Below are 144179 nucleotides of genomic sequence, written 5' to 3' on the forward strand. Positions count from 1 at the left end.
ATGTAAATTAAAATTTTGCCCTTTTAGATGGAAAATTATTTAAAATGCAAATTCAGAATTAACTCTGAAAGATTAATCTTTCAGATTAAAAGCCTGAAAATATTTTCAATAGCTATTTTGTGCCAGGTACTTTGAGATTTGTTACCTCACAACAGCTTAAAACATAAGTTCTAAATATGCCCAGATGATACGACGGAGGCTCCGAGTGGCTAAGAAGCTTGTTCAAGGTCTCCCAGGTGACATGAAGGAGAATCTGGGTGAGAAACCATAACTCTTACATGTAAGTTCTGTGTATCTTCAGCAACAGCCCTGGAACCTAGCAAGAAATCACCCCTAATGTACCTGCTTTGTGGGTTCGCATTCTTGTGTGTTGGGCTTCCTTAGGGAGAGGCGCTCCAGAATTCTGGAAGCCCCACACCATAGCGCTCCATCCCCACAACTCAGCTCTTTTAACTGCTGGCAGGGATTTAGCACCACAAACAAAACCGACTAGGTCTGACATATGGGTGTTCCTACTTGAACGACAGATCGTTTGTATTGCAAGTCCCTTTATAATAAAAATGAGGTACTTGGGAAGATCGAAAGCAATTTGGGCTTAAATCATTGTTGGCTTTGTGGGCCAGGGAACATCAGCAAATAGATGAACATCTGCCTCCCTTAAAAATTATACAAAAAAAAAAAAAAAAAAGTCATCACTGGGCAAAAATCAAACCTCCACAAAGTGGAATATTTTGGCTACAAATACCTATAACAATAATCACATTGTCTGCAAATTCTGGCCATACATTATTAATCCATTTTCAGAGAAAGGGTTTTTAGTAAGTGCAGGTTTTACGGAATTGACTTTCAGCCCCAATACTGTTTTATAGAGATGCTGCAGGTTGAGTTTCCTCACTGGACGTGTTTCGGCAAGCGAGAGGTGAAGTGGTAGGTGAGACTGGAGAGAGAAGCTCAAGTTTGTTTTGGAATTCACGTATGTTTTAGAATGCTTGCACTACTACAATAACATATTTATCTTTAAATCTAATGTAAATGCCATATTCTCTTTAAATAACCTTCCTGTTATTCCTCTTTGGCAGCCCCTGTTCAGCATTCCTGTGGCATGCAGGGCAGTCAGGCAGCGTGATGTCGTGAGCTGGGTCACCGAGTCCATCATCTGGGCACACTTCATTGTATAGAAAGTGCTGTGTCCAGATCTTGGCCCCACCCCTTGTCAATTGTGTGACCTAATGCAAGTTGCTTAACCCCTCTGAGCCTCAATTTCCTTACCTGTAAAATGGAGATAAAAGCACCTACTTCAGACTGTCGTTGCAAGAATAAATGACATAATATATGTGAAAGTACCTGGAGTGCTTCTAGGACCTTGAAGACATCCCTTGTTTGCAAACTGTGGGGTATAAAGTAATGGTTTGCGGGCAACTTAATCTTATATTAGCTCTTTGGACAAATTAGATGCATGGGTTCCTGTTGGACTCATCCATGGGCGGTCCTTGGGGTGTGTGCACATGTTTCTGCCTGTCTACATCTGCATGTTCCGCGCAGAAAAAGAGAGCTTGACTTGTGATGGATGAAGTCCACCTGTGTAATGGTTAAGAGCATGAGTTCTGAAGACAGACTACATAGGTTTAAGTCCTTGCTTGGCCACGTACCTGCTGTGTGGCCTTTGGCACTTCTCCTACCCTCTCTGTACCACAGTTTCCTCATCTGTGGAAGGGGGAAATAATTTAGGGTTGTTGTGAAGATCAGTGGAGTTTATATATATGTATATAAAGTACTTAGTGTCCACTGTTATCATTTAACCCTGTCTTTGTGGGTGACCTGGAGACAGAGGGCTCTCTGGCTTCCAAACCCCCAAGGAAACAGCTGTGCTCTAGGTTTCTAGGATCAGCAGGAAGTGGCAGAGGAGAAAACTGTGGCAATGAAATGGACAGGGATTCCGGGAGACTTGTGCTCAAGGAAGTTCCAGGATGATGATCCCTGTGGTGGCATAGGCAGCGGGATGATAGAAGCCAAGAGCCTGGGAGGGTGCGATAAGAGAGTGGGGAAGGGACCGAGGATCTCTGGGAACACCCAGGGTGTAGTGGGCTGGGGACACAGGGACCCTCTCTGTCTGCTACCAATGACTGTGGTGTTGAAAATAGGATATGAGACTTGGGTTTGGGAACGTTGCAGGCTTCCAGGGTCACCCCAAGTGGAGATGCAGTTTGGACAGTGTAGAAGACCCCTGTGGCTTCTGCATGGCGTCTGCAGAAGCGGTCAGACCTCTTTCCATAGCATTGTATTAAGGGCACCAACAGTGGGGAGGGCAGAGTGTCCCAGTGGGTGCCTTTCCCCTGGAGCTGGAGGAACAAAGCAACCAGGACCTTTGTGGTGACATGGGGTGAAGGCCTCCAGTACAATAAACAGGTGACAAATATTATATTTGGCTGCAGGCAACAGAAAAAGAATACAAGACTTAAATAAGATAAAAACTATTTTTCTCTCTCCTGCCAACATCTGGAGGCAAACTAGGGCAGTAATGGTACTCCATGATGTTAGGGACTTTAACTCTTTCTATTTTGTTAAATTGCCATGTGTAGGTTTCACCTAGTTCATCCAAGATGGCTGCGAGGGCCCCCACCATGCGTCCCGATTCCATCCAGGATGAAGGACAAAAGGATGCAGAAGTGCAACAACCTTCATTTTAAAGACGCTTCCAGGAAATTACACAGACCTCTTCCACTTGCTTTTCTTCGGCCATAACTTAGTCCCAGGGCTGCACTTAGCTGCCAGGGAAACTGAGAAATACAATCCTTACTCCAGGCAGCTACAAACCCAGCTAGAAATCTAAGACTGTATTATTGAGGACAAAGGGAGAAGAGATGTTTGGTAACAATAATTGGTCTCTGTCACAATGTGCAATATGTGTACAGAGATTTTTGAAATAGGGATCATTATTATGTTACTTTTTATTACCAGGGTGGAAACTGAGGTTTGGTTTCTTCTTCAAGGGCCATACAGCTAGGAGGTAGCCAGGATTTGACCTGACCCTCAGTTTCTCTCGGATCCTAAAATCTCTGTTCTTAACAAGTGAGACTGACTGCTTTTCACACAATCCAGGATCCTCCTCCTCCAGGCGATGGTGACAAACTACCCCCAATGCCCACCGACGTCTAATGGAAGACACCACCTTAGACTGCAGTCGCTGAGGCCAGACGTGAAGAAGAATGTTTTGTGTCTTACCACAGTGGCGTGTGGAACTGGGTCTTGGAGCAAAGTATAGTGCCATCTTGCCAGCCCCGGGAGCTGTTCAGGGACAGGTCAGAGAGAACAGTCTGGAATGTGTGTGGAGGGCTGCTCCATCTGAGAGTTAGGCCTCTGTCGGATTTGTGATGAGAAAGAAAGGGGCTTATCTACATGAAGAAACAAAAATAATGATCGCTGCATCTGGTTAGCTTACAGGTTTCCAGGGGAAAAGAAGTCTGACAGAAAAGTGGAAGGAGTAAATTTTAGACTACGGTAGGAAAAAAAAAGCTTTCACCAAAATGTCAGGGGAAAAAGAAGAGCTGGGAAGAGAGGCATTAATAAGTGAGCCGGGGATAACGCTGGCAGCAGTGCTTAGAGGGGGAGCTGCTGGGCTACTTTTTAAAAAATGTTCATTTCTTTCTCTTTTTATTCAGCTCATTTATAGGTGTCCATTATAGAACATCCACTATTTTACAGGCAAATGGAATAAATAGAAAACATGAAAGGCGTCTCACTCCAATGAACGAGGCAGGGTCTGCCGCTAGAGGAGGCCGGGAGATGGCGCAGGGTGTCGGAGAGAAAGAAAATGTTCCCAAGGAGAAAAGCCACCCATTTCCACACTGACAAGGGACATGTTTGGACCTGAGCGAGGAAGGGCGGGGTGCAGGGTGAACGAATCCTGACACCATCGAGGTAGAAGGATGAGAGAGAAACACCTAACGCTCACCCGAAAGCTAAAACCGTTGCCAGATCTTTGTCTTAAGGAGGTCTTTACAATGACTCTGGCTGGCGTTTTCTTTTTCTGGTCCAGAGGAGAGAAAAATGCCAGGACTCATCAGCTGATGTTGCTCAAATGCAACAAATCCTTCCAGTGGCCGTGTGTGGGGTGTGAAGTAGTTGCCTTGGCGTGGTGTGCAGGGACTAGGGTGGTGGTGGCCCCCCATCACCATGGATTCTCTGGCTGCTTCCTGGTACGTGAATACCTCCCTGTCTCGGCCCACCTTGGGGTTAAGTTATTATTGGGCCAAAGCACCTATTGAAAGACAAGTGTCCCTGTGTTTCTTAGATTACAGCACTAGAAAGGCCTGGAAGTTGGGCAGAGCTGGGAGGATGCAGACAAGAGGAAGTAGCAGGAAAGGAGGAGGGCAAGGAGACGGGTTTGACCAGCATTGAGCCCTTGAGATGGGAGCGGGTGGAGGAGGGTCGGATCAGGGTTATAAATGGGAAGGTGTAGGTGACCTAAAGGGTTGCAATTTCTCCCTCACAAGTTCTGCCAGGGCCAGACCTGTTCTCACCTAAGGGCTCTTGTTCTTCCTCCAGGCCACTTGTGAATTCGCCTTTGAGTATGCGCCTCACTTTCTTTTAATTATTGAGACAATAAAATAGTAGCACAATCATTAACCACTGGTTCTTCGGAGGGAGAGGATAATCAAACTCCTCTGAGAATCTGTTAAAAGCTGTGCTCTCACTTCTCAAAAAAGTAAACATATGCACAGCCACACAAAATATTATCTATATTTTCACTTGTTTTATGGATACCGTGGGAGCCCGTCTCTGGATCCCATAAGGGGCCTCTGTCTTTTGGTTAAAATCTTCTGATTTACTCTTTAATATCCCTGACACAGAGATTTCATTTTTTGGTGCATTTCTTCTAAGTCTCCTTCCATATGCACACATAATTGTTATAGTGCAATCACAATCTACACACAATTTATGTGTTCTACTTTGTAAAATCTAACATTATCTTGCAAACATTTTTCTTTGTTGCTATATAGTCTTCATAATTGTAAATTTGAATGAATGTATAAAATTATATTGAATTCTTGCAGTATAATTTTCTTAACTGTTCCTCAATGATTAGGTGTTTAAATAGCTTCTAATTTTGTGGTATAGATAATGCTACATTGAATACCTTTATGCGTTTATCTTGCTTCTGTTGAATGTTTCCTTGAGACAAATTCTCAGGAGTGGTTTTACTGAATCAAAGGGTAAGAAATATGTTTATGGCTCCTAAAACAAGATGTCATATTGCTTTCCAATGGGATTCCATTTTTGCTACTTCCAATAATATAGAAGTATCCAAATTTCACCACACCTTTACCTAAAATGGGTATTATTATCGGGAAAAAAATTCTAATTTAATAGTGATCAAAACATCAATGGGACAGTCTGATATTGGGTTGCCAAGGGGTGAAGTGGAGAATGAGAAGAGTGTTGGGAGAGTAGGGAAGTCTGAGTTGATAACAGGAATGGATAAAGCTTCTCTGCTTTTAAATGGGAGGTGGAGCCAAGTGGGGTATGTGAGTTGTGGAGCAGCACCTGCTGAGTTAGTAAACAGTGCACTCCCATTGTCTGTCCAATCCCTCCTCAGGCTTTCACTTCCAAATACCTGCAGTCAAAATAAAAACTGGGAGCTAGGGTTTGATCAGGACCAGCAGGGTTACTCTGTGTCACTTTATGAGGCCACTTTGATATATAGTACATGTTGGTGGTCTGTCCTCATGAGCATCTCATTCTCTCAAAGTGCCTTCTGCTCTATAGCAACATGAGCTGATAGAAACATAATGCAAGCCACACATATGTAATTTTCAGTTTTCCAATAGCCAAGGGGAAAAAAGTAAAAAGAAACAAGTGAATTTCCTGACTTTAAAATACATTACAAAGCTATAGTTATTAAAATATTTTGGTTCTGACATAAAGACAGATACATATATCAATGGAACATAACAGGAAGCTCAGAAATAGATCTACATATATACAAACAACTGGTCTTTAACAAGTGTGCCAAGAATACACAATGGGGAAAGGACAGTGTCTTCAACAAATGTTGGGAAAACTGGATTACAAAAGAATGAAATCAAGCCCTTATCTTACACCATACACAAAAATCAACTCAAAATGGATTAAAGACTCAAGTGTAAGACCCGAAACCATAAAACTCCTAGAAGGCAGAAAAGGTTAGTACATAGGGCTTAATAGTGATTTGGATATGAAACCAAACACAAACAAGAAAAGAAAAATAATGTACTATGACTCATTTTAGTTTGTCTCAAACTAAAAACTCAAACTAAAAAGCCTTTGTACAACAAAGGAAACAATCAGTAGAGTGAAAAGGCAATCTACAGAATTGAAAAAAGTATTTGCAAACCATATATTGATAAGTGATTAATATCCAAAATAAATAATGAACTCTTACAACTCAATAGCAAAAAACCAAATAATCTGATTTAAAAATGGGGAAAGACAGATTTTTAAGTGTAGATTTTAAGACAATAACAAATGGTGCCTGTTATTAATAGGAGGACATTTCATCCCAGAGAGAATAAGTGACTCACTAATGTTCTCCTAGGTAGGGGGGGGGCAGCCAGCCCTGGAACCCCAAGCTTACCTGCCCACTGCCTTTCCACACAACCACACTCACGGCCGACTGTTCTTCCGGCACAATCCTTGCCAACAACACACCCGTTAGTGTGGGACAGGTATCAGCAGGCTGCAGGAACAGCCAAGATAACTTTCTGGGAAAGTAAAATAGTTTTACCCAACTTACCCAAATTAGAGGAGGAAGAGTGGGCTTCTTCCTCTACACTGGCCATGTCTCAGGCTGGAAGACTCTCTTGTCCAAACAGCTAGAAAATAACCATGTAATAAAATTAGTGGCCCAAAGTGACACTCACGGCCCATCTTTAAAAGGATTTATGTCCCCACTCCCTTTCCTTGCTACCTTGGAAGAAATGTGCAGACGTACACATAGAGAGGGAGGTCGGAGCAGGGAATAGAACAGTGGTTACCAAGAGCTGGGGCAGGAGGCAGGGGGGAGATTGCAGCTGTTCTATTGGTATGAAGTCTCAGTTATGAAAAGTAAGTTCTAGAGATCGTCCGAACAGCATAATGGCTGTAGGACAATACTGTATTATGCCCTTAAAATTTTATTAAGAGGTAGATCTCATGTTAGGTGACTCCTACTACAAAAAATGTATGTGTCCGGTGGGGCGGGGACCAGGGACACAGGGAAACTTACAAAGGGATGGATATGTCTATGCCTTAGAGAAGTCTCAGTAACAGAGAACAGCTAGTCAAACTGCCTGCTTTGGCCACGGCCATGTGTTAAAATGCTCTTCAGACCCAAGTGTGACCGTGAAACAAGTACAGCGAGAACAGCGGGTCTGTAAACATCCCGATGACAATGGGAACAAACAGCTGGGCAGGGACCACATGGGTTCAGGCAAATGTGCTCCTGCTCTCGATCCAAGTGCAAGATGAGCGGATGCAGGGGCGGCGGCAGCTGCGGCACAGCTGGACTCGGGAGGCATGTGATAGCGTGACTTGCAAATCACGCTTGAAAAATTCATTCTACTGAGCTTGGACGTGAACACAGTCGCATGGGCCCCAATCAGCTCACTCCCTGCAGCCAAGAGGGAGGCAGAAACGCAAGCGGGCTAAGGAGAGGCACCGGCCGACTTCGGGTTGGACGTGGCTGTGTTTCAGGGAAGGAATGGCACAGGAAACGCACTATATTTGGAAACGGGTCTAAATTTAGAATGCTGGGCTGGCTGGAGGAGAGAGCGCGCTTGACTGAGAGATGCTTAAATGTATTCTATAAGCATGGAAGGCGTGTGCTGAGGTCTCTGCCTCGGTGTTTCATAGAAAAGATTATTCTGACCTTTTCTGTTGGTCTAGCACTTTGGGTTTGCAAAGAGCCTTCTGTTCACTTTCACTTCACAAATGAGTAAATTAAGATCAGAGAAACTAAGTAAACGTTGGATGTGTATGCACACACGCAGACATGCTATTAGTATATATGTACACTAATCCTATATTAATAGTATATCTATATACTATATTATAATACTACATGCACATTTATTCAACAAATGTTTGCTGCGTACAGCTGCCAGGCACTGAGCAGGCACCACATCAGCCAGGGTAAGGACACTGCCCCAGCTCTCAGGGAACTGAGAGTCTAGTTAGGAAGAAAACATTACGTAAACAATCACAACATAAATATACAATTAAAGTCCAGAGTAAGTGCCATGAAAGAGAAGCCTAAAGGGTCACGAGGGTGTATAACAAGGGGTCTGGCCGCGCCTGGAGTGTCAGATGCTCCCCGGAGGAAGGAGCCTGTGAGCTGAGTGACCCAGATGGGCAGGTGTTTACTGAGGTCTGTGCACTGTGTCTGCTGAGAATTTGAAAATTAAAAACGCCGGTCTTGGTGGATTTCACCAGGTACGAGCCAAGAAGGAGGTCCTCCAAAAAGTACAAATTTCACCAAGTTAAATCATAACTCACAGCTCAGATCAAAAGGCGAGGACTTCATGGAAGCTGAGGCCAACGTCCAGTGGGCTTACTAAACGCCGAGAACGCAGCCTGCCATAGAGCTGCCATGTGAGTGCGGGTTCGCTCCCTGCGCTTTACGGTTGCGGAAAGATGGCAGCAACAAACACAAACCTTCCTTGTAGCTCTCAGAGTAATCCTCATTTTGACGTTTTCTATAATCTCTCCTCCCTCTCCCCTCCTTTCTCTTCTCTGTGGGCATCCTCTTTCCTCTACCCCTTTTATTTTTCACTTCTATGGATTAGTATCAGCTCTTCTATTAATCTTGAATATAAATGCGCATTTTTTTCATATTAAATTCTTATCAATGGTCTTTTAGGTTCCAAAATTTAGAAATGTATATATGACATTGCAAAACTTTTACTAGATCACAAAGGCAAGCTTTTATTTATATTTACACACACACACTACAAAGAGTCAGGCTAGCATCAAAAAGTTTTGTAGTGTTCAACACTTCAGGTCATAAAAATTCTAGTAAGCTCAGCCAGCCTCTCCAAGCCTCTGTATGTTTACATCAATTAGCTTTGAGGGTCTTTTTTTCTAAAGCAAACAGTAAAATCAACACAGTATTACAAGCTATTTTCTCAAGGGCAGAAAGTGTGAATTCTTGCTGTAGTAGTGCTTAAAGAAAGGGGAGCCTGCTTGCCCCTGGTTGCTCGAATTCAGCCATTTCCAGGAGGGAAGGGCACCCACAATTTGGCAGAGGCAGAAAAAAAAAAAAAAAAAAAAAGCCAGTGAAACTCAAGCGAAGTTTCAACACAGCGGTTGCCTTGGAACCCGTTTGGAGGTTAACTTGCTCTTGTTTCTCCAGCATTTCTTTGCTTAAGGAAATTTGTACTCCAATTCCAGCCGCGTTCCAACTCCAATAAAACAGCGATAAGATGCCCTGGAGGGGCTGCCGCCAAGCCTGCGGGTGCAAACGGGGTCAAATCACATCATGGGAACGAGATGGGATTTTACATAGCTTGAGTGTTGACTGTTTTCCTCTTGCCAACAGTGGGGCGTTTGTTCTCGTTGTTAAATAATTAAATAGGCAGTTTGTATTTATTTAACATACAGACTGTAGCCAATTCCCGCTGACAGCTACCAAAATAACGCCACATTTCCTAGTTCTGAATGGCTCAGAAGACTTCTCCCCGACTGCGGGGACATCACCGCAGAGCAAAAACTCTCCTCCCGGTCTCCGAACACCTTTCTTCATCACTTCAAACAATAAATCAATTCACAGCATGGGATCCAAAAACAACAGCCTAGTGTGACTGGATGAGGTTCCTTTCTTTCTCTGAGGCACTTCCCACTATGCTCGCTGAGATGTCTTGAAACTACACTTGACCGTGGGTGGGAAAAAAAGATCTACACGTTTTCTTCATTCGCACTTGTCCATTTAAAGAAAGTAAATTTTGAATTAATAATCTAAAGAGGAGGAAAAGGATGATAAGTTGGAGTAGAAAGTAGAAAGTTTGGAGAATTACACCAATCAGGAAGTCAGGGAAGAAAAGATAGTTAAATATCAGGGTGGGTAGTCTGTGGAGCTCTAGAACAATCCAAGACAAAGCAAGGGCTCTGCCTTTACTGAGGCAGTTAACGGGGGAGGGAAGAAATGGAGTAGCCAAGGACAGCATCCTCTCCCTGGGTGGAGGGTAGTGCTAAGAGAGATACTGGAACTATTTACATATTATCAATGCTTTCACCTGATCACATGCACATAAAATTTTTTTCAGAAGAGATATAGACCAGATCCCTCTTGAGGTTTCCCGGGGCGCATAGGATTTGCAGCATTTAGGAAGTATGTGCTAAAGACGTACCCCAAGAACCCCACTTAAGTGGGAGCAAGAGGCTATCTGCCCTGCCCCATTTGGCGGCCCAACAGCCAGCTGCGTGATGATGTGTAGGTACCACCACACCACATTGTCTTCCCCTTGACACTCCCACTAGCGTGGCCACCATAGGACCCCCATGGGGGAAGATGCGACAAAAGGAAGCAGGAGAAGAGACCCCCACCGCAAGAAGGAAGATGGCCTCATCCTTTTCCTTCTCACTGTTCCTCCTTGGCCTCTCACCCCATCTCCCTCCTGTGCAATTTGCCTTTTGAGAGGTTGTTTCTGCAGATGGTAGATCCCGTGAAAGCCTCTTTGCTGACAATACTAAAACGAAGCATCGGGGAGTGAAAATGGCTCCACTTCATCCTGTTCAACTTCAGCAGCACCATAGAGACAAGAACTAAGGTAAATAAAACCATTTGCACAGGGAAGAAGGAGACGGCCTTTTAGGGTGGCACCGCAATTGCTCTGGAGTGTTGTGTCTGAAGCAGGTCTCTCTCCCTATGACCTGGGGACTTTCAACAGTCTGAATTCAGTTTCTTCATCTGTGAAATGGATCAACCCTACGTGTCCTTGTCACAGCATTGTTCTGAGGATTGAGCAGCACAGTGGAAATCAAAGTGCCCTGTGTTCTGTGATTCAGCGCTAGTCATGTTCTATTAATTAACCTCACGCAGAGTAGAGTTCATTTCTGTCTCTTCTGGAGATAGCAAACTATGGATCCAACTTTAGAAGGAGATTGTTTTTTAAGCTGTCACTCTTTCCCTCATTTTCTCCCTTGTAAAAAGCCCCCCAAAAGGCAGACGGTCTATTCATAGTGCATTCAGGAATGTCAATCATGAAGTCTTGACCTGCTTTGGAATGAGAGGCAACATCTAGGTAGACCCTTGGCTTCACCTCTATTAGCTCAGCCACAGAAGTGTATATTCTGGGCTTGGCTGTCTCAGAAGCTGGGGTAGAGGACTTAGCGGCGTGTTTCTAAAGCATAATAAAATAGATGTGGATGACAGGGGAGTGTATCACACCTGCTCATTATCTGTGGCCATAATCCTAGCAGGCCAGTTCCACTATTCACAGCCAAGAAACATTTCTGATTGCCGTCCAAATCTCCGTCCGGAAACCTATTCCTGGCATATCACTTATGCCACTGTAATCAATTCCCTGGACCATGAATCAAGCGGCTACTGCCAGAAGCAACGGAGCCACTGATTGTTGACTTTTTGAAGGGTCCCTCACTTCTCTCTGCATCTTATATCTTCCCTTCCCCACTTCTTGCCCCACTACTGGGGCCCTTCCTTTTCTCTCTATCTCTCTCTCCTCCCTCCAGTTTTTCCTTTTTCGGCACTTCAGTTGATCGCAGATGCTATTTTTCATATTTCTAAGCTTCCATCAGGATTAACACAGCCAGCCTCACCCACATTTTCCATTTTCCTTCCATGTCCCACTAATTTATTTCCAAGTAGGACTTGGGGACTGTGTCCAAACTGGGACTGAATACAACAAACAAGGAACCCAGTGATCCAAGCCCCAGCCCCGCCGTACACCACACTCTGGCACAACACTCAGCAGAAGCAAGTGTCCAGCCCTGCTCAAGAAGGAACATTTTTATTCCCTGTGGAGACTTAGCCTCTGTCAGTTGCATCCCCTGACATCCAGAATATGGAACTGGAACTGGGTCATGCGCAAAGAAAGAAAAGACCCCACGTTAGAGGGTCTGGAAAAGAAGGTAGGGAGAAGGAGCCAGTTAATCTACTGCCTGAGAAACAAATAGCTAAATGGGATGGAGGAGCATTTTCTGGGGAGGAGTTTGGGAACAGGAACTGTGGAGCAAGGTGGGGCTATAGAAGAGCTGGGGAGAGGAAAAAAAGAGATAGGACAACTATTCCTGGATTATAAATTAGATCCTCATAACTTTTTATAAGACATACAAATTAGAGGCTAAATTCTTTCCTGATTACTTTTGACTGTTGATCTATAAGTCTTTGAATATAAGTCTGTCCAAAAACCGAGTCCCAGGGTCAAGGAGACATAGAGGTTACACACTGAAGTTTAAGTAGTGTAGAAACTTCCAAGCTGTCTCTGGATTAAGCTCAGACCACGGAGGTTTAGGAAGGGTGATAATCTCAGGAATTTCCCCTACAATACCCTCTGATCAGACGAGTTTTTCAAGGGACATCCATTTCAACAGAACTGGAGAGAGACACATGGCAGCCCTGTGCATTTGATATTCGATACATCCTTCCTCCACTGAGAAGCTAATGCTCTAGTTCTGGGCTTACCTGAAGCCATCAGGAGATGTAAAACTCCCTAACAGTGTGCTGTGCTGAAAGTAAGTGGATTTTAGAGCTAGATGGAGAATGGCCTCTCTCTGTAGTTCAAATGGTATTCAGAAATCCAATTACTGTTGGTTTTTTAAAGCAGAGTCTGTAATTGTGTTCAATATTACCAACTGCTCAGTTTAATAATAAAACAGGCTATTCTTACGATGGTCTACAGTCATTAGGGAAAGTCTAGCTCTGTAGGATAAAATTTCTCTTTGGAGTAATTTACTTTATGTTTATATCATGTCTTTCATCCAAGCATTTTAAAATAGTTTGGGGTGATAGAAAATGTAATATTTAATAAATTAAGCTACATATGTCAATACTTAGCCCGGGCACAGAAACTAATTATTTCATGGAAGTGATGTTGGTATCTAATTTTATTCCATTTACACTGTAAAAGTATCATTATTAATTATTATGACAGCTATCATTTATGGAAAACAGAATGCTTATTCTGTTAAGTATTGTGTTAAGTACTTTACATGTTAGTCTTCGTATGAATCTAATTCTGAATCTAATTCCATTCTACTGTGATTCTATGAGAAAAGCACTACTTTGAACCATCTTTCAAGATGATATAAACTAGGGTCAGAGAGGTTAAGTAACTTGTCCTTTGTCACATGGCTATTAAAAGTGGTGGAGCATCTCTTATTGGGCAAGGACCAATTAGTAAGAGTTCTGGTCATCAGTTTCCTTTTCAAATGTCATTTGCATGGCATGTCATGCAGACTCTCAGATCACGAAGAGATGGTCTTCTTAATCTGAGAACTGTGTGGCTGGAATCTTTGCCAATTCTTGAATGTGCCAAGGGCTCATTCTTTCCTTACACCTAGTAAGTAAATCACCCTGAAGGGTGATTTTAAAAATATCGCAAATGACAACCCTTCTCAACTGTCAACCAGTTCTCTAGAATTACAACTATGGCACATACTGTAGCCAAAAATTCCGGGATTTGAAGACATGAGGCTGTTATCTTTCCCCTGGATTGTTGCAATATCCTCCTGATTGGTCTGGCTTCTAGTTTTGTCCCCTACAACCTAATATTGATTGAGCATTTAGAATGGTTGTCCTAAATGTAAAACCAAGTCAACTTCCCTCCTTAAAAGCCCCCAATGTTTCTCATCACATTTAGAATAAAACCCAGGGAGAAATGCTCTAAATGGTCTAGCCTCGCTTACCAATAATTTGAGCTCATCTCATGCCACTCTCTCCTTGGCCCACCCCGTTGCAGCCAGACTCACACAGCTGGGTTCAGCTCTTCACACACACCGGTTCTTCTTGCCTTCCTGCATGCTACCATCACCTCCTGCTGCAAGCTCTTACTTCTCTCCTCCCCATTCCCTCCCCTTATTTCTCAGGTCTCAAATGTTATAAATGATCTTCAGTCTTACACCCACAATACCCATATCTACATTATACTCTTGCTACATTTTCTCTTAGCACTCTGTGCTTTTCCTCCATAGCTTTTATCAATATTTATAGTTTTCTATTTTTTGAGCACTTCTTTGTCTAACGAGTGTCCCTCCAATGGGACTGTAAGGTCCATGAGGGACACTACCATATCTCTTTGTTCACCACTGTATTCCCAGGGCCTGAGACATCGCCTGACTATATTAGAAGCCAATGAACTATGTGATACGTTGAGTGACTCTAAGTTTGATTCCTTATCGCCTCCTAATTGCTGTGCGATCTTTGGAAATGTATATTCAACTTCTTCTCTGAGTCTCAGTCTTTTCATCTGTTAAATGGGGCTCATAATACCTACATCCTAGGATCTATATGGAGAAGATATATGATAATGTATATAAAATGCTTCATCAACTGTTAAACCTTGTATTATAAAATTTCAAACTTTAGAGTCAGTATTACCCCACTGAAGCAAAGGGCATTTCCGCCAGGCTACTAGGCTAAACTTGCAGAAGGAGCAGGCTCTGGACAGCATGTGTGCAGTTTTCACAAGGCTTTAAACTGGGCTCGAGGCCCAGGACACTCAGCAAGGAGTAAAACAGGCCCAGCTCGTCCCCCGAGGAGCGCATCGGTCCCTTGCTTATTAATGCTTCATAAAGCCAGCCATCCCCTATCTGGCCTTCTGTCCTCTTTCCTAACTGACTTCTCCCTCAAAGCACCAAGCCAAAGAGAAACCCACAAGGGCATGTGCATCAGCAGAGCGTACGTCCTTGGAGAATCACAGTGGCTTGGGATTATTTGAAAGGACAAAAAAGTGGCAAAGCTCTGAAGGCACTTAACACACACAGCTGCCATCAGTAATATCCATATGGACAGTAATATCCATAACTATGTCCGGGGAAAGGGCAGGACGGATACAGGCCACCTGACAGGGAAAGGGCCAGGGCGGGTACAGGTTCCCTTTAGAGACAAAGGTCTAATATGTATGTTTTCCTTTGACTTCCTTCTGCCCGGTGGGCAGACTGGTGCTCTGGGTATCAGCATTCTTGGAAACTCCTGGAAGTTCTCCAGTCCCCTCCAGAACTTTGAGGTACACAGAGCACCTCAAAGCAGACTAGATCCATAGCCCTGTGTTTTCCCCTGGTTGAAAAACACATGAGAAAATAATCCACGTTACACACTGTAGTCCAAAAACAACAGTCATTTGGGATTCTTATCTGGTATTGAGGAGTAGACAGTATTTTTCCCAGCTTGCGGAAGAGCCCCAGGTTTGCCAGACCCTGGGAATCTACCCTCTCTTCTTCACCAATGTGGAATCCCACCCTCTTGACCACGTCCTGACTCAGACCCCTCACCTCTTGCTTGGGTCCCTGCAACGGCCTCCTAGCTAGACTCCCTGCTCCATGTCTCCCCCAGTCCATTCACACTTCACCCAGAGTGACGTTTCTGAAACAGCTCTGATCGTGCAACTCCCGGCTTAAAGCACTTGGTTCTTGTGGTGAAGTCCACATGGTAACATGGCCCATGAGGGCTGCGTCCTCACCAGCATCGTCTCTTGGAATTCTTCCTCCCTCCCCCCCGACCAACTGCCCACCTCTACCCGCCTCTTATTTTCCAGCCATGCTGCTCTTCCAGCTGGTTCCAAACAGGCTGTGCCTCTTGGGACTTTGGGTCCTTCTGTATCCATGAATTAGAAAGTTCACTTTCTCACTGTTCTTTATTCAAAATATTTTCCTTGAGCTCCTCCACTGTGCCTAACATTGCACTTGGCAAATGAATAAGGCAAAATTCTTCCCTTGAGGAGCTGGCAGTCCAGTGAGACAGATAGGTAAACAAATCATTAGAGTTCAAATGTTATAGAAGACAAAAGGGACAGATGGGATAGGAGCCCAGAAAAAGGGGCCACTGAGTTGGCCAGGGAGGGGACAAGGAAAGCTCTGCAGGAAGAGAAGATGAATACCAATAATTAATAATGCTCATGTTTATTGAACATTTTGTGCTTTGTGCTCAGTGCTTTATGAACATTATCTTATCAAATTCAAACAATAACCCTATGAGATGGATGCTGTCAAGAGACGGGAGAACATAACGGTTGAGCACATGAGCTGGACCTCAGTTCAACCCTTGGCTCTACCACTCAGAAAGTTTTTGGCTTCAGGTAAGTTATTTTAACTCCCAGGGCATTTCTGTCATCTCCAAAATGGAAATAAAAACTTTCTAAAAACCAATTTTCTTATGTTTTTTAAAGGAGAAAAATGTTTGTAAATACTCAGCATGGTACCTGGCACTTAGCAAGTGTTCATTAAAAGTTGGCTACTACTAACATCTTGGTCTACAGAGAGGTTAAGTAATTTTCCCAAGGTCGCTCAGCTGGTAGATGCCAGACCCCGAATTCAAACCCAGAACTGTCAGACTCCAGAGCACAGCTTCTAAACCAGGATGTTGCTTCTGGGTCTGAATGATGACTAGAACTTTGTGATGAGGATCTGAAAGTACTTCTCAATGTAGGAGTCGTAAAGGACAGAAGAGAAGGTAGTGTTGACACAGCACCAGCCTGGGAACAGAGGCTTGGAGCTGAAATCTGAAAATCGTGTGACTTGCCCGGAGAAGAAAGTGCTGAGGCTGACACTGCTCAGGCTGGGAGGCCACACCTGGTGGGAAGCGGCAGCAATTTACACTGTGCCCAGGGCTGGCTGCGGGCAGCTGGGGCAGCCTCTAGGACTGTGGAACCAATTCTCTCCCCCCAGCTCCCTCTCACCCTGGTTGCTGCTGCTGGGGTCTGCCTTGACTGCTGAGCAGCTCCCTCCCTCAACAACAGGGCGAGCCCCTCCCTGCCACTCTCACTAGCTCTAATAGCAGCTGCAGGGATGCATCAAAAAAACCAGCAGAGCTGGGGATCCATTCTGCAAACTTTAATTGCTCCAACGGAGAAGTTATGGTGTAGCTATATAAAAGACCCTAATTATCTGTTACCCTAATAGAACAAGTTTCAAAGGGCCCACAAAGACCTATTTACCAAATGTGTAATCTGTAATTACAAATCATCCGTTGGGCAATGGATAGATGTTTTGAACCATGACTTGCAAGCTTATGTGCTTCTGTGGAAGATGGTTTTCCTGAGTCCTTTTATGTTTGTTTCCAAACGGAATCATACGTTAAAAAGCTGATCATGGGAATAAGCTACCCACTGTTATGGAACCCACATCAGGACGAAATATCTGAACTCTGATGAGTTGACTGATACAGATTATGATGTTGAAATAGTCCCTGAATTGCAGTAAAGGCAATGGACTTGGGTCTTGAAAACTTGAAATGGGTTGGGCCTTGCAATTGAGTCTACATTAATGAAATACCATCTTAATTCAAAGGCTGTCGACTTTCAGTGAGTGTTATCCATGAAACCAGATTATGCAGAATCTAGGCAAATAGATTCTGGCTTCTGAGATGAATGGGACCCCTGTGAGGTGGCTCACCCACGTATTCATTCATTCAGCCAACAAGTATTTGAATCGCACTTCACCTCTATGCCAGATGCTGGCTAAGCAAGGAGGCTCCGACTGACATGGTCCTGATCCCATGGAGCTTATATTTGGAAGTTGGAGTGAGATAGGATGGATATAAGTAAACATATAATTTCAGAGATCGGTGGTTGCTACTGAGAAACTAAAAAGCGGTAATGGGATAGTGACTGTCTGGTAGGGGGCTGGAAAGGGCTCATTTAAATAGGTGGTCAGAGAAGCCTCTCTGAGAATACGGGTTTTGGCAGAAGAATCTGATACCAAAGGTCAGCAGTGAGCTTGCCACGCTTGAGAAACAGACAGAAGGCCAGCACGGCCTGAGCACAGGGGAGCAAACAGGTGCAAGAGAGTATCAGAGAGGGAGGCAGGGGGATGTTAAAAGGTTAAAGTGATTTGCCAGGTTAAAAAGAAGACCTATATAAGTACAAGATATCCTAAAATCCAGAGAAAACACCGAAGTGTTATTTAGTGAATGGTCGTAACCACTCCACTACACCAAACGTTTTCCTAGGATTGCAAACCAATTCGTTTCAACAGATTCCCATTTCCTCTCCCTTCTCATCCTTTTTTCCGCTCACTTTCAGGAAGTGGAAGTACTTTTAGAAAACGTCTCAAATATATGCAACTGAGAGGAGTCAGCAATGTTCCAAGTAATCTTGAAAAACTGTAGAAATATTCTCAAAGCAGAGGTTAAAAATGCTGACTGCAATTTTCTTTACAATGTGCCTGTTGCCTCTTTCTTGGGTAGCCAAGAGCCTTGGGACCTGATACAGGCTTCATAGGGAGACTGCGGGCCATGCGAAACATGGTGCCATGTGCACTTGATAAAGAAATCCAGCTACCCTGCCGGGAAGATCATGTGGAGAGGAAATAGCCCTGGGACTACACGGAGAGTGAGAGAACAGCCCAGCGACGCCAGCATCTCAGCTGAGCCCAATCCCTATGCCATCCTCACCAAGGGACCGAAAATGTGAGTGAGCCAGTTTTGGAGATCCCAGTCCATTAAACTGCCTAGGCACAGCTGAGCTATATGTAAAACAGAAAAACAGCCATTCAACCCAAGAATCATGAGAAATAATAAATTGTTGTTTTAAGCCTCTAGTTTGTGGAGTAATTTCTTATGCAGCAATAGAAATCAAAGTAAAAATTGCTTCAAAGAGCAGATGCTTCCATAACAAAATCCTAAAATATGTGTCATGGAAATCAAATGGCAGGTAGAAGCCAGAAGGGCCTTGAGAATATTCTTAGCAAAGGCTGGACAGACACTAAGAAAATGACTATTGGAACCCAGAGAAAAGGCAACCTGTATTGCATAGTTGCAGAAAGTTTGCCAAAGCTGTCACCCACAGTCACAGGGAAAATAGAAAGGGTATTTAATTAATTAGTAGTCGTAGTTAAGGAAATTTCCAGACAGAATATTAAAGGTATCAATTTGTTTCATCTAGCTGCCTATAATATATACGAGAGAGGTTAATTAAAGAAAGAACTGTTCGATTTTCCTGCAGAATTTAGAGAAATATAGAAAGCTCAAAATATTCTTTCTAGCCTGAAAAAGGTTGATAAATTAAAAGGTGTTCTTAAGCAAAGATCGAATCCAGGAAACTGCCTGTTAAAAATGGCCTCAGATTAAATTCAGATCAAATATGTGATTGGAAAACTTTTTGTTAAGACCCATGGTCTGATATGAGGTAGCACCTCATAGATCCTCCTGGCTGGGCAGAAAGAGACATCTACTTCTATTCTTCAGGCACTAAGAAACAAAGGCAAGTTTTTGAGTTTACATCTGATGAAATAAAAGGGATGCTTCTGAAAAGCTTACCTGGCAGTACACTGTAGGATGGAGTCAGTGAAAAACCCTGAGAAGCGAGAAGACCAGATAGGAAGCGCTCACCTTCGCACTGACGATTCCTTCTGAAAGACAGTTGCGTTCTGTTCATAACCCCTAGAATCACAGAAGATTCCGCACCTATTATAGTGCCTCGTACACAGTAGACAGGCAAGAAGTATTGCTAATATTCGCTTTATTGTGGTGGTCTCCAATCGAACCCACACTATCCCCAAGGCATGCCTGTAAGTGGAGATAACATCCTGCGTTCATGGATTGGAAGACTCACTATTGTTAAGATGATGTTGTATAATAGGAAATATATCTGTCCCTGGCTCCAGGCACTAGGCTTCTAGAGTCCTTGAAATTTCTTAGGTGATAGGAGTGTCTTTTGTTATTCATAAGAAGCCCTTTTTGGTCACACTTAAGTTTACCCTAATGACTTACGGTAGGGCCCCTAGATAGCCTCAGGATGGGGCTGGTCACCAAAAAGGCTTTCAGTCCCACCCACTGACCTCCAGGAAATGAGGTTGGGGTTGGAGTTAAGCTCTATACAAACTCTCGAATGTGGAGATTCCATGAGTTTCCAGGTAGGTGAAGGTGCTAGAGAGCTGGGTGTGCCTGGAGAGGGTGTAGAAGCTTTGTGCCCCCCTCCCCATACCTTGCCCTGTGCTGCTCTTCCACTTGGCTGTTCTGAGCTGTATCTTTTATAATAACTCAGTAAATATAAGTTTTAAAAAAATATTATTAATGTAGAAGTGATCTTAAAATATTTTCAGAATTTTTACCAGGAAGGATATGAATGGGACTAGACAAGCTCTCACAAAGACCCAGCTTCAAGTCAGCTTATGGGATTAGGATGATCCAACCCTATTCTAACTGCCTGCAGAGCAAAAGCAAATCTTCAAAACGCATAAAGCAAAATTTGGCTCAACTAAAAGAGGAAACAGGAAAATTCCCAGCCACAGTGGGAGATTGTAACATATCTCTCTTAGTTATTGATAAAGTAAGCAGACAAAAATGTTAATACAGATAGAAAGATTTGAATGACATTACTAATAAAATTGGCCTAATTTATAAATATAAGTAGATATAAATAAATATATAAATGGATATAAATTGCCCTACTTTATTTATATACTATACCCAACCACTGAGAATATATGTACTTTTCAAACACACAAGAAACATTTATGTAAAGTGTCCAAATGCTGGACTACAAAGCAAGACTCAAAAATTTCAGAGGATTGAAATTTTATAAAGTATGTTCTCTGACCACTGTAGAATTAAGCTAGACATCAATAACAAAAATATCACCAAATGTTTGGAAATTAAGTGAAAGATTAAATCAGAAAAAGAAGAGGAAATTAAAACTAATTGAAGGAGAAGGTAGAAAATAATAAAGAGCAGAAATTAATGAGAGAAAAACAAATACAAAGGATTAAAAGTTGATTCTCTGAAAAAATGAAAAAATTGTATAAACTGCTTGATAACCCAATTAAGAAAAAAAAGGCAATGCTCCAATAGCCAATCTTAATAATAAAAAAAGTGAATGTCACTCTATGCCTTGCAGACATTAAAAATATAATAAGAGGATATATTGAACAATTTTTGCCAATAAAGTAAAAAATTTAGATGGACTAGACAAATAGAAAAACAAAATCTACCAACACCCATCCTGTAATAAAAAGAAAATTGGAACAGGCATATATCTGTTAAAGTAATTGAATCTATAGTAAAATCCTTCGTGCAAAGAAAACTCAGACCCAGATGGCTTCATCAGTGAATTCTTCCAAATATTTAAGCTATTTTAGGAAGAAACAACATCAATCTTATATAAATTTTTCCTGAGAATAGAAAAAGAGGAAACATCTTCCAATTGGTTTTAGTAGACCAACAATACTTTGATATTAATTCCTAACAAGCACATTATAATGCAGGCCAGAGTCTCTCACAAACATAAATATAAAATTCCCAAAGTTGCAAAAAGAGTATTAGTAAATTGAATATGAGAAAGAATATACATCAAGGCTGAGCTGGGTTTATTCTAAGAATGCAAAGTTGATTTAACATTTGAAAATCAATAGCTGTGATTTACCATCTTAACAGAACAAAGGGGAAAATCATATAATCATTTTAATAGAAGCAGAAAAATCATTGCACAAAATTTAACAGCCACATATAATAAAAACTCTAAGCAAGCTAGAAATAGAAGTATGTTTCCTTAGCCTGGTGAAGACTATCTGAAAAAAATCCTACAGAGCGCTGAGACTTGAGCTCAGGAGTAAGGTAAGAATGCCCTTATCACTACTTCTAATCAACATTACGCTGGAGGTCCTAGCCAGTACAGTGTGATACATGCAATAAAGTAATAAAAAGAAATAAAAGGTAAAAGGATAAGGAGTCAAAAAATAAAGCTGTTATTATTTACAGATGGTATGATTTGTGTCCATACCCACGAAATCTATGTATAAATTTTTATAAATAGTAAGTTAATTTAGTATGATTTCTGAATATAAGATCAACAAAAGATCATTTGTATTTTTATATACCAGCCACAACTAGCAAATCAATTTTTCAAATATCAGCATCAAGACAATCAAATATTTAAGGCTAATTCTAATAAAAGCTGTTTAAGATCTATACACTGAAAAATATAAAATGTTACTGAGAGAAATTAAAGAAATCCTAAATAAATTGAAGAATATGTCAGTTTTCATGAACCAGAAGATCAATATCATAAAGATATTAATTATCCTCAAATTGATCTATAGATTAAATATGATGCCAATCAAAATCCCAGCAGGTAATTTTGTTAAAACTGAATGAAGCAATTCTAAATTTTATATGAAATACAAAGGGTCAAGAATAGCCCCTTGCCCCCAAAATTGTAAAGCATTTCAAATTTAGAGAACTTACGGTATCAGACATCTAGACTTATTACAAAGATCTAGTAATAAAGACAATGTAATGTTTGTAAAACGATATACAAATAAACCAAAGAAACACAACCAAGAATACAGAAATAGAGCTACACATACTTTATGGACAACAAAATACTTTATTGACAATAAAAGTGGCAAAGTAGAGCAGAGGAAAAGATACGGTCTTTTTGATAAATGGAGTCATGTCAACTGGGTATCCATATGGGGGAAAAAAATGCCTCCTGCCTCTTACCTTACACCATATACAAAAATCAATTCCAGGCAGATTGTAGTTTTAATGAGAAAGGTAAAACACTAAAGCTTCTAGAAAATAAAATATGAAACTATCTTCATGGCCTTGAAAAAGGAAAATATTTCTCAAACAGAACACAAAGAGCAATAATCATAAAGGCAACAATTAGTGTGTTATGCTATCTTGAAACTTTGATACGTCAAAAGATATCCAGGTAGTGAAGAAGCAAGCAACAAAGAGAAATATTTGCAATCCATAAAACCAACAAAGGACTCCAATCCGGAATATTCAAAGACCTCGTTCAGGTCAGTAAGAAAATCTCAGAAAATGCAACACAGAAAACCCAATAAAACAATACACACAAAAGGCTTGGGCAGGACCTTTACAGACATGAATGGCCAACTGGCCAAAAGTCTAAGAAAAGGTCCTCAACCAAAGATATGCAGATTAAAATCACAATGAGATTATGTTACCAATGCTCCAGATTGGATAAATTTTTAAAAGTCAGTAAACTACAAGTGGTAGAGAGATGTGGAGCAATAGACATCACTGGTGTGAGTGAAACTTAATGCAGCCACTCTGCAAGAATGTTTGGCATTATCTACTACAGTTGAACACATGCACGCTCTGTAGACCCCGCAATGGCACTCCTAGAAATGCATACCTGTGTTCAGGAAAGCATATGTACAAACATGCTCATAGTAGTACTATCTTAGTTCAGGCTGCTACAACAAAAAACCATAGACCATAGACTCATTGGCTTAAACAATAGAAATGTATTTCTCTCTTTTTTTTTTTTTTTGAGACAGAGTCTCACTCTGTTGCTCGGGCTAGAGTGCCATGGCGTCAGCTTAGCTCACAGCAACCTCAAACTCCTGGGCTCAAGCGATCCTCCTGCCTCAGCCTCCCCAGTAACTGGGACTACAGGCATGTGCCACCATGCCTGGCTAATTTTTCTGTATATATTTTTAGCTGTCCATATAATTTTTTTCTATTTTTAGTAGAGACGGGGTCTCACTCTTGCTCAGGCTGGTCTCGAACTCCTGACCTCAAACCATCCAGCTGCCTCGGCCTCCCTAGAGGGCTAGGATTACAGGCGTGAGCCACCATGCCCGGGCAGAAATGTATTTCTTACAATTCTGGAGGCTGTGTTTTTCACACAGGAAGACTGAAGCACAGAAAAGTTAGTAACTTGCCCAAAGTCACACATCTGATAAAGGGATGGAGCTGGTGTTCAATTCCAAGCCGTCTAGCTCCAAAGTCCCTCACCTCAAACATTATCTTGTTCAATAAATATTTATTGAATAGCTACTATATTATAAGCACCATAAAATCTCTTCCAGCTCCCCAGGGAGAACTAATTGTTCCCTTCTCTGTGCTCCCAGCATTGTAAGATTCCCTGATCCCATTGTAAGAAATTATATATTTATGGTGCTGGGCAATGGCTCACGCCTGTAATCCTAGCACTTTGGGAGGCCAAAGCAGGAAGATTGCTTGAGGCCAGGAGTTCGAGACCAGCCTGAGCAAGAATGAGACCCCGTCTCTACAAAAAATAGAAAAAATCATCTGGGCTTGGTGGTGCGCACCTGTAGTCCCAGCTACTTGGGAGACTGAGGCAGGAGGGCTGCTTGAGCCCAGGAGTTTGAGGTTGCTGTGAGCTAGGCTGTTGACACTGCACTCCAGCCAGGGCTACAGAGTGAGACTCTGTCTCAAAAAAAAAAAAAAAAAAAAGAAAAAAGAAAAGAAAAGAAATTATATATTTTATGTATTTCTGATCTGGACCCCCCAGGAGCCCATATACTTAAGGACACTGTCTATGCCCATCTATGACTGTCTGCCTCGCACCCAGTCTGGTGTCTCACACAGAACAGGTACACAGAAAATGCTTGTTGGATGGAAGACTGCTGAGATTAACAGATGGATTAATTAATTTCATTTCCTGTGACTTTGGAGCTAGTGCTTAGATTCTAGACTTGTGGGCTTCACTTGGCTAGTATGGGAAATGCCAAAGCAGCAGTGAAGGACGCCAAAAGAGAAAGGGTGAGACTGCCCGTCTGTGTCCTGATTCATTTACCTCAAACACATGCATCCCAAGGCAAGTTTAGGATAAAAAAATTTTAATAAAGAAAAGCAAAGGCAAGGGAGAAGGATCCCCAAAGCCAGGGTAGGAGGCATTGCACCATCGACTCCTGTTTCCCGAGGAGCCATGCACATCCTGGAAGGGTCAGTTTTGTTGCTACATCTTTGGGTTCTGAGCCGATGGCTGGGGCCGCAGCTAGCACTTGCTGGCATCTAAGAGAGAAACTTGTTGGGACAGCATGTAAGAGAAAGGTCACCACCTGTTCTCAGCAGATTCAGCTGCGTTCACAGCATCGCAGACCCTAGAGATCAACAAGTTCAGTGATTTTTCAAAACCTTTACTTGCTTTGAGTAGCAGAACTCCTTCTTCTAACTGGGTATATAAACCAGATAAATGTCGAGTATCTCTGGTCAAAACAAGGGTGGAGACCTGAGGTCCAATGCACCCCTATCCTCACACCCGCTGAGCGCGTTGAAAGCCGGCAGCTCACAGGTGGGATTAGACTGATAGGAAGGGTCTCCTCCCTTGTGCCTCTCTGCTTCCTTTCTAAAAAATACATCTGCTAAAAATAACAATTAAAACAGTGCTTGTATGTGTTCTAGTCTGTACAATTTTCAGGGCAACCTCTGAAGCCTACATGCAAAATGCTGCTGCTTGTTCTGCCAGCCTAGCACGAAATTAGACAGTGAAGCCCTGAGTTATGTCCTGCGCTTTTGCACAACACTTGACAGGTCTAAAAACTCTTTTTCAGATGTGGCAGTATAATTTGTTCAGAGATTAATTTGTGTAATAGGCAGAAGTTACCCAAAGACAGCACCTACTTTTTTTTACGTAGGCTTCTCTTCTAAAGCTTAGGTTTAGGCCAGGCACAGTGGCTCACGCCTATAATCCTAGCATTCTGGGAGCCCGAGGCAGGAGAATCGCTTGAGGTCATGAGTTCGAGACCAGCCAGAGCAAGAGCAAGACCCCGTCTCTACCAAAAATAGAAAAATTAGCTGGGCATCGTGGCTTGTGCCTATAGTCCCAGCTACTTGGGAGGTTGAGGCAGGAGGATTGCTTGAGCCCAGGAGTTTGAGGTTGCAGTGAGCTATGATAATGCCACTGCACTCTAGCCAAGGTAACAGAGCAAGACTCTGTCTCAAAAAAATAACTAAATAAATGAAGCTTGGGTTCAGAGAAGGCATTAACTAGGTTTTCCCAGAGGTGGTGAGGAGGCAAGTAGGACTTGAACAGAACATTCAGTGAGTTTGGACATCAGTCTTTATGCTTCACAGAAGACCTAGAAGGCACTGGTTAAAATAATGGCTGCTCCAGTAAGACCATGTGTTCAGTACTGTACTGTCAACACTTAATATAGATTCTCTCATTTAATTCTACAAACAGCCTATGAGCTAGGAGCTGTTCCTCAGAGGAGTTATATGAGTCCTCTGAAGTCTTATAGCCAATAGATGGCAGAGCTAGAATTAAAACTCAAGGCTTCCTGACTCCAAACACTAATCTAACAATGTTCTTTTTACGATTTCCTTAATCTAGGGTATGAGTGCTCTGATTTGAGGACTTTGGATGACCTCAAAGTATAATTTGGCAAAAATATTTCTGGGCTTATGGCACAATATGACCTAGTACATGCACACAGCTTTCTTAGATTCATGGATAGAACTTGAATTTCAAAGGAGAGGGCAGATGCACTGATGATTCTTTAGACACCTGTGCATAACTATTGTTTCCGTCAACTAGGTTTTTGACGGATTCTGAATGTCAGGGAGGTGGAGGTTAAACCACCTGACAAGTAGCTGGAGTGCAGCCATTCTCCTTGTCGGTTAAGAGCAGGCTAATGCTTTACCAATCAGCCCAAACTGGAGAAGGGACTGATTGACACTCTTAGGAGGAGGGGGGTTGCGTTCATTGGCGAGCAGTTCAAAAGGAAAGTGATAACCTATTGTTATCTGAAGAGTGAATATCTTATGTAACCCTGCTGTGGTTTGGCTTTATTTGAATCCTAGGCAGCCGATCCGTAGAAGCATGTGTGTGATGAGAAAATAATGCCTTTTCTTCCAATTTCCCTTAGACATCTACAAAAAGCTAATAATCTCACTTTTAAAATACATTAAATAAAAACCAGTCCGGGCACACTAATATTCCTTCTCTTTTCTCCGTCCATTTTTACTTACCAAAGTATAGCATATCTTCAGATTTAACCTTTAATAAGTACACGTACCTCCACTGACGCTGCACTAGCCCTTCTCGTATAAATTACCTTTATTTAATAAACTGAGTAAAATAAAATATCACATACTCCCCCCTGACTTAGTTTTTAACCCAAAGAAACAAATATATGCCATCCTCTACATTGGGTAGAAGTGAACCAAAAAATATAAGACCTTAGACTTCCAATAGCCAATGTGGCAAGGTCTTATATGAAAGCATCAGGTTTTTGGTGTGTATGTACTATAGGAAATCGTAAGTTTAATTTATATGTGGTGATCCTATTTCTTCAATGGGATCTCATTTCTTTAAATAACATCCATATGCGTATAAAAACAAGAAAGGTGTGGAAAGAACCATGTCAAAGTTAACACGGACAACCTAAGGGAGAATAAGAGTTGAGAAAATCTTTTTAAAAATAATAGTATATTACGTAACAATTAAAGAGAAATTTGAAAACAAGAGCCTTAGTGCTAGAGGAATCTAGAAAACCCGTAGGCACGGAAGACGTGCTTCCTTCTGCATCTTCCGGTAGGAGTCAACAGCAGAGTCTGGGCGCAAGTGGCTGGGGATGCCCCGAGGTGCCCACAGGCAGGAAGTCTTCCAGTAAGAGGAGACATCAGCCACAGTCCACCACAGCGCGGCAGGGGCATTTCAAGCTGCCCAACTGCAGGGGACTGTTAGCGGTTTCCCGAACGCGGTCTGAAGAGCACTAGAGTCTGAGGGTGGCTGTGGGACAGGAGGAAGAGCCGGGTAAGCGGACTTCTGGGCCCCTGCTGCTGCCGTCTGTTTTGCTTACTGGGATTTCACTTCACATAGGATTCAGGACCAGCGATGACAACAAACGACAACAAATGTTGAAATTGTCTGATTCCATTGAAAGGGACCTTAGAGTCAAAGAAAATTTACTTAAACTCCTTGAATCTTAGTTTCCTCATCTTTGTAATGCAGAGAAATCTCTATCTCCTAGGGCTGTTGTGAGGATAAGATGAAATAATTCAGGTTAAGTGTGTAGTGCTTAATAAATGGTTGCTTTAAAAGGGGGGTCAGGTAAGTGGTGAATAGTGGCCCAGGTAAGGCCAGCCCATGGGCTTGGAACTCCTGACACTGTACCGTTGTCTTCAGCTTCCCCGTCTCCCTCAGATATTATGCATTTCAGACACCTGGGTTAAACTGTCACCAACATGTGCTCTGATTGCCTATTCATCCTTAGGATTTCCTCTTTCTCTGTTCGAAAAATCCATCTCATTTTGCAAGGTCAGGAATCTAAATCCTTATCAGCCAGTTGAGTCCCGTGAAGCTCTTGTCTAGTAAGCATCATGGTAGAGAAGACTCCCTCTTGCATCCTACGTCCGGGAATAATGTGAGGCCAATTTGAACTGGGCTGACCTAGGTAGTCTTTCTTGACCGAAACAGGAAAATACATACACAGAGAGGCAGTTTGACATAGTGGTTCAGAATCCAAACTGTGAAGCCAGACTCCTTGAATTTAAATCCTCCCTCTGCCACTTCCTAGTTATGTAATCTTGAGCAAGTTAATTGAACTCTGTATGTCTTATTTTCCTCATCTGTAAAATAATAACTATTACATATTGTTGAGAGGATTAGATTAATTAATGTATGTAAAGCACTGAGAACATAGTAAGAGCAATATACGGGTGCTAGGTAAAAGTTAGCACACACAATGAGTTCCCCATACCCGTGCCCAGGCAGACATCACTAATCAACTACAGCATTCTTTCTCATTGAACCTGTTTGAAGCCTCTGTATTCTTCTCAACAAAGCCACTCAAGGTAGTTGCTAATTGATGAGCTCACCAAATAAAAACTATTTTTACATCATATTACAATGTCAACTGGAATATCTGGATGTAGCAGTAGAAAAAGTTAGTTCACCCATACCAGTTTTCTATACCAAACACTAAAATGTACCCAGAGTAGAGGACAATGACGCCATATAAGGGAGATTTGGCACTCAGGCCTGCTGTGTGGACACAAGGTTTTCAGCTGCCCTAGATGCCTATTCACATCCTGAGACAAGCAGCCATGAAGAAAGTCCTTTCGCCTGTCCTCATTCTTCATTTGTTATAGAACAAGAGCGCCTGCTAAGCCACAGACCACAAAGAAAAAGGTCACTCTCATAAAATACACCATGGTCCTGCTGATGTGTTTGAAAAGGCACGCAAACTTCAAAGCCGACCGTGTATGGAGACACGCAGGCGAGCCACTCAAGAACATTTATTTCAACTAGAAGCGTTTGCCCTGAGGACCCAGCCCTGGTGAGGTTAAACCCTTCATAGAAGAACCCACATCATAGACGCTGCATTTAACCAATGAACGTGGAATCAACAGTGGCGGAGACATACGGGTGAGAGCTTGTTAATTTACAACCAACAATAACAACTGTTGAATTAAGGGAAAGGCAGTATTTTCACCCACACTCTCACTGATCTGAAATTGCTGATTTGCCCTCTCCAGTGCTCCTCACTACACCGCAGACCCCAACGCTCTGTAAATCCAGCACTTCTGTTTCTCACAAGACTCAAATGAATACGACTGTTCTTTGAAACACAGAGGGCGAAACATTCCTGGAGGACATGGGGAAGTTCACATGGTACATAAGGAAGTGCGCAGATCACACACTTGTGACATCAACAGATAATTTTGGAGCCTACATCGATGTTGACTTCAGCCACTTTCTCACCAACATTTTGGAGGAGTTAGTAATAGGTAGCAAAAGTGGTTGATTTGATTTTTTTACTTTCTCTTGTATTTTTGAAGGTGAAACAAAATGGCTAAAAAAAAAAATCACCCAAAGCTGAGAAAAGAACAATAAAGGGCTTGTTCATATACCAACTAGATTGATGAAACTAGTGCATAGAATCCTAGGGTTAGGGGTCAAACTAGAGCTTCCCTCTCAACTCCACTGCTCACAGCCATGAGGTTCAGAGCAAGATAGCAAACCTCTAGAGGCAAAGTAAAAGGGTAAATAATACCAACCTCCTAGAATTGTTGTGAGGCTTCAATCAGGTAATGTATATAAAATATAAAATATACAATAAGGATCCACGTACATAAGCATTAGGTAAATGGTAGCTATCATTATCACCACCAGCATCACTACTGCTAATTATCCAACCAAGGCAACCTATCAATTATCACTGTTATTTATGTGACCAAAACATCTAGAAAGATCCTAGAGATAATAAATGAGCCAATGAGTGAGTGTGTGCTGTAAGAGAAAGTCAAATATGTGGTGTCATCTCACAGGGCAAAAATAAAGATGAAGTGCTGAAACACAGTCCAAAACCAAATATTCATCAAAAAAAGCTAATGGTGTCTGGTGGTTCAGCAATGGTATTATCCACTACAGCTTCAGAAAACCTGGTCAGTCAACTACAGCACACGTCCACTGCAACCAGTTGGACAAAATGATGAGGATGCTTATGATTAAGCAGCCAAGATTGGTCAATAGAGACAGGCCAACCCTCTTATAAGACAACGCTCAACCACATGTCACGAAAAACAACGCTGCTCATAGTACAGCAGCTGGACTTGGAAACTCTGTCATCCCCTATATTCACCAGACCTTGCACCAACTGACTACCACTTCTTGCAGGCTTTGTACCACTTCCTTTTTTTTTTTGAGACAGAGTCTCACTCTATTGCCAGGGCTAGAATGCTGTGACATCAACTTAGCTCACAGCAACCTCAAACTCTTGGGCTCAAGGGATCCTCCTGCCTCAGCCTCCTGAGTAGCTGGGACTACAGCCATGTGTCACCATGCCTGGCTAATTTTTTTTTTTCCTATTTTAGTTGGCTGCCTAATTTCTTTCTATTTTTTCAGTAGAGACGGGATCTTGCTCTTGCTGAGGCTGGTCTCGAACTCCTGACCTCAAGTGATCCTCCTGCCTTAGCCTCCCAAAATGCTAGGATTATAGGCATGAGCCACCATGCCCAGCCTTTGGACCACTTCTTGCAAGGAAAAATACTCAATTCTCAACAAGTTGTGAAAAACGCCTTTCGAGATTTCATTGCCATTCACTCTCCAGGCTTCTTTGCTGCTGGTATAAACAAACTACCATTAAGATGGCAAAACTGTGTTGATAGTTTAGGCACATACTAATTGTACTTCCTTTTGTTTGAAATATAATGAACTACACTTAATTTGAAATCAGACATTTCGTATTTGGTGACCTAATGATTACATGTTGAAATTTAAATTTAACTGAGTGTCCTCTATTTCATCTAGCAATCCTAGTGTATACCAGGGGAGAGATGTCAGAGCCAAAGATGGAGTTGGAAATTGTAGGTTGGTAGGTGACAGCCACATCCCAGAGATGAGATGAGACAGACCAGAGCTTAGGGAGAGCATGTCAGCTGAGAGAAAACAAACTTGGAACTCCAACTTTTAAAAGGGTGATGGTGGAAAACAGAGAGGAGGACCAGGGAGGGCAGGCAGGGAGTCAAGTCTGAAGAAAGAGGGGCCCCACATTGCATAAGGCCACATTTGTTCAGCAAGTACTGAGTGTCTACTATGGACCAGGTACTCTTCTAAACACTGCTCTTGATAACAGAAGGAGAGAGTGCTCTGAAACAGGTATTTTGGAGATCATTCAAGAGTATTTAGAGATCCAATTTCATTACTCTATTGAGGACCAAGTCACTGGCTACAATCAAGGTTTTTGAGATTCTTCTTTTATGGGTTGAACTGTGTCCCTCTCAAATTCATATGTTGAACTCAAATCCATAACCTCCGGTACATCAGCATGTGACCTTATTGGAAATAAGGTCTTTGCAGATGCAACTAGTTAAGATTGTTAGGTAGGGATGAGGGCATGCAGGTGGCAGGGCAGGTGATGGGGGATGTGGTCAAGGGCCGAGGGTCGGGATCAATAAAAGCAGAGAAAAGAAGCCACCACAACAATTTGAAGTTAGGGACTTTTCCTGACTGGGAGCATCGCAGAAGCTAGGGGCTTATGACCAAAGGTAACCTTTCCCTCATTAACATAGTAAAACTCACATCCTCTAGTGCCATGACAGCTCCAGAGCCAGCCATACAGGGACAGAAAATAGGAGGGTACATGATTCTGGGAATCTCCACCTACTTTCCCGAAAAGACATGAATATTCCATCCCCAGCTTAACATATTATTAGGGATTAGCATAAAGGACAGACCCTAACCCTGGAATGATGCTGGTCCTTTTTGGAGCAATCCACTCTCTACTGACTTTGAGAGTGTTTTATTCTTTCTACACTCTGTCTTTAAACTCAGGGTCGTCTCCATTAATGGGACAGAAACATTCCTCTCTCTGAAACTTACTTTTGCTTTGCAATAAAAGCTGCTTGTGTGGAAGTGTTACGTGTCTGTCATCACTCTGTCACACTGGCCTTGCTAGCAGTTTTTCCAAGCAGGAGCCAAAGAACCAGGACAACACCTGTCAAAAACCCCACCTGACAAGACGAGGTTATACAGAAATAGGGTGGGTCCCTAATCCGGTATGACTGGTGTCCTTATAAAAGGGGACTGTGGACACAGACACACACACAGGAGGGTGCTATGCGAAGATGAAGGCAGGTTCCAGAAGCCAAGGAATGCTAAAGACTGCCAGCAAACCACCAGAAGCTGTAAGAGAGGCATGGAATAGACCCTCACAAGCCTCAGAAAGGGGCTTCAACCCTGCTGACACCCTGACCTCAGGCTTCCAGCTTCCAGAACTGTGAGAGGATCAGTTTCTGTTGTGGGAGCCAGCCAGTCTGGAGTACCCTGTCACGGCAGCCCTAGCAGACCAACACTCTTTCTCTTCTAAAGGTGCCCTGGAGGGCTGCCCGGCTGGTATCAAGCTCTCTCCTCTGGTGGGGTGCTCCCCATGCAGGTGCTGGCGCTGCTGACTTCCAAGGTCAAGTCTGGGCTGGAGTGGTCTTCCTCAGCCTTCAGCTTCTGCACCTCAAGCCCAGGGACTTCTTGGCAGCTTCAGCGCCTCTCCCCACGTCTGAACAAGGAAGAGAGCGCCTGCCACTTTCCCTTCCCCTCCGCCTTTCCCCACCTACCCAAGCCCTCCTGGTCTTTACTTCTCTCCTCCTCGTTCCCACAAAGCAGCTGTGTGGGCCTTGGTAAGGCCGCCCAAGGGCACATTCGCAGTTCCCCTTTACCTTCACCCCAAAGCCCCCCGCCTCCCCAGTGTAAAATGAAGCTACCTTCATAGGTCCCACTCTGGGTATAAGTCATCTTCTACTTCTGTCTCTCCCGGACCACCTCTCCCAGGTGGCTCTCCCTCACTCCCAGTGCTGATGGAATGTTTAATTATGTATTGAGAAACTATTAATTCACTACTCAGGAAGCCCTGTGCTAGCAGCTTCAGGGGTGCGTGAGATGAGAAGCACCTGCACCTCAAGCAAACGGAGACTTGGTAATAATTTAGGGGTGACGGATAAGTCTCTCCCGGGGCTGACTCCAGTTGACTTGTGTGGGCTGGGACTCCTAAAGCACCTTGATTCAGAGGGAGAGGACGGTGGCAGACGAGCGAGGCCAGCATGGGAAGACCCGGCGTTTGCGATCACCTAAGTGCAGGGACTCGGATCCGGACGCAAACTCTGGCTCTGCATAGTGCCGAGCGAGTTAGGCAAGTCTTAACGCCTGCAGCCTCTTGGGCAATTTAACCTGCGTGTCTGGGTAATTCAATATCCGAACAAGTAAATAATACCAGTAAAACCAGTAGCCCTGGCACATATGGGTATTTTATGTTAACTAACTTTAAATCTGGATATAGTGGGCACGGGACCACCTCAGACAAGAGCCCAAACAACTACAGTGCAAGGTAGTAAGAGCCAGATGGTAAGAGCCAGAAATATGGAGAGCCGTGGGAATTCGGAGACAGCTTCCCAGTGAGATGATTTCACTGGTCTTGAAAGACGGGGGCTTTTGGAGGGAAGAGGCAATGCGAAGTCTGAGAATGGACACAGGGAAGAGCGTGGGGCTTATTCCTGGGCTTATGACAATGGGAGAGAAGCTGGGAAGAAAGGCCGGAGCAAGAGCACAGAGAGCCTTGAATTCCTGGCTCAAACACTGGGATTTTAACAAAACACAGGAATCTTTACAGCAAAGTCAAGTTTCGCAGCGCATTTGTACAATGTTGTTTGCATTTAAGGAAGACAACAACTAGAAGCAAATTTTTGACTGCATGATTCAATGCCAAGCAGTTAGCCTCTTCCTCCCCCCTACTTGACAAGGTTAATTGGCCGTGGCAAAACTTACCCATTAGGCATGTGGACAGGGTGGTCTCGACAGCTTCCTATTAACACACTGTGACAGACACTACTCTGGAACTGAGATTTCAGGAGCTCGTCTGCCCAGGCTCACACAGCACAAGCGGTAGAGTCAGGGCCGGCACCAGGATTCGAAATAAGTTTGATCCTGGGCACCATGCACCTGATACTACTTTGCGGTGAGAGAAATTAGCTAGACTCGGAACATGAGGGCCTGGAGATTGCTTCTAACTCAATATTTTACACACCAAAAAAGGTTAAATGACAGTGTAAACATTTGGAAAAAAAGACTTCTACGTTTTGTGATCTACTAGCGTTCACTGCCGTCTTGTAATAAAATAATGGCAACCGCCTGAGTGAAGCGTGGGTCTGTTTGTCACTGATTGACACATTCCTGGCCACTCAATGTCCTCCTGGCTTTACAAGGATTCTTTTCCACTACAGGTCACTGTTCACCCCTTCTATTTTCTTTGAGATGTTCTTTGCACGTGTATGTGTCACATCAGCAGAGGTAGTCAAGACTGAGGGTGTCTGTGTGCCTACGTGGTTCAGGGGTGGTTCTGTGTTTCAGGCCGAGAACCCTCAGCCTCCAGAGCTTCTCGCGGTCTGGACAGTACTGCTTGGTCACCCAGAATGCTTCACCCACGTGACAGTACCCCACTAATGGGCAGAAAGCACCTTCCTCCAAGCAACTGACGAAACCGAACTTTGTTCCGGAAGCAGTAGGAATAAGGATTGAGGTGGAGCAAGAAGATCTCACTTGGAAATACCTCTCTTCAAAACCCAAGCCAACCTCCTCCAACCACTTTCTTGGGATTCCTGATGTCAGCTTTGTCAATCACTTTTTTCATATTAATTTTTAGATAATCTCATTTAGGAGGAAATATGCCAGTTGTATTAGACCCTAAAATTGCTGTTATTTGATCATTATTTTGCCAACAAAAATGGTCATGTCACATGAATCAACCTAATAATAATCATGGCTATGTGTAAAATTTTTAACATGTCTTCTACATCTATTTTTCAATTTAAATAGAGATCTCGGATTTTCAGAATGAAGTGAGAAAATACAGCACATATGAAAGTTCTTAATAAATGTTGGTTGAATCTTCAAGTCTATAAATCCCAGTGTGATTGGATAGCGCTGAATGTATTTTATGGAAACTGGGTACAAAACTTTCTAATGTTAAGGTGAATACACTTTAATATTTTAAAGTTTAATTTTTCTAAGCTTGAAATAATCAAAAAACCCATTTGATTTATATATTTACATTTTTATTAGAATTCTTCAGAACTGGCAACAATTGGACAACATTATCAGGAATAAAACACATGAAACACCAACATCCTTTAACCTTATGCCGCTTACATATATATTTACACATAAAGTTACTGTATATATAAAAAATATTTTCAAGGACTCATGGGCTTGGGAATATTCCAAAGACATTATTGCTACATTTCAATATTTACAAAAAAAAGCCACAAAATAATTTCAAACAGTAAGCCACTGCAAAGAAACATCTGATGTAAGAAAAAATTATAAAAATATAAACTTTCAAGAATATCCAAGACAAAACTCTCAATGAAGTGCCCCTGAAGTACCTAGACATCTACAATAAACAACCACTTTTACTATAATCGAAGTCAATAGAAACGCAAAGGAATTTTACAGACAAAGTATGGCAAACAGCAACAATTTCTTAGATGACAACACAACCCCAAAACCTGTTAACTTTGGAAAAGGTGCGAGAGCATAGAACTTCAGTGCAAATGGTTACTTCCAGATAATGGCCACAGTTGTCTAAATGTCGTCTAAGGGACACAAGAGGGGAAACCGTGAAGGCAGCAGACCTGAATCTTGCAAGACAACACACAAACCTTGCCATGTATACATTTACCTTTTATACTGGGCAGCGAGGAGGGGGAGAAACAGGTAGACTACAAGAATAATACCTAGGCTACAGTCTAAAGGGTAAAATTTCTGTTTCAGTGGGACAGGAGCATTACATAAGATCTAAGGAATGGGTACAGTATGCTGAGTCTAAATAACAGAGTGTCCTAAGTACAGGTGGGCTGCAAGTAGGTACTGAAGCCTTCTGCTTGGTATACGCTTTTATGGAAGCTTTTGGTAAGCTATTCTAGAAAGCTCTGTGAAGGGAAACAAGAGCAGTACGGATGATGAAAGCAAGTTACTTCTTGGGTACTGAAGGACCCTCTTGGACTTGGGGCAACAATACCCCCCTAAAATATCTGTCTACACGCACACACACACACACACACACACACACACACACTTCTATAGATACTGGCCTGGTGTCCAGGACATGCCTGTGAAGGAGGCTGAATCTACATTTTGTCTCCTGCTACATGAGAATCTGAGCCAAGACAGCACTGTCTTCTCACTCCCAGGGAGTCACCAATAAATCAGGAACTTTCTCAAACGGCATCAAATCCATTGAGCGCAATGCCGTTCCGAAGCTCATAGGCTCGTTCTGGAGAATCTATAGAGCAAGTTCATTGGCTAAAAGAGGAGATTTTGTTAAGACTGTGCTTGGCTGTTACATTTTTTCCCTTAAAAAAAAAAGTATTATCTGTTTCCTTCAAACTTATATGGCTCGTGATCTATCCCTACACACGGTGGCCATAACGCTAGGGGTGCACCCAGAAACTAAACCTTGTGGGGTTCCCCCCTCAAACGTACGAACGTGGACAGTTTATAGATGGGTATATACAAACGCTGGCGGGGGAGGCCTTCTCTCCAATTCAACTCCCTAAGAGCAAACTCTATGCAAAAACCAGGTCGGCAGTACAAAAACTCATGCAGTGGTCTACAGCAGAATACCTTTACTCATGCCTAGGGGACATTTTTTCATGCCCTGTGTCTCATTCCCAGCATGAAATACTAGTTTCCTTAAGCCCAGATGTTCACACGTCTGTCCTGTGTTCTAATCATGTTCTGTTTTCCATATAAAGGGTTTAGGTTTTAGCTTCTAACCTTGCTGCATCACCATAGCATCATGGATGGCTCTGAAGGCCAAATGTGACCACCACCACTTACTCACATAAACTATCAACCACACTCTTCGAACAGAAACTGGAAAACCCTCGGAAAGAATGCTAGACATCTAGCCCATCCCTCCCTCTCTTTTTTCCAAATCAGAATTTTTTTTTTCCCCTGTTTACAGTAGGAGCTACTTTGCTATTGGGAATATATACAGTTCGAACCTTTGCAAGGGGATGGTGGCTGATGACAAAAAACCATCAGCCACTAAAGTGTGCTTAGAAAGACAGGATTACAGTGGGCTGCCCACCACCCTGGAGTAGGATGCGAGTCAAAGGAAAACAAAAGAACCATCGTGGAAGCCAATAGAATGGGGGATCGATCCTGTACGGGGGACCCCGGACCCTCGTTCTGCTCAGACATCTTCCTGCACGAGCAGCGGCTGGGAGGATGAAGCAGTGCTGCCGACAGAATTGATCCGCACGGAATGGTCCACCACAGCGTTCTGTGGGTTGGGGCTGCAGTTTGCTAAGTTGGAGTAAATCTGAGGAAGAGAAGTGCACAGTCAATACACCAGTCCCTACAGTGAACACAGCAACAAAGGGCACACTCACAACAACAAAATCACAAATAACTGATGAAGACTCTTAAAAGAGAGGTGTTTTACAAGAACTCTGTGGCCCAAACCCAAGCCGTATGGACAAAACAAACCCAACCCCCCACTTTTCCCAAGGAAATTGCTTTACACAAGAAGTGGTGGCAAAACGCGTGCCAGCCTGGCTGTTCTGCTGGGACCTGTCTGGAAACAAGCACTATCTAGCCCACTAAAAAGGGTTTATAAATCTCTGCAGCCAACTACAACCCAACAGCCCGTGTCATCTACTGAGAAACCCATGGCCGTTCCAGCACTGTCCTGCCTAGAATCAAAGCAACTGGGTGGAAAATGCTGTTTAAGTTGAAATATGCTTTGACACCCACAAAAACAAGCTTTAACCCAAAAATATCAGCGGTGTGCTATTGGCAAAGAGAGCTCCAAGCTCACAGCCCAGAAAAAAAAAAAAAAAAAAAAAAAAGCAGCTTAAAAAAATCTGAGTCAAAGTAAGGATCACTAATTCTTCCTTAAAAGCAGGAGAGGAAATAATGGATTTGAGTTTTCCTTCCCCCATCCCCAAATCACGGGGCGGGATCTTCTGACTTCAAACAGCTCCTCATTCTGTGTGGCTCGCAGGCACGACAGCTATCTGCCATTGTCCCGCTATGCTTGTTTGATCAGAAGGCTTATTTCCCTGCAGTAACAAGCTGTCTTTTCTACGCTTTTCTTCTAGTTCATGTCACCCCAACCCTCCAGAGGATGAATGGCCCTGCCATGTGAGAGGGAGAACACACCGACCCCATGACCAGGATTTGGGGTGGGAGGGAGACATGGCAAATCTTTATGGAAACTTCTACTTCCACACTTCTGGGTACAAAGCCCTCCACCCCTTCCCCCTCCTCTTCTCACATCCTTCTTTGGCTCTGAGCAGGGGAGTTGGGCAGAAAGAACTGGTTTCCATTGCTTTACTTCCCCCCACCTGAAGCTGAATTTACAACCTAAGCCCAGGGGAGGAGTGGGGAGGTTAGTCCTTACCCCTAAAATCTGCAAAGGGGGAACAGACAGAAAGGGGATTCTATCCCAGGCCAGAGAGTACTCACGTGATTGGTGCTATCGGAAATCTGCTTCTCAATTAGCTGAACGATCTGCTTGAATGTTGGCCTTTTGAGAGGATCAGCGTCCCAGCAAGTCTTCATTATGTCATACCTACAAAACGAGGGCCGTTTACTGTCTCTCCTCAGTGCCTTCAGATGTATGCCATGCAAAAACGTCCACAGTAATTCCAGAGCTAGGCAGCTGGAATTACATGTATGAAATGACATGTGCATAAAACAAAACATTGCGTGTACGAAATGTTGCTGCAACTTTGTTTTTGGTGACAAGAGATTATGAAAATAAACGACAGAAATAAAAAGGAACCAAGTGACATTTCAAACTGTGCTGGTGAAAACCCTCAACATCTGGGGTTTCTGTCTTTAAACAGAAAAATAAAAGGGGAAACGCGATCTAGAGGAAAAACTTCTGGGCCCTCACATTTCAGCAGGTGCATGCTCAGGGCTGAGCATTCGGAAGCCTTCCTTGATCATCTTGTAGAACTTAGAATCGACCGGCATCCCAGGGTAGGGGCTGCTTCCTGCGGCACAAACAGTTTGCAAATCGAGTGTTAGTCACAACCAAGCAGGACACCAATAAAACCCCAAGAAGATGCTCAGAGTCTAACAAAGGTGTCTTTGGCAAGGATCATTTTACCTAAAGAAAACAGCTCCCACAGAAAAATCCCATAGGACCAGACATCGCTTTCAAATGTGTACACACAGTTGAAAATGCTTTCGGGCGCCATCCACTTCACAGGCAGTCGAGCCTGTAATGGAAGCACAACAGATTCAAAAATATTAGTTAAAAAAAAAAAAAAAACCTTGAATATTAAAGATTCTTACAGATGTTACTCTGGACAATCCCCTGGCATAAAAGTAAGCGCTCGATCAGTAACAGTGACTTACGAAGACCGTGCCTATTCTGAGGTGGCGCAGTGGCAGGTTCAGAGCTGGAATTCAACAGCCAAACGGCACGTCCTCGACTCTTCCCACTAAAATTCAGCTACACTTTCTGCGACTATTCCTCTTGGAATTCTGGATCCCTGGATCTTATAATCTACCATAAAAAGCTAAATCAATCCTCCTCTTAATCCATTTAGGATTGAAAACTGGGAAGACAAGAAGTTTTTTTTCTGGTCTTAAAGTTATTTTAGTCTTTTTTTTTTTTTTTTTTAAATAAAAGGCTTCCAGTATCCTTCCCCAGATCTCGTGCTGAAGCTGCTACACGGGCTCTTAACCTGCGATCTATGGGTGTCCGGCATTCAGGGGCCTGTGAACTTCAAAGAGAAAAAATCACATCCTTATTTTCACTAACTTCTGAAGTCTAGCATTTCCTTCAATTGCAAATGAAGGCAGTAATAAACCACAGTAGTATCAGTAGTACCTGTAACTTTGTCACCAACAGTAATCACAGGTATCTTCACATCCTGTTACAGTGTTTGCAGGGGTCTCAATATTTACATTCACCACCACTTTGAAAATACAGTCGTTTTTAGAACCACAGCTAGAACCTGTGATTTTTATGTCATAAATACGTGTGCCAACATATCACAAACTTACTTAATATTTTGATAACGACTGCAATTTGACTGCTTTTCTTGTTGATTCTATGTGTTTTATTTTAGGCACTGAAAACGGTATTCTGACAAGGCCTCCCCAGGCTTCCCCGGATTGAAAGGGGCCACGGCATAAAAATGACCAAGAATTCATGCGAAATGGGAGAACGTGCAGAAACGCCTGACCCAACGCAGATTTCTCAAATGACAACAATGTAAATTTGGGGGTATAATTTGTGAGTTTCCTTGTTTTTAATTTGTCCCATAAATTCTTCTTACCCACCAGCCTGGTGAAAGCGATGTCTGATTGGTTAGTTCGACTGACTTGAGCTGGAGTCTAGGATCTGGAAGCCTGGTGGGGCCTAACCTCTCCTGACAATCCCGACCAAGGTCGAAAACCAATAACAAGCTTGTAAGAAGCTGTGGCATAACCAACGTCACCATTATTTTGATTTCAAATAAAACACCCATAAAGAGTAGTAAGAATGTGCTGGCACAGTTCTAAGCACGTCACACACTGAACTCATTTAATTCTCACAACGACTTTACAAGGCTGGTGTCACTGTTATTCCCAAGTGGAGAAAATTATCCAACACCAAGACTCAGGTGTTGGATAATTCTTGACAATATTACACAGCCGCTAAATAATCTAAATAACGGAGCCAGATTAGGACTCATCAAGACCGGACTTAGAGTCCGCTACCTTCCTCCTCTTGCCCTTTTGTCAATATTTAGAGACCTGGATAATGAACCACTTGTCATTCTTCCTTCCAAAATTGCACCAGGATGGAGAGAGGTTGTTTCTGTCAACACTCCTGATGATGCTATCTAGCCTCGGGGGAGTCTTTCCGGAAACGCAGCTAAACCCAGCAGGAGCTAAACCCAGTGACACATCTACAAAACCAAGTGGAGCGCAGCCTACCCCTCCAGATGCCATGAAGGAGAAAATATGATCTTATCATAAGGGACACAAAAATCTACCTCCAGGAATAAATTCGGACAGTGGAAATGGACCTAGGAAAACAGGCAGAGAAGAATCTACAGGAGGATGTGGTTTTCCATACCAGTGGGAAGCAACTCTGGAAATCATGGGCTCTGGGTTCACCCTCTACTGACCTGTGTCACCTCTGATCAAAATCACTAAAACAGACTGCACCTTAGTTCTTCCAACTTTTAAAATAGGAAGACATTGTATTCTAGGGCATGAGTTTGTTCTGAGGATACAGTAAAAATTGGCAATAAAATAAAAGCACTCTGAAAAAAAAATTACTATGTTCTATAAACCAATTATTACTTTTATTTATGAACCTATTTAATAGCTCTCCAATGATCATGAGTCCAACATTCTATACAGCTAACTTGAAACATGATCTTCAATTTTAATCTTTTTCCTACAGCACGTCAATCTCAAAAAAACTTCTCCTGCTGTGACCTTCAGGTCTACATTTCTTACACTTGAGCAAAATCTAGTGCATTGCTATTCTCAGGCTATAATGAAAATTAAGGCTATTTCTGTTTCCTTCACATGCCCCATAATTATACAATTAGAATTAGGAATTCTATTATTGAATGTTAGTTGTAGTAATGTTCAGCATGCCATGCAAATTTTGCTGAAGTACACTTAATTTGACTGCTAAAATGTACGATATCTCAAGATAAGATTTGCATTATGAAAATCACAAGGGACAATTTTTATCCAAACTTGAAACTAAAAATCCTTTAGTTCGAGGTTGCAGTGAGCTATGATGCATTCCAGCCTGGGTGACAGAGGGAGACCTTCTCTTAAAAAATAAATAAAATAAAAATCCTCTGCAGGACCGTCAAGTAAAGAATAGGTACTCACGTTTCCTTTAACCACATAATTAGAATCATTCTTGATGTCTCTGGCTAGACCAAAATCACAAATCTTTGTGATTCGACCATGGGTAAGGAGGATATTTCTGGCTGCCAAGTCTCTGTGAATACACTATTAGGTTGGGGGAGAAAAGAAAACCATTTAAGTTCATTTTTAACTTTTCACGAGTGAAAACTACTTTTTAATACTAGAGTGCTGCTTATATTATCAAAATCCAATACTTTTGTTTTACATTAAAGTATTTGGTATGCCAAAAATAAAAATCAAAATTATGCCTTGAATGATGTTCACATTTTATGTTTCACATGATCAGGACCGTAATTACCATAATCGCTTTCAAAACCAATTCTAATAAATGCTTTTTTCTTGTCAGGACTGCTTTCATTCATGAGAAAATACATTGGAAAGAGTCATATCATATTTTTAAGACTGAAAATTCCTTTTGCATGCATCTCTTTGACTGTCCTTTCATAGAGTTCCTAAAATATCTTTGGAACTTCAACTTGACATCTCCCAAGGATGCAAGGAAGAGGGTCTTTATTTCAACCACCCTATATCCTCTTTTAGTTTGGTAATTGTTTGGAAATGTCACCAACAACGTTTAAGGGTAGGATCTGAAACCTCGTTCTATTCAGCTAGTCCCGTTTCCTAGGGAATTCCTCTCACCCTTCCACAGACCATGCTCCTCCTCGCTTTGGTTCCATCATTCTGTTCCCATCCCCACCCCTTTACTTCCCAACACTTCATAAGCCAGACCGACAATATTTGGGGTCTAACGTCAATAAAACTCAAGTATATGCTTCATCAAGCATGGCAACTATGAGGTAACCCCAGCATTTGCTGAAGAAATGATTCTTTCCTATCTTCTAGGAGCATAGCCTATATATCCTAAAAGCCAAAAGTTTTAAATGAATTCACTACATATAAGAAAAATTTCATGGAAAGCTCATTTAGACAGGCTTGTACTTTAAAGCTCACACATTAGAACAGGAATTCCAAAGAGACAGCAGCTGGAACACGAAGAAACTACATTTCCTCTGCTTTTGGTGACCACACTTCAAAACGACACTCTGCATTCTAACACTCGGTTCTACGAATGACTCCCACTTACGTTCTTGGAGGCGAGGAAAGCCATGCCCTTCGCCACCTGGTAAGAAAAGCTCAGCAAGTCTTCCAGGTCTAGGGCCAGCTCGTCGTCCTCCATGATGGCCGGAGTCACCTCTCTCTCTATGTATGAGCCTGTTCAGAAGAGAGGGATTTTCTTAGCAATTAAAAGCTTAAAGGTTAGGAAAAGTGGTGAAATGACACTACCCAAGGCTGGTAATGAATGCTATACTGTGAACTTGCAGGCAAATCACCTCCCCGGTGCTGCGGGAAGGTAGATGTTGAATCACATAGTTAATATTTAACAATCCTGGGCTGGGTTACGATATCCTTAGGGAAGAGGAATGGTGGATTAATACAAAAATCCCATATCTAGAGTAAGATGTTCAGATAAAAAAAAAAAACCATACATGCTCTGACCCCAAACACCCTCTTGCAACCCTAACTGCTGCTGACCACTGGCATTGCCACAGGACTCTCTTGTAAAGGAGAAGTGGTCACTCTCAGGAATGACGTCACATCTGACAGTGGTACGATACATCCTCTGCCAGTGAAGTTGCTTTTATTGCTTGGTAGGTACCCACCTATTCTCGCAGATCTCCTTTTGTCGGCCTTGGTTGGGACAACGTAAGAAACTCCAGGTTTCATGTCCATGTACTCGTTGGTGCTGTCATTGCTAGGAGAGACGACACACCCAAGTCACGACCGAGTCAAATGGGAAATACAGGGGACACTGACAGGACAGGCTCTCTGTCCTCTCCCCCTATGGTACGTAACGGACTGATTTTATTCAAGGAAAGTAATGTAAAGTTTGAATGCAGAGTTTGAAAATATTGTTCTATAAGACAGGAGTTTTTAGTATTCAATATTAGGGTCCAATCCCTAGGAATTAGACGTCTGTCTTGTGTTCAATCACAAGAGTAGATTCAGGTTAGGAATGTCCTATCTCTTTATACAGTGGATTTCATGGGAAACACAGAGCCAAAAACATTACTTCAAACTCTCCTCTAAATTAGCCCCAGGAGACAAGATGAAAAAAGGACAAAGAACAAGAGCTTCCAAGATGTGTTGGGGGGAGACAGAGATCGTTAACATATAGCGACTAAACCAAGTTTAGTTCAGATAAACACCAATAATTTGGATGATTTTCTGAACCATCTGGACCTCTTGAATCTGCAACATTTGGCTGGAGACTCTTCAAGATTTCTAGTACTTCCTGCTCCTGATTAGCATAGAAACACCATGACAACAATCTCCTTCAGAGTGCGCTGGTGGTTCCAATCCCATATGGGATCCCAAAGCACAAAGAACATCACACAGGACTGAACAGTTGAGGCCATTATTTCAGAAAGTTAAAAAATACGTACAGGGCCAAGGTTTCAAAAAGAAGGCGAAGTAGCTCATTTCTTCATACAAAGAGCATATGCTCCGGGGAAACTAACAAAAGGTAGTTTGCATGGTATTTTTCTACCCCTTTTAACTACTTAGGTTTATAGGATTAAGAAAAAAAAACATAAAAAAGCTTCACCTGGGGTTTTCAACTTTAGCTGGAAGTACAGAAAATGGCTTTAAGAGGGAAGCGCCCATCAATAATATTTACTGAGGTCTCCTTGGGGGCCCTGGTGTTGTAAGTTCAGGAGACACAAGTCTTGCTGACTCAAAACATAGGGGACATGGAGTGAATAAAACAGGAGAGGAGAGATCTACCACACAACTGCGGTGATACAAAGTACAGGGGCTGTGATGTCTGTCGGACCAGGTGCATCTAAGAAGTCCTCTTCAGGGGTGGACCGTGACACCATCCAGAGAAGGAACAGGTACGGCAGAGAAGAATTCTACCCTGGCTATAAATCAAATTCCCCTTTAAGGAACTTGAAGCTCTATATACATCATTCAAACTCAGAATGGTATCAATGAGATGAGAATTAGGTCCAGAGTTTTAAAAAATATGCTTGAGTAGTTACGGCCTTTTACAGCATGATGAATTAAACGGGGTTGGAGGGGGGAGGACGGGACGTAGAAATAGTTCAGAGGTGCATGGCAAAAAGCCTGGTGTAGAGACACGTTCAGAGCTCTCTGCCACTCTGCTAAAGGTGTGAAAGGACTTTACTGTGAAAACTTGACAGGCTCTAGCATTTTCCCTATAAACAGCATTTCACTGCAAAGATGCACATACTATCAAGCTCACCAGCATAAATGGAAATGCACACAAGAGCAGAGCCGTAAGAGAAACAGACAGAAAATTCATTCAGTTGCACAGAACTAAAGCTGAGAGGAAAAAAAAAAAAACCCTAAAGATGCATTTTAAAAAACATCAGCAAAGATCTAAGTTTAACACAGTCTGAATCTTTAAAAACACTATTTGAACTTTCTAAACTGTTAATCACATTTAAATGATTTAATAATGGATGTCACACCTCGGAGTACCTCGGTTCATTTTGCAGAGAATCAGCCTTGATTGCAAACCCTTCTGACCCCACAAACTGCCTGTCAACAGCCGACTATTTATGTCAATCAGTCTTACCAGGAAGACTCCTTTGAATGTAGAAGGTTCTTATAAAGTGCTGCTTCTGCGTGATCTTCCTGCTTTGAGCAAATAAATGAATCACGTTTTCGTCTCAAAAAATTCAAAAGATCACCATAGCAACAATATTCTGTAATGACCAAGGTGGGCCCTGTGAGCACATAAGAAAAGGTTAGAACGAGGTGAGGTATATAGATCATCCTGCCTCCCACAAAAACACCCGAGGGTGGTCATGGCCATGAACGTTCAGCTTCAGTGGATGAGCTTAGCTAGTCCCAATGTCATCCTATCTGTTAACACCACTTATCAGAAAAGCAGCATGACGTGGAGAAAACTAAAACAAGCACGCCTCTTTCCACCTGACTTTCTAAGTGACGTGAGTGCGTGGGGCCAGGCGTCACTGCTGGTTTCAGACAGAAGTCGCTGCTCTCAAAGGTTCTGCTCTTATCAAGCTTCCTACGTGAATGCTTTGATTCACTCCTGTTTACAGCAGGGCTGCGCGCGCTCTCCGTAAGGTTATTATGGAAATGATGAAGAGGACAAACTGCGGCATAGTAGGAAATCAGCCACACGGAGCAGCCGGCTGAGACAAGCCTGGAAGTGGGTGAAAACCTGAAATGACCTGCGTTCCGAGCGCTACTAGTTGAAAAATTCTCTGCTGTTACGGATACTTGACGCTGCAGTTCTGAAGTCACAGGCAACTATTTATTTAACTTGGGTAGAAATTTCCCCATGAGCAATTCACGATGTGGTGAAGCAACATTTATGGGGGTTGTTTTGAGACATTATATGAAGCTGTTGACTTTAGCTCGGATCTCTCCAGATCACCGGGAACAGCTCCTCTTACGCATCTTGGTTCCTTCAGACCAAAATGCTTTCTGCAAACACCACGGACAGCCTCGATGGGAACCTCGACTGAGGCTTCACATTGGACATTTATTTTTACAGAAGTCAAATGTTTGCCTCGTTTGGTGTATATTTGAGAACTGATAGGCTTAGAGGCCCGTTTTAAATTATGGTATGGAAATGAATATTAACCCTTTTAGTGACTACATCTGCTTCAGCAATATATAAAGCTTGCAAGGTAGGAAAAGCCTTCCAGTTGAGATGAGACATTCAAGAGGTCAAGGTTGTCCATGTTACACACAGGACAATAACTAGAACAGTAACTTGGTTGCCCTAGCCCGTGACGGTAAAACTAAAATCTACATTTTTTTTTTTTTTTGAGACAGGGTCTTGCTCTGTCACCCAGGCTAGCACACAGTGGCATCATCAAAGCTTACTGCAACCTCAAACTTCTGGGCTCAAGCGATCCTCCTGTTTCAGCCTCCTGAGTAGCTGGGACTATAGGCATGTGTCACCATACCCGGCTCATTTTTCTATTTTTTGTAGAAACAGGGTCTTGTTCTTCCTCAGCCTGGTCTCAAACTCTTGACCTCAAACAATCCTCCCGCCTCAGCCTCCCAAAGTGCTAGGATTACAGGCATGAGCCACCACGCCCACCCTAAATCTACATTCTTAAGAACAACAAGGAAAACAAAATCTGGCAAGAGAGAACAGTCTGGTTAAAAATCTTGCAAGCAGTTTATAATCAAGCATTATCAAAATCATATGAAAACGTCACCCTTTGATAACCTGACAGCTAATAAAAGGCAATATAAGACATGGCTTTACCTCCGATGGTGCACGCTCCGAGAAGATTCACAATGTTCATGTGATTGCCCAGGTAGCTCAGGACTTTGAGTTCAGACATGAGGGCTTCTCGTTCCGTTAAATGGGCACTTGCTAAAATTAGAAAGATCTTCTTTAAGCAAAAATCAAACTTGGCAAACTGAGGCATTGCATGCAGGAGCTTGCGGGAACTTACGTTTGAGCATCTTCACAGCGACAGTCATGGCCGAGTCCGACTTGATTAAGCCGTATGCAGTCGCCTCAACAACCTTCCCGAAGGCACCAGCACCCAAGGTTTTCCCTTTAGGAAGGAGGACAACAAGGTAAGCGGTGGTAGGGGTGGTGGGACCGAAGGACCATTTGTGCGATTTCAAAATCAAAAAAGGAATCAAAGACAATTTGTCTAGAATCATTTCCCTATGTTTTCTATGCCAAACCTATTAAAGGTGGTGGAGAAATTTCACAGAAAACATTTACTGTTTCAGGTGGAAGAACACAAAGGAAACCATTGGGGTTCCCTAAAGTCATTGTTATGTGTACACAGAGAGGTGATGTGGAAAGCCCCGGTTTCGTACTGACCAAAACTCAGCCTGTTTCTGGGAAACTCCCACTTGTGATCATAAGGAAGTTGCGTTGGGTCTATGTAAACATAATTGTTTCCATTTATCTCCTCAACAACCTTCCACTGCACTTCGTACATAGGTTTCTGGATGGGAGAGAGAGAAAGCGAGATTATCTTTTAATGATTAACGCCATGGTCATGACAGCACTCAGGGGAGAGAACAGGTGAGTGGTTACCTGTAAATATTTGTAGGTCAGAATCATCACGACAATGCACATCATACCAGCAACGATTACGAAACCAATCAGCAAAGGCGTGAACAGGGTGTGGGGATGGATTTGTTCTAAAATAAAAGAGAAATGTGGAATCACAAACTATTAGACGGATAGGATCTTCGCCGTAACTACTCATCCCGAAACTGAGCCGCCTCCCACCTTATAGCCCGTGGCAGGATGCAAAGCTATGAGTCTCAGATCCTCACCTTGGCTATGCTGTACTTGTTATTCAAATGACTCTTTAGAAATACAACTTTAAACCAGAATACTGTGGAACAGAAGTTGCGACTTCTGTAGCAGAAGAATAATTTTATGCTGTTTTTCAATGAAAAGCAACATCTGACTGAATTTTGTATTTCAATCAAATTCCTGCCCTGTACAACTTTAAAAAAGGAGCTTCCTTTATGGATGGTTTATATTTTCTTCTTTACGCCTGTCCTGTCTATTCCAAATTCTACACTGGGCATGATTGTCTTTTACAACCAAGAAAAACATTTTTAAAGTATTCTTTTCATTACCCTGTCTGAAAAAATCAATGATGTAGAACAATGTAAGATTCTTCCACTCACTACTCAAAAACTGAGAAAATATAACATTATTTGGCACTAGTCTTTGCCAATTCAAGAAAAAAACAAAAAACAAAAAACAAAAACTGAGCCCTAAAAATGTAGGTGCCCAGTTTCTTCGTCTTCTAACTTTATACCAATTTCATCAAACCATCCACAAGGATCATTTAACTTAGGAAAACTAGTCACTCATGAATCAAATTTTAAAGATTTTAAAGAAATCACTTGCTAACGTGATTTCATAAAAGACAGTGTTAACTTTCTGATACATTGTCTGGCAAAGGGTTAAAACAACTCATTTTAAATATCTGAAATTTTAAACGGAATTTAAATTTTAAATTGTTCCGTTTGGGTATAAGGCAAATATATTCCTCTAGGTGCTTTCCCTACCCATTTTCAATGGAGACAACTGTAAACATACAATTAATTATATATATAGAAGACGCACGTGCATACACATGCACCCACGTAAAATACAGAAAGTAGCATGGGTTAAATTACTCCGGTAAAATCATAAATTTTATTAACAAACTAGTACGAGATGAAACAAGATGACAGCGTGGTGGGATGATGCATTACCAGAAATGACACGGCTAATGTCGGAATGGATTTAGAATCATGACTGATATGGTAGACAGAGCCTCAACATCCCCTTAAATTGGATTAAAAAGAAATATACCTTTGCTGTTACCTTTAAATGCAAAGTTAAAATAGGCAGAAGTCTTGCCCACATCGTTGTAGGCCTTACACTCAACCGTGCCATTGTGCTTGAATGCACCCGAATCTATGGAGCTCTGAACCACCAGTTTCCCAAAGGCTGGCCCAGAAGAGTTCTGTATCTGCACATCCACGGGCAGTACAGGAGCAGAGCACCTAGGGAAGAAAACAACCACCCAGGCTGACTCTAGGAAAAGAAATAAACACATGCAGTACTTAAAGCTAGAGGTTCATAATCAATAAAAAATTTCCTTTTACAGCTGTCAATGTTTGACGAGGAATGGGCACTTTTCTGGCCTAGAAGTCAAGAAAAGCGCCGCGAACGAGAAGAAAGAGGAGAGGAGGCTTTGGAGTCACGTGTGGGCTTGAATCCTGACAAGTTGCTTAAACTCTGCACGATGCAGTTTCTACAGATGTAAACACTCAGATGGGGTGATGGTAACACCCCTCGTGAGCAGTTATCGGAAGGATTAGAAATGAATTACATAAAATGGCTGGCATAGACACTAGTATACAGTAGATCCTTATACGTAAAAAATATTTGAAAAGGTATGTGAATGGCTGAAATGAAATAGCATGAACTATCTACAGGGTTGAGGACAGGAAGACACTCAAAGCAAGGACTAGAGTTGGAGGTTCTAAGAAGGGCGGGCCAGTCGTACTGTAGGTGACAAAGACCACTGCCACCATGAGCCGTCCTTTTCAGGGGCCACACCCTGACCACTCTCTGCTAAACCTAGCCACTTCCTATTCCCTTCTTGACACCTACGTGTCAGTTGTTTATTCTGTCTCTTGTCTGTCTCTACATACTGGAATATAAACTCATAAAGGCAGAGACTTGGGTGTGTGCTGTTCATTAGAACAGCGCCCAGCACACCGCTGGCACTCTATAAACATGTGCTGAATGACTGTCACCACTGGGTTTGCTTCTATTGTGGGCATCCTCTCCTGGGGTCTTCAACTCTCCTTATGATTTCCCGAAAGAAAATATTCTACTAAAACTCAGCTGAAAACAACAATCCTATGTCACCTCTTCGACTTACTGTGACAAAGAGGTCTATTCTATGAAAAATAACATTTCCACTATCATCCGGAGGAGCATCCAATTGTGATGTTAAACTGGGCTTTTAAAGCCCGAGCATACAATAGCAATTGATGGATAAAAACAGCGCTGTTGACCCCGTTTTCAACTTCAGGTAATGCGGAAGGACAATTTAAGGCTTAAGTGTGGCTTGTGCGGGAGAAGCAGCCCGGTGCCAGATGTTCTCTGCTCAGGAGCTGGGCACCTAATCAAGGAGAAACCCTTTCGAAAACAGGTCGCTTACAAACGCCATATGTACGTTGTAATTGCGCGATCATTACTTTTTGGTAACTTGGCAATTAACTTCCGAGGTAATTTTTTCATGATAACTACAGCCACGCTTCCCACACACATTACCTCCTGCGTATAGAATGGAAATCTAATTACCCTGTCCTGCAAAATTGCTTTATCTACCTGCAGGCTAGAAATTGCATGATAAATCCAGAAAGATAACCACCAAAATAGAGAAAGTCATTCCGTAATCATTTTTCAGCAAACAAAATTAATGTCGACCACGAAAAATACAGCAATTATCCCCTCTAAAAAGCCACATGGCTAGAAAAAAAAAAAAATCATCATCAAAACAAAGCTTTTGCAAAAAAAAAAAAAAAAAAAGTCTGGAAAACATTTGAAATTCAACTGAATCGCACAGTCCTTCCCCTCTGCATTTTAAGCAGTGCCAAAAATAGTCATCTCACCTCTGCTCAGTTCCTGGACAAAAATACCAGTCTATTGTGGGCTCGGGAAACCCTGCTGCCACACACTGGAGCATGCCATTCACCAGCCGGTCGTAAGTCAGGATTTCTGGTTTTGCTGCAAGAAAAGAGAAATGGCCGTATGTCAGACTGCTGGAAAACCTCGGCAAGATTCCCTCCACTCCCTCTCTAGTCCTTAGAACCTTCCTGAGGTCAGGGTCCACCCCAGCCCCCCAGAAAGGCTTTCCCAGCTCCAGCTGCCCAGCCCCAGCAGGGACCATGCACATCCTGCAGATGTACAGGTCTCCTGGGACCCTCTATTCCAGGGATGGTGGCTGAAGTAGAGGTTGCAGGGCCACCTGGCAGGGCTTCTGCTTCCAGTGAGGGGACTCTGGAAAGACTGCCTGTCACCAAGGCTCTAGGAGTCCCAGCTGCTCTAAAGGGGAAAGTCCTGCTCAATGATTCCCGCCAATGGGGTTTCAAGTTCTTGTACCTGCCACGGGCACGTCAAGTTATTGTGGGAACCGGCATGGATGAGATTAGGAGCTGTGGCAGGAAAAGAAAAGCCCCACTCTTTCTCTGTCTCACAAATTTTCTCCTTTAGCAGGGTGGAAGGGGTGGCACTGATAAAGATCTGAATCGCTCTATTTAGAAGGAAGTGAAAACATGAGAGCAAAATACAATATGGGCTTTTAACTCCAAATCTTTGTTTCAAATGCAAAACATGAACAGAAAATTAGATGAGAAAAAACCAGCCCAAGAATTTTTGTTCATCCATATATCTGAAACTGAATATAACCATCTTTGTAAATTGTATCAGCAGGAATGCTCTAATTTGCCATTTCTGTGTAACTACAGTAATCAACCGATATTCAAGAATTCCAAATGTTTGAAATTATTTCTAAAGGGAAAGCAAGATGCCCTTCTGTTCAGTTGTTCTGATGGCGATATAGCTGAAGGGTTCTGACCCCTGGAGAATGAGCAGGCTAAGCTGGGAGCATCCTGACGGCAGGGACGGTGACGTGAGCACCTGTACTTGGAGGGGCGGCATTAGCTGTGCCAAGTCTAAGCACAGAACCACAGGGGCCATGTGCACAGCAGGCAGAGCTGAGCACCAGCTCCTACACTTAGCAGCTCTCTGACCTTGAGAAACCTTCTGAATCTTTCTCTAAATTTGTTTGCTCAACAGAAACGGGAGGAAAATGTAAACTGAGAATAATAACAGTGTCCATCTCCTAGGGATGCTGAAACAGTTAAATGAGATGGAGCATACCAAGAGCTAAGAATGAGCCATAGAAACGAAACAACCCATTTATTATTAATTATCATTACTGATTTCCATGATTCTTTTCTAAGCGGAGCACTCATCCTCCTTGGTTAATCAAGTTTGCTACAGATTAAGTTAACTGTATTTGCCACTCTAAATACTCTCTTCAATGACCTAAAAATTGTTTCTTTAAGATAGTCTGGTAATGTGTATGTTTAAACCTGATGCGCTGGGAATTAAACACCAATTATGTGGCAACTGATAGGGAAAATAGACGTGGTGAGAAGGACAGACTGACAGATCAGAAGCTTAGGAAGTTTATTTCCCCAAAGGAAGGGGACGCTGATAAATGACATCTTTGTAGAACTACCTCTCAGCACCTCACCTCCTTGGAGGCAAGGAGTTGGCAGGGATCAGAGTGTCTACATGCATGACACACCCACCTGTCACTCAACCTGGCCCTGCTGATGGGCAGGCCATTTGGCTACTACACACAAAAGAGCAACTCTCCAAAACAATCTCAAGGTAGGGGCATCCTTGAGAGTTTGGCTCCGATGCCAGCTTTCACAAATAGAGCAAGAAGACAAGCCATCATCTTGCAAAAGCATCCATCTGGCAAGTTTCATTTAATTATCACGGGCAACTGTGTGATCGGGCTGAAAAGTAGGGCATAACACACACACACAAAATCAGTGGACCCTTAGGAGAATGCTACCTGCTGGAGACTGAAGGCGCCATACGGTAGGTCTCTCCGGACTCAGTTTAAGTGTCACCTGTTTTTCAAAGGAACTCCCAACTCTCCGAAGCCAGGTTGACTGGTCTCTCTCCTTATTTCCGAAGCACTTTAGAGCACCTGATGCTGTCACGCAAGATCTCGGTCTGCCTCCTCCATCTGACTAGACGTTCTCAAGGGCAAGAACCACATCCTACTGACTGATTGAGGCTTTGACGCCTAGCTCAGAGTCTGACCCACAGCAGACACACAGTGAGAGCTGCTGAATGAGTAAGATGCTACCCAAAGGAACAAGTCTCTTACATCCCAAAGGCATTCAGTGAGAGTCACAAGAAGAGACCTGGGAGAAGAGCCTAATGGTGACTGTCCTAGGTAGGGGCGCTATTTCTACTATTCTTGCAATAGAGGGCCATGAGATAAGAAATCCACAAGTATGCATTAGTATGTGAATTTCTTAATACCAAGATCAATGATTAAAGGGCAGAGATAACTGGATAGAACTCAAACGGGAATCACGTTCATAACACAGACTTACTCATAACTACATTTCCTTTTACACACATACTTCCTAATGCCCGTAATGCTACATATGGATTTTCAGAATTAACTTTAACTCCATAAGGAAAAAAAGGATGAAAGGATACCTTACGATATTAACAATGGTTATCTCTGGGTGGTGGACTTATGGATAGTTTCTATTTTATTCTTTTGGCTTTATTTTCTGATTTTATTTTACAATGAACATGTAGCTAAATATGAATCATAAAACCTTTTTTTAATTAAAAAATTGGAACAGCTCAAAATTATATAATCGATTACATTTAGCTTTGGTTACAAGTGCGCTAATATCCAAGCCTTGTAGCGTGACACCTGGTAGCAGTTATACAACAGCCGTGGCTGGCACCGGTGCAGTCCGGCTGGCCTATTTGTTCCCGTGTACTGGCTAATTAAGCAGTTTTTTTTAAGCTACTATCCCAGGTGGGTCATTACCTGAGGCTAATTGAGCAGCTTTTATCCTATTAGGTCTTAGGTTGGCCAACCAAGCTCACAGGGTCCTAAACTTTCAATGTGCATTAGATTCACTAAGGGAAGAGGTTAAATGCAGATTCCTGGGCCCCACCTGCAGAGAGTCAGTAAGCTGAGGATCTGATCCAGAAATGCGCTTTTTAAAGGTACAGTTAAGGGACCCAGTTGGGGCCAGCACTAGAGTGAGGCAAGAGAAGCACTTAGGGCACCAAATCTAAGAAGGCACTAACCCTAAAGGCTTCGTGAATGGGCACCTGTGAGCCAGCACCTCCTTAAATTTTGCACCCTGGGTGCTCTTTCTCTCCTCGCCCTCGCCCTTGCCTTGTCCCTAATGTTGGTGATGAGAAACCTCATTCTGAAAAGGCTAAGTTACGCTGGTACAGTGTAGGCTGTACATGGCAACTTGCATTATGAAAATGTTTAATGCATAAAGAGTGAGCTAGGTAGATATCTAATTCCTAAAAATGAAAATCTGGGCTCATCTGCATTTTTTAAGAGCTTCAGTGCACCGCGTTTGGCATTAAATATACATTTTGCTTTTAAAGATACATAACTCTCCACAGTTCTTTAGGTTAAATCTGAGCTGTGGTTCCTTAGATATTCTACAATAAGCAGTATACCAAGTGACACGTTCCTTAATTCCTCCCAAGTTGGAGGTTTAGATAAGCCTAAGAGGTGTATAAGTTATGCATTTCCTGCAGAGATTTAAAAAATAGCCTTTTTTCTTTCAAAAACATGGTGGGCCTGAATTATTCCGGTATCTCTCACAACACTGATCAGCTTGTAGGCAGATTTCAGAATGCTTGTAACTCTACTGAGAATTTATTACTCATGCAATTACAACTCCTAAACATCCAGTGATTTACCCCAACAGATTTGTGATCTTGCAAAACAATCCTTTTCATCACCATCAGGTCCACGAGGAAGGCAAGAACAGAATAAATTTTAAGAACACAGCACAAATACCAAAGCTGAGGGCTGGCAGTAGCTGGGAAGAGGTACACAGTAAGTGGTGGGGAAGATCTTTCTTCATGTAAGCACGGGGAAGGGTCTTTGAGTAGAGCTCTTCTCTCACCCAAACACCTTACCCAACTCCTGCTATAAATGTACATTCTACAATCAGCAGGACAAAGAACACAGACTTAAATCTCCCCATGATAAAAGACTAAATGGAGGAGCATGAAGGTGAATTCCTATTTTTACGATTCTAGGTTTGCAGGTGTTTAATGGTGATGCAGCAACGCTTTTCTGCAAATTTGTCACTATCCTGGTTTTGGTCTGGGTGAAACCTACATTCATGCCATAATACCATTATAATAGAGGAATTTAAGTCAGCTAAAATAGGAGTATAAAAATAACTCAAGTTAACCTTACCTATAATAAAAGGAATATTATACTTTTTAAAAAATCCCCAGAATAGATATTTTGGAAACCTACTGTGTTTTATACATTCTTAAAGATATCCAGAAATTGATGTATGGGCACTTTAACAGAAGTTTAACAAACAAAACAAAACTTCCAACTACAATCTCCTGCACCCAGATATTAACAGAGTGTCTATCATTTTAAAAAGCAAAAAAAATCATTCTCTCAATGCAGTGATGTTCTAAAGTAGGGGTCAGCAAACTTTACTTACTGTAAAGGGAAGATAAATTATTTCAGGAAATACTTGTGGGCCATAAGGTCTCTCTTGCAACTCAACTCTGCAGCCGTGGGACACATGTAGCCATAGACATTATATAAACCAATGGGCATAGCTATGTTCCAATAAAATTTACTTATGGACACTGAAATTTGAATTTCATTCTCACATCTCATGAAATCTCCTCCTGGTTTTTTTTTTTTTTTCAACTATTAAAATTTTTTGGTTTTTTTTTTTAAAGACATTCTTAGTTTGTAGGCCATTCAAAAACAGGCTGCGGGTCAAATCTGGCCTGCAGGCTGTAGTTCTCCAAACCCTGTTCTAAACAGCAATCAAAAAGAAACCCCAATCATGAGATTAAGTTGAAAAATGATGAAAGTACTTGGAGAAAGCCTTGCTCAGTCAGAATCACTGTGTTCAATTTACACGAGCACAGCTGCTGTGTCACCCAGACTTGGGGAGGAGGACGTGTACACACATCACCACACAGCTCTGCTTGCTGCCAAAGAGTGCTGGCATGGATAAAAGGCTATTTTTCTACTCTGTGAAAGTAGCTAATTCATTAGGCCCCATAATTCAGAAGTGGAGGAGAAGGGTACTGACAGAATGCCCATGGAAGCATTATGTACCTATTCTTGGATTAATTTAAATTTCACCACATTACAGGCAACCTTGTAGACATCTGTAAATGAAGGAGGCTAACTTGATGTAAAAACACATGGCTCAATTGAAAAGAAAATTCCCCCAGAGTGGGAGTTCCACAATTTAAAAGGGACTGCCTGCGTATGCTGCTTTTAGGGAAGAATATATGTGTGAAGTTCAGGGTCAAGTCCAGCAGAAGTTTACATGGTTTCATACCTAAACCTGTTTCCCCTGCTTCTCCCCATAAACATAAAAAATATGGCCAGATCTCAGAAACAGGGGCAATGAAGGGACTATAGATCCAGATAGGTTACCTTGTTCTCTAACAGGTTCAGTGCTAAAATAGATTCCCCCAAATTAGCAACACCACCCCCCCAAGACCAACTTTCTTATGAGATATGAGGGAACAGTAATGATACCAACCCTGGAGGGGGGAAAAACGTTTTGTTTAGTTCAGAGCTACATCTGTTAAATTTTTTCAGGATAGAACAGAATCTACTTTAAAATGTCCATACTACCTAAAGTGATCTACAGAGTTAATGTAATCCATATGAAAAAATCATCCTCATTCTTTACAGATCTAGAAAAAAATAATTCTACGTTTTGTATGAAACCAGAGAAGACCTCGTATAACCAAAGCAATCTTAAGCAAAAAGAACAAATTGGGAGGCATCGGTCTACCAGACTTCAAGCTTTACTACAAGGCTATAGTAACCAAAACAGCATGGTACTGGCAAAAGAACAAAGATATAGACCTTTGGAACAGGACTGAGAACCCAGACATAAAACCATCCTCATATTGTCATCTAATCTTTGACAAAGCAGACAAAAATATACATCGGGGAAAAGAATCTCTATTCAATAAATGGTGCTGGGAAAACTGGATAACCACATGCAGAAGATTGAAACTGGATCCTCACCTCTCACAAAAATCAATTCACAATGGATAACAGACTTAAACCTAAGGCATAACCTTAAGAATTCTAGAAAAAAAATTCAGGGAAAACTATTAGAGTCATTGGACTAGGCAAAGAATTTATGAAGAAGACCCCAAAAGCAATCATAGCTGCAACAAAAATAAGCAAATGGGAGCTGATCAAATTAAAAAGCTTTTGCACAGCCAAGGAAACTATTGTTAGAGTGGATAGACAACCTACAGAATGGGAGAAAATATTTGTATTCTATACATCCTATAAAGGGTTGATAACAAGAATCTATATAGAACTTAAGAAAATTAACAAGAAAAAAAATCAAACAACCCCATCAATAAATGGGCAAAGGACATGAACAGAAACTTTTCAAAAGAAGACAGAATAATGGCCAGCAAACACATAAAAAAGTGCTCAACATCTCTAATTGTTAGGGAAATGCAAATCAAAACCATAATGAGATATCACCTAACTCCAGTGAGAATGGCCTTTATCAAAAAGTCTCAAAACAATAAATGCTGGCGTGGATGTGGAGAGATCGGAACACTCACACAGTGCTGGTGGGACTGCAAATGAGTACAACCCCTGTGGAAAGTAATTTGGAGATAGCTCAAAGAGCTAAAAATGGAACTACCATTTGATCCAGCAATCCCACTACTAGGCATCTAACCAAAAGAAAAAAAGACATTCTATAATAAAGACATCTGCACTTGAATGTTTATAGCAGCACAATTCACAACTGCAAAGATGTGGAAACAACCCAAGTGCCCATCAATGCCTGAGTGGATTAATAAAATGTGGTATATGTATACCATAGAATATTACTCAACTACAAATACAATGGTGAACTAGCACATCTTATATTATCCTGGATAGAGCTGGAGCCTATCTTTCGAAGTGAAGTATCACAAGGATGGAAAAACGTGCACCACATGTACTCGCCATCAAATTGGTACTAATTGATCAACACTAAGGTGCTCACATGGACGTAATATCCATCAGGTGCCAGTCAGGTGGGAGGGGGGTAGTGGGGATGGGTAAACTCACAACTAATGGATATGGAGTGCATTGTATGGGGGAAGGACATGCTTGTAGCCCTGGCTTGGGCAAGGCAAAGGCATTACATGTAACTAAAATGCTTGTACCCCCATAATATTCTGAAATTAAAAAGTAAGTTGCCAATATACCTTTTTTTTTCCAGTTTAAATGTCTGTAACAACTCTTGCATCCACAGAGATTCTCTTTATAAGGAGAAAGAGATTAGAGTGTCACATCAAAAACAACACTCATAATTCCCAAGCAATTTGACAACAAAAACTCATTTCACGTTCAGGAAGAGAAAATAAAAACAGAGTTCAAACACTGTCAGACATCTCAAATGAACACACATTATCCATGAAAAGATTATGTGAAAAGGCGAGCACCTATTTTTACATCAATTAGCTACCACACCAAGAAGATCTGAAAATTATTCCTTAATTTAGAACTGTCCTGAAAGCTAGCACAGTGTATCTGTCATCTCACGTGTTGAAGACACAGAGCGTGAAAGGTAAGGACAGATGATAACCTTATTAACTTCCGGGCACTTAAGCAAGGTCACTCATTGGAGATTAAACAAGATAATTAGGAACTTTAAATCACCGTCTGACGGGTTTCTTTTAAAATTCAGTCACATCATCTTAGGAGGTCCTGCCTCACTCCTCCATGTCTCAAGATTGCGTCAGACATGGACTAAAGAAATTATGAAGGGTCCAAACAATGAAATACCAAAATGATGCTGTAGGAGCATATTTTATGACATGGGAAGGTATTCACAGTGCCTTTGTTGTGCAGCCCCCAAAAACTAGGTTAGGAAGCAATATGACCTCATTTTTGTTGGAAAAAAAAAAACAACTTCTAAAAATGGTCTGTAAGAATATACATAAGGACTCTTAGTAATGGTAATCTATAAAATGTAAATAAACATAGAAAGTTAAACTTAAAACTTGCGTGATTTTTATTTTTGCTTATTTACATTTTCTAGTTTTTCTATCCTTCACATAACACTTTTGTAATAAGAAGAAACTAACCCATGTTCACAAATGTTCACACTAACCAAGCCATATCCCAGTCACTGCGGCAGCCTTACGGCAAACTCTGAAAAGCAAGTCAGTAAATCAGAAAGGAGTTCTACTGAGCACTAGCTTTATTAATATTTAAAAATATAATTATTTATGATGAAGTTTAAAAGAATCCAAGTAATGGGGGACAATGCGAAAAAGCAAAGATCAAAAATAGATAAATGTGTTAGTAGCAAGTCATAAAATTTTTAGCCTTTAACACAAGTATAGTTTGCGCACTCATGTGTTTGGAAGGTCCTATTGTTTTTTAAAAATGGAAATAGAAAGCAAACAGGTTAAGTAGTAGAAAAACGTTTTTTGCTTTCCAAAAACAGCCAAGTTTTAGTAACTTTGCTCTCTTTGTTTTGTAAGGATATTGAAAGGCACAGTGGCCCAAAGGCCCAAAACTAAGCAGTCCTCAAAAGTAAGTCTGCTGTTAATGTTTTAGTCTGGGTGACAGTCTCTGAGGTACCAGCCAGGTAGGGGACCCAGAGGGCTGGAGAACAGGCGAAGCCATCCACATGGCTCCACAGGTCCACCTGTGATCACTTTTGGCAATTGGCAGGTTGGCCACGTGCTCTACTTGCAGGACTTTGCACTTACAGGGGCCTCTTCCTAGAATTGGTTCACCCATCCATAACTGGATTTAACTATGACCAAAAACACATAAAATACAAAAAAGGCAGCCCAGATTTTGCAAATGTGATCAAAGGGGAACTTTCACCTCAGAAGGCCTTATTCTGGGTCATTTATTGCTTTGGCCGATTTTGGCATACTGTGTGATCTATAAATAATTGCTAACACCAGACAGGATGTTAATTACATGATGCAGTGATTTAGACATAATACGTTATTTAGCATTTCCTTAAATTGTTTAATTGTTTCTCAACCCCCTGTTAACACTTTTCCATAAATGGAGTGAAATGGTGACTTTGAGAGTTAATCCGTTGCAGTTCAGCAGTCCTTCGAGTGTCTAATCTCGCTCAACATTAAGTGTGTCCTACGTAAGCCCAGCAGTGAAAGGTAAGCCCTTTAGCTCTTAATGTCTGCCTCCCTGTTACCATCACCTGACGACCACAGCGCTCCTGCTCCACAGCTGAGGGTTGTCATGAAAGGATCAACCTTGAAGATCAGAGAGAGATGTATTCATGACCTCTAAATACCACTTGTCACATGTTTTAAATGCATAACACTGATCTGGAAATGCTATCAGATAATGTTTGGAAGTATCATTTTAAGGTTACTGGATCTTGTTACAATCATTCCAGAGATTTGAAAAATAATTGATTTATCATATCAGTCATAATTTCTTCCTATAATTATGTAGATTACTTCAGGATTCACATGAGTATTTGAAATTAGAAGCCAAAATAACTTACAAAATATTTATGTTACAGATTGCCATTTAAGTACACTATAAAGTTTGTTATTTGTCCAAGAAATAATGGATAGAGTGGGGAAAAAAGCTGAGTGGATAAATTAGGGTTAAAGCGCATATTTGGTAAAAACCTTATGTATGACAATTTAATGTAACCAAAGAGATCATAGGTTCCTACACAAGTAGCACAGGCATCTTGGTGATGTCATTTTTTCTAATATCTCTAGGAATTTTGGAAAGAGTATTGCCTCTTAAGAATGCATTGGGGGTAAAGTTTGAAGTTTTTAGAATTCTATATTCCTCTCAATTTTCATTTGCAAGAAAAACAAATCACAATTTTCACTGAAGGATATCAAACATTTTAGAATTAATAATTTGATTTCTATTACATCTTAGATAAGCAATTCCAAGAATTATAATAATGCAAATTCAATGCAAAGAAGCACTGATTTTGGTTTTGCTTTTCTTTTTCTAATGAAAGTTCCCATCAGTGTCCACTGGAAGTTCTACTCAAAGATGGCAAACATATTTTAGCTCTTGGCCATTATAAACCACTTTGAATGTCACTGAGCCACTTTAACAGACCCATGTAAATCATGGCTTGGTTAGAGAAGTTAAAAACAGTATTAAAACATTTTCAAGCTTACCATGTTATATATTTAATTGTTCTCTTAACACAAACCGTCAGAGCACAAGTCTTCCATATAAGTGATAAAGACACACCTCCGCCCATATATTCAAATCTACATGTGGAATTTTCAAAACAAATGGATTTTTCAACCACCAAACATTTAACCATTCCAAATCAAGCATTTTCACTAGCATCTCCTGTAGCTGAATCTATTAAGCAATTATGCATCAGCGGCACTGAGTAAGAGTAACCTAAATTTCTGCACTAATGACATGCATTCATTATTCTGATATTTATTAATTCTAATTTTTGCAGAACACAATTCCTTTCGTCCTTGAAGCTAAGTTTATTCACAGAATAAACTGTACAGTACAGTTATGCATGTAACTGGCTCAGCTAAAATGATGTCAAAATGAATACAACTATTCCAAGTTTTAAATTTGGAAACTATTTTAGCTTTTGGTTTTAAAATTTAACACACAAAAAAATCCGACCCCATAATAATGTTAACTAAAATTTTTTTCAACGCTCCCCTGCCAAAAAAAAATCAACAAGCAAATCAGCTAACTCTATCTGTAAAGAGCAACGTGGACATACCTCACATGAGGCAGACAGTTTAAGGTTCACACAAAAATGCTACCTCTGTCAAAGCATTTGACGATCAAGACATCCAATGTGTTAAATAAGTGAAATAAATGCCCTGTCAGTTGACTCTTTGTAACAAAATGACACCAAGGAGAAGACTTTCTGAAGAGCTCAACCTGAGAAGACGGAGCCCATGTTATCTCCATCCCTGTCTCTGGCGAGATGAAGCAGGACCTCAGTGAACACTGGGTAGATATTTGAGACTCAGGCCCCGGAATACAGGAAAGGCCTCCTATTAACAGGGAATCCAAGAAGAGATCATTCTGGAAGATTCACGGCATACCCTATCTAGTTTCAAACAAGCATGAGTTCACCAGCAGAAGTGATTAAAACTGATCCTGTCGGATGGCAAATTAGCCTGGTAAGTAAAATGGTAGTAATTCTGTCCCCCAGAGAAAAGCCGGAAATGTCTTTCTGAGGTCAATGTCTCATGACCAACTGGTAGACCACACACTGGCAAGTGGAAGCAGGAAAGAGATATGTCTAAATGCCGCGTTGGCCTGGACACCAGGGAAAGAGCGCGGGCACAGAGCACCCGACTCAATAAAGCTCCCAACTGCTGAGCTGCTCACAGTGAGGTCTGTGGCGCAGGCCACACCCGTGATCTGCTGTCACTGGTCACGCAAGAGATAAAGACAGAAACCGAGAGAAGCATTGAGAAGGAGCAATTTGACAGAGTAATTTATATCTGCGAAATCTAAAAAACAAAAAATCCCAACCTTGTATTTTGTATATCTCTGCTCTTTTTCATTTCACTTTTCTACTAATTGGTTTTTACTGTATTTTTACAAGACGTATTGATCCACAATGAATTGGGAATCTTAGGCAGGTGGAGAAACACTGCACAATAAAGTTCTGCACGAACAATATGTGTATGATGCTTGCAAGGATACTGATCCACCTGCAGTCATCTCTGAAATGAGTTGAATATTAAGATTTTTCAGAAGCAGATAATTTTTGCCTGTGTGTAATATATTAAGCTCCTCTGATTAACATTGAAATTAATGAGGGCCAATGAGATACCACATAATCAAAACTGTTCCCTGGAACTGCGATAATAATTAACACGATTCTCTTGGAAGGGCAGAGTCCCGTGGTCAAACAAGTCTGGGATATACGTTGCATCCCACGGTCCCTTCCGGGGAGGCACGATACGCATCAGCATATTAAAGATTCTGGGAAGGCCAGTAATAAAGAAATGTGTTTAATTACACGAATGTGACCCTCTTTATCTAAACTCCTACTAACATCTTATTCAGAAAACACAATTTTTGAAATGCTGATAGAGTCAAACAACTCCAGATTAGCAATTAGAAAATCTGTCCCGGTGTCTCTTATGAGCTGATTCTTTTCTTCATGTATAAATGGATCACTCCACCCACCCCGCCATCCTTGCAGAGCCACAGCACGAAAGGAGGTGGTTGTGCAGAATCACCTCCTACAGCAGGTAAGATCCTTCAGAGCAAGGAATTGGCTGCAACACCCCCTTGTAGCCCAACACACATAAAGCACTCAGCAGGGTTCCTAAGCTATTCTCTAGGAAATGTTCCAGGCTGTCTCCTCATCCCCCCACACCCAGGATGGCCTATTCCAGTGGTCATCTGTTGGGCCACTCCCTGGGAATTCCGAGTCTTTGGAGGCCTCCCTTACTCTGTCTGGCAGGTATGTGGCACCTGCCCGCCCTTCCCAGGAAAGGCAGATGGGACCCAGAGTCGAGTCAGGAGGACGCCTTGCACTTGGCCAAAGACTCCAGCCAGTAATTGGGTTCCCTCGGCCTCAATCTCAGCACAGACATTTCTCTAAGAAGTGGTGGGGGTTGGGGGGGCTGGGACCATGGCCACGCAAGACTCAGGTGCCTAAGAGCACAGCCATCTCTATCCTCAATGACCTGCTACCTTCTCCCACAGTACCCACAGGGGACTCGGTCGTGACCCGCTCCGCTGGATCGATACTGCAATCATTTAGTGGAAGAACAATCTAAAGACAAATAATATCACAACCTGGAAAAAAAAAGCACTATAACAAAGAAATCATGTCAAAGCTTGACAGCATCTCTTTCCCACCTAACACCGTAACCCGGCTCCTATTCCCTCTCTAGCTCCCCATTTCAACAATCAATAATAAAGCATTTTTCCTCAAACAGCTGCTATTTCCAACCTCTATGGCTCCTCTGTTTGCTTCAGAGGCAGCACCCAGAATTCGAGCGACTTCTGCAAGGTCATGTGGTCAGTGAAATGTAGGACAAGGAATCGGTTTTCTTACACACTCTTGTAACCACCAAACCACGAGGTCTTTGCTAAGGTCAAAATTACCATGAAACGTTATTTACATAGTACACAACGGAGTTCAGTCCTGCAGCTGTTACAAACACGAGCCTCGACTTAAAATAATAAAAAATAAAAAGATAAGCAGCCCTTCGTGTTACTTACTATTCACGTAAACATTGAATGCGACGGAAGCATTGACGTCGGAATTGGACACCAGAAACGTGTAAGTACCTCCTTCGGTCCCTTTTAATCTGGTTAAGTGAAGTTCACTGACGTATCTACCAAGAAAGGACAACAAATCAATCGCCTGCGGATGGCCTGCCCCGGAGGCCATGTCTTTTGCAGTTTCTACCTAGAAAAACATGCCCTGTTTGGGCAAAAATATGACCCATTTAATTCAGTATTAACAAAATCTGCAATAACAAATACAAACACACACCCACACTCATATCCCATTTGGGACACGTGCCTGTCGTGTGAGCACGCAAAGTGGCGAAAGGCAAACCCCCATGGAGACTGCGGCCGCTCCCTCTGGCCACGGTGCCGGGGTCGACTTCCCTCTCGCCGCTGCCCTCAGCTCGCCTGCCTGCACCCACTGTCCCTGCCTTCACGCAGACACCGCCAGGCACTCTGAGCACGGTCTACACTGCTGCCCTCACCTTCCTTCTCGCAACACCACAAACTCCCGGTTAGGACCCCGGGACTTCTTCCCAGGGTCCGTTGCAGCGTATGCTGCTCAAGCTTCTGTTTCACTGTAGGGCCTGCGGATTCGGCTGTGTAGACCGAGCACTCTGCGGCCCTCAGGAGCGTTACAGGCATGGGCTCCAGTGGGGACGTGTCGCCTGGGGAGCCTACAACCTATGCAATGCACATGCGTGTCGCACGAGCTGCACAAGCAGCGCACCACACGCAGTGGCCTCGTGCACGCTTCTCACACCTCGGAGCTCCCCGCAGCCCACCCTCCCACGCTCCCACGCTGACTACTGGCTGCTGGCTCACGACTCTCAAATCCTCACGTCTACCGCAGACTTCTCTGTCCTACGCCTGCCACATAGAGCAACTCTCCTGCCCCCAACCCCCTGCCAGCTAATCACGACTCTCCCTGCAACCTTCGCCCAAGGATTGCCCCTGGGGGCTCAGACCCATTTGCGAGTCGACTGCCCGGCCAGGTCCACCACCAATGAGTGGCTGACCACCGACAGGGACAGGGCACAGCCCAGCTCAGAGCTCCTGAGGACCCACTGAGGCTCAGCACCACCGACCCCATCCTTGCTGGGTCTCCTTGCCCTCCCACCCTGCTTCCCCATCCCCGGGCAGGTCTCTCTCTTCATAAATCCCTGGCCTCCAAATCCCTGTCTCAGGCTCTGCTTCTGGAGGACTTGACCTCAGATACCTCCTACCTGGACATCTCCATTTGAGAGCCCACTGTCAACCTCAAAGCCCACAAACCCCAGACTGAACTCACCATCCTGCCTCGGAAACATGCCCCTCTTCCTCCTCCTCTTCCTCTCCTCAGTGGTATGGGCTCTCACCACCCCAACCTACGAGCATCTTCAGCCCCTCCCTGCTTTTTACAAATGAGAAAACTGAGGCCGAGTTTGTGTGTGCACCTGTGTGCGTGCTCTAAACACACAGCACGGTGGAATATTCAGATGAGGATGCAAGAGGCAGCCCCGGGCTTCCTTTCTTCACCAGGTGTCTTCTCGTGCATTTATGGGCCACAGAAATCAGACCTGGTGAGCGTAGTGGAAAAGCAGGGAACAAAAGTAGTCCCCAGCGAGGGTCCTTTTCTTACCTGATGTTACTTTCATTCTGAGACTTGGGGTAATCTTCCCATTTGTCAGTGAAGCTTCTGTTCATATATATCCACTGCTGGTGCTCAGGTTTGGGGTAGGCCTCGTATTCAACAACCAAGTCGACATTTTCTCCATCATTTACAAATATCGTAGTGTTCATCATGGGGAAGAGATGAATGAATCCTTTATCTAATTAGAACAGAGCAAGACAGAAGAAACCGTCATCCACAACTACCCAACAAAACACACCACCTCATGTTAGAATGACAAAGATAGATGACTGATTTCTGGTATGATTTGGCAGTAACAAGTAGGAGAATTTTAACTAGCCATTTTACGTCGTATTTTGCTCTTTTAATAGAATCTCTGTCATAAAGTGAGAAAGGATCCACACTTGAAATACTGATTTTCTCATCTCTGTCTCAGAAGCAATTCTCTTAAAGACTTGTCACCCCAAAGCCTTCTAAATCTACCAGTCCTGATGTTTATTAGGTTAAAAAGTATTTGGACTAAACAGTTAGCCCGTACCCAGACCCATTATAATTGTATATGTGTTAAGGGGCCATAAATCAGTAAGGAAAAGAGCACTCTAATGCTTAATAAAAATGTTAAAAGAATGTCCTTTAGTATTTGAAGAAAAATAAACTTAGGTCTTCTAATCATATTGCATATCACAGATAAATCAGAGACAGCATTTTAACAATCAAATTGAATTTTTAACTAAACAACAGAATGGATTCCTGTCAAACTTCTACAGAAGAGGCTGTCTTTTGGGCTTTATGGAAGCAAGAGAAGAAAAAAAATCGTAACAGACAAATTTGAACATGTAAACATTGTCAAATGTCTATATAGTAAAATTAATTAAGGTAACAGGAAAAGAGGACAGTAAAATATAGAAGGAAAAATGTTCAGCTAAACTAGTAATTAAAATAAGACATCACTCTACACTTCTTAAAAATAGCAAAACTAATTTTAAATAAACTCAGTAATTTTTGCAAGTGTGATAAAAAGTAGCACACTGAATTACACACTCTCAACTGGCACAATTCTTTTAGGAAGCACTTAGCAATATAGATTTTAAAAAAATCATCTACTCTTCAATTTAATCCTGTAATTTCCATAAGAGAAATCTTCTTAAAAATGGGGCAGATAGCTGCATGTCAGAAAAAAAGTGCTTTTTATACTAGTTATAATAATTATGAAAATGACAAAATAAGAGAGCTGGTTAAATAAATAATATAGCCCTTAGAAATGGTTATATAATAAAATTAAAAAGTGCTTAAAAAAAGAACAATAAAATAATCTCCAATCTTATTTTTATAACCACCATTTATGGAATGTTTACTATGAGCCAAGAACTGCCCTAAGCACTTTAGCATACATTTTACGTAATAATTATGACAAACATTTAATCTTACAATAATACTGAGAGACAGAGCTTATAACCTCTAATTTTTAGATGAAAAAAAATCAAGGCCTTAAAAGCTATCTAGCAGAGCCTAGATTTGATCACAGGTCTGGGAGAAGCCAAGCCTGGCCTCTTCTTGCTATAGTATACCCCTCGAGTCTCTATCTACGTACTTTTCGTGAAAGAGAGTGAGAATATGAACAAAATTGTATCTACAGTTAAAACTCTTTAAATAAAAAAAATAAGCAATATACCAAAATCTTAAAAATGATTATATCAAGTTAGTAGGAATGCAGAATTTTAACTTTATTTTTCTACTTTTAAAAAATTTTTAAATTAATTATAAAATTTAAAATTATCATTCATTAACTTTGGTGCTATCTGGTTAAGTATATTGAAGGCTGGCATTATGGTTTCTACTGCTCTTTAATTTCCTATAGATTCAGAATTAAAAACACAGTGCAAATATGCATTGTCCACAGTAGCAATAAAGAAAGGATTTTTCAGGTGAGAATGAAAAAAATCATCCAAATGAAAATTAGAGAGAGATGGAAACCACCACCCTGTTTTGATACCTGAATCATAGATGATATACCGTCTTAGCATTCTTCAAGAAAATTTAGGTTAATTTTGAGGGAATAAATATTTTTTTCTGAATGCTACATTGAATTTTCAGGTTCTCAAGGTCTTAAAGACAGCACACAATGCAAAATATTCAAATAGCTCACATAATATCTGCAATGAAATTATTTCTCACAATAACCATATACAAAATACTTAAGTGCTGCTGAGTTTCCTATAGTCTAGTTTGCACAATGTCATAATACGTCCTGTAGTGGAGCAGAGCTTCCAATTCACAAAGTGTACGAATTACTAGAAGATGGCCAGGCACAGGGGCACACACTTGTAATCCCAGCTATTTGGGAGGGTGAGGTGGAAGGATCGCTTGAGCCCAGGAGTTTGAGACCAGCCTGGGCAACATAGAGAGACCCCATCTCTAAAAGAATTTTAAAAAATTAGCCAGACATGGTGGCACGTGCCTGTAGTCCCAGCTACTCAGGAGGCGGAGGTGGGAGGATCACTTAAGCCCAGGAGTCATGAGCTATGATTGCACCACGACACTCCAGCCTGGGTGACAGAGCAAGAACCCGTCTCCAAAAAAAAAAAAATATTAGAACTCCATCTAGATTGCTGTAACATAAAGAATCAAAGAACTCCACTCAGGTTGTTATGACATAAAATTTAATGTTTTTTCAAGCAATTCTCCATTAAGAAATTGGTGCTGCTGTAACATTTAATCAAGTGCAACCTCTATGCCTGACACTTCTACAACATCTATTGCCTTTTCTCCTTTCCACAGCCCTGGGAGTTAGAGGCTGTGTTTCTCAGAAGAGAAAATGCAGGCAGAGGTAAAGCAGGATGCATTAGAAAGTTAAGTGGCAGAGCCCCCAGCTCAAAACCAGGTCAGATTTTAGCTGCTTTTGCCACAAAAGCAAACAAACAACCGGTAACTATGTCAGATGATGGAGATGTTAATTAGCTTCACTATAGTAATCTTCTTACTATCTATATGTATTCCATAACATCATGTTGTAAACCTTAAATATACACAATAAAAAAATTATTTTAAAAAAACCCACGAGGTTGGGGTGGTCCCAAAGCCTTGCTCTCTTCGCCACGCCATGTATCCAAATCCTACTCCCAGCCACTGAAAAATTCCTTTGCTCTTTGTCTCTTCCTGTTCCTGTCCCACCTCAACCCACTCCCAAAACCATACAAAGGCAGACTCAGGTTTCACAGCCACAAGTCTTTCCAGTCATACAATTATAATTCTTGGAAATTGATGAATGGATTTTAAAAATCTGATTACATACAACAATATGCTCAAAACATCCTTACTAATTGCTTTCTGGAGCTAAAGCTGAAGCTGATATATCAACATGCTCCCTAATCAACTTAGCAAATTAGTGCTTGTGGAGTTTAATATTTTAAAAGCATAGCCTTCTATTCAAATTAGTAAATGGTTCACAATCACGTTTAGGGACAAAGTAGTACACTTTCTGTGTGCTGACTCTATAATTGCAAGTAAAGTGTCTTTTCTGTGTTCGGTCTGGTGAGATACTTTCCATTAGAACATGGGCAGAAACACCAAAATTTTATGAGATTATTGTGGGATAAATCACAGAGCTTGAACACTGCTACATGAATTATTGAAGAAATTTGGGGAGAGGGAAAAGGAGAGATCTGAAAACAAAGATTGCATCATTTTCTTATTGTTCATGATGAAGAATTTCACCACCCTAGAAGTATTTAATCAAAGTCAAGCACTAGGAATATGGCTGCAATACAAAGACAGGAAAATAGATTCGGTTCAAACAATACTCAAAAGACAAAAAAAAAAATCTGTAAATGAAGTAATTTAAAATTAATTATTATTGTTCTCAATAAATCAAAAGCACGAAGAAATTATGCTCTGCTCTCTTTTAAGTAGATGCTTGGAACGTAAGCATTTAGAGAGATTTGGAAGACAAGCCTAAACCAGTTGTGCACAGCAGATATGACAGGGTGAGGGGACTAACCTAGGATGCTCTGTAGAATCAATGACCCACGTCCCAGTGCAACTTTTTCCTGAAGGTTTATGCTACAATCTTTAAGGCTGCAGGACAGGGTGAGGCGAGGAAGTCACGGATACTGGGGAGGAAAAGCCCAATTCAGCCCTTACTACGAACGAACTAGAGCCAGTGAGGGGCAAAACCATAAACAAAAAGGACGAAGGGCTCACCAAAAGATTTAGACAAACACCTGAGGCTCTACACATTTGTGCTCCCCGATAGAGTCTACAACCATTTCCAAACTCAAGTCATGCAGCAAGGATTAGAATTTTTGAAAAAGTTCAACTTCTCTTTTGCTTGTTTGGTGGGGTGGGTAGCACAGAGAAAAACAGGTTTGCAAAACTTCGGGAAGAGCTTTCCACTTTCCTCTATTAAACTGGTAGAATTTGCTTTTGTGCTCTCATTTCAAGAGGCTACAACGATAATTTTTATTCATTCATTCATTCAGTGATAACGAAATTCTAAGAAGCTGTTCAACATTCCATTTACATAAAAAGGAAACCATCTAGTAATTTCTTCTTTCACTCCTGCCAGTAATTTATACATTCCCAGAGAGATATTTACCTACGACTTCCAAGGTTGTTGTGACATTCGCTGATCCAAAAGTATTACTGGCATAACACATGAACACTCCAGAATCATTAACTCTTGCTGAGCTGATAGTCAGCGTTTCCTGACGTTCATAATTGAAGTCACCATGATGCCAGCTATTCTGTTTTAGCTGTGCTTTAGTCTGCTGGTTTCAGAAGATGAAGAAAAAAAGTCAAAGATTACCATGTAATTTATATTCAGGATCTTTCCTAGATAAATTAAAAATAGCAGCAATTAACTTCTCCATATTAGCTTTCATTATACACTACTTAGGTAAGAATAATAAAGCATCATGACAAGTCTGTCATTGGAACACTTCATATTACAGGATTATACTGAAAGACAGTCATTATTAACGACTGGGAAAAATATGAAAATTCATTTCTTAACCATGGTATGTATAATTCCAAATTCTCTGCAGTGCTAAATTTTAAGTTACTAGATAAGAAATATTATGGAATACTGATACTTTATTAGATGAGTCAGCATGCTTATGTCATGTCCTGTTATATTACCTTTTTCTGTTCTATATCCCAATGGTTAAAAAAACCACATGTTAATAATAACAATGTTCTGTTTTTATTATTTGCAGGAATGAAAACAGAATCACAACGTCTATAACTAACTTGGAAATTCATCCCACAGTTCTTAGCCAGCAGAATTTTGGCAACTACTGAAGAGAATTCCAAGGTATATGAGACATCTAAGACCAAGCCCAAAACTATTTAAGTATGAGCTGAAGATAAAAAGTTGTGAATTTACCCTTGTGACATCACCATCCCACTCTTGTTATTTGTCTGCAGACAAGACATGGACAGATTTCTTGCATTTATTATAAAATGTCATGGGAAAACCATGATACAAACTAGAGAAGCTCTCTGAAAAGATTAAAGAGAGTCGAATATAGCTTTTTGCATCTTCTAAATTTTCTGCAGTGTGCACACATTCCTATTACAATGGGAAAAAAAAAACAACTAAAAAATGAAAATAAGCAGGAGCTGCTATTGACATGGAATGAGATCAAAGGTGATTCGTTGGCCTGGCTATGAAGAACCTAATAGAGTTAGACTATCTGGCAGTATTGTAAATCAGAACAGTCCTTCTGAAAAGCAGCTTGGCAGTTATGTTCATAACCTCTGATCATCTCCAGCAAATTTATCTCAAGGAAATTACTCAATAGAAAGCAAAAGCTCCGAGATGTTGCCTACGCTGAAAACTCAAAAATGACCTAACTGTACACCAGCTATAGGTAGCAATAAGAATTATGACTATGGAGACTAGAAGAGAGGTGTTCATATTATTTAAAAAGCATAAATTGAGTGTACATTAAAATTGTAACCATGTGATCATATGTATGGATGGGTGAAAAGAAATATGAAAAAAAAAATTCAGGCTATATAACATTGATAAGGATTAGCCACGTTTGGCTACTGATCATTTGAAACATGGTAGTCCAAATTGAGTTGTGCTATAAATATATGTCTCAGATTTTGAAGATTTAGTATGAAAAAAATAATGTGAAACATCTCATGAATAATTTTTATGTTAATCACATGATGAAATGATGTTTTGGATATATTGGGTCAAATAAAATATATTATTAAAATCAACTTTACCTTTTCACTTTTTGTGATATGCTTACTAGAAAATTAAAAATTACATATGAAGTTCATGTTCTATTTCTATTACACAGCATTGCTCTCTATAATGGGATTATGGCTACTTCTCTTTGATACCTCGTTCTAAGAGATTCTTCTAACAATTGGCAGAAATCTGCCATTGTACAGCATAAGATCAATTGTCAAGAGGATGCAAAAGTAAGGTGAAGTGACATTTTCACACTGCCCTTTCCCAGTCCATAATTTCACAGTTTACAAAGGCAGAGTGACAATGGGCAGACAACATACCAAATTCTAGACTTAGGGTATCTTCCTTCCAGTTCTTTCACAAGCCCAGGAGTTCACAATAGGGGCCGAAACAGGGACACTGGACTTGTTAGTGCCAAAAGGAATAGCTTGGTCCTAAGTGATGCAGTATCAACACCCAAACTCCAGGACCGTAGTTTAGGATACTGCCAAAGATCATAACTACATGCAAGTAAAATACTAGGGTTTAGAAGCATTAGAAAAGCTAACCAGATTAACAGTGTTGAATAAACTCCAAGACTCTCTTATGCTTAAACAAACAATTCCAACAACTCTAAATAGTCATTTTACCCTAAATGTCATTGTGAATTAAACTTATTCCAAATAGAATCAAATATTACGGATTTTTAAAGTAATTTAATGCTGCTAACAGTATTCCAAATTAAGCCAAAAGATATCAATCAAAGATTCATGGATGAACCATGGCAGAAAGCCACGAGCCCCATCTGCAAGTCACACATTACATATTGTTTGCACGTGATTTGGTTTTCCTTAACCCTTGGAGGTGCACACTGGGATTCCCCAAAGGGCTCCCAACACTAAAGGCTTATCTACCAGCATCAGTGGATTAATCGGGAATGGCATGCAGGGCTCCTGGGAAACATGGTTCAGAACGAAACTGCCGAGGGCAATTTAATTTCTCATCTCAAAAAGGCTAATTTTCAAGTTATGCAGAGGCTCAAATGCACACACAGTCTAAACTGTTCTCTCATCTGAAATCAAGGATTATAGAAAGCCAATTAATATGGGATCGTATTCTGTAAGGTTAGCCAAAAATCCATACATAAGCTATTGCTTTTATTACATTAGATGACAGGAAAACTGAAACTTGTTTCTCTGAGCCATTGGTTTGAAAGAACAAGTCTATGGTACAATCTATTCTAGTCAATGGCGGGCTTCGGTTAGCAGGATTATCATCCATCACAGGTCTACATGAATCCCATCACAGTGTCTTCCATTATGCTCAACACCATGGTTATTTGTTTAGCAAATAATTTTTTAAACAGGCATGAAATTGCCAATGTTGAAAATAGGGCATGATGAGGACAAGGAGGAGGGGAGGAAGAGGATGAGAAGGAAAACATAGTATTTCTTTTTCTCAATTTAATGCATGCATGTGTAATGAAGAAAAACCACTGTGATAGCTAATTAAGTATTAATAGATGGCCAAGATTACTCAAACAAAAATTACCGAAAACTCAGTGAACGGGAATTTTAAAGCAGACTATTCGGGAAACTAAGATAGTTTAAAGACCCTGATATTAATGTGAGTATTTAGAGAGAGAAAAAAATTTTAACTATAACGGTCTAAAATTTATTTAATTTTATAATAAGATATGCTTAACTTGGTATCTGAGATATAGTAGGCATTCAATATGCATTTGTTAAATGAATGAGAACCTAAAAATGCCCAAAGATTTCAGATTAGCGATAACCATTTTATTAACAGCAACTAAAACAAATAGAAAACCATTAGGAACTTAATCTCTGGTAACCAGCTTCAAAGTAGGAAATCAGATACAACCAAAAAGAAATCCCCTCTCTCTCAAATGGATAGGCCATTTTGTGGAAGAGGGAAGAGCTTTCTGGCTAATATCTGAGACTATCTATTCTTTGTAAAATGTTAGAAAAAAATTGGCGACTCTTTCCAAGATTTTAAATGACCTGGCCTAAACAGTATCAATAATAGCTTTAAATCAAGACATTTACCCGGTTAACCATTCTTTTTTTTTTTTTTAAATTTCCCTACTAAAGTCTTTCAAAGAAATTGCATGAAGTAATAACGTGAATCTGAAGTCCTCTCTTCAATTTTCTCAAAATAAATTTACAAAGTGACACTTATTTGTTACTAATAGGAAATGCACGGATCTACATGTGGAGGTATGGAAGGGGAAAATGCGCATGTCCACACACTCCCAGGTAATCCAGCTCTGATGACACACCCGTGGAGTCATCCTCAGGACAGACTCTGTAAAAAAAAAAAAAAATTCCACACAGAGAGAACAATATAGAGAAGAATGAAGGAAAGAGTTCACTCACCTGACTGTTTCCCCTTATCCACAGTGAGTCCACAGAACTAGACACATCTTTTACTGTGCACGTCACCGTGAATTCTTCCCCTTCTCTGAGAAGATACCTTGCTTTGGACACAGACACGATTGGTATAGCTTTGAAGGCTGGAGTAAAAAAGAAACATGGCCCTCAGACAATGTGTTCTACTATAGCAGGAAATTTTAACTTACCATTTTTCAGTCCAGCTTACTTTGTCATCTTTTAAATAAAAAACAAAGTGTGGTACTAACCTACCTATATTATATGTGCACATCTGAAGAAACCAGCAATTAAGTCATGTATTCTTCAAATAAATTCATTAGTATTGAATGAAAAAGATAGGAAAGGTTACTATGAGATTATAATGCTTCTAGAAAATGCTTTCTCAAAACAGGTTGAAGCCTTAGCATAGTGAAGCAGTTTTAATCTTTACCTAGACCACCTTGATGGTGTCGTGAGGATGTGACCTACAACTTATTATACCCTTTTAACCAAATAGGCATCTTGCCCATGCATTGTGAAAATACTGCCTTCCTTGCTTCTGGAAACCCCAAGTTTTAAATAATCAAACTCTCCTTAATTCCAGGAAGCATACTTTTTCAAAAGCCTTAATAGAAACCATACTCAATAGCTGAATGCCAACTGGTGTTGAATTAGATGATCTCTGAGATACAAAACCTATGTTATCTTCCAGCTGACACAATAGTCTACATAACGCCACAATAATAACAAGGTCCATTCTCAAACCATTCGAGATCTCAGACCAACTAGTACTTTCCTTCTCAGATCTCGAACAGTTTGAGAATGTGTTAAAATTGATCGGCTAAAGAGAAAGTCAATTCACATGTCAATAGGAAATCAAAGATTGCTTCTCAGCCTTTTGGCTAAAGTCGAGTATAAATCAAAGAATGAATAATCTGTATGCTAATCCTTGCAACCAGTGTAATTAAAGCCTCCCAGTGGGTTTCCCTTGGACGGAATAGTTGGTGCAATTATGAAACTCTGGGGTAACCGAAGTCAGCCCAATCTAAATGCCAATCTGTGCAGGCACACCCAACTCTGCCAGAGGCCGTCATGGACCCGCCACATGGGGTGGGGATGGGAAAATAAGGAATTCACGTGCAGCTGACAGCACTTTGAAGCCGGGGGACCTGCTGAAGAGCCAGCTCCCAACTGACTACACTATGGTGCGCCAGCGAGAAGAGACAAGTCTTTGGATGAGCAGATTCTCCACTCCCAGAAGAAACAAGAAAAGGCCAGTACCTGGCCTCACTTTCAGGATGATTTTGTCCGACAGCACCGACTTGCCCTCCTGGTCAGCGGAGCAATGCAGACAGAGCCGATGGTAGGCGCGTTTCACACTTCGGATTGTGATGCCAGCCTTGGGATCGGGCACAAACCTCAGGTCCTTGGGAAGAGGCTTCCCCTGGCATCCCTTCAGGGAATAATTGGTCACCTCGGGGTCTGTCAAGGGACAGCGGACCAGAGTATCTGTGTCTTCTTTCCCATACAAGGACCGGTCAACCAGGAAAAGCTTCTCAGGATCTATAAGCATATCAAAAATGAGTGGTTTAAATGCCTGGTCGCAGACACTGAGAACATTTTCAAAAGCTCTAAAATGTTGTCTTTTGTGCCTAGTGGCCCGGATGGCTGTTGACTTTTTTCTGTGCAAGCAAAAGCAAAATTTATCCAAATAGTACTAACAAGTGAGAGTTAACCTTAATTAAACACTTTCAGGCTTGGACCATCACATACTTTATCACATTTAATCTTCAAAGCACCCCTATATGATCAATACTATCATTATCACCATTTCAGAGATAAAACCGAGGTCTCAAAAAAGCAACTTTCCTAAAGTGACACGACTTGGAAATGGCCAAGGGGAACTCAAACCCAGGTCTGACTGATACCAAAATTTGAGTTCTTACAACCCTGAGAATATTTTAGTACAAAGGTTACTCTTTTTCTACAACAGGCAATACTCCAAGGATCACCAGCAAAGAATAAAACAGTCCGATGATTCCTGGTGAGGGCAGGAAAAGGTTTCCTGTCCTCTGACCCCTCTGTGTGGGACCCTTCCCAGTTTCTAGTCACCAGAGGTTCAGCTTCTGAAGAGAATCTAGAAAACTCTCGCCAGGCCACTTGGAACAAATAACACGTGAGCCTCACCCTATTCATATTCTTCGAAAGAATTATGTAAATAAAACTTCCAGAAATCAAATAATTTCAGATGCACGAGGGGAGCTTATGAGTTTCAGGAATGCTGTGGCAAACACACGAGTCCAAGCCAGGGCACTTGTGAGTGAGAGGGGACACTATTAATCACCATGCCAGGACACCAGGGACAGACTGGGAGTGGCTCCAGCTGACTGGGGCCTCATACAAGCAAAGACAAACCCGATTCTGCAGACACAATGTGCTGCCACCCCTACTGTGTAAGGACAACACAGATATATGTTCAAGCCAACAGATTACATTTAAAATCTGTTTTTTAATCGTCCTTTCCATCTGGAAATCGGGTGTTCCACTAAAATGCATTTGACATCATTGAAACAGACTTCCATTCTATCATTTACTTCTGACCAATTTTGAAAAACAGTTTCCCAAAATGAATTACACATCTCCCAGCCTTATTAATTTATTCTGCAAATAAATCATCTCACAATGGCGAAACTATGTGTGTGGGGGGTCCCAGGCCACAGTTAGTTATTTTTCCATCTACTCTTTCTGCGTCACTTGCTCCTACAACAATGGTCCTCTTTCTTTCGTTGCTGTAACATAGGTTACTTAAGTATCCCAACATCTTAAGTCAGTAATAACTGAGGATAGTTCTAAGTTACACAAGGTGACTTCCCCTATAAAGAAAGTTTGTGAGCTCTGTTAGAGTGATTTGGCTAATTCGGCAGTTTTCCTTTATTTCTTCAGTTGTCATGACAATTCATCACCACCTGGAAATTGCAGAATACCTTCTTCAGTGCCAAAGAACAGCACATGGGTTAGCTCAACAATGACAGAGCCATGCCCTGAAAGGAAGCTGCAGTTTGTCAGTGTGTCCACTTAGGAAAGGACAACTGACAAACCAAGCTGAGAGGCATGGTCAGTTTCGTGCAACCTTCTTTACAGACAACATGAGAGCTGGCTTTATTAATCCTTGATAGAGCATGTTAGAATTTGTGCAATCCTGGCTCCCTAACAACAACTGTGTAAGGAAGCCAGAGCAGATCATCTTATCCAAAATACTGCAGTGAGGAAACCGAGGCTCTTGAGGTAGCTCCGATCTCCAGTCTAGGATAAAGATAAATGCATCCATTACTCGTTCACAATACCATGGATAAGGCCTCTTACCTCTGGCCGGTTTCAAAGACAGCCCCAGTCCAAGGACAACCAGGACTAGAAACTAGGACTCCACCTCTCCCCCTGTAACTTGGACATATCCCTTAAGTGGTCAACAGCTCAGATTTTACATCAACCAAAAGATACACCTCAACCCAGCACACCTACTCTTGACGAGGCTATTAAAAGCACAAACACAGACAAATCACTAAATTTGTCATAGGAAATAAGTAGAGAAACCCAACTATCATATTTCTTTTTCCTTTGTTTCTAAGAGGTCACGATTTTTGAGACGAATCCGCTCTACAAAGGACCTATGACAGACATGTGATCCTTAGCTGACCACATAATTTTTCTGGAATTTACTCCCTAAGAATGAGCCAACTCTTTTGAAGTGTCGGTCTGGTTAGGGCTTTAGAGGCCTTTGGTTCCCAGAAGTGTTTTTAGTAAGTGGGAGTATCTAGTATCTTAAGGCATTAAAATGCAGCTTTCCCAAAGGGCCTCATTGATTCTGAGGGTTTACGCAGAGCACCAGCACAAATGGGCTAAACCTACTGTAATCTCATTAGGAAGAGCATCAGGGTCTCACAGACCTCCAGCTGGGGCCATCCCCACAGCCACTCTGTATCAAAAGATGGGGCAACCAGCAAAGAAACATGTGTTTTAGTCTTTCTAGACCTAGCCAGTACTATTGTATCAATGGCTCAGTCATCCATATGTCATCCAAAATTAAGAACAGGGTATTAAGTTTTCTAAAGCATAGCAACATAGAAAGCCAAGAATTTACCTCTAACAAACACATAAATGGAACTGCTTAAGCCTCCTTCGTTGGTGCACGTGTATTTGCCCGTGTTGCTGGCCTCTGCTTTTTCTGTGATCCATTCATTGTGCTTATTCTCACTCACTTCATCCAGGATCTCAAAAGTCCATTTGACAAAGCCCGGATCGGTGCATAACAGCCTAATCTCGTTGCCAACGGTGACTATTAACTCTGATTTTGCTGGATGGATGGATGGTGGAGACGGTTCCCCTGGACTCACAGATGGTTGAGAAGAGCCTGCCAAGAAAAACAAGAATCATGTTGAGTAGGAGCCTCTTCCTTGGCGAAATAAAGCATTTCTTCCAATGCTGAGTTCCTTCTTCTGTGTACTCTACAATAAAAATAGGACAAAGCTGCCCTGCTATTTATGGCTGGAAAGAGAGTTCTGTCTAAAGTTTCTTAAGTTCATCCAGAAAATTAAGCTATTTTCTGCAACCCTCAATTAATCCTAAGGGTCACATTTGGTGTCTAAGCCAGGATGCTGGACACCATGGCCTTGTTTGGGTTAAACATACGACTAGGTCAACTGTCCATTCTGAATATGGGCCATCGTCATGGCATGGGCATGCGATGCTTGGCTTAGGAACAACAGAACAAAATTTCACACTATGGAAAAAAAAAAACCATTGGCCTGTCACTCTTTTGGCAGAATGTACATGACCATGACATAGCTTGTCTTTTTCTTAAGCTTAGTGAATTCGGTTATTTCTATGTAATTCTCCTTACATGGCAGTGTTCATCAAAAGGAGAACTATTCACAAATCTCCAAACAGTAAGGCAGAAAATGACAATCCCATTTTAAAGATCAGACCACGAGATATTTTGTGGCCTACGCTGGGTTTCGACCTGATCAACCTAATGCCTAGATAGGTTTCCTAGATAGGAAACTAGTTTATCTAGTTTATAAAGGTGCTAACTTTAGACTCTGAATATGAAACTTGAACCTTAGAACATTTACAGTGGCCACTTCATTGATTCATGCATCCATGTATCCAAATATCTGTTCATCAATTATGATCAACAAAAGCATCATGCTAGGTACGGGAAAAAGTCCGCATGGTCCTTACACATACTTCAGGGCTTAAAGAACAACTGCTGACATGAAAAATAGCTACAGCACATAGTGTCGAGCTGAAGAAAAGAGGTGGGCTGGATCTTGACCATATCAGAAGAGGCAAAGGAGAAGGAGGAGAAGGAAGAAGCATGAAGAAAGGGCTGGCCCTCAGGTCAACATATGAGGCCTTTGGAGCTGTAAAGAAACCAGCCTGGCTGGAAAACAGGCTCCTTGTGGAGAAGGTGGGAGGTGAGACTAGACATCAGGGTGTGAATACTGGGATGCACCTCAGGGACCATGAACACCCACTGTAGATTTTTCAGCAGCAAAGTGGCATGCACGGTGAGACACCAGAGAATCAACTAGATCCAAGGAAATGAGTGGAAAGCTCTGGTCTACAGGTAGAAATAACAAGAACCCACAGCAAGTATTGCAAATAAAGAGGAAAAGATGCAACAGATTGTGGGAGAAAGAACACGAGAATGGTTACCGGTACAGTGGCATGAGAAAGCAAGAGGTTGACTCGGGGACAGCCTGAGTTAGGGGCAGAAGGAAGGGTCCCTGGGTGGGGTGGGGGACAGTAAGATGTCAGGATTCCCCGGGGGGCTTTCTGTCACCTCTGTAGGGTTGTGGGGGGCACAGTGCATGCACACAGGATTTGTGATTTGTGCCACCTTCCACACACATACAAGGCTGGAGGCAAGGACTGACCTGAGTTCTTAAGGAGGAGGAAACGCCATTCCAGCCAGGTGAAAAAAGGGGCTGGCAAGAGGCAAAGAGCGGCGGAATAAAGGCCGTAAGTGTGAGCCACCCAAGTCCAGGACGGCTGGCTGGGGGCGGAGGACAGGGACGTGCTCAGAGCGAGTGGGACAGGAGAGGAGGGACCTGCTTCACAGGTGCTACCTGGTCGGTACACAGACTTCTTAGCAGTGGGCTGCGTGCGACCTGAAGTTCATGGTCATGGTACAGTGATGACTGATGAAGTTAAAAACAGGATCAGGTCATCAGAGGAAAGGGTTATGGAAAAAAGGAGGAACCAACCAAGCACCAATTTTTTCTTCTTTTTTAATCAGCAGACTTTAAGATCCACCAATCTCAAAGAACTCTTCTAGCCAAGAGAAAGTAGGAAAGAATCACAAGGGAAGTAAGAAAAAGAACCAGCAGAAAGAAAGGGGAGCGGCTACAGTGGCAAAGATAGCAATCAAAGCGTTAGAAACCTCCAAAGAGAGAGTGGTGGTCCTGAGGGCAGATGCCACAGCAAGGTCACAGGGAATGAGCAAAAGTCCCCCAATTTAGTTACAAAGAGATCACTGGAAATCCAAGAGTACAATTTCTGTTGAGTGGGAGTGGCCCTGTGCTCGGGGGTTACAGGCTGCGACTGTAGACCTCTCCTTGGATGGCCATGGCTGTGTAAAACATGAAAATAAATCTGGAGCCACAGGAGGCTGAAGGGAAAGACAATAGGAGCCCTACTCACAGTGTCAACATGGAAGGAGCATCTATGGACAAGGACAGAACGGAACACTATGGAAAGGCGGGAACTGTTCCCTGCAAGCGTGTGTACAGAGGACCAGTCTCCGTTCCTATTTCCTATTCAGACAAGTATCTCGCCCGGTGGCATCAAGTATAGCCCCATTATGTCGCACAAAGTATGGTAACAGGAAGGTCAATTATAATCATTAAATGATATTAAGCACCAGCAAAATGGGAATGAGAGAGGCTCCTTGTGTGCACGCGGCGTAGCATCCAAATGGAGCAGCCAGAATACAGACATGGAGAGGCCGGGATTACGGACATGGAGAGGTGGGGATTATGGACATGGAGAGGCTGAGATTACAGACACGGAGAGGCTGGGATTATGGACATGGAGAGGCTGGGATTATGGACATGGAGAGGCTGGGATTATGGACATGGAGAGGCTGGGATTATGAACATGGCGAGGCTGGGGTTACTCTCAGAGTCGTACAAAGCGTTAAATAACGAAAATGGAGGCAGCAATAAGTGGAGATGCTATTATTTCAATTATTTATTCCTTTTTAAAAAGCAGTAGCTCCAAGTGAATATGTGTGACATTGATAGTAAATTTGATCCAAAAATTTTTCAAGAATTTATATTGCAATATATTTCAGTCAATTCCATTTTCTCATGAGTCAATCCTAAGGATATAGACAGATAATTACAATCCAGTCAAATACATATCGTTGACTTCTCGAAGCCTCCCCAGCCAGTGTGGGCAAGTCCTAGGTGTGTGACCTAAGGCAGATCACCCGAACTCTGTGTCCAAGTGTCCACAACTGGAAAAGGAGGATAAAAATACCCTCATCTCACAGAGATCTTACGGGAATCAAGTGAAGTGATACATGCAAGGAGCTTCAAACAGGACCGGACAGTTTTTAACAAATGCTATTTTGGAAAAGCAGTGAAGTATTTCAGCAGAGTAAGTAAGGTCCATCAGCTGAAAACACCACCGTCTTTACCAACCCCACCCCAGCCTCAAAAACCATACAGGGGTGGCAGCGGCTAACAGTGACGTCATGTGCAACTTGAAACGCGCTTTCACAGGATTAATTTCTAGCTGCTTTCCTCACACCCAGCCTGCCTCTTCTCTGGCCAACCGACTAAGGATACCGAGAACGTTCTTCAACCCTTGCCATGCCCATCTTTCAGCCTGTGTTCCTCGGACACACCTACTGCACCAGTCACCTCCTTGTCATGGGGAAAGCCTGGCTGAGGGCCACTCTCCTCATGGATGCTGCTCCCTAACCCACTCCAGGTCATGACAACCTGTCCCCACGAAATCCCGCCACCACGGTCAGCCCTGTCACCATTCGGCTTATACTGATGCTCTGTGGTGTTCTATGTCTAGACACCCACTCCAAGGTCTTTAGAGCCCTCAAGTAAGGATCCTAAATTATACCTCTCCCCCTAGAGTAGTCATAAAAACATGCCCCTCAGTCCCTGAACATATAAAAGAATGAAGAGAAGGCAGGCTCCTAAACACTCGGTCCCTATAACAGATGTCAATAGTCTACGCCCCATCCCCAAAAGATGACCTAGGTAATTCTGCTGCTCTACCAAGAAAAATGTGGCTTAATTCATTAATTAAAACAGCTATGGATGCCTCCAAAAATAAAAGAGGCTTCTAAATTTGAGATCATTACTTTATGCTGTACTTCTAGAATTTTAAAAAATAAATTTTTAAAATAATCGTCACCGTAAGTATTCAGGGTTTTATTTTCAAAATAAATGATTTATAAGTTCAACCCTCAAACTCATCTTATAAAATGAAAATAGAGCTTTTATTAGGGTGACACTGTGGGTGATGTTTATTCTCTTTTTTCTAAACTGTCTTGAATATTGTTATAATAGTCTCACGATAAGAAAAGTAAAGATTCATGATTCTTTTTTAAAAAAGAGTACAGATTCATACTAAAGTAACACCTTTCAAAAAGGTATTCCTACTGAGCTTTGAAATTGCATTTTGAAATACGTCTGGTAGGTAGATAGCAAGTTCTCAACAAACGTTTGTTGAATTGTGTTTTATCTACACCAGGACTTTTTGCATTAGCAAATGTACTTCCCTAAATATGTTTGGCTAAGGCTAATGTTAAGAGTTGTTTTCTGTTCCCTGAACACATGTTAATTAATGAGCCAAAAAAAAAAAAGAGAGAGAGAGAGAGAGAGAGATGGCAAAACCCACCCACTCTAGAAACCAACCAGTACTATAATGAATGATGGCTCTAAGCTAGGAGCTCGGAACTCCAGGAACTGTTCAGTAAATACTAATCCCAGGTGCCCTGCTAAGTGCTGAGCTAGAAGACAGTCCTTGCTCTCAAAAGAGCATAAATGAGGGAGGAAGAGGGGGGACTTACAGTCAACAATGCAAGATTTTAATGATAATTCAAAATAACAGAAATGCCAACATACCCTCTGCTTCTAACCTCTCCAGGTACTTGCGATGTCTCCCCATCACCAGTGGAAAGTTCAACTATACCCCCAAAAATTGAAAGCAGGGACTCAGATACTTGCACACCAATGTTCACAGTATAGTTCACGACAGCCAATAGGTGGAAACAACCTGCATGTGGCCATCAACAGGTGAATGGATAAACAACGTGCAAAATATACACATGATGGAATATTACTGAGCCACAAAAAGGAGTGAAATTCTGATACATGCTACAACACAGATGTGCCTTGAAAACAGTACGTTAGGTCAAACAAGCCAGACACAAAAGAATACTGTACGAGTCCACATATATGAAGTACCCAGAGAAGATTAATTCACAGAGACAGAAAGCAGAATAGGTTACTAGGCGCTGGGGGAGGAAGGAATTGAGAGCTATTGTGTAATGAGTGGAGTTTCTGTTTGGGATGATGAAAAATTTCTGGAAATGGATAGTGGTGATGGATGCACAACATTAGGAAGACATTATACTTACTGCCACAGAATTGGACACTTAAAATGGTAAGTTTTATGTTATATGTATTTTCAAACAATTTTTCTTAAAAACTACAATTAAAAATAAAAAAACCTCAACAATGCTTCAAGTCCCACCTCCCCCAGCCACCCTAGCTTGCTCTCATCCGACCATGGGGAGACCACTAGTATTAGCCTCTGTGAGCCAGTCAATGTTGCTTTAAATCGCTTCATTAAAAAAATTAATTGTTGTCATTATTTGTAGCTGTTCCCTACAGTCCTGCTTGAAGGCACGGCCCTCAGCTTCTTCCCCAGGTCTCCTACTACTTTACACGAAGCAGGCACTGACAGTGGAAGCTCTTCCAACTCTCGGAGCTGACCCAGGTAGCACCTGTTGTTTTAGACCACACTGACCACTACCCAAGGCACTTCTAATGCCCAAGACTCTTAGCCTCTTCTCTAGTGTATCTTTGCTCTTCTACTCACAGCATCTGAGTCACCTGGTTTCATTCTTAAACCTCCTTATGGGTGTTATGCTGGGTATTTTATTACGTATAAATTACATGTGTAAAGGACATGTTATGAAAATTAATGAAAAATGACTATGTGTGCATGGGAGGAGAGCTGCTGATTCTTTGATAGCTGAGAAAGACTTTATAAGCGTGGCCCAAATTTTAAAAGTCTACTGTTGAACTGAACGTGGGTAAACACTGGTAGATTAGCAGAAGATTGGGGGAGGACCTCCAGTTCCCCAAAACTTAGGGAATTCTGCGTTTGGATTGTTTCACAAGTACTCCCGTTGAGGACACTGAAAGTAGAAATTCCTTGCATTGTGGGTGTGTGTATGGGCAGGATGGCAGCTCAGACCTCTCCTGAGAACTCCCACCAGTCAACCAAAGCTCATAGAAAAGGTTTTGGTCCTCCATCAAAAGATATGCACCTGTCTATCTTCCAATGTTTAAGGGAAAATAAAATATTCAAGGCATACCTGTATTTTTTACAATGTGTCAATTAGCAAACCAATTGGGAGTCCAGTTTGCAATTCTGGACTCAACGGCCTATGTCAGTAGGAGCCACCTGTTGGCTTCACACAGGGGCGCTTCCCAGGCACCCGCAGGGCCTGGCCCACGCCCACTATGACTGCAAGGCCTTCGCCCCCTTCACAAACGTCTAAAGCTTTACTGACGGGATTTATAGCTGGGGTTAAAAGTAAGGAAGTCATTTCAAAACCTTTCCTCCTTTGGACACAAATATAAGGAACCAGGCAAAGTTATGGCAGGGAAGAAAACCCACGCACAGCGGCCTATTCTCGTTTTGGGGAAGTAGAGCAGGAAGAACTTGGACGAAGGCGAAGCCTCTACATTGTAGTTCAACTACTCTTCGGTTCACATTCTGTTTAACCACAACTCATAATTAAAAAGCTAATGATTTGTATATCATAACTATTTCTGACATACTTTTATATCCCCATAGGAATAAACTGGATAAAAACCAAGATGGAAGGATCCTAGTAATCGCCCACAACACCCAAGAGGCTTTGAAAACAAAGAGATATACTGGAAATAGAATGAAGCTGGGGGAAGGGGAGTGTGAGCTCAGTGAAAACCACGTAAGTCCTCAAAAATGCTCTTGCCCAGTAGCAGGGGGACGACATCCACTCTGGGTCACCCACACAAACTGAAGGAAGCCATGCAATGGAGACTTCCAGAACTGTCCACATTCTATCGCGGTGAGGCCGTGGCACCGTCATCATTGAAGACTTTCCTTGCAACATGCACCTACTGCGTCACTAGAACTAGATGTTGGTGGGAAACTCACAGCCTGTGTAGGAGACAGACACAATGCAAAGGAAACCATACTGACAGGTGAGGAACATGCCATGGGACTCAAAGGAAGCAGGTATTATGCTGCCCAGAAGGACCCCGAGAGGCTCCAGGGGAAAGAGCCGGGCCAGGAAGACTTCGTATGTGTGTTTGCATGTGTATGCATTTGTGTATTCAAGGAAAGGAGAGGCAAAGGCAAAGTTCTCAAAGTATGAAGGCGCGGTGCTTCAGGAAAATCCAGTCCTGTAAGGACATCCAGCTCCACCCTCCAAAATGCAAGCTCTCTGAATCCAAAGCAAGGTCTCTATCTACCTCTGTAGGCTCACTGCCTCAGAGTGCCAGGAATGCAGAATGTGCTCCATAAGTGCACAGGGAAGGGATGACCACAGTATAGGAAATGTGAAGGTGCAGAAAGGGGAAGAAAAATGCAGATGGTTAAATAATTTGGGACATCGTCCTACAGAGCAGTGCTTATCCCATCTAGGGTATTTGCTTGTGAGTCTTCCGAAGGTCGTCTTCACTCAGTGACAAATAATTTTAAACATTCTTTTATGTTGTTTTACATAGAGTAAACTAGAAGGTAAAATCAAATGCATTTTTTTTCAGGGGGAAAACATGAGCTTTTGAAGAAAGTGAACTACCTTACAACTACATACGCCCAAATACCCCATCCAAACCCAAAACACCTCCAGCCTCTAAAAGGAGCTCTCTGGACAAGTTTTGAGAACACTCTGCGTGGATCGCACATTCTCTTTCCAAAGACTTTTCTGGGTAAGAGAGTTCAGATATATCTTTAATCCAGCAATACAGAGATTAAAGTACTTATCTGGGTAGAACTCACCATTAAAATCTACTCAGGTTTAGACATGAAGTAAATAATAAGTAACTGTTTGACATTAACTCCTCACTGTCTCTGACTGTAATACTCCTATGTCTGGGCCTGAAAAATCAACTCCTTTGGACAATGCAAATCTTTGTTTAGCTTTTAAAAATTACAGAAATTTTCTATCTGCATGCCAGGTCTCAGTGCTATATCAAGGTACAGGATATTCAGTAATTGTGCAGGTTTCGAGCAATAGCAATATATCATCGTAAAATGATCAGCTATTTGAAAGTGGGTTTTTTTAAAAAAAAATCACAAAAATAACAAAGATTTCACTGCAGTATAGTTTTTTTTTTTAAAGGCAGCTCTTTAAGTATATTTCAAGGTTGGTCTAAAGATAATGAACTAATTGACACAAGGGACTCACAGGACAGAGAAATAAAGCCAAACCGGGAGCTTCAGTAATTAATGGCAAACAAGGCTGGGTCAGTAACAAAGCAAGCGCTTCTGAAAAGGGTCTTCATTGATGAAATGGGGATCCAGCTCCCGCCGTGTGGCCTGGGTGGGGCTGGGGGCTGGGAGTACAAGGAAGGGGCTCCCAGCCCAGCAGGGGAGACAGACTCACACAGGTAATTACTGTGGGCAGTGAGTGCAGGGGACACAGGGCAGCGTGTGGCGGAGAACTGAGCTGGGACACCAGGGGCTGGCGAGGGGAAGCGGGCTCAGAAAAGGATTCCTAGAGCTCGAAACGAGAGGTGCGTTGGCCAGGCTGAGGGGCAGAAGAGGGCAAAGGAATATTACCTGGGGTGGGGTGGACGGGTAGACATGTAAGAGCAATTATCACAGAACTAGTGAAGTGAGTGCTTGGGAGTCACAAGATCATTCAGAGTTGCTGCAGGTGTGGGGCCAGAGAGGGATGGAAGGCGGGACGGCCGTGGGGCCCCCTCTGCCATGGTAAGGGGGTGCCCCTGCCCTGACATGGAGGTACGAATGTATGTTTGGGGGAACTCCTCTGGGATCTGGAAAGAACGGTGCTCAGGGGAACAGGACTGGAGACAGGGTCGGCCAGGGGACAACCAGTGATCCAGACAGGAGTGACAACAGCACCGGCCAGAGCTGGTAGGGACGGAGGGGAGAAGGGGGTATTACCAGGGGACAGAGCTCGGGGTGGGACAGACCTGGGCAGCAAGGAAGCAAGAGGGAGGAGGACACCATGGTTCCACTTACACGGTGGGGAGAGGGGGTGCCAACAGACTGCGGGAGTGAAAACAGACGTAAAAGCTTGTAGGCAGCAGCGAAAGGTCCCGGAGACTGGGAGGGGGGATGTTGGGGGCAGGCTCAGACACACTCTGAAGTCTCACCACACATAGGGCCAGGTAGTGACCAGGGGTGTCCATGAAGTCCCCCAGGGAGGGAGTGGCCAGTACCAAGTGACGAGGCCCAAGGTGGCTGAGGTAGGGTAGAGTCGACAGTGAATCGACTGGCAAAGGAGAACCAGTAACTCCAGACCAGACGGTGCAGGGGGCCTTCTAGACGGACACCAGAATCTCTGAGGACGTGGCAGCAGGCGGAGAGCGGAAGAGCACGGGTACCAACCCCCAAGTCCTCAGTGCACGGGAATGGCCACCAACAGCAGGGAGGAGGGACAGTCACGTAACTCACACCACTCATTCACAACCCTGGCTGCACACCAGTGTCACCAACAGAGCTTAAAAATGAAAGCTCCGGCATCCTAGCCCTGCCCGGGGCAGTCAAACCAGCATCCCTAAGCGCCAGCAGGAGTCGGATGTGGGAGGAGGGAGCCTCGGCCTGCAAGTGCTGCTGGGAGCGACCACCTCAGGGGCCAGGGGGTGTCCTCGGGGACAAGGAGGTGAAGGAGGGTCCTCGGAGCTCGTGAGGGTGGGAGACAGTAGCTGGTGGCATGGAAGACACAGGGTGCTTCAGAGGGCTCAGAATGAGGAGTAGGCAGATGGGTATCCACAGAGGCAGGTGGCAATAAGGACAGACGGAATTGGGGGTGGGGACATCGAGAGGAGTGACCTGCCTGAGGCTCCCGGGCAGCTGCTGCTGCTGGCCTCGGGGGCAGATGCGTTGGGGCTCTAAGGTGCAGAAGCCCATCTGGAGCTTGAGGGACCCAAAGGCAGGGCACAAACACTATTTTTAAGCCCCCCTTTCTTTGGACTGGCTCTTTCAGGAACTTATCTGTGGCACAAAGGAGCCTGGGGTTTGGCATGTGGGTCCCACCTTCCTAAGGACATTCGAGGGAGAGTGGTTCCCATGTCCCTATGCTGGGGAGGCATGCCCACCGCAAACCCAGGTGCCCTCCTTGGGTCAGGCTGCACCTCCCACCCCACCCACCTGCCACCCGCCCCCTCTGTGCGAGCTCTTTCCGCCCGGGTGGATTCACCTGTGGTTTGGGCCCTTCCTGCCCCTGCTACTGAGAGCAGCTTCCTCCTCAGCACCAAGTCAGCCCCTCCATTTTCTGCCTTAACCACACAGACTCAGCGCTAATAAATCACCTGTGCTGATCCTGCTTTTCCTTTAGAATTTGCCTTTTCTGCTTTCCTAGCTATTTTTGTGATCCCTGGGTTCATCAGACAGACCTCACTCTGCTACACAGCATTGCCCTACTCGGATTCCTGCGCATAGTCCGACCGGGAGCTTCCCTGTAGTAGAACCCTCTCCAAAACTCATCCCTTCCCCGTTTCGGACTCGCAAGCGTGCCATCTGGTGGCAAGAGAAGACGCCCTCGGGTGGCTTTTGCTTTTTGAAACACACACCCAAGATCAAGGAGATGTTAAATGTGTGTTTCTAAGGAAACTTGCTGAGAGGACCGGGCAGCAAGGATTCCAGCTTGCAATGAGTGCCTTCGAAAGACAGGACATCCGACAAAGCCTTCCTTAGGTTGGAGATGAGCAAAATTATTAAATGTTTGGTGTCTGCTAAGATAGTTAATATTTGTATGTTTTAGATAAAATGGATAACTGCGTAACTTTGCTCCCAAGCAATCAGTGAAGGATGTGAAAGGGAAGATGCGCTGGTGGAGACATACACAAGTTCTGGATTCTAGATTGTGGGCAAGTCACGTAGGTTTTCTAGGCCTTTGCTTCCTCATCTGAAAACATAAATGTAACCAGTTCCACGAACCCCTATATGATTTTTATAATCCTCTCCCTTACCTAACTACTTGACGCTTTGAGTGGTTTCCCAGAAGGAACTTCTGGCCTCAAGCGATTCTTCAGCCTCGGCCTCCCTAAATGCTGGGATTAAATGTGTGAACCACCGAACCCAGCCTGAAAAGATGGATTTTCTACAAGACAAAGGAGTTGAGATTCTGAATGCCCCAGGGCAGACTTCCTGCCACCAAGACTCACCTCCCCCCACCAACTGCCCCCTAATGCATGAACCCCTTGTGAGATACACCAGGACCTACCCCAGGACCTACCCCAAAGCACGTGGCCCCTTCTTCAAAAGCCCCTGGTATCCCTTAGAGAGACCGATTTGAAGCAACTTCTCTCATTCTCCCGGCAAGAGATCTGTCTTATTAAAAATTCCTTTCTTCCGTGGCAATCCTTGTTGGCTCAATAATTGGATTTTTGTGCAAGAAGTAGCTGGACCTAGACCGAAACCCTCTTGCAGTTTTGACCAATAGAGTGGTAGTCTAAAGCCACCAAAAGCTCTAAAATTCTAGGATCTGTAATCCACTAAGATTGGTCAAGATAAAGAAACCCCTCTGCTCGTGGCAAGAGTGAAGAGCAATGACTGTCTGCTATTCATTTATGTCATTTTTATATATATGTAGACAGATAGCTATATCATATCATTTATATGATATAAATAATATGACTATAATCATCTACTCTGGTTTTACATTACTCTTTGGACAGAGAATTAGAATAAGGAAACATGGAATTTGGTCCATGGCTCTGACATCCTTTAAAGTTAATAACAACTGTGAAGATGCATGTATCATTCAAAATTCAAAGAAGGATCTTCCTCAGCTAATTATTTTGCAAAATTTCTTCTAGACACGCAAACCTTACCAGCAGCAGAGACTTCCACAGGACTCCTGAATAGATTCCCTACTCACTCATCCTAAGAAAAATACAACCCGATGTCTGAGGAAGCAGGACTTCCCTTTTGATCTCAAAGATACGCACAGAGAGGAAACCTCTCTCGGCCATTACAAAGCTGGCCTTTGGGGACTTAGATAAGATCTGGATTTGACAAGCACAATATATTAGGATCCATCCCCAAGCAGAAAGGAGGAACCTTCTCATTTCCAGCGGGTTTTTCCCAAAAGCCCAGTACAGCTCCTGTTGTAAATATGTAGATTTCCATGTTTTGATTTCTGGAAAGCACTTACTGAAATGTGAACCAGATAAGAAACACTAAGGATTCGAATCCAGTAAACACCAGAACAAGGCCCTCACCATCTGTGAAGTCTGGGGGCCGGGGGAGAACTCTTCGCTTCTTTCAACACTAACTTCCTTAACCTAAAGAACAATGGAGAACAAAGTAAAAAGGAACAGGTCAAGAAGAACATGACAAAGGTCAGACACACGAGTCAAAGGCAGCTTTATCCCAGACCTAGCCAGCACCTCCACGCAGATCCTCTTGGTGGCACGTGCCACAGACAGGTGGCTGTAGCTGGTCCTTGCAGGATTCTGCAGGGGGACCTGTCCAGTGCACACCACCTTCACGTCCCGCTGTCCTGCAGTGAGTGGTGGGCTGTGGGCGCGGAGTGCTCCGATGCTCACTCACACCACACCATGGCTTTCTATCAGGAAATGCAGAATTCTGCAAAATGCCACTTCCCGCAGGTTCAGGAGGGGAAATGGGTTGTTGTAATGGTGACAGATGAAAACTTCGAGAAATAACAAAGCATGACACCCTAGGCTCTAGTTGGAATCCTATGGCATTAAACTCTTGTATGAAAGGAAACATCAATAAGTGAGAGACGAACTGGTTAACACTTACACACATACACACATATGTATATAACACACATACATATATGGCAACTGGGGTGTTTAAGGCTTTTCTATTATGGTAAAATGTACACAACATAAAATTTACCATTTTAACCATTTGTAAGTACACAGTTGAGTGGCATTAAGTACATTCACATTGTTGTGCAACCATCATCCATTTCCAGAACTTTCTCATCATCCCAAACACAAACGCTGTACCCATTGGATAATAACTCCCCATTCTCTCCTCCCCCAACCCCTGGTCACCAAGATTCTACTTTCTGTCTCTATGAATTTGATTATTCTAGGTAGCTCATATTGGTGGACTGTCCTTTTGTGTCTCACTTATTTAATTCAGTATGTCTTCAAAATTCATCCATGCCATAGCGGGGAAGGATTTCCTTCCTTTTTAAGACTGAATAATATTCCCTGGTCAGCATATGCCACATTTTTGTTTATCCATTCATCTTGACATTTGAATTGTTTCCCTGGGGCATTTTTTTAAACCCTGTCTTCAACTGTGATCTGCATTTTGGAGAAGTCTCTCCGATTTTCTAGCTCTTAAAAATGCTAGGAATTATACTTGACAAATAGATATGTAAGCTAATTTTCAGCGTAATGGGTAAATCAATACATTTTACTCGTGAATATACTCTAAAATCCTGCTTTTAACAGAAATCGCAACCTTCCCCTCCACCCCACACCCTGAGCACACAGGACATTTTTCCTATTTTCAGAAATATCCTTTTGCACCCACAGGGCTGGTTTATACCAATGTAAGTAAAAGCAAAAGTATTAATAATAATAATCAAAGCATTTTATCTGAGGCAGTTGCTGGAGAAAAGGTTCCTGGCGTTGATAACTGTCCCGCAGACAGACTGGAGCGAGCAGGGGCAGAACAGTTTACCTGCAGCTCCGGATAACAGGCTGAGGGGAACTGCCTCCCCCAACCCCCTTCTTCTCAGAATAGGTAGGAACATTCAGGAAGCCCCTTTTCACTTGTCTTCATGTCACCTTGCCATAGAAGAGAATCTGTTTTTTAGGTGCTAGAGAGAATCAATTTCCAGGAAGGCAGGGAATGTGTTTTAGGATCTGAGTTTAATTTAAAGGACTCAGGCACAGCTGCGGAGCTCATAAGTGAGAAGCTCAGAGTGTCTGTCCCTCCTTGGAGCAGGGCTCTCAGCCCCAGAGGCTGGGGGACAGAAAGCCGGCACTTGTGAACCTTCTCATAGGATACAAGGCTGAGTCTGCTTCAGCGGGTCTCACAAGCCGCGGGCACAAGAAGGAGGGGGCGCGTTAGCAACTTTCCTCTAACTGAAGAGTTCAGAAAAAATAATATGTATACAAACAGACAAGGTAAATGTGGCAAAATGTTAACAATCAGTGTCCTGGAGTTCTCTGTACTCATTTGCAACTTTTCTGTAAGTCTGAAATTATTCCCTAAAAAGGAGCTTTAACAAAAAAAAAAATAGTGAATCCAGTTTTGCAACTTTATTCAGCAATATTTTAAAGTCTAGAAGCAGGATCAGAGGCTGGAAAGTATGGTGCTTCTCTGAGCTTGGGTGACCAAGAGAAAACAACAGGAATATCAGGAACACAGAGCCAGACATGCATGGGTTCCAATCCAAGCAACCTGAGCCTTTGGGGAAGCTGATTTGACCTCTACAAGCCTCAGTTTTGACATCTATAAATTAGGAGTAAAACAGTTTGGGACCCTTATATCACCTCTAAATCCTTTAAGTACCTAATACTCAATAAATGTTCTCACCACGGCTGCAATTACTGTGCTGATAGCAAGAAAGGGGGAGGGAGGGGTAAGGCAATCTGGGCTTCCAGAGGAAAAAGTATCAGGAAGAACATCCTCACTGGGATCGGGGATCCGAAGCAAGGCAGGGGGAGGGGGAAGGGGGGGAGCGTGGAATGAATTGCAGTTATGGGGAAAAATAGCATCTGATGAAGATAAATAAAATAAAGAACATAGGTACCAAAGCACAAAATTATAGCTCTTCCTGCATCAACACTCGTGGCCAGCTCACCAGATGGTAGCTACGGTGTTCTGACAGCGAGTGAAGAATTGTGTTTATGACTTTTGTTCTCAAACTTATTGTGTTTTATTACGTTCCCTTAATCTAGCAGGAGTTTACAATAGGTATAAGAGAGTATGTGGAGCCCCAAATATACAAAACAAAAAACCAAACAATCAATCAATTTGCAAATAGTCAACAGATTATCAGTTCCTCTATCAAAAGCAAGATTCCCATAAGCTTATCAGCCTCTTCACCCTCTAGGTCTTGAAACCTTTATCTTACAAAAAAGGAGAAACACCTAGAGCCCTCACTCTCAATGCACGTATTTTCCTAAGTTATGCACCGTATGCTATTGTCAATGCTGACTTATGTTAAATCAGCAAGGGCTGAGTTTCTTATTTTAGACAAAGCCCCCACCTTGGAGCTGCGGCCTCTGGCGGGCAACTCCCAAGTCTTCACCTTCTAGAATAGGAATGAAAAGCCCTAGCTTCAGCCAGACCAAAGCAAATCGACTAGAATAGGCAACGGGGTGCCTAGCTCTGTTCTTCTATTAAATGAATTTGGAAATGGGGGAGAGCAATACGGCACCCCTCCCACTCCAACATCAACTTCTGTGTGCTGGGGAGCCAGTGCTTCCAAGATAGAAGCCCCGAGGAGAGAGGGGACCACAGGCATTTCCCTGAAAACTTCCTAGGGGCCACCTTTACTACCCTGGGGGGCTGCTGGCTTCTGACCCAGGTATTGGGAAGTCGCCAAGAGCAAAGGATTTTTCTCCTTTCCCGTGTGCCTGGAATATTAATACTCAAGAACTTCTCCTCTAAGGTGTCCCCCAGGCCAGACCCCAAGTTAGAACCAAGTTACGAAACTCTGCGGCCACTGTGCCAGGGACTTGCCTTCCCAATGGCGGGATTAGATGGTGGTGGCATGCCCCCGGTGGCCTTCCTAAAACTCAGGTGACACCTCTATCAAAATTGGATACATACATCCTTGGAATAAAGCTGGGGACTGCCCCCCCCCCCCACAATCCATTCTTCCAAAAATACTTAGTGGATGCTTGCTGTGTGCTGGGCCTTTGGGCGGCAGTGAAGTTGCAAGGCCTCCCCACCCCCACCCATGCAGTTTATATTTAGCTCCAGGGTGAGCAATAAACCAAAAATTATACATTATATAATTACAATGTGATGAGTGTGAAGAAGCACACTGTACGATGAGAGCTGACCTGCCCTGGGAGGTCGCAAAGGATTGCAAAGCAGAGGTGGGAGCTGGGAGGAGAAGTGCACTGGGACGCCAGAGACACACGGGGTGCCCCTGGCAGTTGGCAGCAAGGAGCTAGACACCTCTGGGGAGTGGCAGGAGCACTGAGTGCCAAGGATGAGGCGGGGGCTCTGTGCAAAGTGGAGATCAAAAGGAGACGCTGGAGGCCTTGAAGGGGATCTACAGGGACAGACTGTGCTCCAAGCGCGCTGGGCAGTCTCTGGAAGGTTTCCACCCGGGTGGGACACAATCCTATTTGTCCTTGTAAAACACCGCCCTGTCCCTGCCCCCTCCACACGTGCACGCTTCTCAAGCCTCTGCAGCGGCCCTGTCCCACGGCACTGCAGTTGTCTGTTTTCCTGTCTGGACTAACCGAAACCCGTGTCTATCTGTCTTCGTCTGACAGAAGGAGAACTGAGAATTGCACCCTCGTCTTGACGTTCTGACACGGAGGGGACTGAAGAGGCCACAAGAGCTTTAACTTTGTGACTACCACTGCCTGACGCTGTGACAAAGCCTAGTAATTTTTACACTGATGACGAATGGTTCTCAAACCTCAGCCTGCAACAGAATCACCTGGAGAGCTCCTTACAACAGACTGCGGGCCCTGCTTTCAGAGTTCCCAACCCAGCAGGTCTGGGGTGGGGACGGAGAGTTTGCATTTCTAACAAGTCCCGGGTGGTGCTGCCAGGGCTGGTCCAGGCCACACGCGGGGAACCAGCTCCCAGGAAAAAACCCAGGGCATTAGTACAGCAAAAATTTTTTTTACCAAGATCTGTGTCTTGGAACTCAAAGGAAACCTGCAAAAACAGATTTTCTTGAGTGAGCAAATCTGCCTGGCTTTTACACCTAGAAATCGGCCTAGCACTGGGTCTCCCTGACAAGCTTTGGCAGCCAGTCGGGCACAGATTTCTCGAATCCCCAAGCTTTAGAAGTGGGAAATGTTGCAGAATTCTCCAGTCACCAGCCACAGGACTCCAGAATAGTGACACTGGGTGGCAAATACAACTTCTGCAGCACATCAGACCTCAATCTGGTGCACTACATTGGAGGGCCCGGAGCCCACATCCACAGCCCATGCTAATGCATTTGCACCGTTGAGTCTCAAGGCAAATATTCTCCTTAGACCGTCTGTGTTCTTGCACACAGCCCCGTCAAACACCAGACATTTCTTGGTGAGCAGTCAGATACCATTCACCAATTTTCTAAATTGCTAATCAGATAATTGCTGCAATAGTTAATTTTGCAGCCATTCTACATTTGAATAAGCAAAATAGAAAATAATTAGACCCAAACAATCACATCGGTTTAAAAGCACACTAATGGACAAAATTAGTTTATTCAAATTTGTTTCAACATTCATCAGAACGCTTGCTGGTCAATTTGCTTAATGAGTGTTCACTTTTCCGTTAATTTTTCTTGGGTGACATTCACTTAGAGCAATACATTAAGCCTGCTTCCCCCTTTGCAAAGAATTCTTAATGACCAGCCCCATGTTTGAAATGATTTCTTCTCAATTTCTTTGTAGAAAACAAGCAGAAATGTCTGAAAACAATCTTGCTCTATTTTCCAGAACTTAAAAAAAACTCGCAATATGTTCATTGAGAAAGTTTTACTTATTCCTTATAAGGTATTAGGATAATGGCCATCGCTAAAAGCATGGGGGTAAAAGGCCAATTCTAAAATTGTAACCTTTTAGTATATAATTTCAATCAATGGCCAATTGGAGGGAACTCAAGTTGGAGGAAGGAAATTTAGTATTTTTGGAAATCTACATTAATATTATGTCAAGTCTTAGCAGCATTTTTTTCAAATGACTATAATTAGAGATATGCAAATTTTTTCACTGGGAAAAAAAGCTGAGAAACAAAAATGCACCTAATTAAGTAATGATGTTATCTTTGTTAGGTGGTATAAAAAGTATAAATGTGGTTTAATGCTTTTAAAACTATAAAATAGCACTGTCTCCCTTCAGAACTCAAGGAATCTCACACCAAACAGATAATGGCAAAACTGTGTCACTTCTTATAAATTTTCCTCAGAAACAACAGTCAGCAATGAGCTTCCTGGCACTCAGATGATTTCAACCATTACGTTTTGTCATAAACAATAAGCTTAGAAATCTAATGTTAAGTAGGCCATAAAGTGTTCATTTCCATGGTCATCAGTTTTCAGAGTGACAACCACTAACTTTTGTCTCTACAACAAATTTTTAATAACTTATTTTGGAAGAAAATGATTTTTTTAAAACAGCCACCAGTGATTTAATATTTGAAGACTTTACTTTGGTCCAGATGTGGCCGACTCAAAGGCTGCTAAATTTTATGTTTAAAAAGTCAATACAGATTCTGGGAAGATGGAGGTGGTGGTAGCGTAATTATTGATTCTCCCCAACCATAAAAATGGCAAATAGAGCAGATTCCAAAGCTACGGATAACATCCACAACAAAACTAGGTAAGATAAGGTACCCCAGGGCCCTGACTATGAGGAGGAAGGGACAAACTACCGACACCTCCAGGGGTCACCACCTGGCATGCACTAGAGACCTCAGAGGGTCATCCTGAGAGCAGCCACAGAAGCTGGGGGGAGACTCTGCAGGTTCCAGTTTTACGAAAAGTGCAGAGGCAATTGTGCCGCATGCATGGCTAATGTGCCGGAACATTCTGGAGTGGGGGAGGTCTGATGCCTTTGTGCTAATAAGCCAGGACAAAGCCCCACACTGCGGAGAAACTGCTGGGGATGGGGTCTAAGGTGAGCAAAAATGGGGCACAGTCTGGAGGGAGGAGCAGTGGGGGTAGGAACCCCCCAAAAGGAAGATCTTAGGATGTAGGAAAGGAGAGTCCATGCTTTTTACCACCTACATCTGTGACACTAGGAAAGCTACACTCGCCTTCCTAAAAGTAAAGGAAAACTCAGTGAGCAACGGAAAAGCATCACAGGTGAACTCCAAATAGTCATTTTTTAAGAAAAAGGAGCAGAATGACAACCCTCGTCTGAATAAAATCATGCCAGAAGGACACAAAAGAAAATGTATAGTCTAATATTTCAATATGAGCCAAAAGAAATTAAGTAAACAAAAGAAGCCATAAACAACAGCATAAATCAGAACGTTAAAAACTCAGAAATGAGTTGATTGGAGAAAAGGATTTGAAAATGGAGCTGAAAGAACTAAGAATTGAAATAAAACCATTTCAGAAATGACGGGTAAAAAGAAAGAACACGAGAACAAATAAAAATGAATCGTGCTTTAAATGAAAAGAAGATGGAAAGGAGGAAAATTTTTAAATTTGTACAAATTACAAAGGGATTAAAAGGATTTGAAGGGGATAGATATAGAAAACAGGCAGAGAAGACCTAACATATGCACAATGGGAGTTCCTAGACCCAAAAAAGAAAAACAGAACAAATAGTAAACACTAAACTTCAAGAAATCTTTATTGGGGGAAATAAAAAGGACTCTTGAAATTACATATCAAAGCAGTACATCCTGTCCCTGCAAAAAAAATCAACCCCCAGCAGCCAACGCTATAAAACTACCGGGCTTCAAAGAATAAAGGTAAAAAACATTCCTTTGGGTATTTAGGCAAATATACCAGGTTAAGTGTGAGAGAAAAATCAAATGATCATCAGACTTTGACAACACTTTATGGCAAAAGATAATACAATAAAATAACAAAGATACTTGAGCAAAGATAAGATGGGTCAAGGATTTTATATCAGTCAACCTGACCTTTAAGTGTAAAGACTACGGACAGACTGTTGTGAACGGACAATTCAGGAAATACTTTCCATGAGCGCTTGGTGAAGCACCTGTCAGAGGATGAGCTTCAAAAAACCAAAATGTCAGGAAAAGTATGATAAAAGGACCGGTTTCCAGCATTGAATATATATTTACCTGTACAACTGAGACTAAATGATGGTAACAAAGGAGACAGCAAGAGCATGTGATTGCTGTACACTCTGACAAAGTCGTTTTAGTACAGCCATCAGAAAAATGAAGCATGGGGAAGTTCTGAAATTGGAATGCGCTTGCTGACTGCCTTATAGATGTTCACTGGGAGTAAAAGAATATTACCTCAAATCCCCAGCTTGAGGGAGAAAAGAGAGAGGAAAGAGTAGCTGTTGGCTAATTTAAATGTTACAGCAGGAAACCAGTAGAAAATAGTCCCCCAAAAAGAGGAGACAAGGGTATTACAGTAAGGTATAAGTACAAAGGCAACCATTAGAACAAACACATATCTAACCAAAAATACAAATCTCTGCAAATACCCAGAGTTATACCAAAAAAAAAAAAAAGAGAGAGAGAGAAAGTAGAAAAACACACTACTTATTCAGTATTCTTGTTTCAAAAAAAAAAAAAAACACAACAAAAATCTGAATATGATCAAACTTCTAAGTCACCGATTTACAGGAAATACAGGGAATAAAACATGTTAATACAACGGGAATGCAATCAGCAGAATTCAGCCTGAAAAACTGCACAGGACAAATGCCCGGTTTCTTCAACAAAAACAAGGGGCTAAAACCTAGATAAGAAATGACTTAAAGGACATATGAACCAATTGCAAGGTCCATTGTGTGGATCTTGTCTGGTTTCTTTCAAATATTTGTATATTTGTTTATATTTTTATATGTATTTATTTTTAACTAGGGAAATGTGAACACTGGATGCTCAATGACATTCTGGAATGATAAAGATTTGGAGGGGTGTGATATTGGCATCATCATTATGTTTAGAAAAGGGAGTCTGTATTTTCGAGCTACATACTGAAAATGTTTACAGATGAAATTCCACAGTGCTTGAGACTTGCTTCACAGTAACGGGAGGATGAGGTGGGGAGGTGCCATGCTGATACGTTTTGAAGCTGGATGACAGCTATAAGAGGGTTCATTACACTATTCTCTGTTTGAAATGTTCCATAAATAAAAATAAAAAAAATTTTTTTAAAAGTTCAATTCCTCCATGTTGAAATACAATAGTTGCTAAAAGATTATCGACCAAGCCAGGGAATAGCCCCTTAGGCTCCCTACAGCTTTTTTTTTTTTTTTTTTTTTTTACCCTTCCCTGGTCAACTGATAGTAAATTTAAACAAGGTCTACTTCAATGCAAACCCTGAAATTCTCACCCAAAACAATAGGTGCTAACCTATGATAATTACACCAGATAAAAGTAATGGCAAACCTGGAGCAAGCACATTAAAGCAACTGAGTTCGTAATTACTGAAGTGCCCATACCTGTACATCTAAAGCTGGAACACCTGAAGCTGGGGATGCCGTCTTGCCCGTATCTCAGAGGGTACCACTTCCTGTCCCAAGACAGCCTTTATCCTGGAATCCTTCCCAAGGACTTGAACTAACAATACCATAGGTGGCAAGAGTCCGACCACAGTGCCCAAAATGGACAGAGAAGGAACTTTCCAGTCCTGAGTAATTCACCAGTGTCAATTCTCATTTGGGGGAGTCCTTCATTTGAAACCTGAGAGCTTATCACTTTGTGGACCTCCCGAAAGCCACCATAACACCAGCTGCAGAAGCAGCAGCGTTGAAAATCCATCCACAGTAGGAGCAACAGTAAACAGCACCTTGTTGATCACAACGTGCAATCACAACGTGTCACAGTTATTATTAAAACCCAAGTTGGTCAGATTTTGACAAGAAAAAAGACGAAGGAATTTTAAAAGGAGGTGCAGGACCTCCAGTCCTTGCAGAGATACCAAAGAGCATTCAGCCTGGACTCCTGAAACATCTCTCTTCACTGTGAAAGAACATTCTAGTACATTCTGGAAAAAATGGTTCCAAACCTACAAACTAACAATGCACCTTGGCACATTAAAAGCTCCAAAAGTCACAAGGTGAGGACACCTGTCAGTGTGTCACACACTTATCCAATCCTCTTCGGTGCATCCTCCATCAGGGACAACCGGACTTGGGCTCCGGAGTTAACAAAGATTGGGACGTGGAAAACCAGGGCAGGAACTGCCCGTCAGCACCCCCTCCCCCGGGGGCAGGAGGGGTGGCAGCTAGTGACAAGCACCTCACAAGCGTCCCCTGAGGCCTGCCTGCCCGTCTCCCCTGTGCCCTTGAAGCACGTCTCAAATCTATCTCCTTTTTCTGCTACCCGGTTACCTTCTCCGCCTCTCCTCCTGAATGAACCAGTCCCCTCTGACCCTGCAACTGTTCCTTTCTCTGCTTTCTTCCTTGTGACCATACTATGGAACTGAAATAAATCTAAATTAAACTGCTTCCTATGAGAGACCTTCAACTTTCTTTCCATTTTTTTTTTTTCTTTCTGGTTTCTCAGACCTAAGGTCTTGAGAGAAAAAGAATTCGCTAGAACATAAGCCCCAAGAGAGAGCAAGGATTTTTGCCTGATGTTCCCTGCTACATCCCCGACGCTTCAGTAATTATCTGTGAATAAATCTATGGAATCCCGGTACAGGGTCAGTTTAAAGATTCCACAGGGGACCAACAGACTGCAGCTGTCATCTCAAGCTCCACCTCTCTATGGCCAGAGCTGCTGTCCCAGGTGTCCCATATGGAGAGAGAAGCCACCAGACACTGCCTAGGACTCACCTCCCTGCGGGCACCCACTCGCCCGGCCGGCCTCTCTCTGGAAGGCAGTGGTTCTGAAACTAAGATTATCATTTTAAATAATATCCCTTGAAATTGCTGGAATGTAAATTAGCCAACACATTCAGATCTACTAAAAAAACTCACAAACCCTTCTACATATGCTAGTTTATTTTAAAAAAGCGGGGGGGGGGTTCTCTTTTATCAAAGAGATTCTTTTTGGTTCAGCTAAAAACGTATCTACTATTTCCCTGTGGCAAATAGACAGGCAATACTAAAATAAGTAGAAAAACACTTAAACATCCCACTTAAGCATTTTTATTAGCTACTCCAATGATGTATTTTAGATTAAGAATCCTAGTTTAATTTAGCTATGACAAAAATCCTAAAAACCAGTCCATGTGGTGTTTTACCAGCCAATTAAATATCACCCATTTCTTAAACTGAAAATCTTTCCAAGGTACCTTCTCTCAACATCAGCCATTAAAAAGAAAATCTGCATTGTGAAAATCAGGATGGAAATGCAGTTAAAGTATTTTATAAGCTAAAAATCGTATCACTTTAAAAGTTCTCATACTACCTTTATTCTAGTGTAAGTAGAATTCTCAGGTTTCTTAACATAGTCTTGTTTTCTTTTTAGGCATGCACTAGCCAAGCAGAATAGTAGCCAGTGTCCACAGCCACCTTTCACACTTCTAAAATCTTCAGTAAATATTTACCCCAGAAACCCCTACTTACATTGGATCCCTTTCTATAGATACTTCTTTCCAGTAGAGACACATTAACTTCCAAAGTTCTATGTGATAATGCTTTCCTTTGTTCTAACTCTGTCAAGTAACTCCTCTGCTTAAGAGCCTACATGGGCTATTATATTTAAATTAGTAGGAGTCCCTGATTGTTTGGAAGAATTTTCTAACACCTTCTGAAATGACCTGAGTTAGCTGAGGTAAATAAACCCAAATGAAGTGGGATATTTTGCCTCACCGCAGTAAACAATTTTAAAGATACAAGGTCAAAGAGCTTTGCCTCATTTTCGTTTCCTCTCTTATCTTTTTCTCTACTTGGTCCAGGACATGGCATTCACTGGTCCCTAAGGGTTAAAATTCTGCCACCACAGCCACCTCATTCTCCCCAAGATCCCTGCTTTGGAGAGGACAGTCATCAATGCCCCTAACTGCCTTGCAGTGCAGGCCTGGGGCGATCCGGGGAAGAATCTCCAGATGCCCCAAGCCACACAAGACCCTTAGCAAGGTTTGGGGGTTTGTCTGTTGCTGTTTTTCTGTGGAGGAATGAACTGGCATAAACAAAGTTTGTTAACTGCAGGTTTATCGTTTTACTCTTTAAAATCTGTTAAGAATCAAAGATCATCTATTGCCCCTATCAGATGTTGAGCCCACCAAATCTGTAATCTTGGCTGGCGGCAGGGGTGGAGGGTAGGAAGGTGGGAGAGAGTAATTAGCCTTGGACTTCAAAACAACTCAAAGTACACATCTGTACTGGATTTGCATTGAACATACATAGGCAATGCATACAGAAGTGAGACCAGTACCTTTTCATGTGTAAAAGTCATTTCTTGGAATAAGCAACTATAGGAAATAGGAACAGCTCTATAGGAAATACTTCAATTACTGAAGAATAAAAAAAAAAAAATCCAAGTGCCCTAAAAATTATCCCATCGCATCGTCCGATAGTCTCTGCAGAGATTCTCTCCAGGGAGCCTTTGGCTAACTCTAACCGTTTGTTTTTGCTGTTCACATTTTCACTAAATCCTGTCCCACTCTTCAAGATTGAATTCAGGCCCCGTATCTTCCCCTGAAGCAGCCATTCTACTCAAGAAATGATGCCTACTCACCACACAATGGTAAGGAATAGGACCAGAACTGTTACATAAATCTTACTGCAAATCCATTAACATTAGCTCGCACCCAGCATTCATCTTCCTGCAGATCCTAGGCTCCCTAAAGGCAGGGATCCCACCTGAGACACAGGACCAGTAAAATGATGTTATCAACCAAAAGTGAGTGTTGAATTGCAATTTTGTTTCTACCACCTTCCCCCACTGGAAGCCTAGCCGATTCAGAACATGCCACTGAGCCATGGCCATGCAATGACCAGAGGGAAAGGACAGATGGGAAGGGAAGTCCGAGTGATGGGTCAACCAGAGTGAATAATCCATCCCTGAGGAACCCAGGGGAAAGGACTTCAGTGGCACGGCCTTCGTCCTTACCTTTCAGCCTAGATGACGCGTCGGGTAATCACAGACCACAACCATTCTTAACTGAGGACTAAAGGATCAATTATGGATTTCTCTAGAACTCGATCTTCCTTTTATGTTTCTTACTTTGACACTCGGTTTAAGTTATCACACTGTATAATTTGTTCTGTGGTTAAATTCCCCCCACTCCCAAAAAAGATCAATAACCCCTTTTTAGGCTGGGTTCTTTCTTGGCTGTTTTCAATATAGCCAAAATTGTGACTACGGTGGTAGATCATGTTAGAGTCCGCCCAGTCTTTATGAGAAACACCACCCCATAGCCAAGACAGTGAGGAAAGAAAAACGCCTGGTTATTTTCCCATTTCCAAATTATCCAGAAACCATTTCAAACAGGCCCTTAAAGGGTCATCAAACTAACCGAGTTGGACAGGACCTAAGAACCATTTCAAAATGACAATTATTTGGCTCTCCTCATACCTCTGGTGAAGATCCTGTAACTATCTCTGCTAACACAATGAAGTCTTTTCCAACCCTTTCAAGGAAAGAATTTCTCCTAAAAATAAAATCTCAATTTCTTTCTGGGGCAATTTAAACTACTCTTCGTTTTGTTCTATTCTTCATTCACACGGTACAAATATTTGAAGACTGCCATTCACTAAACCCTCCCTTCTTATCTTCTCCAGGCTTAATAAATCCAATTTCTTTCAGTTGCCTTCCAAGGGCCTATTTCCCAAAGCTTTCATCAACCCTATGTCCTCCTTCTACACCCAAAATATCCATTTTATTCTCTGAGAAAAACAAAAAAATATACCTTGAAAATGGTCTAATGCAAAGAAGAAACATAGGATAACCTTCCCACTACATATTTCTTTCCATGAAAACTGACTTTTCATCCTGTGACTGGTACACAGTTAACACTCTACTCTTTATAATCCCCAAATGCTACCACACTAATATACAGCCACGTTCTGTGACATTGGGGGGTGGTTTTATTTCTTATATGGACCTGACCCTAAGAAGAATTTCCACTGTGTCTATGATTGGAGTTTCAAGTAAATGCAGCCCGTCAATAGTCAATGAACACACATCACCTTCCCTCCCTCAACCAGGCCACCCCTCCTCTTGGCTTTATTTCCATTAATTCCACAGTGCGGCCTTTACTCCCAGTTACCTACCCCCGCAATAACTGTTCTTCCCCTCAATCTCATCAGTGCCTGACATACAGAAGGTCCCGTATATATGCCCGTGAGTAAAGTCCTGAACCTCTCTCTTCCTTGTGTCTCTTAAGCACTCTCCCTTTTTTCCAGAGCATGCACCCTAACACCCACCCCTTCATCCAGAAATGATCTAAAGTCTGTCCCATCCAGCTCTCCGCCAACACACAGCTCTCAACCATGAGATCAACCATCCTAAAAGAGGCTCCACATAACTTTCCTTCAGATACCTAGCGTGCCAATGTTCACGGCAACGCTGCTCACAACAGCCAAAAGGTGGAAGCAACTCCAATGTCCATTGAAGGTGGAGTGGATTAACAAAATGTGGTCTATACACCCATGCAGTGGAATATTATTCAGCCTTAAAAAGGAAGAAAACCTCTGCTACAACACAGATGAACCTTGAGGACATTATGCTAAGTGCTATAAAACAGTCAGAAAAAGGCGAATACGGTATGGCTCCACTGCATGGCTCCACTTATAGGAGGTACCTAAAACAGTCAAATTCAGAGACAGAAAGTAGAATAGTGGTAGCCAGGGGCTGGGGATGAGGAAGGGGGAGTCGTTGTAAAGGGTAAAGAGTTTCAGTTTTGCAAGATGAAAAGAGTTCTGGAGAATGGTTGCACAACAATGTAAATGCACTTAACACTGTTTAACTTAAAAATGGTTAAGATAGTAAATTTTATATTATGTGCATTTCATTAACCTCTCCCTCGGTCTTGGCCACCCACAGCAAGCGGGGGTGGGAGGGTGGCCAAGTTTGAGGACAGGACTTGGCATCTCGCTTCCCCAGACTGTGGAGCAGGTTGGGAAGTGTGCTCACCTGGACAGAATGGTGGAGCAGGTGGCCTTGGACTAGTGAGCAAAGCCTGGAGGCCCACGCCTGGGTCAAGTCCACCTTAGCCTTGACTTCAAAGCCTTCTTCATAACCTGGACCACATTCAGTACTAAATACACCCTCCGTCCAATGCTCCTGGAGGTTAATCAGAGGCGTCCACTTTCCCAGCCCCTTCCCCTCCGATTCCCCACCCCCAGCCATCATAACAATCCCAAAATAAGGTCTCAGCGTGGTTCCACGTTTCTCCTACTTTTTTCAACTGAAGATTCAACTACAGACCCTCTAGCCTCCTCCTTTAAGGTGCAGAAATTAATCTCAAATATTAGCTCCCACGTGGACACTTACACTGACCCCTGATCTCTACCATCTGCCCATGAGACTTCAGCTCCTCTCCTTTACCATCCTGCCCAGAGCACTTGGCACTTGGGCTCAAGGCTACTCTCAATCAGTGGCTGTGCTCTTGGAGTCCCTGTGAGGACCAAGGCATGGGGACTGATGAACCTTTGTTAGACTGAATCCAAAATGTCTACAGAGTATACACTATGTTCTAAGCTTGGTGTAAGCGCTAGAGAACAGGAGAAATGTCAAACCAATATTTACTGAGCACCACAGTGTCTAGCCTACGGCAATGGGCAAGTTCAGCTTGGTCCCTGAACTCCTAGGAAAACCAGTCGAGGAAAAAGCTCCTCACTCAGGGAGTTTTCAATGCCACTTTGTAAGGAAACAGAATTCATGGCCCCTACCTACTTGCCTAGGGAAAATGGCCATTTACAGACATCCCTGCTACTACACACACCTTTATCGAGAAATCTGTATCTGCTTTGGTGGAAAGTAACCGAAGGTTAAAAAAAAAAACAGGCAGAGAAGTATCCATTACCATTAACTGTGAACTTCTAAAAAAAACTAGACATTCAATATATAAACTTCATCTTAATAAAAAAAAATCCTACATAATTTGTTTTTACACCATTTGCATTTTTTTCCTAAGAGCGAGAGTTCAAAGAAGAACATAAAATCAGCCTGATAGTGGAGTCCACACACTTCCTCTGCAAGCAGCACTGTGCTAAGCATACCACACGCAGAAACTCATTTAATCCTCGCAGGAGCCTATGTCATTAGCCCCATTTTACAGATGAGGAAATAAAGCTTAAGGAGAGGTTGTCTTGGCCCAGATCACACTGCAGGCAAGTGGCAGAACTGGAATAAAAACCCAGCCTGTCAATTTCAGAGCCCAGGCTCTTAACCCTGATGCCACATGCACTGCATAATAATTTGGCTTAAACCTTAAATTTTGCAAAAATGTTGAAAACCTAGCTGTCAGAAAGGTATGAAGTGGAAGATATCTAACAAAAGTGTGTCATGACCAAAATGTAAGGAAGCAGGCTAATGAGTAAGATTCCTCTTTCATCTTCTGATAGGAAAAGTATTAGGTGTGAATGTTTCTGTTGGAGAAATCATCTGAGATGTGTGGGTTTTTTCCTGGGGAAAAAAAGTCCAAGATCTGTTCAATCTCTAAGACCAGTGATTCCCAACTCTTACCAAATGCTAAATCAAACTCAAGGCAAAAAAATTAAAGTTTATTTCATTTTAAAAGCTGTCAAGTTAATACTTAATTGGTACCTATGTACAAGGATCATAAACAGAAATAGTCAAATTCTACATATGTGAAGAATTCCCTCATTTATTAAGTGTCTATCCTGTCCCGGATCCTGTGCCAAGCACCTTTATAAAAATCTCTTTCTAATCTTTAGGGCAAGCCTATAAAGAGTAGGCACTATTCCCATTTTAGGGAGAATAATAATTCCTATTTTACAGATAATAATTATGGCTAACATATATTGAACACATAGTATGGTGTGCCATTCTAAAAGCTTTCTATGTAGGAATACATTTACCAGCACAGAGAGGTTAAGTAATTTGCCCAAAGTCACAGAGCTAGTAAATGACAAAACGAGGATGAAAAACTGAAGTAGAAAGGTAAAGCAACTTGCTCCAAGGCCACAGCAGTGTCAGCCAGGGAGCCATCAGACTAACACAGTCAGCCGGCCCATGTTCCTTCCACATGTCACCTGCCTAGTCCCACCTGTGTTTACCAGGGCCTGGCAGTAGAGAGCTGTAGAGTCTGATGTGACCTGAAGAACACAGGCCCCATATCTAAAGGGGCCAGGGCCTTCAATTCAAAAGGAGAGAGAAATAAGATCTTGATAAAAAATTCTCTAGATTTTTAAATATTGCCTCAATGTTTTCTAAAAAGCAAGATGTAGGCAAAAAAAAAAAAAAAAAAAAAAAACATATGCATGGGCTATTGGCTTACAACTTCTCTTTACTTATTAAGACTCTTAAATCAAAAGATGAGCTTTATGATCATGTCCAACAACATCAGAAACCAGAGCTGCTAGGCCATGCTGACTCACAAGTCTTCTCTCCTTTCAACATAGACAGACACTGGGTTTGCCCTCACGTCAAACTTTTACCTCCGCTAACTCCTTTCTGGGCCCTCCTTACTCTGAGCTTGCAAACTATGTATTCAAGTTACTGAAACTGCATATGAAATTTTGCATATTTGGATTCCCGCAAATGTCTTTTAATCCCACTTTTTTAAAGTTACCCCACATGAATGCAGCAAAATAAAAAGCACTTCCCACATCTGAGCCTGCCAACTCTTAAACTAAATTAACTCTGGAGAAAATGCCGCTGCAGCCTTGACCACTACCTTGACGAGGTCCCCACACTGCAGTCCAGCTGCGAGAATTGCGCTTGGGCCACCGTGGCTCATTTCCTCATGTCCTTCTTTAATCAGCTGGAGGAGACTTGAGGAAATGAGTCAAAATCCTAAGGGTAACTTCGAACGGCTGTCAACAACAGCAGCAAAATTCATCACCACAACAACATCTGTACGTAAATGTGCTCCAAGGGAAGCCCACGGAATACTTGGCACATTTCTGATGAGAATTTCTTTGGGGAGAAAAAAAGGCTTTGAGTGGTAAATTGTCGTTATTTCTCACCGTGTTCATCCAGGGTAAATAGCCAATGGTATCAGCCGTTATTGGGGGTTTTCTTGTTCACAACTATGCACAAGTATCGGAAGCTAACACGATTTTTATTTTTTGCAGTGGGAGATGTATTTCAATTGAGTTACATCATCTTTTAGAGTCAGCTTATCTTCACTTCTAAGGGACCCTCACTGGAATGGGACAGTTAATACCTAACGCCCGAGGACCGCAGGGTCAAACGCCTACACCTCCTCTTCTAAGCTATAATTTAATGAATCCTCCCTCAGTGAATACTTCCCTAAAATTGAGAACATTCTAACTGGGGCAATTCTAGGTCTTTTTCACCCAAACTGGGAAGGCAGTGACCTTGGCCATCCTGCATTCCCAGAACCTTCAACAATGCCTGGCGGATAGGAAGGACTCGCTGAATATTTCTGAATGAGTCTTGCTTTACAACAGATTCTGGTGAATCATGTAAATGGATATATGGGCATATGGGGCCAAGAGCAGGCTTCACCACTGATTATTTTGGGCTCATCCTCAGCCAGTTTCGCCAGTTGTCAAATAGTAGGGGTGGTGATAGTACTAGCTCCTGGGCCTGTTGAAAGTACCAGAAATAGCAGGTAAAGCCCCCAGCACGGGGCCTGGCACACAGTTTCCAATTAAAGAGCAACAACTAAGTACAAGAGACATGTAATGTGAAATTCAAGGCACATTAGAAATCGTGTTGGGAATGCACAGCATCCATGATTTATACAGTCAAGAAAAAATGTGTGGATGGGCGGGAAAGACCAGCATAGGGATAAATGAATTATCTGGGATCCCTTTACAAAACCATCACATTACTTCCAGCAGGATCATAAGTCAGAATGCCTTGTGTCCAGCTGCTGAGGATAAATGGAGCTTCACATCTGCAGGAAAAAGGGGAAGGTATGATTCACTCTCCCTTGCAGGTTCATCCTGTTGGGCACAGGAGCTGTAAATACTGAGGCGGGGGTGGGGTGGGGCAGGGATGAGGGTTATTACAGAGTTGGCATCTCCCAGCCATCAAGGGGCCCTGCAGAGGAGCACGTGGGCATCGAGGGGTGGGCAGTATAAAACACAGCTCCCTGCTTAGCCAGGGCAGACTAGTAAAATGCACCCATACACCAAGCACCAATCAGCCCCTGTAACAAGCAGAGACAGAGGAATTTCAAAGAGGCAGGAAGGGATCAGGGAAAGAGTGGAACAAGAGTGCTGGGTCTACACTCAGAACACTGGAGGGGGAGCATTCTGCACCCAAAGGATCCTTCATGATGCAGATGCCCCATTGTACTCGGGAGGAAATCGGACTCCCCAGAATTTAAGCGACCTGCCCTAAGCAACCTGCCCAAGGACATGAGCCAATGAATGGCAGAGGACAGAACACAGGGACAGAGCAAGGATTAGTCACTGTACCACACTGCCCCCAAGGAGACAGACCTTAAAATTCCCTTTGCCAGAAATCTTTTGGAAGGAGCAGGCTAATTAGGAGGAAGAAGGAAACCATTCATTCGTTTAAATTTTAGAAAGGGAAATATTCAGTGTGGTCTGTCTTTCTAGTGTCCTACTGGGGTCTCGTTCACATATCTTAACTGATACTATTAATAAAAAAGCCAAGGCACAAAATCATAAAGACCAAATGTGCCATTTTAAGTAAGCTAGGCGATCGATCTGAACACTCCCTCGTGACCCCTGCTGACCCCTCGTACCGCACAGGGGTCCAAACGCAAGGCTTCTCTTCCCCCACGGGAAAGCCTTCACAATGCCTCAGAAGACTGGGTGGGAGGCTGTGTCCTGAGACTCTATAGAGAAACCGACCGACAGCTTCCTTGGGAGCTCTAGATTCCAGTTCAGACTCACTTTCTACCCTAACATCAGCAGGGTGACCGTAAAGGTTTTTATTTATTTATTTATTTAATGACCTGGGAGAGGTCAGGGCTTCAGGGATTAGCCCCGAGACTCGCGCTCGCACCAGCGACACCTGGAAAAATGGGAACGGGAGGCAGGAATCTGGCAGAGGCTCCGGGAATCTGCAATATTAATAAATCCTTCACCGTAAGACCCAAGTTCCCGCGCGGATGTAACTGGATTTTCCTAACGGCTTGAAGAACCAGTAAGATTTGCAACAAAGTTCCACTCCATCTCCCACCCCCCTACCACTAGCAGCCCTGAAGTACAGATATCCAGGGGGACTGGGGGTGGGGGGCGGGGCGGACTCTAATCTCAAAATTCCCGATAAAAACAGGGACCTGCGATTGCAGGTCGCACACTCCGCGACAAGGGGCTTCCGGAGCCCGGCAGGCTGGCCGGGCACTCTGGCGGCGCGCGCGAAACGGCTGGGGTCTGGACCACAGCGTCCCAGCGCGCTGTCCCTGCCTCCCCCGAGCAGGCGGCAAACGCAGCCTCCAGCCGCTCCGGGGCGCGTGGCAGGAACGAAACGGCGCCGCGGCAGAAACAGGCGAGCAGGAGATTTAGAAAAGCAAAAAGTCTGCAACCTAGCGGCTGCTTCCCACACGCCCTGCCCAAGTTGTCCCTTTCGCCACCACCCCCCGAGGGTCGCCAGGTCCGGCCCCAGAGCCGCACGCCGCGCGATCCCGGTGCAAAAGCATAACCAGGAGGCCGGCAAGCGCCGCAGCCTTCGGGTGGCGCCGCGAACAGAGGCAGCAGCGGGTCGGTCCCCAGCTCTGGGCACAAAGAGCGCCTGCGGTTGGAAAGCAGCAGCCGCAGAGCAAAGGAAAGGCTCTCCAACTTTGCCCTCGGCGCGGCGGAGAACCTGCGGGCCAGCCCTCCTGTGCCCCGATCACACACGCAACTTTTAACAAAAGGAAGCTGCGGCCGCGCCTCGCACGGCGAGATAAGGCGCTCGGAGCTAACCCTCAAGACGCCCGCCCCGGCCACCCTCAGAGGATCGGCACAAAAGCAACCCCAAACTCGCACGCAGCCTGCAGCCTCGCTCACGCCTAAGCCCCCTCGCTGCCCCCGATTCCCGAAGATCCCCGGCTTCGCGCCCCCCACCGCCAGCAGCTAGGGGCTCCTTGTGCAGGTGAGCGAGGCAGGGCGCAGGAGAGTCCCCGGGCCGCCTCGAATCTTCCCGGAGGCTGGAAGGCATGAGGATTGAGGGCCCACAGCCACCTCTCAGGACGCACCCCGGTGTGCACTACCCCTCCCGGGCACAGGCTGCGGCGGGGAGCGCGGCCTGGGTGCCCGCAGCGGTGTCCCACCTGTCTGGACACGGAGCAAGAGGAGCAGAAGGCAGAGAAAATCCCAGGCGCCGCGAGCGCCTCTCATCGCGGAGGCTGCACTGGGATCGGAGCTCTGGTCCACGTTCCAGCTCTAGCCCAAGTGCACCGAGCGCGGCAAAGCCGAGCCCCCAGAGCCGCGAGCGCGGAGCAGCAGCCCCTCCTCCCAGCGCCCTCCCCCTGCGCGCCGGCCACGCCCCTCCCCGGCGCCCCTCCTCGCCTCCCCTCTCTCGCTCCCGCCTGGGTCTCGCTCCTTCGGTGGCGTCTGGCCCTGGCTCTTTCGACGTGCTAATCCCGGGGGGCCGTGCCCGCGGGGAGGGGGAGGGCGCGCGCGCCCTCGCCCGCTCTTGACCCCGGAGCCCCTTCATCTCTCCACCTCTCCGCCCCTGCGATGCGGTCCGCCCGCCCCAGGGGGCCCCCGGACGAGGGTGGTGCTGCCCGCTGGCTTTGTGAGGCTGGGCACCACGCGCTGCACTTAAGGACACCGGCCCGCCACCTGGCAGGTGCTCCCCAGACAATAAAGGTTGGCTGCCGGCCCCTACAGCACGCTCGGGAGGGAGGAGGCTGGACGCCGCTGGTGGTGGAGGTGGTGTGGGGACGGGAAGGGGAGGGTGTCTGAAATTGGGACCCGACATTCTTCTGCATAGCTGTTAGGAGAGGGGGACCGAGCGTGGCGCCTGGCACCGCGGTAAAAAGCCGAGCGGGGGCTTAGGTAATTCTTTATGTTCAGTTTCTCCACCTGCTCCGTAACCTGTAAGAACACAGTTGGTTTCTATTGGTCGGCGTGGCCTCCGCCCAAGAAGCCCCTGTCGCCACGGTGGAGACTGGGGCGGTGGAGTGAGGAGGGGCGCCTTGCGAAGTTTGCTCTGATAGCCCGGATTTTTGCACACATTTGTCTCTGGGCGCTTTTTTTTTTCTTTCTTTCTTTCTTGCTTTCCTGTATGGTTTCTCTGCCTCAGTTACAAGGCTGGGGATCCCTGCGTTCCCTTTAGCTGCCCTTGCATGTCCCAGGAGCAAAATAAAAGTAAAATGATTCTCTTAAGTCAGGTTTCACTGCCCAGAAAGTGCTTTTACCCACTTGCTCATGGTGGCAGTCCTTGATTGGAAGATAATAGCAGTATCTGTACAGGGTTTTCTAGTTCTTCCCCACACTGACTGTTCTTTCATGCTCACAATAACAGCTTTGTGAGGTGGGTGGATAGATATGTTTATTATTGTAGTTCTAAAAGTAACCCAAGATCACATAGCTAATAGAGGGGAGACCCAGGGTTTGAACCCTCGTTTGAAGACCTACTCCAAGTATGGTGAGCTTTTCTTATGCATTCTGATAAACCAATAAAACATCCCTCTAGAGAGCTTCAGAATGGAAAATAAATGAGCTATGCCCATCAGAAAAAGAGAGAGAATAATTTAGATGCAGCTAGACTCTTCTCTAAAGTTTCACCCAAGATATACAGTTGCCCAACTCCCCCACTTCATTCAGCATTGAAAGCTCTCCTGTTTGATGGTGGCAGGACCCAGATGGTTTAAGAAAAATGATTTTTAAAGCTAATCACTTAAAAATTATCATTACTAGAGGATGACCAAATGATCAATGTGTGTAATTGCCTCTCTTTCAATTTATGTCTTTATTCACTCAACAAGCATTTTACACGTCTACGATGAGGCAAGGAGCTAGACACTGGGAGTGCTATTGTTAACAGACAGAAGTGGGCTCTGTCCTTACAGTCAGATACAGGACCCCACTCTCCAGTGTCCTAGCAGATGGCTTCAATCATACAGCTATAGGAGAACTGAAACTCAAAAGGTCTCTGTGCCCTGGGCCATCAGATCTCATGCTTTTCTTAGGATGACAGATAAAAAGATACCACTCAGAGCAATCATAAGTTTCTGGGAACTTGATTTATTTCTAAAATCCATTTTGTATTGAGAAAAAAAATCATTATGAGTTAAAATATCAACGTTATGCCTGAGAGAGAAAATTTACAATTTTCTTCTTCCATCAGCTGATATTGGAAAGGATAACATCTTCAAAAGAGTGGGTGAAAAGAGACCATATTGCAATTTAATTCTAGGCAAGAAACTTCTATCAGAGAAAAAAAAATACTGAATAGGGAATTATACAATGCTGGACTGTCATTCTGTTTGTCATTCAACAAACATTTATTGGGCACCTAGGGAGGCAAAAGCTCTACAAAAGTAAGACAAAGTCCCCGCGTAGAGGAATTCACAGTCCAGCAGGGAACACAGGCACCCAAGATAAGAAACTATAATAGCGGCTACCAGAGCCCACATTAAGCCGGTACACACCAATTTGGCTATATTGATTGGTGGAATATTGGAACCTTTCTGTACCGATACAAAAAGCCATTCCCTAAACACCTCCTAAGTGCCTCCTTACCCAACCTACCCTTGAGACACCCAAATCACCTTAGATCTAGCAACTAAAGGTTTGATGCTGGGCACAGCAGAGAGCCTCCAGTACCTGTGCCTTCAGGGTTGTTTGCTATTTTTAACAATACCCCTTGCCTGTTTTGTACTGAGAGAAGGCATATTTATAAGGTACTATGAGTGAACTGCTATGGGAATGAACTATATTGTAGATCAGCACTGTCCAATAGAACATTTGCAATGACAGAAATGTTTTCTATCTCAGGCAGGATATATGGGTCAGTGCTGTAATGTATTTTGTGATAGTCCCAGGCTCTTTCACAGATTTTACTGTTTTAAGAATTGTTTTAGTGAGGACTCTTGATTGCTACTTGTAGAAACCCAGCTCAAACTGACTTTAAGTCAAGCAAACAAAGAAACATAAAATCTAGTGGCTCTTATAATTGGGAAGTCTAGGGATGATAGTATTTCAGACTTTCCTAGATCCAAAGTCATCAGGACCTGAAGGGTGTGTGTGTGTGTGTGTGTGCGTGCAATTGCATGCACATTTTTCTCTGTTTACCCTTCAGCAATGCTTCCCTGTGTTGCTTTGCTGTCCTTTCGTACATTCAGGCAGCTCTAGGCTTACAGTTCCTTAGTACTGATGAAAGCACACCTTTCCCGTCCCATAAACATCTCCTATGAAAGTACCGAAAGTGAGTCTCACTAACCTGGCTGAGTTACATGCCCACCCAGAACCACCCACTGAAGCCAGAGGGATGGAGCGTGACCATTGGCCGGGACTCAATCACATTCCCCCACAGGGAGCCGGGGTTGGGAGTCCGCTTCATCCACTCCACATGACCTAAGATGGGGAGGGTGCATCCCCAAAGAAAAATGGAGGTACTGTCACCAGAAAAAGGAGGAATGATGCTATACAAATAGAACTAACGATGTTTACTAGTCTCACACAGCCAAAATCTCTAACTTGAAAAAAATGTTATTATATTTCTGATTGTAAAAGTAAAGATGCTTATTGTCGAAGATTTGGAAAATACCAAAATTGTAAAGAAACAAAGAATCACCCAAGGTATAATCACTGCAGAGTTTGTTTTAGTATGTTCCTTTCTAATCTTTTTTCTCTGCTTATGTGTGAAGTTTTTTTACTGTACATAATTAAGAATCCTACTATATTTGCTAGTTTTCTAACCATCTTTTTCATTAAAAACATGAGCATTGTCCCAGATCATTACAAATTCTTTGGAAATATAGTGTATAATGGCAGCATAATGTTCAATTGTGTGGATGTACCATAATTCTGTATGTTTAATCATTTCTTTATTGTTTTTTACTTTTTTTTTAACTTTCTACTATCATAAATTTCTTGATGATTAATATCTTGGTGAATAAAACTTGCCTGCCTCTGATTATTTATTTACTGTAGATTCCTAGAGGTGAAATTACTACACCAAGGGTATAATCCTCTTCAAGTTTGCTTTTTAATAGTACTCATTTTTCGGTAACCATTTGAAAGTCTTTTGTCCACGAAGTTGAAAAAATGAATATACAATCCTCATTGTTAGGCTATCCTAACAATAACCACCTCACAGTTTACGAGGATGAAAGGGGGAAATACATGGTCTTTGTTCCAGCTTTCATTCAGTTTTATTGAACACCTTGTATGTGCCAGGTGGACTCCACTAGGGGCCCAGAATACAGCGTTAGACAAGATGCAGATGCTGCTTTCCTGGGATTTACAGGGAAAGAGGAGACAGAGAGAGAGAAAGAGAGAGAGACATGTAAAGAAAGCAAAGATTACATTGTTTTAAGTTCTCCAACAGAGGTATGAACAGGGCAATGTTTGAACACAGAGGGCACCTAAATCATGTGTACAGTGATCTCATGAGGCTTCCCAAAGTGGTGGCCATTGGATTCCGAGGGATCAGGAGGTGAGAAGAACGGGTGAGCGGTAGGAAGTGCACATGCAGAGGACCAGAGGCAGGAAACAGCACGAGGAACATGAAGAACGACTAGTTCAGCAGAGTTAGGAGAATGGGACTTGGGGCAGTTGAGACCACAGAGGTGGACTGCAACTATATATGCCAAGAAATGGGAACTTCATCCTCTGAGCTTTGAAGAGTCACTAAAGGACTTTCAACGGGGGCCTGATGTAAGGTTTACATTTTGTGGGAAAGCTCAGGGAAGGATGAGTTGAAAAGGGACAGAACTTGAGGCAGGAAGAAAATGGTTAGGAGCCCAATGCAGTGATCCACAGGGGACGTGGGGAACTGAATTAAGTCCTCCGAGGTGAGAATGGTGAGAGGTGATGAGTAAGAGAGATATAAAGTAGACTCAGTAGGTCTTGGCGACTCATGGGGTTGTGGAAGGAGAGTGGAAGAGGGACTCTGGGATGATGGCCCGATTTCTGGTGTGAGCTACACGTGCTCCCTTCCAACAAGACATGGAGGTAGTTTGGTAGTGGAAGGGGAAGGATTTGGAGTTGAGCCTGTTGGGTGTGAGGTGCCCATGGGTGTCATAAAGCTAGATGTGCAGGCCTGGGACTCAGCACAGGACCAAGCTCGAGCGAGGGGGCTGTCGCATCAGATTTGGGTGAGGGAAGTCCAGATAGAGTGCCCACTGCAAGGAAGGCAGAGGGAAGATGTCATCTCCTTGGGGAATATCCACATTTAAGGGACAGGCAGAAAAAGCATCAATGGGAGTTTGTAATCATAATGAGAAGTGACAACACCTACCACTGTCGTGAATTTTTTCTGTATACTAACTCATTTAATCCTCGCGATAACTCTACCATCAGGTACTCTTGTTCTCCCGATTTTGCAAACAAGGAAACTGAGGCACAAGGAAGTTGTGGAGCTTGCACAAAATTTGAACCAACATTGGACCCCTTGACGTAGCCCCTGTGCTTAATTACTATATTATCTGACTTCCCTAGTTAACCTAGAGGTCTTTGGTGACTTTAAACACGTATTCTCACACCCCGCACACACACACATTTTGTGGGGCCAGAATTCAGACTGCAAGGGGTTGAGCAGTACCTTAGCAGTAAAGCAGTTTCAAGAAGTTTAGTGTTATGAGGAAGGAGAGGATGAGGCAGGAGATTAAGGGGAGCTTCGGGGAGCCCTGGCAGTTTGTAGGCTGGACTGAAAGGACCAGAAGAGGGAGATCTTAAAGATCTAGATGAGGAGGAAGATGATTTAAAAAGGGAAATGGAAACACAATCTAAAGCCAAGATAGAAGGAACATTAGAAAACAGAAGTAACAAGTCTGGTGAGAAATGGGAGACTGTGTAGGGTCAATTAAAAACCTTACAGCCATACACACACACACACACACACACACACAAACTTAAACTGTTATACTAAAAAATTACTTTTTCATAATTATCAACAATCATTGCTGAGAACTTCCTGCAACGTGGGCATTGTACATACATACATAAAAAAATAGGGCCTTTTATCTAAATCCATGTCATGTTGCTTCCCAGAATTAGGAGGAGTATTTGTAAACTTTAGAGTTCCATAAATCCTCTTAGCACAAGGTTCGGCTATCTTTTAAGTCATGTATCTTTCTTTGGCTTATATTAGAATTATTTGTAACCTTGTCAGAGCCTCTCTACTAAATAATAAATTCTTTGAGGAAATTGCGCTATAACTCAACTGTGAGTCCCACTGTAGGGGTTGCCCAAAACAAAGCCATGCACCCAGTAGGCACTGCATGTTTGCAAAACTGATTTACTGACAAATTATGCATCTGGGGGCTTTCTCCTCTGCTTTTGATTTCATCAGGATTTGTTTTGCTTTAGAAAATACGTGGTTATAAATTTTTATAATTCAAATCTATGTTAATCTCACAGTGAACACTATGATTTTTTTTTTTACCTTTTTACATTTTCCTTCTGATCTGATAAAGAAGTCACTTTGCCATTGCTACAGAAGTAAGAAAAACTTGCCTTAAGGCTAAAAGTCTTAAATAGTTGAATAAATACACGGGGTAAATATGTGTTTAACACAAGAAAGAGTACAGATAAATCCGGTTTCCTGATTGGTGGGGAATTGAGGAGGCAAAATCGTTTATAATCTATGTGCAGTTCTTAAAACTTGCAACTGAAAGATCTCCGATTAGGGACCGCCCTTTATTCTTGATCAATAGAAACTATTTTCACACTGGAAAAATAGCAGTGTAATCATGGCCTTTATTTCTACAGGTGCTGTGGCATAAGCCATTCTCAGCAACAGGAGTTCTGGTCCTGGCTTGTCCACAGGCCCCTGGTGGTCAAAGTGACTCTGGAGATGGGGGTATTTACCCAGTGGGGCCTGAGGGCAAGAGGAAGGAGATAAATGGGGGAAGGTTGTTTTTTTAAAAACACACCTAATGTTTTCAGTTGGGTATAGGTAGGGTGATCTATAATTTATAGGAACACTTCTAGGAGGGAAAGGGGACCACAGGCATACACTGGGCAAGCCAGGATGAATGGTTATCTGAACATACACGTTATAGGACCCCCTCTGCTGCTACCCATTTCAATTAGGAACTAGATGTCTTCCATCCCTTTAGGACAGAAATACCTTGGCAAGGTGGCTAGAGGGACTTAGTGCTTCTGACTTCAGCTTGGGGAGGGTGTTAGGTTGGAGGGGTTGGGGAGAGAGAGAAGGAGAACATGCAAGAGTGAGCTTGAGCAGAGTGTAAAAACACTGATGGCATTGACTTGCACGTTAAAAAAATAATTTCTGGCCAAAATTATCATCCTCGTTGTTATAATAATATCTAATGACATAATTATAAATAATGTATTCTTATGATCATTCGCGGCATGATGACCAGATCTACCCAAATATTTACTGTAATATTCCTTTAAGATTTATTAAATTCATTACCGTATCAGAATATAATATTAATACTAGCTGATGTTTATTATCATGATGTTTCATGGGCTGATCTAAGTGCTTGTATTATCTCAGTTCTCCTTCCAATAACCCTTTGGGGTAAGTCTATTATTAGCCCCATCTTACAGATAAGGAAAGGAAAGCACCGATAGGTCAAGTGACTTACATAAGGTCACCTGGTTTGTACCCGGCAGACGTAGGCTCAGAACCCAGGCAGCCCAGGAGCAAACCTCTACCCTGCTGCCTCGTTCTGCACCGTGGGATTGTGGTGCACTATTGCTCCATTTCAACACTAGGTTTTCAACTTCACACTTGACCGTTCGGAACCAAAGGGAAGGGATTGTCTTTAGCCATCCCTGTATCCTCCGCAGCGTCTTACACGGGATAAAAGTTCAAAACATGCTTGCTGCAAACCAGCTATGAAAAATAAATGCATGTGGCAAAGGCGCAATTTGAACACTGACACAACATTTGATGATTTTAAGCAAGATCGCTATTTTTAAGCTGTGATAATAGCATTGTGCTAATATTAAAACCGGAGTCCTTATAGTTTAGAGATGTATACCGTATTTATAACGGGATGCCGTGATGCCTAAGATTCACTTCAAAAGTTTCCAGTAGGGGGTAGGTGGGAATAAAGACAAAGCAAGATTGGCCAAGTGGTTATTAAAGCCGGGTGGCGGGATGTGGGGCTCCGTTATACTATTGTAGATGTTTAACTTTTTTCACAATAAACAGTTGTTTTTAATTATTTGTGGTGTTTAACCGAATGGGGGAAACCATGGGAATGACAGAGCCAAAGGCAGCAAAGCCTGTGGCCGGCACCTCCATCGGCAAGCTTGAACCTTGCCAGTCCCTTAAACACGCTGGGCCCCATGTCTTCCTGCCTTAAAATAAGAGGTTTGCCCCTGACAATTTCTGACGTTCCATCCAGCGCTAAGATTTTGATTCTCTGATCTGAGTGCAGTAGTTAAAGGAAAAAACAGGTTACCAAGCCTTTGCCCTGGCTACCTCTGGTGGCCAAGAAGAGCTGCTAAAACTGTTCCTACTTCTCTCTTTATTCCTCTTCCAACACTGTACCTTTTGCTTTCCTTCCTCTTACTCCCTAGCTGTGTGACCCTGGGCAAGGTATTTAACCTCTCTGGCCCTCAGTTTCCTCATCTGTAAAATGGGGTAAGAACAGGCTCATAACCACCTCCTAGGGCTGTGATGACAATCATATGAGTTAATATACGCAGTGCCTGGCATATAGTAAGCGCCCAATAAATGACAGATATATTCTTTTACTATTCCAACTTTATGGCTGTTAAAACTAATTGTGGCTCAGTGAGGATATGGGATTTAGCCAAAGTCTATTAGTTTTAATAAACAAGCAGACATTTAAACGCAAGTTTCTGACCATAAATCCGGTGTTGTTTCCACTCAAATTGCCCTCAGAGGGCATTATTATGAAAAATAGCAAATTATGAAAAATTATACTAGACGACAATCTAGTAGGATCAGGTAGTATCCTAGGACTCCAGTCGTCATCAGAAAATAAGTTAACATCTGTTGTTAACACAAAAACTTAGTCTGAGTCGCAGACTATGGTCTCTGGGTCTTGGAGCCAGCCAGCCTCTCTCCCAGACAGCCTGGAGCCCGGGCACAGTGCCGTTGGAGAGCGCTGGGTGGCTGAAAGGTAAATTACCCCAGCCAGCAAGAGTCAGCCCAGCAGGGAAAAGGGGACAGGGGCGTTCTTTTGTTTGCATACTGAAAAGCTTCTTAACCCTGTACGCTGAGCCATTTGGAAAGAACTGGGCCTCTGTGCTGACCTCAGGTGACCAGGAATTATTTTTCAGCGGCCCCTTATTATGAGCAATTTTACCAGCAGCTCTGCCATCAGCAGCATCTCCTCTGCAGCATGAATCTTGCCTCTCAAGAGCATTTTTTAATAATACTTGTAGAGATGTTACGTGCCAAAGAAAGAAGATTGATCTTCATTGGTTCACATAAAGTTGAAAGATACGTTGTTAAAGGAAAAGGGGAAGTCACAGAATAACGTAGGACAGTGCAAATTAGACTAAATATTAGATTGAATCATACAAAGTTGCTGATAATTCAACCATCTTTGACCAACAAAAACAGCAAATTTATCTGGTTCCGCCTAATATATAAATACATCTTTAAAGCGACATGCACCAACCTGTTAATTGTTCATCTTTGGCTAGGAGGGTAAAATTGAGGAGGGAGGTAGGGGGTGGGTAGGGGACTTCACTTCTTCCTCTGTTTCTGTATTGCTTGAACTTTTATTCAAATAGGTTCATGTATTACTTTTATAATTTAAAATTTTTTTTAAGTTGCTATTTGCCCCATTTAGCTACATCAAATATTTTCTGGAATGAATTTAGGAATTAACAAATATTTGTGTCAAATTAAACATTCCTATCCTCAAATGCTATTGCATTTTGCAGCGTGAGGGCTACATACTTTAGAAGTCACAAACTTCCAAGTTTCCACCCGATTTCATTCTGCATTTTTCTCAGTCTGACTATTTATTTAGGGGTGGGGGGAGTTTAGCAGGGATAGTTCTCTTTTCATTTGTTTTTAAATGGAGGAAACATTTCTAATCCCCGAAGACCCACTGTGGGGATATGTTTCAATTGTCCGCTATGTACCTACTGACACACAACTTGTGCATCTTAGCACTTCTCACACCCCATTGCAATCCCCCACTTACTCGTGTCTCCCAAGCCTCCTATCTACCCCCCACCCTCCACTACAGCAACTGGAAAATAAACACCATGTCTGTTCATTGTGACCTCTCTAGCCTAGAAAGTCCAGCATAATAGCAGCTCATCAACATTCGTTAAGTGAATGAAAGCTTGCATGCACGGGGGAGGGGGGAAATTTCTTCTCCATAAATTGTTCCTTTTTATCTTAAAGAAAATACATACCAGTTATAGCAATGACAGAGCAGGACTTTAAAGAATTACTCATGTAATGGCTCAAGGGCAAAGAATTAAAAGCAAATTGGAAACTTCATGTTTCGTTCAAAGCCCAATAACACTTCAACATGTATTAAATGTTAATAAGCAGCTCTCTGGGTCAGTGGGTTAAGTAATAGCAATGGTGGAAGGTGAGAGGTGAAGAAATACACGGAAATTACATTCGGGATGGCTGGGTTCACCAGAGCGCAACTTGTATAATAGCATGCAAGTGATTTAACCATGTTATCTCCCTCCCTCTTCTCATACAGCAGGCTTGGTGCAGTGACAGCATTCTCTTCACTCAGGCATCTGAAGAGCCTGGTAGAACTTGGAAAAGAACAGAAAGTATCCAAGGGTTAGATATTGGGTCACCTTCTTCTCTTTAGTGAAAGACAAAAAGAAAATCACTGCATTAAAAAAAAAAAAAAAAAAAAAAAACTATTCGGGAGCTGGTTATACAGTTGTAGCTCATCCTTTTTCTCTCCTTGTGTTTTATCATTTTTCTACACATTTGCATGGAGGCCAAGAACAGAAACAAAGATTTTGTAAGCACAAAAATTACTGCTCCTTAACAACAGTACAAAATAATAATGAAGATGATAATAATAGTAGCTAGTGTTTTCTGAACATTTACTATGTGCCAGGTGCATTCCTAAAAGTCACTGGTTGGGGATGGGGAGTGGTTTTCCTCACCAGGAGACACTTGGCAATGCCCAGAGACCTTTTCAATTGTCACAACTAGGGGAGAGGGGCGAGTGGGCAGTTGATACTTGCAGTTAGTGGATGGAGTCCAGGCATGCTGCTGAACATCCTGCAAGGCACAGGTCAACCCCCCCACGACAAAGAATTATCCAGCCCAAAATGCCAATAGTGCTAAGGTCGATAAATCCTGCTTTTTGATGAATATCTCATTTAAACTCAAAGTAACCCTAAGATCTTTTCATCTCCATTTTACAGATGAGGAAACTGAGGCACAGCTTGCTTCAGACCACACAGCTAGTAAGCAACATCGCAGCTTTCCAGTGCAAGCCTGTCTGACTCTGGAGGTCTTAACCTTGACTGTGGTGTATTGGCGCGAAAGGAGGCGACAACAGAGAATTGCTACCATAGGTCTTAATGTCCCTCACTGTCACCTTTTGGGAACTTGGAGGCAGGTGCTTTCAACTTCACCTGCTCTCTTTGCTCAAAATGTGAATTCTGTGAGTGTGCTAACTGCTCTTTGCCATCTTTCCAACTATTTTTACTAAGATAGTATTGATTTCCAATTAGTAATGGTCATATTTAATAAAAATATTCACAAATGAGTTTATGAGGAGTTCAAAATAATAAAAGATTTTACAAAATAATGAAATACTAAATTCAGCCTTTCCTCATTCCATGGAATTTTTCTTCAGCCGTGCATATCAGTGGGCAGAATGTGTCCAAGGTTATGTGAAATCTCTGCAACAGCCTTCTGTTCCTTAGAAGTTGTCGTTTTCCATATTTTATAGGAATTGAACATATAAGTATGTCTCTACCAGAGCGGCACAACAATACCAGGCCCACAATAAGACATTTCACGTTTTATACGTAAACGCTCCCTTTTCCCTTAAAGTCCCCAAAGGCCTGTCATTGGTAGACTTTGCTGGAAGTCATTCATTTTCCATGAGTCCAAAACAGCTCATGTATATAATGGACGGATGTAAAACATTCTAGAAATATTAGTATGTCCATAGGTTTTATCTTCTTGATGGTTATGCTTCTTTTTCATTGCTCCTTCTTGTCATAATCAGATTTCTTGCTTATTGGCTTATTACTATATTTGACTTAATAGCTTCCATTCTGTATGTTTTACAATACTGTCAGCTTCCTGCAGCAAAAGAGAATAGGGATACCAAGTACTATTCAGGCTCCTCCGCTAACTGTATCCGAAACTACCATTACTGCTTCAACGCCCAAATTTTGTTGTACAGCTCATAAAATAACACAAAATTGCTGCAACAACAGTGAAAGAGGAAAAGAGAAGGAAGAGGAAAAGGGCCCAGGAAATTCACAAAAATAGTAGGGGAAACCTTAAAGAGTAGAACCATGATTATTATTTTACTTATATTTTTTAATGAAGGAGTATATTATTGGTAGAATAAAGTAATATAAACCTTCTTTTTTTTTTTTTGAGACAGGGTCTCGCTCTGTCACCCTGGCTAGAGTACAGTGGTGTCATCATAGCTCACTGCAACCCTGAACTCCTGGGCTCTAGCTATCCTCCTGCCTCAGCCTCCTGAATAGCTGGGACTACAGGTGTGCAACACCACCCCCAGGTAATTTTTTCTATTTTTTATAGAGACCAGGTCTTGCTCTTGCTCAGACTAGTCTCGAACTCCTGACCTAAGCAATCTTCTTGCCTCTACCTCCCAAAGTGCTAGCATTACAGACGTGGGTTACCTCGCCCGGCCTTATTTAACAAAATAACTAAATTTACTGAGAGGGCTGTTACTCAAATATAACCTTAAATTAACACTAAACCACATCATTGAACAAAATATGAATGGATATTTTATTTTTTAGATTTAAGGCAAAGGATAATGACAAACCCAAGTCAGGAACCTCAAAATAACTTTGATTCTTCCTCCCTGCCCTCCTACCCCATGTCCCATCCCACCTGCCTCTCCAATCCATGCTGCAGACTGCAGGGAGAGTTATTTTTCTAAGATAAAAATGTGATAATGCTGATGCCTATCTCTAAAACCTTCAATGACGTTCACCATTGCCTAAAAATAATGTTCCGATGCTTTAGCATGGCATGTGAGACCCTTCTCAATTTGGCTAGAACTTTGCTTTTTAGCCTTAGTTTTTTGCCAATTCTCATTCCTTTTTATTTCTGTCATCATGCAAGAAGCTCCAATTCCAGTCATAGCAGACCACTCAGGGTCCCCCAAACACATGTTGCCCTTGCCTAAATGGTCTTTGTCATTTATCACCCAACTCAGCCCAGTCTTCCAGGCCCAGTCTAAAGGATATCCTCCTCCCATTTCCATAGCATGTCGTTTATTTCTCAACAATAGGCTCCTTTAGACCACTCTGTGGCTATTTTTGTCGCATGCATAGATATCTGTAATACACACTAGCTTCTGGGCTCAACTTCTATCCCTCTTTTGTAGCATAGAATCATGACCATAATTGGGGACTAAGAATATTTGAATTAAGTGACCACAGGATGTGTGCTTTTGACACGAATTTGCCTTGGGAAGCTGAGGATACTATCTACAGTGACCACTCTTTGACTTTCGCACATTTTGAAAGAGTTTGGTGGAAGTGGTCTGAAAAACACACCCTGAATAGTTCAATCCCTCCAATAACTGTGAGATGAATTCACAAGCAGGTCTCCATCAGTTCAATAGCCTCCCAAACACAAGTCCCTCAACCCTAACTGCCCCACCTTGAGGCTTAAGATGCTTCTGAAAATGCTTTAAAAATGTTCCCATTTTTTGTTTTCTCAGAAAAGCCACTTCCTTTCTGTAATTCCAGTCACACAGTAATTATTATATTGGTACAAAGATTTTAGACTCTGTGCCATGCAATTTTCATTACAGCTTGCAAAAAACCTGGCAATTTAGTAATCTCTTTGCTCTTGTTGGAACTGTACATAATCCAGGGTACAAACATTCGGCCTAAATAAGACCCACGTGGGTATATCGTACTTAGGAATTTGGAAACATAGAAATTTTAGTTCTTTGGTTCATTTCTGAAGAAGCAGCCACCACAATCCTTCAGTCCTCTCTTCTGTTACCTCTTCCTTAAAGACTCCCTACGCCCTGAAAAAGGAACAACAGAAATTGTTTTCCCTGACTCAAAAATTAAGGAGGAACAAGCAGCCACTGAGGGGGCCAATCAGGCACAGGCCTGGTCACAGGATCCAGCCCTCACCCAGATGCAATCTGGACAATCAAGGAAGATTAGCCCTAAAAATGACCTTGGAGTAAGTCAACAGCGCCAGCATCTCCGGGGCCAAGCAGGAAACATCCAAGGATGAGCAGGCTGGTGGGGAGAGGAGAGGCTGCTGTTGGAATATAAGAACTCAGGGCCCTTTGCACGAAAGCAAACACTACTCTACCCAGGTGATATAGTTACTGGTTAAGACTCAGAGGCCCACTGTTGCCCAGAATTTCCAATCTTCCAAGCGAAGCTGAAAATCCAGATTTTTATCGGGGGTGAAATATCCCCGTTTGGAATCTAATTGGAAATCATTTTCCAGTACCACGTAGGCCCAGGTAAAATCAGTCTGCAGGCTGGGAATGACCTGGTGCCAGTGCTTTGCAATCGTTGTTTGAGGGACCATTTATCCCACCTCCTTTATTTTATAGATGGTACTACCGAAGATGAGATTGATTTCACACCGCCGGTCGGAAGCAAGAGGATAGCTAGAACCCAAGTCCTCTGATTGCCAATCTCTATAAAATCACCTTAGATGAGGCATTTGAATCTGAGACTATGAAATGTAAGTGCCAAATCAGCCTGGAAGGTTCCTACCTGGTTCAGGTCTGGAGTTCCAGGCTCACCTGAGTTTGAAGGACAAGGAGATGACAGATTCATTTTGGGTTGCTTTAGTGTCTCTAAAATCCTCTGGAACTAGACAAGTACTTCCCTAATCTGACTGATCATTAAATACACCTGGGGAGGCTTACAAAATATAGATTTCCAGTTTCCAACCTAGTACTAAGCTACCAGAAGCTCAAGGGACATGTATAATTTTAATAAACTCCATCATGATTCTGAAGCTCAGCTGCTCTAGCCTGGGGAGTCCATGTGGACCAGAAATTCCAGATTAATCCCAATCCAAGGTAGAGGTCCTTCAACATGGAGCAGTGCTACTATTCCAGTGAGTGACTACATGTTATTTTTTTCCATGTTTTAAAAATCATTCTTTTCCAATTTCCTAAATTCTTATTATCTTACATTTTTAAGAAGAAAAAACAAGAGCAAACCCTGTTGTGATAAAACTCTGGTTTTCCACAGTACTGCTGGAGCAAGATATTTTTATGCAGGAATGAACCTGAACAGCTGCAAAGAACTACTTAATTAAATCATGAATGATAAATTCCTCCTAAGTCATACTTAAACATTTTATAATTTTGCTAGTTCTTATTTTTTTTACTATAATCTGTAAACATTTAAGTGGAATCTATGAATTAGATTTCAAAATAGATGAGTAATTTTTAGACTGTGACATTCCAGTTTATTTTAAGGGACGATTAGTAGCACTTATAAAACTGTATCTAATTGCTAGGCTAAATCAAACTCAGCAGTACTGGATGTTTGTACCCTCATCAGGCCTATTTTTTTTCCATGGTGACCAAAACAAGGGAATAGAGGCAAAAAATAAAATTCTAAAAGCAAAATGCGTATAATAAACTTAATTATCATTTTGAAGTCAGCCCAGATTTACTTGGGCCAATAACTCATTTCCAGGTCTCATAAATCACTTCTTCTTTTGACCCCATTGCCTACATAGATGAAGTATTTCCTGATCATATATGACTTGAACGATTTTATAGCAAGCTCAAAGCATTGCTTACATTGTTTGGGTGCTTAACTAGTTTGCAAATGTCTATATTCAAACTCAGAGTTCCACAATGATGGTGATGGTGATGGTTGTGGTGATACCGTGCTGCTGCTGCTGAATTCATCCTCAGTTGATAGACAATGCACTTTGTCTTGTCAAGGCATCAGTTGTTTGCCAATTTTCAAGGCATATGATCCAGGAATAGTTTTAAATATTGCCTTAATTTTATTTCCTCCCTTCTTGGGAAGGTGGGGGGGGGGGTGTCAAATAATTATGAGCTTGATCCTGAGTGGGAGAAATCAGTTTAGCTTCTTACTCCATGCCCAGAATTTAACAAGATAGAAGATCTCCAGGGTAAATAATTTCTATTCCAGCCACTACCTACTGCACCACTTGCAGAGAGCATCGAACAAATCTCTGAAGAACTAATCAGTCCTAATGCCATTGCAGTCTTGCACAGATATTCCCTGAGTTAGTGCTTCATTTCTGATGAGTGTTCTGATGTAATTCTATATTTACCTAGTTTTAGAATCCCCCACTATTATTTTCAGATGACTAATGGGGTAGGATCCTTCCAGCAACACAAACTGCTGGAAAAAGTAAACGGAGAAGACATGTACCTCTGAAAGGGGCAGCCGCTGTCCAGCTTCATCCCCTGGTGGCCTGTGGCAAAAAGGATCCTGTGTGGCTAGATCTTCTGGCTTTTCAAGAAAAATTGGCATCACGATTTTTACATGTACTCTCCCAATGTTTAAATATTAGCAACTGATTTAATATAATTTAAAATATTACTCATGTCAAATAATACACTTTTGTGGAATACTTCTAGCCAATAGGCTGCCTGTTTGCAAACTCTATAAGAACAATTGCTCTGTGAGTGTATAGTCTTGGTGCTGAATCAATTTAGAAATTTCACCTGGATAGCTTTTATGTAACATCAGTACATATATAATGCCTACTGTGTGCCAAGCACAGTAGATTCTGGAGATACAATAGTGAACAAAGCAGACAAAATGAAGCTTATATTCATATTCATAGAATTCATAAAAGATAACAAAGCATAAGGAATTGGATGGAAAAAAATCTTAAAGAAATTTACAGCTAAATGATTTTGACAGGGTGGGGAACCTACAGCCTTGGGCCACACGTGGCCTTCTGGATCCTTGAGTTTCACCTTTTGACTGAATCCAAATTTTATAGAACAAATCCTTTTAATAAAGGGATTTGTTCTGTGAAGTTTGGATTTGGTCCAAGGGCCTCACTCGGGCATCTGGAGGGCCACATGTGGCCTTGAGGCCACTGGCCCCCCCCACCTTAGAATGCAGCCGTGTCTAAAACCCTCTATCAGAATAAAGTGTTTCTTCATTCAACAAGTATTTGTCGAGTCCCTAACTTTGTGTTAAGCGCCTTGCTAGACAGAAAGGATACAATAGTGAATGAGAAAAACATAATATTGTTTAGCTCTCTGCATTCAACTGCAGGAAGTAGAAAATAAATCTGAAAAAAAGAAAAAGAATCATAAATGAAAATAATGACAAGTCATGATAAATGCTATGAAAAAGACTAAAATAGAGACAAATGGCAAGAATGAGAAGCCTAGCTTAAATGGGATAGCCAGGGAAATTCTGCCTGCAGAAGTGATATTAAGCAGAGGTCTAAAGAATAAGGAGAGAGAACGTCACTTGAACGAAAGGGATCAGGGTGGAGAGAAGATTTCTAAATAGAAGGGCATGTGCAAAGGTCCTGAGGCCTGAAAGAGCTTACTTAAGGACTTGAAGCCTGGTGGGGCTAGAGGATAGTGGGTTGAGTCTGGAGGGACGAGCAGGGGCCATGGATGTACAGTAAGAACTTCAGGTTTACCCTAAGCACAAGGGAACTTTCTATAGGGTTTTAGTCAGGGGAGTGACTTGATCTAATTTACACATTTTGAAAATTGCCCTGGCTGTTGTGTGTGCAAAAAGCACACAGGCGTCGAGCAAGCACTGACACAGGGCGAGGCCCTTCTAAACAGTAACCTCAGCAGGAGATAACGGTTGACCACCCTAGGATGGTGACGTTGGAGACAGTGAGATGGGCATAGATGTCAGATACATTTTGTTTATGGGGTTTTCCCTCGAGTCCCATGACTCTCTGTTTGCCTGTTCTTAATTTTTTCTAGGAAATAAAAATCACAAGGTCAGCTCTGCCTTCTGATATGAACAGTCAGTGCAGGAAATGGACAGTCCACACCAGCCTAGTAAGAACATCTCTGTGAACTGACTTTCATTGAGTTTAAGTTCACAAAGATAAAAGTCAGGCGCGATTCTGTCTGCTAAGTATCTCTCTTAATGCCAAAAGCTTGGGTCGCCAGGAGTTCTTTGGATTATAAAAGATAGAAACAGCATGATTGTTCCTCTTATCAAAATACCGTTGTTTTATCTCTTACTTGCTAAGCAAAATCTAACACCATGGTTGCAGAAGAACCTTTACAGCAACCGTTGACCAAATAAAACTAATGAGGAGTTAGTCTTGGATAAAGTTTAAATGAGTCCAGAACACTGACATGCTATGTGACTTGGGATTCCTGTGGCTTGTTTATTTTTTTTACTCCGTGTCTTAGGACGCCAGTGAAGCCAGCCTGGGCCCAGTGGAGCAGTGGCCCGGATAAGCTGGGCTTGAAAATCAAGCATATTTGAAAAGGAAAATCAGAGTAAACATCTGATGCTTTTCTGACTCGATACAGAGGAGCAAGATGAAGAGAGAGGAGACTGGGGCAAGAGCTCTCAGCCTGGAGCCTGGGCCCTCTGCAGGGAGAATGTTCTCTTAAATTCATCCCCTGCATCTCTTGATTCAAATAACATAGGCCCCACTTTATTCTGATAATTCACATTTTCTGCAATGCTTGTTTACCAGGCTGGGACAGAGCGAGAAAAAAAAAAAAAAAAAAAATGGAGACAGCTAATATAGGGGAAAGTACCAGATCTGTAAGGGTGTTTGAAGTTTTTCATAATTCTTTTTTTCTCATGGAAGGTTAAAACTTGAAAAACTTCAAACACCCTTACAAGTCTGGCATAAAGAGCTCAGCCTACCTTATCGTACCTCATTTTACCTTCATGGGAGGCCCGGGATTCTCAACAAACCAATCCTTTCACTGATCCCCGGAATCATTTTCCTAAACCTCTTTTCTCCATTCAATCCCACCTCAAACTAAAGAAAACATCATCATCTTTGGCCCCTCTGTTACAACCGTAAATGATTAAATAACATTTAATCAGTGCTAGGGCTAACCTGGTAACAGAGGAAACAGGGTTTGTAGCCAACTTTCGGAATTCAGTTTGTATGTCTGAAGTGTTTTAAACTCCTTGAGGAAACTTCAGGGTCTGAATCATGACCTCTTCCTTCAGGGATGCCTTTGTGGACATATTGTAGTACAAAAAGTCAGAAAGAAAAGAACAAATAATCCCATTAAAAAGTGGGCAAAGGACATGAACAGACATTTTTCAAAAGAAGACATTCAGATGGAGGACAAACATGAAAAAATGCTCAATATCACTTATCATCAGAGAAATGCAAATCAACACTACAGCGAGATACCATCTTACACCAGTCAGAATGGCTATAATAAAAAGTCAAAGAACAATAGATGTTGGTGAAGATGCGGAGAAAAGGGGGCACTTACACACTGTTGGTGGGAATGTAGATCAGTATAACCTCGATGGAAAACAATATGGCGATTTCTCAAAGAACTAAAAGTAGATCTACCATTCAATCCAGCAATCCCACTACTGGGTATCTACCCAAAGGAAAGAAGTCATTATATCAAAAAGACACCTACACTCATGTTTATAACAGCACAGTTCACAATTGCAAAGATGTGGAATCAACCTCAGTAACTATCAATGGACGATTGGATAAAGATACACACACACCATGGAATGAATACTTCTCAGCCATTAAAAAAGTATGAAATCACCTCTTTTGTGGCAACATGGATGGATGGAACTGGAGGTCATTATCTTCAGTGAAATAACTCAGAAGCAGAAAGTCAAATACCACCATGTGTTCTCACTTTCAGGTGGGAGCTAAGTAATGTTTATGTGTGGACACAGAGAGTGGAATAATAGATATTGGAGACTCGGAAAGGTGGGAGAGTGGGTGGATGAGGGTTGAGAAATTACCAAATGGGTACAACGTACACTGTTTAGGTGATGGTTACACAAAAAGCTCAGACTCCACCACTACGTAATACAACCATGTAACAAGACTACATTTATACCCTCTAAATCTATAAAAATTTTAAAAAGAGAGACATATCAAACAAATGTAATATGTGGACAATATCTCATCTTGATTGAAATAAATGAACTATAAAAAATGATTTTTAGACAATAGGAGAAAAATGAACAATAACTCGGTATTAGCTGGCATAAATAAATCATGGTTAAATTTTTTTAGGCGTAATGATGGTATTGTATTTTTAAAAACTTATTTGTTAGAGGAAGACACTAAAATAGTTACTGCTAAAAAATAATAATAATAATATAACAAACCTATGGCACATACTGTATGCCAGGCAGCGTCTGAAGAGATTGACTTGTTTTCTCTCATTCAGTTCCCATAATGGCCTGTGAGGTCATCCAATTAGTTAGGGGCACACCTGAGAATCTCATCTAGGCATCCTGGCCCCAGGTTTTGTGCTCTTAACACCCTTTTTTCTCACCTTCCAACCTTCAATCGCTGTCCCCCAACCCTGGATTTACTGAAATGTGTTTTAAATTATGATGAATGTTCTTATTGGAGTCTTCCCTTTCCTTTCCAGCTCACATCTTAAACATCTAAGTTTGAGTCAAAAAGGATAAGTGGGCACGGGACTGTGAGAATAGTATTAACCGCAAAATCTAGCACGTATGAGACCCACCATACCTGGTGGCACTGCACTAAGAATTCTACATTGACTGTCCTTTTAATCCTTACGATAATTCTAAGAGGTAAATACTTTGCCCCAAATCACACAATGGGAAGAAGGGATTTGAAGTCAGGTTTACCTGCTTGGGAGGGCGAGGTCTGAGCCCGTGAGGTACACAGCCTGCTAGGACACTTACCGTCTGTCTTCTCTCTGGTCTTCATTTAATGAGCCAAGAGGGTTAACTGCTGCGGCAGATGCCATGGGACATGGGGCAGCCAGTCCCCCAGCTGCTGGGATGTGGCCCACTGATGAGTCCCCTCCAGGGATTGCCTCGGTGGGAGAGAGCTGTTTGGCCAAGGTCATGGCCCTCCCCAGGGCAACTCACACATAATGACTCGTAAGCCAGGGCGCTTGCCCTAACTAGAGTCAACTCTGAGTTCCCCAGGGGCCTTCGCTGCGTTTTCACGGCAGCCTAACACTTCCGTCTGCCCCATCCTGCTTCCCTCCCACTCCTGCAGGTGCTCACCCTAAGACCACTCCGCAGTAGACTCCCGGCATGCAAATCTCCATCGCCAAGTCTGTTTTCCCAGGAATTCAACCTGGGACAGCTGGCAAGAGTCCCAGTGCCCTCTCTCAGCCCCACCCCCATAATGCCACTCGTGTGGTAGAGAGGGGGAAGAGAACTCATGTTTACCATGCACTTGCACCATGCAAGCCTTGGCAAATGTTATAAAGCCTCACAGCAAAGGAATCAAGTAAAATATCGCCACCTGCATTTCACAGGCACAGATGGCAAGGTCAGAGAGAAGTGAGCTGTTTGAAGTCACAAGGTGAACAAGGAGATGAACCAAATTTCTGGATATCAAAATGCAGGGAGTGTGGTGGGCTGGATAATGGTCCCTAAAGATGTCTAAGTCCTGATCCTCGGAACCCTTGAACACCTGAATGTGGCAAAAAGGGCTTTGCAGAGGTGCTTTAAGTGAGGCTCTGGGGATGAGGAGAGAGCCCGGATCATCCAGGTGGACCCAGTCTAGTCACAGAGGTTTTTATAAGAGGGAGTCAGAGGGCAGAGTCAGATGGGATGTGGAGACGGAAGCAGGGATAGGAGTGATTTTGAAACCATTAGCTAAGACACACAGGTCGCTTCTAATAGCTGGAAAAGGCAAGGAAGCTGGAGCCTCCAGGAGGAACGCTGTCCTGCCAACACGCTTTAGGTTTCTGACTTCTGGAGCTGTGAGAGCGTGTCTGTGTGTCTCGAGCCATTGTGTGCGATAATGTGTTATATGCAGCAACCATGGGAAGCTAACGCAGCTCCGCCCTTCCCACCCTCTCTGATGTGCCCGTCTGCATCTGTGCATGCGACACTCTTGTCTCTTCCCGCTTTTCCCCTGGAGTAATGTCAAGGCTGCTCTGTCTTCCATCTGAGGGACCCTGAGAAGCTGTATCGGGGAGGCCCCTCCTCTGAGCCGCCGTCTCTCCAGTGACGTCGGTCAGCCACCAGCCAGCGTGTGCCCAAGCCGCCCCTGCCAGGCTGGTGACGAGTGACAGGGCTGCGGAAGGGGAAGCCCCTACGAGGACGTCTTCAGTGGAACCCTCCTGTACTACCTTTGGGAGCAAGCTCGCCTCTCTTAATTTGGGGTTGTTTTGCTCCTTATCACTGTGTTCTCATCCCTACTTCTCTGTGATCAGGGCTAAGCTCTTTGAGCAAACGAAAGCAACTTGAAAGGAACAACAGGGGCAAACATGATATCTTCATTCCTCTGCAGGATCAAAGATGGTCCTCACTGCTAAGAGCGGGTCGGGTTTGATTTTCTTAGGCTTGGGTGGGGGTGGGAAGAAGGAGTCCTGCCTGTTGGAATGGAAAATAGTGTTTATTGTATCCCTACTCAGTGCCTGTCTGATCCCTGTTTTACCAAGGAGTAAATTAAAGTGCCTACTCAGGACCACAAGCTAAAACGTGGCAGACGGGTGCAAACCATGTCTTTCCCACTCCAGGGCCCTCGGGGCTCTCTTCATACACTCACTGCCGCTACTATAAAACTTGAATTTTAAGAATGATGGAAATGTGACTACTCTTTTCGAGGATTAGGTCTAAATTCACAAAACACAATGCCGATGTGGTCTACCAAACACACTTCTTTTCCCTTCCCCTCCGCTCCCACCTTCTGCTCTAGGTGAATCCAGGGACCCTCTGCCCCCCATCTCCATGCTCCACGCCAGCGCTCACTCCCCCGAGATCAGAACACTGTTCTCTCGCCAAGTGGCTTCATCCCTTGGGAGTCTCGCTAGCACCTCTGGATTCCAGCGTGCCCGGCCTCCCGATGAAATTCCAGAGCTGTGTAGCCTTCCTGCCTCCTTTCAAATTCCTAAAACCATGAACTTTGCTGCCCATTTGTTTCTAGACACTGCAGTGATTGCTCTCCAGACTCCTCTTCAGAAATGCATACGTGTTAAATTATAGAATTACAGAGCTGGCAGGGGTAGCGGAGATGAAGAAACTGAGGCTCAAGTTCACACAGTTCAGTGGCCAAGTTTACTGTTGGAGTCTGTGACAGGATTTTACATTTCCAGTCATTTGTTAGGCCTATTTATTGGTAAAAAGCATGAACTCTGGTTGTAGACTGCCCAGGGTCCAAAGCCTGCCTCTGCCACTTGCTAGCTGTGTGAACTTGGACAAGTTTCTTAACATCTCTGTGCCTCATCTGTAAACTGGGAATAATTTCAGCACCAACTTCAAAGGGTTAGTGTCAGAATTAAATGGTTTCATATGTGCAGTGGTACATAATTATTGTTTAATTGTTAGTTATTAATTATTTCCTCCAACGGACTGAATATTTTCAAGAAACAGAATTACCAAAATTTTTCTATAGTGGTTTGAGAGACTTCCAGATATAGGTGGTCATTGTGGTACAGTGGGCAGGAGCCGCTCTGAAAATGAATTATCTGAGTCTGTATCCCGGTTCTGGCTCCTTCTGGCTGCAAGACTTTGGGAAGTTATTTAGCTTCTTTGTGCCTCTGGGTCCTTACCTCTAAAATGGGGAAAACAAAAGTATTGACAGCTTAGGGTTGTTAGGAGAATTAAATGAGATAATTTAAGTTAAGCATCTGGTACATAAGAAAGACTTAATATTCGTTAGCTCTCATTATGTATAGAAAAAAACAATGTAGCTACATTGCTTTTATTCTGGTCATTTAGTAAGTCATGCAGAATTACTTAGTAAATATAAAGCTTTGCATTTACAAAGTGATTTGTAATCACTGCATTATTTAACCAATTAATTAATATGTATTGTTCAAAATAGCCCTGGGAAGTTATCTGAGGTTCTCTGTACTTATGATAAGTCTTAGAAACTCAAGGTCACACAGGGAGTTTGATGGTAGAATTAAGAAAGGAATTTGCAGTCACCTGTTTCTGTTGCTTAACTCGCTGAGTCTTGCTGATTTTCTGTGTATTCTTGATAATTTATCTCTGTCAAAAATAAACAGTGTTTGTTTAGTCTGGTATTAGTGGGTGGCTTGATTGACATGTTCTTTGGAGGACTCAGTCCAGAAGATGCCAAGCCTACTCGTATCCTTGCGAAGAGGAAACGCGGTTCAAGTTGGGATTGAGTGGACAAGGTGGGTGGAACACTCTGATCTGGAACTTGTGCGTAGGGTGCGGAGCAGGGTAAGACCTGGAAAGTCAGGATACGGAACGCAGAATTCTGAAAGTACCTTTGAGAGAGCAAAAGACAGTCACTCCTAGGGGAAGAGGTCAAGACGGAAGAATGATTGCGAAGAGAAGCTGTGCGTATCTGGAGAAATTAGTTAAAAATTACAAACCGTGTGCTCTACCTGGCTAGTCCCTGTGCTCACAGGCTGCACCTTTCCAAGGACAGAGTCGCTTGGCAGGAGAAGCAGCCACACGCAAGTTTCTGAAGGCTTGAGCCAACCTCTCTGAGGAAAACGAAAGACTCTGGTTTAACCCGGGAGCTATACTGGGAACTAATCCAACTCCCACCTCACCTGTGGGTCTCGCGACTCCAGCGTGATCTCCCCACAATCTGGCCACAGCAGTAACTCCACCTCGTGACAACTGAATGGGTCACTTCACAGGCAAACGTATCCGGCAGGAATCAGGTGGGACTCAGTTTTATGCCCTGAAACCCCTGCTCCCCTCTCCAGGCAGATGAGCTCATTTCCCCTGCTAACGTCAACAGCCAGAGCTTCCTCTTACACAGTAGCTTGAGCCAGAGGGAAAAAAAAACAAAAACAAAAAGCCGGGTATAAGCCATATTGTGTGCGTGAGAGTGTGGAAAGTGAATACTCTCTGATAAAACAGGGCAGCTTGCTTTCTCAAAGACTCCCCTCTTGCAATAAATGAGTTGGGTTTTTTATTTTTTTAAAGAATGAACTTCGCCTCTTATTTCTTGAAGTGAACCTTACCTTTAACCTGTAAGCGCTCAGCTTTTACGCATGCTGCTAACACAAACGTGAATAATTGCTGCAAAACAATATGGATTGGTAATTACCCTCCTTACCTGACCCCTCTCACCTAAAAACAAGGCCCTCCTGGAAAAGGCACCCCCCCACCCCGGGACTTTTTTATGAAACAGATTTATGTACATAACACAGTAAGAGTTTCATACAACTCACTCCAAGGGGGCCTTTTCATTCCAACTAAAGCCAGGGGTTTGGAAGGATGTGCGAGCAGCCCAGTGACTTTGTAGAGAAACGCAGAGCCCTGGCTACAAAACAGCCCTCCTGAGCTGTTTCCAACCGGGCCTCATTTCTTTCCCTCCATGGTTTGAATTGTCCCCTACCAGCTGAATAGAGTTCAAGTTCCATACAGAAAACATTACCCCTCTACCCCTCTTTTATCATGTTGCCAGACATTGCTTCCAAGAATGTGGGTTCCTCCTTGCCGTGATGACCTAGGAAAAGGTGTCCCTTGTCTATGAACTCCATCCACCAGACCGAACACCGGTCCCCAGAGAGGACGGCTGGCCTGGGCCGGACCCTGAATGTCAACAACCAGGCATTTCTCGCAGGCTGAAAAGGGAGGGGCAGGTATTTCAAATGTCAAGGCCTCCGTTCTGAATACCCAGTGTCCCATTTTAAATTTGAGAGGCATCAGCAAAGAGCATCCTGGCATGTCTTAACAGGTGCCGGGGGATGAAGGGTGATTAGACAGATGCTGGTACCCAGCTGTTCCCCAGCTCCGCTGAGGTCAGAACGAGGAACAGTGTTTTGGATGAGTAGGAGGGGGGTGACTGGAGTGGTAATTTGGACATAAGAATAGAAAGTGTTTAGGAACTAGAAACTTCCATAGAGAAGGTGCTCGATACATACCAGATCGATAAATGCTCGAGTGAATGAACGGATGAATAAGATTGTAGAATCCTCTTAGATGTATCAGGTTCACTCCTAAACATATCTGCAGGAATGGCCACATGCGACCTTGATGAGCAGTTATGCCTATTAATTCTTTAAATCTTGAGGATGTTATGGGCCTGCAAACATGTTATTGAGGGCAGCCACTGTGCCAGGCCCTGAGAACTCAGTGGGGCTTCAGTCTAGTGGAAGAGAAAGATACTTAAACACGGAGTCCTACCGACTAAGGAGGCGTTTGTGAGGAGGAGCTACATGGAATTTCACGTAGAATATGAAATTCTGCTTCCAAATTCAACCTGTAGATTGCATACCTGCATTTATTGACACTTCTTATTAATTCATTCAGGCATCAAATATTTATTGAGCGCTTGCTGTATTCCAGGCACATACGCTACTACAGCCAACAGACCACATCCCTGGCTTCCAGGGGAAGAGAGCAGACAATAAGTAAATGTGTAACGTATCAGGTGGTGATAAATATTGTGGGGAGAAATAAAGCAAGATAAGAGGTATAGAGAGAGTCATAGCAGGCTAATCAGGGACAGCCACTCCAATAAGGGAAGACATTTGGGAACGAAGGGAGCAAGCCGTGCTGCTGGGTGGGAGCAAAGCATTCCCGACGAGCTGATGGCAAGGGGACAGGCCCTGGGGTTGGAATGAACTTCGAGTGTTCCAAGGATTGCAAGGAAGCAGCGCTGGAGGAACAGTGAGGAGGGGACGAGGTCAGAAACAGCAGAGCCAGATCTTGCAGCACCTTTGATCTGAGTGACACGGGAAACCACTGGAGAGATCTGGGTGGAGGAGCGATGTGTCTGACTCATGTTTAAATCCTATAGTGGACGAGGACAGCAATGGGGAGGTTATTGCAATAACATTGGCGACAGACGATGCTGTCCTGGATTCAGGCTGGTAGGATACAGGTCATGAGAAGTGGTTGCATTTTGGATGTATTTTGATGGTAGAGTTGGCAGAGTTTTCTGTGGGTTGGATATAGGGTACAAAAGGAAATAAAGACAGGGATAATTCCAAGGTTTGAGGCCCAACCAACCAGAAGAATGGAAGTGCCATTTCCTGAGACGGTGAAGGTCGCGGCCGCAGAGCAGGGAAATCGGGGCTCTGTGCCGGACAAGTTAAGTACGTGCTGCCTGTAGACGTCCAAGTGCAAATGTCAGGCCAGCAGCGGATGACACCAGTCAAGCCTGGAATTCAGGTGAAGACCAGGCTGGCAGCATGAGTTTAGGAGTCACAGGCATATGACTAATCTTTAAGCCACAGGGATGACTAGGGAGTGAGTGTAGACAGAGGATAGAGATGGCCCAGGGCTGGCCTCTGTGGCATTCCAGCATGTGAGGTCAGGAAGAAAATGATGCTCCTGGTTCATTCTGGGCTCAGCAATGTCCACTATTATACATGGTCACGATAACCTAACTGCTAAATAATAATTTAACCAAAAATTGTCCATATAACTAACTACATTAAGAGAAAGAAAGAAGAAAGAACAGGTTTGTGTGGAGGCATAAAAGTGAGGCATGATCATATTCCAAAGCAGGAATATGATAAATAATGTCTAAAAATTATAAATAAATAAATAAATAGCAGTATAAAAAGGATATGCAGAAGCACAGAGGTAAATACCAGGAGAAATAACTGAAAGAATAGAAAGTGGCTTCCTTTGGGAAGTAGGAAAAAATGGAGCAAGTGACTATTCTTTTTTCATGCATCTGGGTCCACAGGTGCATGCTGCCACACCCAGCTAATTTTTAAATTTTTTTTGTAGAGATGGGGTCTTGCTATGCTGCCCAGACTAGTCTCGAACACTTGGCCTCAAATGATCCTCCCACCTCGGCCTCCCAAATGCATGAGCCATTGTGCCTGGCCTTTTTATTTTATTTCTTCATATGCACACGTTCCACCAATGTCCTCCATCTTCAGCTTTACTGATGAGTAAGGAAGGGAAGAAAATTATGGATTGCTCCATCTTTACCTTCCCTTCTATGTCTTCATTTTCAGCATAAGTGGTTGACTAATACAGGGAGGTAAGAAATATGCAAGTAGGAAAAGACATGGAAAGGTACCTTTGTGCTTCATGTTTCTTAGATGCCTTCGCTTTCTTACTCTGTTCCAAGTAAACACTGTCTCACATGGAAATCGTGGCCTCTCGGCTGTCAGCAGCCTGCTTATTCGTGGTATATAAAATATACTACTTGTCATGGTTTTGAGCCTTGCTGAACTCTCCTGCATCAGAGTTCCGCCAGCTTCTGTGCTTCTGGGGACCCCTGAAGCTGCATGGGAAAGGGACAGCAAGGAACTGCAGTGGACACCCACGTCATATCCATCTCCCCTGCTCATGCGTTGCTCTGTGGTCCCAGTAGACTTCACGTACAAGACACTAATTCAAAGCTCAAATTATGCAGGATTTCAAGACTGCAGCGGCAGAGCATTCAACCAAACCTGGGGCCCTTCAGAGTGAGGGCTCCTATGCGACACGGGTTACATGCCCAGAAGCTGGCCCTGCTGGTGGAACCTAATTAACATCCACAACCCCAACTCCAAGGGGGCCTGAAAATGTCATTTTCTTGCTATCTAGCTTCTGCAGTGCTCGTATATACCAGGAGGCAAAAGAAATGGATTCTGAATGCCAATCGCCTGCAACAGACCCTCATCTCCTTTCCCCTTCTAGGTTTTCTCTTCCTCTCTAGACTTTCTTCTCCTCCTCTCTCTTACTTCTTTTCCAAAGGGTTTGCTCATTTCAAACCAATCCCCACTGTTTTTTTTTTGTTTGTTTGTTTTTTTAATAAACTATATTCCTTTCTGCCTTCCTACCATTTTGCTTACAATTTTCCTCTGTTTAGTCCATTCAGGGTGCTGTAGCACGACACCATGAGGGGCTGGCTTGTGAGCAACAGAAACTTACTGCTCACGATTCTGGAGGTTGGGAAGCCCAAGATCACGGAGCCAGCAGGCCCAGTGTCTGGCGAGGCCCACTCTGCATAGACAGCTACCTTCTCTTCGTAACCTTGTAGGACGGGAGGGACAAAGAAGGATCTCTCTGGGGTCTCTGTCATAAGAGCACTAATCCCTCATGACCTGATCACCTCCCAAAGGCCCCACCTTCTCACATCAGCATTTTAGGGGCTAGAATTTCAACCTATGAAGGAGGAACACAAGCATTCAGACCACAGCGTCCTCTTTGATAAGACTTTCCCCGTTACCACCCCGACCCTGCCATGCTGCCCCGCAAAACCCCTCCTGTCTTCACTTCTGAGATCAAGTTCCACTGTCTTTGCAAAGCCTGGACGGGGAGCTGCACTCTGTAGGGAACCCGTCTGAACTTCTTAAGCGCTTCTTCAACCAGAGTACCAGGCCCTTAATCATTCTGGCTTTGTTTTGTCGATTTTTGCTTTTGCTGTGTTGATTTTATCTCTTCAATGAGATTATGAGACCTTTGACTCCAAGAATTCTTTTATAGGCCTTTGGTATTCTTTCCAGCCCCATTTACTGCTGTGTCCATAGGATCTGCTGAATAATCGAGTAAGAGAATGAATGATGTATGGATGAGTGAATAAAACAGAAACTCTAGGATGAAAGTCAGAAAACCTGAGCCTACCTTACGGCTATTCTGTACATGGTATTTGACAAGTTGTGAATGTGCCGCTTCTGGCTTCAGTTTTTGCATTTATTAAATTGAGACATTTGGGGTATCACTTCACTTTGTCCAGGACAAATTTCATTATTAGCACAATTCTTAGAACTTCTTGGGGGAAAAGAACTACTCAGGAGTAGTGAAACAACTTCCCCTTACTCTCTCCTTTCAATTCCCACTGGGATGGTGAGGACATGAAAGTAATATTTAAAATATTTATTTATATTCCCACTTAGTACTATATTCTTAATGCAAAAAGTAATGACTGATTCAAGTACAAAAAAGTTATCCTGAATCTTGGCATGCCTTGGAAAATAAAAAATATACTTCTAGCTCATGACGTAGCACCAGTTTCACTGATTTTTCTGTGCATCATCCAATTCTCCAAGTCTACACCCTCCATTGTACCTTTGTTTAAGAATTGACTCAAAAACAAAATGAGTATCCATTTCAATAGTCTATCAGTGGCTTGGAAATGACAGAAAAAAGTACTAAGTTCATAGAAAAATCGGTCTTTCTATTAACTTTAAAGGAGAGAGAGAGCACACTGAAACAGCCCTATTCAAGTGTGAAGCTTTGATGGAGTGTTTGAGTTCACTTTCTTTCCCTCATTCCCATCCCCAAAACAGAGCTCTGTTCAACCTATCTGAACAATGCCAATTCATCCCTGAAATAAATCCTCCAAGAAGGATAACAACACAAATGTATAAGGGAAATGATGAAGGAGACACTTATACTTTCTGGGGCCAGATGTCTTGGTGGAGCTGATATGTGCATTTTTAATTTATAATTAAAGGACACAGGGCCTCAGATAGGTTAACTGACTTGCCCTAGGTCATATCACTAGCAAGCGGAAGAGTCTGAACCCAAACCTTCTGCCCGTGAGACCAATAGGCCTTCCACTATCCAGCATTTATCTTTCATTCATAGAACGGGGGTGGGTGGGAGTGGGGTTATTGGCACCTATGAAGATCTGGAAAAGACCTCTAAATTTGCTGTCTGCCATGACCAATTTTGATCCTAAATATAAACCATTCTACCAGAAATATTGGGAAGTGAAAAGGCAAAAAGCTCCCAGCAAACCCACCTGCCATTTCTTTCTATTTTATTCGCACAGTTACAGATGAGGAAGCTAATGTCACAAATCCCCATGCTCCATGAGTTTACGGGAACATGGGAGTCCAAAGTGGCTGTTGCAGATTCTGCTAGCTCTTCACCACCATGTCTGTCTTCTCCTTCCTTGGGACAGCTGAACTACGTTTCCCAGCCTCTCTTGTGGCCATGGAACTGGTTTCTAGCCAATGGGAGAAGGACAGAAGTGACGTGTGCTACATCCAGCCTAGTTCGAAACCTTCTACGTGTCTTCTTCCATCGCGCTAACTGGGATAGAGTCCCAGTTATTATTGTACTAAATTGGTTTAAATTCCAGTTCTGCCTCTTATTATCAGTGCCCTGACATTAGGTAAGTCATCTGACCACTATGTGCCTCAATTTCCCCATTTGTAAAATGGGAATGAAAAGAAGTACTTTTCTTATAAAGGTCGCTGTGAGCTGCAAAAGCAGTTGTATAAGAGTCACCCATACAGGGCCTGGCACAGGTTAGGCACTCGAAAAATATTGATTTCCTCCTAATCACGTTTCATGTGTAATGTCCTTCCCCATTCTTGATAATACAACATCGTCAGCCTACTGCAGCCTACACAAGGTTTTAACGACAGTGAGACAGAATCTTGGAGCATGAATTGCCCGTCATCAGGTGCTGGCT

At 42.7% G+C, this 144179-nt stretch overlaps 1 protein-coding gene across 4 annotated transcripts; it reads right to left on the minus strand.

Annotated features, from left to right (window-relative positions):
- Window positions 1–37414: 37414 nt before the first annotated feature.
- KIT (KIT proto-oncogene, receptor tyrosine kinase) lies at window positions 37415–112783 on the minus strand. 4 transcript variants are annotated; one of them, XM_069457182.1, is made up of 21 exons: window positions 112717–112783; window positions 79237–79506; window positions 76380–76661; window positions 75105–75241; window positions 71113–71281; window positions 66528–66717; window positions 64895–65010; window positions 51477–51591; window positions 49672–49853; window positions 48376–48482; window positions 48157–48283; window positions 47774–47878; window positions 47581–47691; window positions 45907–46057; window positions 43967–44058; window positions 43390–43517; window positions 42267–42389; window positions 39523–39634; window positions 39307–39406; window positions 38874–38979; window positions 37415–37725 (listed from the first exon to the last, which is right to left on the minus strand). In XM_069457182.1, the coding sequence occupies exons 1-21, from the start codon at window positions 112781–112783 to the stop codon at window positions 37597–37599; spliced, it is 2919 nt and encodes a 972-aa protein (XP_069313283.1). In that variant the 3' UTR covers window positions 37415–37596. The 4 variants fall into 4 exon arrangements, with proteins under 4 accessions (XP_069313283.1, XP_069313286.1, XP_069313282.1 ...); XM_069457185.1 differs by having other exon boundaries at window positions 49660–49853; XM_069457181.1 differs by having other exon boundaries at window positions 71113–71284.
- Window positions 112784–144179: the final 31396 nt, after the last annotated feature.

This window comes from Eulemur rufifrons, chromosome 24 (genome assembly GCF_041146395.1).
Source record: "Eulemur rufifrons isolate Redbay chromosome 24, OSU_ERuf_1, whole genome shotgun sequence".
Lineage (NCBI taxonomy): Eukaryota > Metazoa > Chordata > Mammalia > Primates > Lemuridae > Eulemur > Eulemur rufifrons.

Bases quoted from the DNA above. Each gene is read 5' to 3' on its own strand.
- KIT (XM_069457184.1), bottom strand. From the start codon at position 112,783: ATGAGAGGCGCTCGCGGCGCCTGGGATTTTCTCTGCCTTCTGCTCCTC. The intron at 44,059-45,906 runs GTAAGACTGATT...CGTCTCTCCTAG, and splicing joins CATTCAAAGGAGTCTTCCTG to CAATGACAGCACCAACGAGT. The intron at 43,518-43,966 runs GTGGGTACCTAC...TCTTCTGAACAG, and splicing joins AAGGAGATCTGCGAGAATAG to GCTCATACATAGAGAGAGAG.